The following is a 107500-nucleotide window of genomic DNA, read 5'->3' on the forward strand; positions in this document are numbered from 1 at the left end:
TAGGAACGCTGCAAGGCTGACTGGAAGTCATGCTCCATGGCTACACCAAACTCCTCCTACACCCAAGATTTGATTCCAAGCCATATAAGCAAAAAACATACCTTGAGTTCAAGTTTCAGCATTATAGATGTGTGAAGGATCCGCTTGAGTGCAAATGTACAATGATGGGAATGCAGTAATTTTAAATACAGTTAAATTGTTAAGCTGGAACGGCCATAAACATTGTGAAATCACAAGTTTTGGTAGGTAGTTGTTTTGTGCTGAGCAGCATTAAACTGTGTAGACTGTGGAGATGTATAGTTATTATAATTGTAATCTTATATTTTTGAATATCTGAACCTAACTATGTACTTGCTGAGTTAAAACTTGAATCAGAGATGTTGAGCTGACATATCTGAAAATGTCTCATGCACACAAGAAAATTTCATTCATTCTAAAATAGATCTTGGCATTTTATGCATTGATATGGGATATTTTAAGATAACATTTTCTGTACAGCCTAACCTAACAGATGCATTGCAACTAAAATTTAGTTGGCACATGTGTATTTCAGTTGCAAATCTTTCAATATCATTTATTATAAAAGGAACACCAGCACTGAAAAAATGGCAGAAGGTTCAATGTGTAGCATCCATGAGTAGCTGTCCCTGTGTCCTCTGCTTTGTAACCGTACCTTGCCTCAGATTGCAAGCTCAGTCACATGGTCTCATCTGCATCCTTATTAGGATTCACAACTCTCTTCTTTGCTCCATTTAACCATTTCCCAACATTCTCTTGCAATAAGTGAGCCACCATGACTTCACAGCCAAATTATCTTTATAGTAACTGAAGGGTTTGATAAGCCCACAGTCTGAATCTGACGTTTGTCAGGTCTGAAAATGATTAATCCAATCAAGACGGTAAGCACTTTCTCCATTATGTCCTGTAGTAAATATTGCAGACACGACACTGCTCAGCTGTTATTGACTTATGGTACATACATTTATGGGAAATGATTATTCCTGTTGGAAAATTTGATAGCATTCACTTATATCAATATAAATGTCTATGATATACAAAATGCAACTGTTTGATAACCATGAATGTTAATTATTATAAGCCAGGGAAAAATTTGTCTGTGTAAGACCCCAGAGGAGAAAAAAGGTGAAAATTGGGAAAAAATGTAGTCATCAAAAGCGCAGAAATAAAATAAAGACAGAAAAAGCTTTCAAATGCACACTGCACTATAATATATATATATATATATATATATATATATATATATATATATCCTAAATCACTTCAGAAGAAATGAGAAAAAACTTGTCTCTGTTTTCAACCATTTCCCTCATCCACTGTAACTGTCTGATGCTGAGAAAGGTGACGTTATCAGTGAAGGAGCCCCTATTTTTTATGAATGGAGTCTTTCGATATGGGATGTGCATCTTGGCTGAGGCCCTAAAGCCACATTATACATCCTCCCTCCCTCTCAACCTGCACTGCAGAACTTTTTTCCAGTCTTCATGAACACTCTGACAAAAGTGCCTGAGTCTGCATACACGCCCCTTGTCAGGAGAAGGGGGAGAAGGAGGAGGGTGAGGCAGAGAGGAGGAGTTAATGTGGGTTGTTGGTGGAGAAAGGGGGGAAATAAGAGGGACGTGGAGGCAGGTGAGGGAGAGGAAATAGAGAGATGAGGAGAGAGGAAGTTGGCGAGTATCCAACAGAGAGGATGAGGAAAAGTTGTGACACAGCTGGAGAGAAAAGATTTACCTCACTGGAGCTTTGCTGTGGAGGTATGAGAGCACCAGCTTCTCCATGTCTGCCTGTCTGTCTGTCTTTGCCTTTCTTTCTGCTTGTCTCCACCTCTCTTCTTTCTAATTGTCTTTCATCCTGGCTGGTGCTGCAATGTGGCTGTGTCTGCAGTGAAAGTGCTTGCTGGCAGATTCTCCTTGAGTGAACCCTGACTACGCAGTGAGCGTTTGCCCCTCTTCCTGTGTCCTGTCCACACTGACTCAGCTGTACGGGCAGCCGGCTGGCCCCTCATTGAGCACCAGCTGCAGAAGCAGGTAGGTAGGCATGAAAAAAGTAGACTTGTGCTTACTATCAAATTATTTGTCTTTACATTAAATGGCTCACTTTAATATTCAGGTATGGTTTATGCAGAGTCATCCAGACATAACAACTTTCATTGTACTGCTTGTGTTTAACTTTTCCTCTCTCAGCTTGTGTCTCTTTCTTTCGCTCTCCTCCTCTGCCCTCTGTCTAACCTACAGCCTCTTCCATAGCAGATTTGATACCACTACTATTATAGGTCCCTCACTTGTAATCCAGAAACCAAGACATCAACCTTCTCATTTTACTCAGCATATCAGAGAGGCTGAAGTGTGTTAAGGGATATTCCACCAGATACGCAAGTGAGAGCTGGATCCTGCGGCACCATTTGTTTTGGGGCAAAGCTTGCTGCCATGGAGGTCCGGTGGATTGGGGTTGAACATCTGAGGCAGGACCCTCCACATGCAGCCTTCAGCTTTATCTTCTCTTTGCTGCTTGGTAAAGTTTATCTTTCATTTTCTGTGTCCTTTCTTTGTTGGATGTGCAAAGAGCACATCCTCTTATTATATTTTTTCCTCACATCAGGTGGTATCTCTGTCGTGATTCAATACCAATGCTATGACTTTTTTTTATCTAGCTCTAACACAGACCTTCAGCTTACCTGTATGTACAGTTAGTTTTAGCTGTAAGTGCATCCACTGCATGCTACTTTTCCATAGAGATTTTCTTTGGTTAAAGGACTAGTTGTCTGGGAAAGACAATTGCGAGAAGTCATTTTTCCCCAAGGCATTTCATCCTGTGAGCAAACTGGTTTTGGCTTTGCCTTCACACACAGTTGGACATAAGGTTTCACAAAAATCAGTAAGCGTTTTTAGTTAAGTCTGTGATTTTTCTCTTGTAAATATAACAATTACATGGTTTGATGTCATCTTTGATCCATAATGGGTTTGATTGGTAGCTCATACATTAATTGGAAGGAGGTGAAATAAAATTACTCTGTGATTGAAAAGCTGCATCGTGCACTCTAGGCCCAGCCTCTCAAAACATATTGTGCTGGTCCAAATATTAGCTTATTGGCAATAATAGAATGACAGAGTCATTGAGAGGGATGTCCAGAAAATAATCAGTAGTTTAATTTATATTAGTCATAGATGACTAGAAAATAATCAGTAGCTTAATTTATATTAGTTATAGATGACTGAAAAGCAAGTGAGTGCCTGTTTGTAGGTGGGGAATTCATAAAAATAATAGGAACAATTCTTCATGAATACCTGATATGTAGTAGTATCTTCTTTTAAATTATTCTTTGAGATTGCGTTTTAGTTCCAACTCTATCTGCAAGGTACTGTGCAGGAATTACAAGCTACAGCAATAACCATTGAGTGGCATAGTGTTGCCAGGTAACACTTGTTTTATTTTACTTTTGCAGAACTAGTAGAGAAGAGCTCTTTACACAGATGAAGTCTTTATTTAGAATGTACAAGAAATATTCTCTCCACCTGAAACAAAAACTGCAGAGTAGGCTTAATTAGCAGGTGCCCAGGCAGGTGAAATAAAGATGCTACCGCAGGTAAAAGGTAACATCATCCTTTATATTAACTTTGTTGTGTAATGCTCTTGTGATTAATAAGGTACTTTATTTTATGTTACACAGGACCTGCTATGAACAAAATGTTCGGTTTGAGATAATATGGGTTAAAACAGAATATCAGGCTTAAGTGATAAATGGCAGGATTAGATTATAATATTTGATAGAGTGAGACAGAAGCTGGAAACACTAAAGATCAGTGCTGTGATGATCTTTGATGTTAGCATTTCTACAGTGAGATATATGTATATTGCATGTCTTTTGATAAAAATACACTGACTGTCATCCCCTCTAGTTGGTTTTTGTTTATTATTCAAAACAGATTGCAATGCATTTCTTTGTGGTTTAACTAATAAAAACTGTTTAAGGTTTTGACATATATAGGTTAGAAACTGGAGCACCACTGTTCTACTTTCATCTCAACCACTAAGACTCACAAATAGAAAAAAGATGAAATGGGGGGGGGAAAGAGTTCAGAGTTGTGTTAGAGAAAACACAGTGGTGATACAGTGTTATCATATTTCTTGGTTTGTCAGCAGCTTCAGTGGCCATAGTGATAGAAACTGCGAGCTCTAGAGGCCAAAAAAAAAAAATTAAAACAAACAGGAAGTAGAAGAGCAAGAAAAAAAACAGTTGCAAATATTGTGAAAAAGAAAGGATGAATAAACAAAAACAATGAAAGAAACTGAATGAACAACACAGCAGAGTGATGCTGTGATCCTCTGGACTGTATCTGTAACTATTTTTGCAAACTCACTGCTCTGCATTGGAGCAGTTGCAGGAAAGACTTTTCAAGATAGCAATACTGGAATGAGAACGAATCAATAACATTCCCACTTTTAGAAACGTTCTCCTTCACTGTACTCAGTCTGCTCCACCAGTTCAAGTAATCTTCCTGAATGCTGCAGTAGTGCTTGCCTGATGTTGACCTTGACCATGTTGTGAGTGTATCTCAGTGTGCACAAATACATCATGTTGCAGCTACTCTTGTAACCACTAGTCACATTCAGGTTCATAACTGCTGTCTGTCCTTGAACAGCTGAAATTACACACTTTAGCTGTTTGTTATCTGTGACTGATCTGATTTTATCTAAGACATGTGATAAACCATTTTTTGATTAGTAAAAGGCAAAATTTAATCACTGCCATATCCTGATGCTGTTTGACCCTAAAGGTCCATAGTATCGAGTTACAATTTTTGCAGGGACCAGAAGTAGATTGCATCCTCTCTTACTGACAGTAATGTCACAGCAAGGACATCAGGGGTGTTATGTTGCTAACAGTCTGAACGTTCATTAGCTACTAATAGTATGACTTGTAGGATGTAGTCAGGGATTTTTATTAAATTGTAACAAATTAGATACAGTTTTGGCAAGTAGTAAATCTTTGCTGAAATGGAGTCAAATTTGTCTAAAAGCTCTCAGCCAACTGTATCTAATAATATGAAGAAAATCTTTGTAAAAGTAAAGCCACACATGATGTGCATTGTGTACAGCAGTGAAAGGAAACTTTTGCATGTGAATGACTAGTTCTATATGCATCAGATTCACTCAGCGTCCACATATGATCAGAAGATACAGACTAAACAGATCATGTGCACACAGAAGTGGCCATTAAGAAATATCTTGCAAAGTAAGCAGTTAATCACATAATTCCTTTACCAGTAAAATAAAGATTTGTGTTGTCAGAGCTACTCCAGAGCTATATCCATTAGTATTTTACATAAAATAAAGCATTCAGCATTAGGCTAGCTGATATGATATTTTGTTATTTAACTGAATACTAAAATTAACTTGTAATTTACTTGTACAGTACTGAGTTACAGTACCTCTTATTCATTCTCTTGCTAAGATGCCATTGTTTTTAATGTCCTCTAAGAAAATATCTGCAGTCTTGTGAGTGTAAGCTTTCCTTAACAAAAAGACTGGACATGGTCCTAGATTAGCGCTGTCATAAAGAAGAAATATTCATGCAATGACACCTCCACAGCTCAACAATTATTTCATTACAGTCAGTTTTTTTAATTGAATTTGATGGTTTGATTCAGGTTTGGTTAGAGGGAAACAGATGTAGGCTATAAAGGCTTTTTATAGGTCTGTAGTTTCCAACAGTTAGTCAACTTCCATTATGACTAAGTAAAATAAAAAAAAGAGTTACTGCATATAATGTGGCATAAAATCACAAGTGTTAATTTTACACTTTGGTATTTAAGTTAATAAAAAAAAATTTCAATCTGTTAATTATTACGCTTTTGAGATGCTACTTGCACTAAGTTAGCTGCTTCACTGTTTCATGTATTCGTGCGCTGTTAGCTCCTAAAATCTCTAACATATCAAGCTGTGTCTTCAAAGCCCACTGGCTACATTAGGGCTCCTCAACTCCAGTCCTCATGGGCCACCGTTCTGCAGGTTTTAGATGCTTCCATGCTCCAACACCCATCCATTTTCTGCCACTTATCCAGGGTCGGGTTGTGGGGGCATCTGCCTAAGCAGGGAAATCCAGACTTCCCCTTCCCCGGCCACATTCAACAGCTTGTCCAGGGGGATCCCAAGGCATTCCCAGGTTAGCCGAGAGATGTAGTCCATCCAGTGTGTCCTGTGTCTTCCCCAGGCCTGTCAATCTCCCACTCAATCCTTCCCTCACTTATGAACAAGACCCCAAGATACTTGAACTTCTCCACTTGGGGCAGGACCTCATTCCTGACCCGGAGAAAGCACTCCACCCTTTTTTGGCTGAGGACCATGGTCTCAGATTTGGGACGCTGATTTTCATCCCAGCCGCATCACACTCGGCTGCAAATCGCTCCAGTGAGAGCTAAACATCACAGCCCGATGATGCCAACAACGCCATGGTCCCTTGACTCTGCTTCCTCATCGGAAGACATGTCGGTGGGATTGAGGAGGTCTTCGAAGTATTCCCTCCACTGACCCACAACATCCCAAGTTTTGCAGAGTGACCGGTTTATATCCAATGTGTTGAAGCATGGAGACATCTAGAACCTGTAAGGCAGTGTCTCTCCAGAACCCCAGTTGAGAAGCCCTGGGCTACATGCACACTTAACAGTGCTGCAGTGCAAGATGGTCCTTATCACGGGTTTTGTTTCTGTCTTAAATGTTGCTCCACTGCAGGTGCGTGGTCTGCTCAGGCCCTGGAGATGTCTGTGGGAAAAATCCCCTTCCTGGAAGCAGTCAATGGCAGCACAGTCATGTTGCCTTGTACATACGCCAGTTGCATTGGAATAAAAAATCTCTACTTCAGCTGGCAATTCAATGACAATGGAACCATGCAGAAGGTAAAAGCTTACTTGTGTGAAAGATTTCCACTCAGCTTTTGGTCATTTGTAGGTGGTATTTTTAGATGAGTGACAGCTTACTGATCCCATCAGATCTGTGACTCAGTGATACCAACAGAGGATGCAAAGCCTGACGTAAAAAAATATAAAGAATATAATGAGCGAGTGGAGTTCGTGGGAAAGAACATTAAAAACAACATCTCTATCGTGCTGTGGAACATCACCTTCGAGGATGGAGGCCAGTACATTTGTTTTGGACGCAATCCAAAAGAGAAGGACAAGAACCACAGTGCCATTTTCAACCTCATTGTGGTTGATGAATGTGAGTTCTCAAATTTTGTGCCAATGTATATAAGATTGTGTGTAATTTATTTACTTTCCATTATACTATTACGTATAAAAGGTATGTCTCTGTGTAGCTGCATATGCTTTAGGCATGATGTCTAACCCCACTCAAGTGATAGGTGAGCCTATTATTAACATACTAGCTCTTTTCTTTTTCCTTCCTACTACTACAGATATATGGAAAAACTGTCCAATCTTTTGTCCCTTTTCCTTCAGTTAATTGTATTATAACTGAATGCCCTGATATGAATTAGCCTATCACAAATATGGAGCAAGTCATTGGGGCTTGCTTCATGCCACTACAACATTCATACTGAGATAAAATAAAACCAGAGCTTGAACTTTTCATATGCTAAAGATACAATAAAATGAGCTACAAATACATAGTATAATTAAAAAAAAATCGACATGCTCTAGAAAATATATTAATGTCGTTATCAGACCAATTAATATATACATATATATATATATTTTTTTTTTAAAACCTAGTTTCTTAGTTCATCTTAAGTTTTTTTGTGTGTTTGTTTGTTTTTTGTACCATTGTTTCACTGGTTCTATGCTAATGTCTGCAGTGAGGGTGGTGGACAACACGCTGACCATCATCATAGCCTCAGCTGTAGGTGGAGCCATTGCGTTGCTGATGGGCTTCATGTTGCTCAAGAACTTGACACTCTTTGTTCTTGCCAAGCTTGAGGAGAAAAAGTAAGTTTTCCCAACTGCTTGAATATGTTTTATCACTGTAACTGTTTCGTGTTATTTCATCAGACTCTACAGTTGGTTCTTGGCAGCATTTTATTTCAGACTCTACACAGGCTGGTGCCGTGTTTTCAAAGCAGCAAGTTTGACATGTGCCTTTGAGATGCTGTGCTCCTACAGTTCTAACACAGCTTTCTATCCTTTTTCTTTTTTCCCCTCTTACAATCATTCTATAGTAAGGAGTGCCTTGTATCTTCATCAGGGATTGACAACACAGAAAATGGCCTTTCAGGATCCAAAGCTGACTCAAAACCAACACCAAAAAAGAAATGAGACTGTGCATGTAGAACAACATGAGCACTCAGATCTTATTTGCATATATCTGCATATGCAAATATTTGTGCACACATGACAACTCTTTATGTTCAGTCTGATGACTCTGGTTGCCACTTTCGGGAAAATATACATGTGCACAAAGTGGTAACTGAGCAGATGATATACAACTTTATAAAATGTGCACACCATTTGTACACAAATAATTTAAATCTTAAGGAAGAAGTCCACCTGCCTGAGACATTTTAGTATGGCTTAATTAGGGCTTTTCACCATGATTGAGCCTGATAGCAGTTAAACATTTAAAGTAGACAAGTAGTGCTAAAGTATGCTTAGTGAAATGAAGGCTGGGGGTGCACAGAGAGGAATTAAGTTGTTTCTCATTGGACTGTGTGGCGATCCAGTATAGAAACACCCTCAATATTCAGTCTAAAGCAGTAAAAGAAATACAACCTTAAAGAAGCACTATGTAACTTTCTGAACTTGTGTAAATTATGTATTTCTAACTCTTTTTCATGGCAAAGTGACCTTTATTATGTACATTTCTGTTGCCCAGCGTCATCCCAGGGCAGAGAAAGTGCACTTCACAACTTTAGGTTCCAGCCTTCAACCACATGTTACAGTTACAGGAGTTTTGCTTTATGCACCGCAACACACGCCAGCAACTGGATATCAAAATACTGGCAGTTTTGAACACACACTGTAGCTGATTCATCAAAAAAGGCAACAAGACATTGTCAGAGGAAAAGAGGAAAAGAAAGAGAGAAGGGGACAAAGCAAGTAAGACATCTCAACATAAGTTTGACTTTTACTCGCTGAAGAGAGCTCAGAGTACAGGTAGGATTCAAGATGGATGGCAAAATACTGTAGCTACCATTAGTGGGTGCATCAAAAAGAAAAGCTGCCAAAGTTGCATAGTACTTCTTTAAACAAAAGTATTGTATGAACTAAACTGTCCACTAGTTCTTAGAACTTACGTAGAACCAAATGATGTGCTCATTTTATTACATTATTAGTAATGTTTAAATTGATACCTGAAAGTTTTATTGTTTGGGTTGAATACTGTAGATAGACAGTTGTATGTCATTTAGCACAGCTGTGCACTGAAACTTTGTTTTTATTTTATATTAATTATTTGCTTATTTCACAGCCAGAGACATTGCAAAAACAAATGGAAAACAAAACAAAAAACAAACAAACAAACAAAAACAGCCTTTGACTGTTTTTTGTCTGACGTCAAAACAAAAATATTTAGAAGTTGAAGTGCTTAAAACCGGGAAATTGCAACATAATTATAGCTGGGCTGAACCCTCATTTAACAAACATCAAATTCACATGCTAATAGTGGTAAGTTTAGTTCTTTCCAGCCAAGTCTCGTGGAAAATGTGAAATAGTCACACAGCATAATATTATGTGTTTATTCATGCTGATGATGGGAAAAACTCCGTTTTTTTCATGCTCCCTGGTACAACTTTCCAAGTAATGTATTTAAATAGCACCACCCCTCGACCCCTTTTACATCAAGATATGGACCTTTTATTTATTAAATGTGGTGCAATAATCAAAATGTGACAATTTGGTGAAATACTTTGACCCTGTACATCAAGTTACAGTGTTGTTTTCAGCAGCATAAATAACATCAAAGATTGAACTGTCGTGTCTGTGGACACTAATTAATAGATTAGACCAGACTTGAATTGCTATTTCATGTTTTGCCATGAGACTAGGTTTTCTTTCTGTTCAATTTGCAGTAAAACTAGAAAACAAAAGTGGATTTAAGAAGTTCTACCACAAAGATCACATTGGTGAAATATTGTAGGAGTCAGCCCAGCTCTTCAACATGTCCCTTCTCCTTGCTTGATATAAAACACATGTGCCTGTGACTATATCCACGCTCCCATGTCAGTAAGGTCAGCTACTTGTTCCAAAACACATTCTAAAGATCAGCAAACACTAACATCACAATGAGCTTTTGGGCTGATAGACAATCCCCCAACTCCTCTTGAAAAACAAAAAAACCTCAAATGATGCTGCTTTTAAGCCAAATAACCAATGAAATATGAGCATGTGCAACGTTGGCCAGATTTTAGACATAATGCTTGAATGCACATGTACTTTTGGAAACAATTTCTAGTGTACTAACACTGGTAGTGTCACATCTGAGGATAACTTAAAAATCCATTTTATGCCATGCTAATTTCATTGTGCTAACCCTGACTAAAGATGAGCATTAGCTGGTGACCTTGGGAACTGTATTCCTGGATTAGACTCTAAATATATCCTTTGCTTAATATGAGTCTTTTCATGGAAATGGCTTAATACAGATAAACATTTATTAAATCACAGTTTTGCCCTTTGTAACACATAATTCTTTTACTTACTGCTCTGCAGTGAAGAACAAAAAACAGGCTTCTCTACTCACTTATGCATACAATACACCTAACAGTAAATGAGAGTTTATGGGTTAAATGACGATAAGGTCTCATACAGCAGGCTGAGTAGGGGGGCTGTAGTTCAAGTATAAACTCTGCTCCACCAGAAAATAGTGAAGGTGATGCTCTCAATGTAGCCCCAAAACTTTGCCAAACAGGCATGAATCCAATGAAGCATCATATCAATAGATGAATGTAAGAACACCAAGCTCAGTGAAACGGTGGAATGCAATTTTAAGCTGTATTTACAGAAAAAATTATTTGCACATTAAAAAACCTGAATGTCTTGCTTCAAAAAGAAATACCTCAAGAAAGTGAGACTGGTGTGTGTTTGGGTAACTACTGTGTCAGGTCTGATATAAATCCTGTCTCAACAGTTAATAAATGAATGCAATATAAAAATTTAATATCTGATAGTTTTCTGAAACTCAGTGTAACATTGAGAATTATGTGCCTCAGGGGTCTCCAACTCCAGTCCTTGTGAGCTACTGTCCTGCAGGTTTGAGATGTCTCCTACTACAACACACCTCTGCAAAAGCCTGTTAATGACCCAGTGATTTGAGTCAGGTGTGTTGCATCAGGGTAGAATCCAAAAACCTGCAGGACAGTAGCTCACGAGGACCGGAGTTGGAGGTCTCTGCATCTTTAATAACTGGTTTAAAGAAATCTATTATAAAGGAGTGTGTTGGGCACTTTAAAAAAATGCTGCATATTTTTCTGCATGCATGATGTAAATCAGTGTTGATCTTTCACATTAACCATTAAAGTCCGGTAAGAATAAACCAAATGACACACCTGAGGAAATGGGGAGATCTGATGAAATGTGATGCTCAGTGTGATGATGATGTATTTCCTTCCATTACACTGCAACTAATTTAATTTAACCTGCTGGGAAATATGTACGCTCACTTTCTTGCTGCGAGTTCATATAAAACTAAAGTAAGTCCACCTTGCAATACCTCAGTGAACAATGATGTGGAATTATTATTGTTCTATTGCATCTTGTCTCAATGTCTTGCTTCATTAGCCAAAGAGACTTAAATGTCAAGTTGTAAAGGTTAAGTGCAGAACAGATTATTTTTGGAATGTAATAGCATCTTTGTCGAATGTCCTTGTAACTTCTGACATTAGGCAAAAAATGTTTAAGATGTTCACAAGTAAAAGGCACTGATTTTTTTTTAATCTTTTTTTTTTTTTTTTTAATTTTTGGAAAGATACGGGCTAAATGCTTGTCCTTGGTATCTAACCATTTCCATCCTCCCTATTTATGGATCCATGTGAGTAATTTTACCAGTCAGTTAGTTTTGTTTTTAGTCAGATAACAGACACGCAGTTTTGACATTTCATGGGAATATTTAAGAAAGACATTGTAGGTATACAAAAAGCAAGAAATAGTATGATCATTATACATATGTGTTTTTGTCATGTTCTTGTTTAACTTTATAGAGAAAATCTACCCTTTGAAGCAATAGTTTGTTTAGGCTGTATTGTGACCTATTACAAGCAGGGAAAAAAGTTTTGCAGCATTAAATACTTAGTGGCAATAATCAAATTATAATGAGTGGGTTTTCTCTGTGTATATAGGAATCTTTTTTATTAAGCGGTGTTGATTAAAAAGTGATGATTAATTTCCATTGCCATTTAACCATTTTAATTACCTTGGAAAATGAAGCCTTAGGTGAAGCTGCCGTTTCTGTGTATGTGTGTTTTAGAATGGACCTTATGATGAAAAGCATCTCTATGCAAATCCCAGTGGAGATAAAATCCAGTTTGTCACACCTCACCACTGAATTAATGCAACACAGCAGTACAACCTCCAGATCCTAACACTGATCTAGGGATTGTGAGGATCTGAACCAGGTTGAATGGGGAACATCTAGAGTGGAGCACTGTTTTAACTAGAGTCCCTCTACTTGATTGGGCCCTGCAGAGCCTATACAATAGATTCACCAAATCATGCTCCGTCGCTGCTCTCTGCACATCAATATACTTCAAAGCTGTAATGCTCTGGCTTGCCCTCCAATGATGTTCCCATTTTCAACCTCTCATACATGCATATCAACTCTTAATCTCTTTATTATGCAAACATTCAATCTAATAAAGTTTTGAATAAATCCTGTATTGGCTTGTGTGTGTGTGTGTGTGTACAAAGGAGGGGATGCAAAACTATTGACAGCACTGCTTCCTACTGAGCAAAATGAAGAATAAAATAAACTTGCACTTTCAAACTCATCCAAAAGTAATCTAGTGACCCACTAGATGTTTATTTTTTCTGCAGGAAGGGTGTGGGTTTTGTGAAGTACTCATGAGTGGTTGGTTTCTTGCTTGCTGGAGACAGCAGTCAGAAGCTTTCCTGACAAGTGAGTGGATGCATCTTTTCCACAGGTGCGTTTGTATGAGTAGTAGACCATATCTGGGTTGCAAGTGCCAACAGGGGTCCAGATTGAGCTCAAATCTACCTGAGATGTGTCTGTATGTAAGATCTACATCTTAGATTTAGCATGTCACCATCATGAAATGACACTGCAAAAGTTTCAAAATGAGAAAATTTACATGAGAAAAATGCAGAAAAAAGTGCATATTTCATAAAACTGGGTGGAAAAACTGAACAACATTAGCTTCTCTCATTACTCAAGTAAAGTTCAGCCATTCAAACAAAACAAGAACAACAAAGGCATTTCCTTGTGTTAAACAATGTGGAACATGTTAGACTCTTTTAGCTAACCCTTCCTGAAAACCCCTGGCTTTCCAAACTAAGAGCAATCTGACTGCAGTCTGTTCCAGGTAAGACACTACTGGTAACTAAAAAATAAAAATATTCCTTTCATTTACAATATAAGTTTAATAAAGGAATTCTACACTTCAGCTCTCTGACAGGTGAAGGCATAGGGCTTAATGTTTTGTTGTTTTTACTTATTTTATGTTCAGCACTAAGTTCAGTGGCTGCTGTCTTAAAGTGCTTTATAAATAAAGTTGGCTTGGCTTGTCTTGGCTTAGCTAAGACAGATCTGTAATGCTGAGTAGTTGAAATTTTATTTCAGTCTCACTAGGAATTCAAATATGTTGTATTGTTGCATGCAAAATGTTTACAAATTAGTTTTATTCAGGGGATATGTATATGATTTAATACCTCTGTAAATGCTGTAGTAACTTTGGTCACAACTGTTTGATTCTGTCTGTTGTTTGCACACAAGATTGCAATCTTTTCATTTTTTATAAGTATCAAACCATCAAAGTCCCAGTGTGAAAGTTTTTTTTTTTTTTTTTATTAATAGTATAGAATTCTGACAAAATTTTAATCCTCTTATTAACTTAGAATAAGAAATTTACATAAAAAGCCACTAATCATATTTTATGCACCTCCCATGTTCTCAGCTGCATGTTTCAATAGTCCAGAAGGAACAATGTAAAAACTAACACTGTAGTGTAGAGGCAGTTTCAGCGGGCTGTGATTTCCAACATGAGCCTCTAGATGTCACTACTCACCACACACACTAACTCACACAGGAGTTGGTGTGCGGAACAAATGTTCTTCTCTTGCTCTCTGAGAAGCGAGCACCAGATGTTTTCCTTCTGCTTCTCCCTCAGTTTGAGTTTCTGAAAAGAGAAATCCTCACGATTTATCTTTTACATTGAGCTCTAGAAGCATCTGGAAAATATTCGTCTTGATAAGACTGCCTGAGGCAAATGCCTGAAGCTGGATCTTTTGCTCAAGGAGGTTGTTGTCCTCTTTCGTAGCCTCCTGATATATCCACAGCCTGCATTTGGCCAGCAGCATCTCTTCTGTGAAGATCTACATCTTAAGATGTATGTAGACCAACATCTTGCATACGTCTCCAAGCACATTTTTATTTCCAGACCTTCCTCCACTCCGTAAGGATCAAGACTTTCCTGCAGTCCACAACTTTTTATTTTAATCTGATTTTCCTTCAGTCACCTCATATTCTCTATTTCTCTTTTGTGTTTCTGTGCAGAGAAATTCACAAGCACATTTTTATTTTCCATGAAAAACGTGTTTACAATGACACTAAAAGCGAAGCTGTTAACAAAGACATGCTGTGTATAACAGAGGTATAACTTAGTCAGACATTAATGTAGCCACCTGACTGATAAAATGATAATAAAATTCAAATAGGAACAATGCAAGGATGTGTGAATCTCATAAAAATATACGTCTAATAGAACACAACTTATTTAAAACATCTTGGTGCTCTCCAGTTTGAGATGAGCTAATGTTCTCATGAAATAATAAAATGTCTTATTTTCATAATTTAATTTGTTTATTTTATTGTGAGTATTAGTTTAAAAAAATCTTTGCATTCTGTTTTTGGTTGTTTTACACAGCTTCCCATTTTTTTTAGGTGGAGCTGTAAAATCTCCTGAGACCACACTCACCTCACAACGTGCATCAGTGTTTCCAATGAAATAGTGCAGTTTCCATTTAATATGCAATTCCTGAAGAAACTGCTGTGCAGTTTCATCATCTTGCCAAAGGTGGTATAGCTGTTTCACATTCCTCTATTTCACTGGCTTTCAACTCACAGACTTTGTTGCAGTAAAGTTAAGATACCAACAGTATCAAGGACCACAGATAACTAGCATGTTAAGTTCTTGTTGGATTTATGGAGTAACTTTGTTCTAAACAGGTAAAACTGAATTTAAATATGTAATTTCTAGAACTATGACCTTATTTATTTTACTGACATTAAGGTTCAGCAATTAAAAGACACACTGTGCCAATACTATCACACCTTTGTTTCGATAAGTTACTAAAAGATTCTTTTATGGCTCGGTTTGTCTGTATTATACAGATCACAGTAAAATGATAAAGAGGAAAGAGAAAGAAAGAGAATCATAAAAAGCAATACAGGTCTTTCAGTAGAACATTTTGTGGCAAGCACTGCTGTGTCCACTTGCATGTCTGTTCCAGTTTTAGCCAGCAGATGCCAGCAGAACTGCATTTGGAATAAGACACTCGGGCCTCGGGTCAGACCAGATCGCAGAGGAAGCTGCAGACAGGGAGGTAGAGAGAAGTTCTGTGACTGACCTCTGAGTAATATAGATATAGTTGCAGTTTTGCCACCTACAAAAACGTTTTGGTTAGTATTAAGTCTGCACACCCGTGTTCTTATCGGTTAGATTTGAAAACTTTGACCTGATTCGGTCCCATATTTGACTGATGAATAAATTAAATGTGAAATTATTAATCAACCAGTTTTATATCATATTCACTTAATTGTATCAAATAAGTCCACGTAAAGTTATATATTTATTTAAGGTTTATTGTGTCTGACAAGAAAATGCCCACCAATGCTACCAACTTCATAAGGACTGTAAGTGTCATCGGAAAATGCGTGCAGTATATTTATTTATTTATTTATTTTTATGAATTTATCAATCAGACATGATTTTCTATTAATCCCCCCTCCCTTTTTATGCTTTTCCTCTATTCAACCAAATTAATTGAAAGCTCGTTCTGTGTATATGTTGCAGCAGTGGATTACTTTTCAGACTCACCACAAACAACCACAGTGACTTTAAATATTCGATGACTTGGGAGTGTCCTGCAACTTGCCTTCCTCTATTCTTTATCCTTATGCAGCAGTACAGCTGTTCACATCAGGCGCAGCAGAGATCGGGGTGAAAGGAGAAACATGGCACTCTAGAAAGTTGCTCACTATCTTTCAGGCTTCAAACCCTCGATGACTCGATTCACCTACATTGTTATAGTGTAGCCTACCTGCTTTGTGGACTTGTCATGACCCACACCCCGCTTCTATCTCCTCCTCTCTTTCTGCAGTGCATTTCTGTGCACAAATGTCTATGCACGTCTCGTGGCTCCGAAAGACAAAGAAAAACTGTTGTAGTCTACTCTGCTCTGCAGCTCGTCGGGCTTTTAATTAAAGACCAAACTAAAGGGGATGTATATTAACACATAGCAGTCTCCAGGTCAGTCTGAACGACTTTTGTCCATCAATATTGCGCAAAGAATCGCGGTCATCGGTGCGCACAGGTGGGTGCGCTCTCCAAGGTGCCAACAGTCTGCGCAGCGCCTCCGCTTCACACAACAGGGCAGTTTGGTCACAGCTGGACCAAAACATACGGCTCAGCTGAAATCAACCCTCGGATTTACTCTCATCTATCGTTCCGCAGCGTTTGATTTGTGGGGAGAAATGGATTTGTATGCACGGTAGTCTTGGGAAGAGAGGAGGGGACATGGGCGGGGCTGAGGCGCCTCTCGTTTCCCCTCCATGCTTAGCGGGGCAGCAGGGCTGGAAAGACCTCCGGGGAGCACAGTCGCCAGTCCAGCACGGAGACCCGCCTGGCCAAAAAAACGCACCTCACACTTACCAGGATTGCCAAATATTCCTGAAAAATATACTTGCTATTTATGGCATGTGGCTTGTAACTTTACTCCTGTTGTACTCTCTCCAAGAAGGTAAGAAAAAAATGCTTAGAATATTTTACACCTGCACGCTGAATGCTAGACTCTTGTGTTTTGAAGTTGAATGAAAAGTGACAGTGGAAACTGTTATTAATGAATTGGGAGCCTTGAATGATGTGTGGCATGCGCTTTGATGTCTGATAGAAAATGCAGTGATTAGCAAATCCTTGAAAATTACTCTTTATATCAAAATGAATTAACATTCTGCGGCTGAGTAAAGTAGACGAATTATGCAAGAAAAGATGTAAAGTATTTTATCTATTGGGATGTTTTGTGATTTTACGCAGCGAAACCAGATACCTCAGATGGTGCTGGTAGCACGGATTGTTTTCGCATTACCAACTCCAGTTATGAATATGTAAAATGGCTGAATGGGGAGAATGAGGTGCAAACAGAGTAAGGCAGAAATGAAAACATGTAATGGCCTGCAATTATAGTTATAAAATAAATACTCTGATAAACAAATTTGGAGCAAATCCACTTAAAATTTCACTGTCTGTGAAAGTTTTAAGGTTGATGCTTGTGATTTTTTTATATCTTGATGTTTCATTATGTGAGCTTTGCTAATTGCAGCTGTTTTGATGGGCTGCAACGTTCGCTTATGTTAAGATTATCTTTCCTTTTCTTTTTTCTCTTTTTTTGGGGGGTGGGAGGGGGTATTTAAAGTGTGTTCCTTTTTTTGTATAATGACAAATTGATGCCATATTAATTTGGATGGTAAATTAAAGGCCATTTCTTCCACAACGGCCTTATTAGTTTAATAGGTCTACACCCATATAAAGGCCATAATTAGTGTATTCAAATTTCTTCTCTTTATTTATTTTGGTCTTTGGAAAACGTCCTTTTGAATTTGGTCTGCACATGTATAGTAAAAATGAGGTACATTTGTTAAATTAATTCATTTTGTATTTATTGTGTATGCAACAAATCCCTGACCCTATTGCAAAGTTGATATTCTGCTATTACAGAGCATCATATTAATCCTCAACGTCGAAAATAACAGAAATTCAACACTATATCTACACCAGAATATTTATAGGCCTTTGTTCAGCCTGTTTGTTTGGATGATTTAATTTTTTTCTTAGCAAATACTAACTGAAGGTGCAAATGTAGAAAAGTCTAAGATATTTGGGCTAGAAGGAGGAATGTGGCCGTTTTTTCAAAGTAAACCATCCTAATAAGGCCATGTAATCGCTTTAAATTCTATCATTTTATCATGCCTTATTTGTTCATTTATCTATTTAATATATGCGAATGTCAATTAGCACTTAAGCGTCAAATATGTGCTGCCTGTTTATGTTTTTTTTTTTTTTTTTCTCAGTCACTTGGTTTTGCCTGCTGTTGATTTATTGCTTTTATTCAGCTTGAAAGATGGGCTTTCAGAGCCTCGCCGGGTTCCGTGGAATCGTATTAATATGCGCGAATTTATTTCACCAAATGAGAAACTCCAGGGGCGTGGGGTGCAGATTAGAGACTTGCCCGGTCATGTTCCTCACTAATGGCGCACCTGGACCCCGCGGACGCGTTCGCGCGTGTGCCAGCGCGGGCGCGTGGAGGAGGGCAGGCGACTGGGACGCCCCTGTTGGTTTTGTTGCAACATGTTGGACACTTTTAAATGTTTCTGAGGAAACGAAGATGAAGGTTATAATGTTTATTTTTATTTATTTATTTTTTAATAATTTTAATAGAGAAATGTAAAGTCTTTGACATAATGTAGGCCTTGGGATTTTTTTTCTAAAATTCCCAAGTTAAAAAAAGTCAATGTATTTATAGGCTAATTTATTTTCATGCCCTAATTATATTGTCATTTTTAAGTGGCAATCTGAAATGGGTTGTTCTTCTAATAAAATTTTAAATTAGATCCACTCAATTACAATTACAATCAAGAGATTGTAATGGTGTATACATTTTTAGTGAATGAAATCAAGTTAACTACTAAGTTTTTTTAGCTTGAAAATGGTGAATTCAATGAGATATGCTTTCAACATCTATATTTTGTATAAAGTGGTAATGATATAGCTCAAATTTTAATTTCAAGCGTTTAATAAGTGGTTTCAAAAGCAGTGAGGTGAACCCATTCCTTGTTTCCTTCACTGCACCCCCCCCCCCCCCCCCCACACACACACACACACACATATACAGTCACTCATTTGTGCAGTCTCACACACAGAGACACACAAATATTCAATCCCTCCACCCTCCTCCAATTCCCTCTGCTTCCTTTGCAAGGCTGCACAATTAAAGCTGCAATCTGAGCAATATGCAGCTCTCAATGACAGAGCTGCATGGTCCACAGGAGTGCCAATCGTGTGTCAGGCAATGCACAGGCCATCTTCTTTAAAAAACAAACAAACAAACAAAAAAAAAAAAACACTCAAACCTGGTAATATTTAATTTTACACATAACACCCATCTTGAAGCAGGGTTACAGGAAAAATCGAGAGCTCTTGCAGGGATTTTTTCACCGTGTTCATTTGGACTTTCCTCAGGAAAAGGTTCATTATTCTTATAACCAAAAACAAAAAACATAATTTTCCTTCATAAATCTGAAATAAAACTATACTAAACAGACTTTTCATGAGTGAAAAAATGTCATGGGTTGATGGGTGATTTAGACAGATCCCTTCCCTTTTACTTCTCATAAAACAGCAGTTTCAGTGTAGAAAATCTGATTTGTCATTAATAAATTATCAAGAATTATATTCTGCCAGTCAGTTTTGTGCCAAACTGTGGATAGTGTAACTGTCATCACCAAATAGGGGGCTCATTGCACTTCACAGCTAACCACTAGGAAATCAAAGCTCATTTGCTTTCGTCCCTGCTTTCCCATTTGCCCCAAAAAATCTATTAAAATTTCAAATGAGATGAGGTGCAAAAACAAATCAATAAAGGACACTGGAAAAAGACAAACAACATCAACAAATAACATCAAAAGTAAATGTGCCAAACTTCTCCTGCACAAACTCTGTGTAACAACACAGTGTTGCTAAATTGAGCCGGACCTCCTCTGAATTTTATTGGATGATGGAGCTGCACATGTTCAGAAGGAGGGAGTGTTCAGCAAAATCTGTCAAATCTCTGAAGCAAGTAGTTGTTTTTGTTGGATCTCCCTCTATCTCCATCTCTCTCTCCCTCCCTCCATCGCTTCCTCTGGCAGTAACTCCCCTCCCTCTCTTTCCCTCATCACTAGGCAGAATTAAAGGTTGGGGGAGGGGCAGTTTATGCAGACTGTGCTGGGACTTGTGATCCACAGATTTGATATTCACATTAAGAGAGAAACTGGCTGCTTTGATGTGAGGGAGAGCAGGTCCCAGGGGACTGCTGAAGTAGCACACTTTTTTTCTTTCTTTCTTTTTTTTTTTTTTTTTTTACTGACACAGCACAGTCCATGGGGGGTTGGTGGTGGGTGGGTGATGTTGGGGAGCAGATTGTTGGGGACAAGGTGTACAGATCGACAGTGGGTGGGAACAACGATACCCCTCAGTTGATTAGATGTAACCTCAACAACCTTCCCCCCTACTTCTCCACCCTTCAACCACCTACTTATGCCAGACCCCTGAGGATTATCTATAAGCTTACACCTATTTTTTCCCCCCACCACCACCCCTTTCTCACCAATACTCAATTTACACCCCTCCTAACAGGGCGTCTCCTTCCAACTCCTCCTCTGCTGCTTTATGTTTCCATATATTAATGCAATCCCTCTGCACGCAACTTTCTGTCCCAGAAACACCTGAAGGATGACTGATGGAGGGGTGGCAAGTCAAGAACAAAGTGAAAGAAAAACTACAGTCACGCTAGAAATGAAGGTGTTTCCAAAATAGCAGGAGCTGAGGGAGATGTTTTTGACAGATTACATGGCTGATGCGCATATCTTTCTGCCAGGCTGCCAAGCTGATTCCTACTTTTGACCTTTACCAACGACATTTCATAAAATTAAAGATGAATTGCGGTGAAAATTATTCCATCGTTAAAAAGAAATGAAAAGATAGATGGGTGGGAGCAGAAGAAGCACCATGTGGATGCAGTACTGTATGTCTGTGGTTGGGTACAGGGACACATTGAATTGTGAAAATTTGTGAATGTGCAGCAGGGCTTGTGGAGTTTGTTTACCCTCTCAACACAACACAGTTGTGAACCTCAAGTGTGTGTGTGTGTGTGTACATACATGCTTGTGCACACTCACATCCTGGAGAGGCGTAGATCAGCTGCATTATGCATGATGAAACCTTGCATAGGTTATGACTTCTGCCTCTCTGACATACATATTCATGCATAGCTCCCTGGCAGGGTGTGTAAAATAGTGGCTGCGACTCTGACAGCCTAAGCTGTAGCTCCAGCAGTAGCATCAGCACTCCAACACCTTCCAGCAAAGACTGCTATTCTCTCTTGAGCTGTGTATGAACGAGGCTGATGAAGCCTCCTGGGTGCAGGTGAACTGCAGTAGCAACGCTAAAACCTTGCAGCTTTGTCAGTTTTGATGTCAGGGTACTCAACTTTCTTATATGCCACTAGGCGCTGATCCTCATGAACATCTCAAAGCAAGTTGTAATAATTTAAGTTATCTTTTTGAGCTATATTATGAAATTTCCAGTACCCAGTTAAAGTTTTAATTATGTTTTAAAGGACACTAATGGTGTCTTTTCACAAGTTACCAATGTTTCTGGGTATCAATTAAAGGTGCATGTTTTGCTTTGGTCAAAATAACAGAAGATAGAAATAAAGATGGGAATGCTGGATAATTCTCCTCTGAGCTGATACCTTGGATCATATAAATGATGGAAAAACATCTACTACCAGTGATGAAGCCAGTGTGTAAGTGCCTTAAAAGTGTAATATCACCAATGGCAGTTCAACTCCACCTTCCAAAGCATCTCAGATAGAGTCCCATCTAAAAAAAAATAACTGTAAAATTTTCCCATAAAATCAAGATTGTTTCATGAATGTTTCTTTGCACTCACTCCCTCCAATAGCATGGTTGCAAGTCCTTCTGAAAATAATTGTACATTTTAATAATTTCTTAAAGAAACACACTTTTCCAGATTAAATTTTTGTTATACTCTGTTTGTAGTTTCTATACTTATAAAAAAAAAATCTTTTGGCTTGGTTTTATTGGCTATGACGGTTATAATTTTGAATATTCTGAAAGAAAAAAAATTACAACAAATTAATGATTAATGTTCAACCCTAATATTAATTAAAATTAACATGCACTCTAAGCCATGCAGTTAAATACAACTTTATTTTTGAGTTACCACAGTGAGCTGAAAACCATGTAACCATTAATATTGTTAACAGCTCTGCTCAAGTTCGGATAGAGCGGTCATTAACATGTTTGAGTTTGTCACACCACAGAAAAATGTGCATGAAACACCCAGTCAAAAAGGAAAAATAAAAACAATTTTAAGATTGTAAGACTAAGTTTCAAATACTAAAGAAAAAGAATAGTAAATTCTGCTATGAAGGTACCAGTTACCAGTACCAGTAATATTAAGTCACCAGTAATGTTAAGATAATTCTGCTCATCAGTGGTGCATCCTTCAAATGATGCAGTATCAGATGTGAGCAACACTGGAAAACACTCATAGAGGAAGAGGTTCCATTCAGTTTTGATCACCAAAACTGAATGTAAACTTTATAAAAGTATCATGAGTAAAACAGACAGTGCAGAGACAGATGTTGACAGTGATCCTTAACTTTGCACTTTAGTGCACCTTGCATAACTCTGGTTCTTTATGTTACTCACATTACTCTCTAGCTAATGCAGCATCATCATGATAATTGATAAAAAAAAATCATTCAGTTGTTTGTCATTTTAAATAAAATAAAATTAAATCACGAGCCAAATTTTTTTTGCAAATTCTGGTCTGAGGGATGATGCATTTTTCTTAATAGTTAACTAGCTTGTTGTCAGCTACACAGCTAAGTGTTACAGTTGGCTAGTTTGAAGCTAACACATTCTGTTACAGTAGATATTAATTATAACATTAGAGCTGCTTGACTTCCTGTTAGTTGATTCCATAAGTAATTTATTTATAACATATGAAGGGTTTCTATTCAAATCTTTGAATGACTCAAAGCATTGTTTCAGAAAGGTGAAAAATGCTAGCTGTTGAACTTGATTTGTGCTTGCTCTTGCAGCTGTTTGTAAGTTTGCTTGATGACATGCAGGTTTGATAGGATGTGAACTATACAACATGTTTTATGTGAGTTATTTCTGACTCCAATGAATATAAAAATGCCTTGACCTTTTCCTTTATGACCTTGAATGTACAGCATGTAAAATGTGAATGACTGAGTTAAAATGCCAAAAATATAGCGGTCATCAGATGGACCACCTTCTATCACAACTAACTTTTAATTGAACTCTTATTGTTTAATTGTTCATCCGGGCTCCTATGATTGCTTTTGACTAGTATGTCAGTATCATAGGCTTAACATTGTAAACACGTTTAATAGTTTTGTGTGGACTGAATATAGCTGTAAACGTGATTTATCAGTGCCAAAGACTTTTTAAATAGTTTCGTTTAAGCAGCATGGCTTTTACACCTCATTAGAAAGACACAGGTAGGTTTACCCTGCAGTCGTTGCTTTGTTGCCACACAAGCCATCACACTAGCCAGCACAGATGGTTAGAAATGTTTGATCTGCTAGTTTTAAATAGAGTGGAAACTATGCTTGTCTGGCATGAACCTTCACTGTGCCAGTTTTCTGTGGACAGTAGTACACCTGGCTGCATGTGCATACTTTCTGTTTAGACAACATGCTTTTTTAAACTTCCATTGAATACTTGCAGAAATTATAGGCCATGATTAAAAAATGAGTGGTAAAAATCACTGCCTTTTGTATAGCACATCAAGAACTGCAGATAAGCTTTTCTTTAAAAAAAAATAAAAATTTGCAGGAATATATTGTCAGCAGAATAGAATAGGGAGGAAGTCATTCTTATCAGAAGGTCCACTTTTGTGTCTCCTGCTTTGCAGGAATTGTTTTGTTGTATTCTCACAAGGTCTTACTTTGTAGTTTTACACAATTCTTGCTGGGGTGCTTGCTGGGCACTCATGTGTAATACATCTGGAACATGTCTGGAAAAGATCAGAGCTGGAGTGTATGCAATAATAACTCAATTAGATTTTAATTCTTGAATCTAATCATGTGCTTTAGAAGCCCAGAACTCCCTTTGTGACAAATGCAGTGGCTTATTTTGTTATATGCGATAATTTTTATGTCAATGTGTATGAAAAATAGGGTATGTAAATAGTAAATGGTCTGTCGCTAACCACGACCCATCAGGAGCAATTAGGGGTTCAGTGTCTTGCTCAGGGACACCTCGACATGAGCTGGACCGGGCCAGGATCAAACCGGAAAGCCCCACTGAGCCATGCCGTTTGTGTTTAATCACTGGTCAATCAATCAATAATTACTTAGATTATAGTTTAATAAACACTGCGGTCATTTCTGTTCTAAAAAGTTTTTTAGATTACTAGATTGAAGTTATATGAATTGTGACTTGTGTGCTTATACTATTTTAAATGCTACTAACAGTATTTCAAAGCAGGTAAATGAATAAGTGGATACACTGCATACACTGGATAAACATATAATTTTGCTTCCAAGAAGTTGGCGCCATAGCTTGCTCCTCCTTACCCTTTATTAACAACTTTTTCTTATAACTCATCCTTTTCTCCAATTAATTTTTTCATTCATCAAATGCTGTTCTGCAACACAATTCCTTTAGGGAACTAATTTGTTAGTATTATCTTTTAATACTGATTGATTTTAGTACAAAATGCAGCACAAAGCAACTAAGACACTAATTTAGTTTTTATTAAAGTTATAACATCATAACAATGAAAATTCTTTTTTTAAATCAATATTTTGTTCTCAGGTAACAGCCCTGGGTCTTTTTGTGACTGAATTAGCCTCCTAACTCTAGCAGTTACAACAGCTGAATGCGTAGTTGACTGAATCTAGCTACTTTACCATCATATGAATGAAATGATATAGAGGAATATAGATGAAAATTTATTCCTCACAGCTTGATTCAGTCATATCCAGCACAGTAATAGACACCATGTTGGCTGAAGTATGGTACTTGCCATGAACATGAGGCTGGACATGAACCCAACATGAGGTCACAATAAATGAGGCTGAGATGAAAAATTGTATTAGCTTTACAGCTGTTATTTTGCTGTGTTTTGGGCAAAAAGAGCTGACAATATGACATTGTTTATGTTTAATTTTGCTGAACAGGTGATTTAACAAACTCCTTTAGGTTCTTAACTGCGCTTGAAAAAGTGAGCATAGTTGCTGCCAACTCTTAAAAAACAATAACATCATAATCCTCACTACCGCCTCTTGACAGACTATACTGCACATTTCAGTCAGGCTAACATGGTATTATGGCATAGCATATATTATCCATAACCTGCCCCTTTTGGCTTATTTGATATGCCACTTCTAATGCATGTAAAATCAGTTGCTTTTTTCCTTCCACCTAATTTTTTAGATGTCATTTTATGGCATCAGATGACACGTGAAATGGTAAAAGTTAAGTTACCTAAAAGCTACCGAGGTGCCCATTTTGACATGAAGCTGTCACATTCGGTTACTGTCAGATTAATGGAAAGGAGTGGATGCCTGAAAGGAGCTTAAATGATACATGGATAAAACTTGATACGTTACCTCATTCATGCACATGATTTCTGCCTGAGTCATATCACATAGATTTTTATGGGCACTGGTTTTTAAGACAACAAATCCTGTGATTCCATATTTCTTTCCAATGTCCTCAAACAACATTATTTTGTTGCTGTTTTGATTGGGAAACCTGGTAGGTTAAAAATACGTACTGTGCTTTTAAAGTTTCTGAATTTTGATTATTCAGTGGGTCACTGTCATTAGATGAAGTTATTACTTATCTTTTCAAAAATCCAGACACAGCTTAAGTGCCAGTGCCACCATGGCAACCCACTTTGCCTCCTCCCAGTAAGGCTGAATGCGGAGAGCTTCTTTTTCTGGTGTATGTCATTATGTACATGCATGTGTGTGAGTGTGTGTGTGTGTGTGTGTGTAAACTGAGTGCATGTGTGGTTTGCATGATTCTGACACTGAGTGGTAGGAGTTTGCTCTGATCCCCTTTCTATTCCACTTCCCGCTCCATCAGTCCCAGTGCTCCCCAGCCCCCCAGTGCTCATGCCCCAAGGCCATATAATCTACTGTATGAGAGGCCCAGCCCCCCCCCCACCCCAAGCTCTCAGGGTGACCCCCTCACTCCTCTACTTTAGAGTTGTCCCCCCATTGGGAGATTATAGATATTGCAATCTTTAATATGGGCTTTATGCTCAGAGGCCATTATCAGTAATCTGTGAAGGGGAGGGAGTCTGACCTGATTTTGCAGCCCACCACTGGACTGCCAGACACATTTTCATATACCATCTGTAACATGTTGCCTAGCTTTATCAATCTCTGACCGGGGGACACTTCTTTAAAAGGAAGCTGGCATTATTGACTAACCCCCCGGATGGATAAGATAACTGCTTTTTTCTTCGATCTGTTGCACTGAGCTTAGTGCCAGCACATTGACACTGTTGATGGTTTATTCTGACAGGCTTTACATGCAATGTTGGTGGTAAAAAAAAAAAAAAAAAAAAAAAAAAAAAACATAGCTTGAAGCCATGATACAAAACATAAAAGTCCCAGTGTTCAGATAGGCCATCATATAACAGATATTATACTTGCATTTATCTCAGATTGTTTACTTTTGTGGTTTAGATTTATCTTTTTACTTTCCGCGCCATAGTGGGGAATTTTGTGTAACAACACAACAATATAAAACTGCTTAATGCTCAATATATAGTTAATGCTATTATTTAGGTTATTATCCATGTGGAAAAACATATCATTTAAACAGTTGGGATGTTTTGCCATCTACATTTTTCCTTTAGCGAAAGTTAAAAAACAAACAAAAAAACAAACATACAAACAAACAAGAAGAAAAAAAACTATTATCTGTAGATGCTGAAAATAACCAGTTAACTGGTGCTCATAAATGTTATGACATTTTTGCTGTATTGTCTTACCTTCCTACAATTTGCAGTGTCAAAAATGAAAACCACAGTCTATGCAACAGATTATCTGGGCCACATGGGTCTTGATTTGTATTATTCTTTGTGTACTTGAAGTTTAAACAACTACTTGATTAGTCAGTCTCCAGGAAAATAAACATTATTATCTTCTGTATGTAATTTCCCGAGCAACAATGCAAGGCTTTCTCTGGTTGTGCTTTTAGCTGATTTTCTTTCATTTGCGAGATCATTGATCAAAATCTATTTCAGATTTTTAACAAAATAAAAATAAATAAAATTGACATTGCTGTTTCATGACATTTTGTTACCCAAAATTATGAATCCAAAAATATACTATAAGATCAACCTTTTATGTACTTTTCTTTAAGCTTCTTCATTTTGTTTCTTTTAATCACATTTCAGATTTTTTCTTTTTTTACTGTGGAATTATACAAGAGAAAAATGGCTTATTTTACGATCCATGTGAGTTGTAGAATTCAAACTCATCTTTCTTTTCCCCTTTCATTTCTTTCCTGGATAGAGTTTCATCGGCCTTGTTACTTAACACATTTTAAAAAGTCGGCCTGTTAACATGTCAAAAATGATCATATTAGATAAAAGATGTGAAATTAGACAGCGTTAAATAAAAAGAGCTTCTTGGAAAGATCTGATAAAAGCTTTGGACCACCTGATGCTTGTTTTGTTACATCATCAAAACCCAGCAATTTAATTTAGGCAGCTGGTAAATGTGGCATTCACAGTGCTGGATATTTAATATGATCACTTTTGTTACATGAGCATCGTCTTTGGCCTTATTTAATAACAGGCCAATGTAAGAAGAAGCATTTATTTGACCAATTTTGCAAAAAACTTTTAGTAACAATCAAACATTGGTCATAGTTCTTATTTTATCCAAGTAGAAACAACATATTTCAGTATCTGTGCTGCAATAATAATAAGGGGGTGGTGGATGAGTATGAGATAACATACTGTAAACTGGTGGTTAACATCCACTTCTGTCTCATCAGTTTCTCTTTTAATCTTTCTTGTCATGACCCCAAATTTCATGCAACCCCCTCTTTTCTCTTTTCACTATCTTTTGCCCCGTTGGAGGTGTATGTGTTTAATCTGAGTGCCTATGAATAACATGCCTGTGTGTATGTTTGTGGGGGTGTGCATGCATGTGTGTGTGTGTGTTAAATATGTAAGGAGATTAAATAGACTTAAATCTCTGCGTCTGGCATAGAAATTCCAATCACATAACCTATCAGCATGTTCCCTCCCTTCATCTCTCTCTGTTTGTCTGTGTGTATGTGTGCACACACTGTATGGAGGTAGCAGGCTCCTCCTCCGTCCGATCCACCTAAACCATGGGAGGCTTTAGACCAAATCCCTGGCTTTCTGCATCACATGACTGATGTTTGCAGCTGGACATTTGACATACATTTGTTATGATTATTTTGCTTCACATTTGAAGGACATCCTCACTCTTTTCAACTTTGATCCATTACTAGAATGCCAGTTGCTTTAAATCAGTGCTGTTAAAATCCATTCACCACCACCTCATACCCACTGTGTTTTTACTTTGTTTGCAGTATGAAACAGGTGTGTGTTGTTGGCCTTAAATTTTCACTCTGACCTGTCAAATGATGACCTGTCTGTTTCTCCCTGCAGTACACAGTGAGGATGTGGGCTCTACCAGACTGTACTTTGTGAATGCATCCCTGCAGAGGGTAACCTACTCCAGCTCAGTGGGGGTGTCCCTGCCCTGCCCTGCAGGGGGCACCCCCAGTGCCATACTCCGCTGGTACCTGGCCACTGGCGATGACATCTACGACGTGCCCCACATCCGCCATGTGCACGCCAATGGCACCCTCCAACTGTACCCCTTCTCGCCCTCTGCCTACAACAGCTACATCCATGACAATGACTACTTCTGCACTGCCGAAAACCAGGCCGGCAAAATCCGCAGCCCCAACATCCGCATCAAAGCTGGTGAGTTAGATGGAGAATTGTAAGTATACGGAAAAATAAAGAAAAAAATGTAAATAAAAAAAAAAGAAGAAAATAAAAGGTTTTAAAAATAACCTTTTGGAGCCTATGAAGCAAAACATCACAGCCAGACCCAATAAAATGAGTTATTCCACAAAATGAGACAGTTGTGCATAAAGTAGAGCAGATGTGATTGGCAGCTGCAAAAAGCCCAACCCATACAGAGAATCACCTGCCCTAAAATAGCCCTCGTCCTGAACACAGATTGACCTAGAACACAGTCTGCAGAGAACATCTGCATCACAAACCACATCAGGCCTCAGCCTTTGCTCATATCTATTTGACAGAGCAACTGATGAACCACTTCACTTTAGTCCGACATTACCCCTTCACCCTCACCAGCTGGTAGAATAAAATGAAAAGCACAAGTCTTTCTGTACTTTGATTTATGCATCAAACTCCACTCTGTTTTTAGTTATACCCAGCTCAGAAAAGGGGGAATGATAGGAGCAACCAGGATGTTTTGAGCCACTTGAACAAGACATTTAGATGTTTTTTATTGCCAAGATTAAAAAACTGATATTTTTAGGCGTCCACTGGAATAAAGGAATAATGAAAAAAACACCAGCAGATATTGTAGATTATCTTTTTTTTAACCAATTGCTGCCTTTGTTGCTATTATATTCTCTTTTCTGTCCTCCTTCTTCTCTCTGCCCCCTCCTTCTTCAAACTGTCCTCTTGTGCCAGACTAAATATAGCCACAACACACTTCTTTAATTATCTCTCATTAACCAACCTAATTGGTGCTTTCCATTGATTAGACCATGTGAGGCTGCTTTAATAAGCTAGACCTTATCTAAAGTAAAAGAGCACATCTGGGGTTTTGGGCTCTTTCAGCTCCACAGCAAGAGAAGATACGTAATGTAGGAAGCAAAATTTAACCAATGAACACGTACTGGAAACACACAGCTGGATTACAGTTACACTGCATCTATTGTCCCTCCCTCCCCATTTGCCACCATTCATTCAGGCCAGTCGGTCCCTCCCCCTTCCCTCCTGCCATCAACATCTGTTTTCATATTCTACCTCCCAACACGGACCTAAACTAATACTCATATTCATTCTAATACTAATACTAGTGCCAAGTTGGGGATTTGAGCCAGGACCCTGAGCTGCATGGCAGCCGGTTGTTGCCTTCATTCCCACATGACCCAAAAGCCCAGCCTCAGGAGCTGAGGGATTAACATGAAACAAACATCCTGCAGCCAGTGGTCTGTGTAAGGCCCTGGTATTTTTTGTGGACAGGTCACTTGCAGACAGAGATGGATGTTTTAGTTTATGCAACAATTTTGTGATTCTTCTTGTTTATTGAACTTCAACCAATTGATATCACTCTTGTATCAGTGTTGCTGCTTCATGGCTGTATTATTTCCAACAACCTGACCAACAGATCTGGTTTGCTCTTTCATCTATTTAAACAAGGTGTAAATTTTTGTGCACGTGCATATGCTTCTTTCTTGCAGCAGAAATGTATGCATCCCAGAGATAAGGACACAAGTCTGGGACTTGGACTCAAGTGTTATTTAAGTAACATTTCCAGTGTCTTGATACTCAATTTGTAATTGCATTTAAAAGACTTGAGACTCGACTCTGACTTGCAATTTGAGCCTTGTCAAAAATCTGTTTTTGTTTTGTTTTTTGTTCATCTCTGTATGTGTTGTGTGCTGTCATTTCCCCAGACTTAACACTGACACACGTCCGCACACGTAGTCAATCAAAACTATAACACATCTGTTGCTGCAGCACCATTTTAACTTTCGGGTGTTAAACATTTAATAAAAAGGACAAATAAAAGAGCAGCAAACTGTAATATCTGTGGTCTGAAGATCCAGGATGCTGGATCACCACATCCACCTTAAAACACACCTGGATAGGTTAGTCACTGTAATATGAAAGTTTAAAGTTAGTGTCTGTGTTAGCAATGAGCTTAGCCCTGCAGCAGTATAAACGTTAGCTTGTTACTGCCTTTGTAATAAAATAATTTTAACTCTATCAGACTGACATTCATCAAATGTGTTCAGAAGAAGAATTAAGCATTTACTGAACATGGTTTTTATGAACTGATTTTGCTTTGATGATGTTAAACTGGTACCAAACAGGGATCAGGTAAAATGTAAACAATGTGGTTTTACTGGGTCTATTTGAAAAATACAGCTATTGTTTATTTGGGAATGTAAGGAATATTTATTGAACCTACAACTATTGGGTCTAAATTAATTAGAAAATTGAGGGTGTTCTTTTTTCAAATTTAAAGAGTTTAAAATTGATATATTCTGCACTCATCTCACAGTTATTTCTAGTCTTTAAGAATTATTAAGACTTTTCTGATGCACTGGTGCAGGGATCACTAACTGTGGCCCCCTTGAGCAACTGTCCTGCAGATTTTTACACATTTACCTGTTCCAATATACCTGAGTCAAATTATTAATGGGTCATTAAGAGGCTTGTGCAGGCCCTGCGATGGATTGGTGACCTTTCTAGGGTGTACCCTGCCTTTCACCTGCTAAATGCTGGGCTAGGCTTCAGCTTCTCCACGACCCTTAATGGACAAAGCGGTATAGATAATGGATGGATGGATGGAAGAGGCTTGTGCAGAACTTAACAACAACCTGTCATTTGGATCAGGTATGTTGCGGCAGGGAAATGTCAAAAAACCTGCAGGACAGTTGGTGATCCATGCAATAAAGTTCAAGAGAGAAACATTGTCTACAGATAGGTAGAATAACTGTAGCACATTGGCCCTTTTCTCTACATTCAAGAAAAAAATGCTATGAACTACAGTATTAGTATCATGGGTTCAGATGGATTTTTGTACACATTCAAAACTCTTGGATAGGTTATATTAAGAGCATATTTACTAATCTGAATACAACCTGTTCATCTGCAGGTTGTCCGAATTCAGTAAAGCAAAGAAATTTTCCAGAGGAGAGGGACAAAGCATTTGTCAGTTTAAGCTAAAGATCATTGCTGTTACTAAATGCTGGTAGATAAAGGGTAAGTATGGATTTTAAATTCTTTGGACATTATATTGCAGTCTTCTAAGACAAGATGGCAGACATTACATGGGAAATGACTCATTCCAACGAAAAGTGACTTGCAACTTGACTTGGACTTGAGCCATAAGATTTGAGACTTGACTTGGACATGCAAAAAAGGACTTGTCCCTGATGTGTGCTGTCTTCATGTCTGTTACCAGGCAAGGGATCCCTAAACAGTCTCTTAGCAACCTTCAGATACATCCTGGCTGTCATGTGATTTTGCAAATGAGCTCCTGCTCATTCAACAGAGTGTAAAATGTTGCGTGAAACTGCATAAACCAAAGCATCAATAACCAATGCAGTTGTATTCTTCTGAACGTCTGCGCAAAAAACTGCATACACACACACACACACACACACACAAAAAAAAAAAAACAAACACAAACAAACAAACAAAACAACTTTCTTGATTCTGTTACACCAATGCTAGAAAATAACTTCCATGATTATCCTGTTTAATGGAGGCCTGTGCCATTTGTGGTGAAATTAGAGGATTAGAAGAGTTCAGCAAAACATTAAAGTAGTCTCGTAATTTCTAGTAGATGTGAAGTGCAGTGGTAATTGATGAATGGATGTTTTGCTCTTTACTGTTAATGCTTTGATTGTTATTATTCTCTTTGTCCCAGAAGATGGCTAATGTATTGTTGTGCATCTGGGTGGAATTACTCTGGAATAATTTTATGTTTAGATAATGGATATACTTTCATTTTAGCTATTTTCTGATGACCAAAAAGGTGTCCTTAGTGTAAAAAACTGTACAAACAGTAATGTTTTTGTGTTTGTAGTTTTCAGGGAGCCCTACACCGTGCGGGTGGCGGATCAACGCTCAATGCGGGGCAACGTAGCTGTGTTCAAGTGCCTCATCCCTGCTGCCGTTCAGGAGTATGTCAGCGTTGTGTCCTGGGAAAGAGACACTGTGTCCATTGTTCCAGGTAGGACCTCACATAAATAAGTTTTGGGTTGCCTTGGGGGTGGGCAGTTTGATTGTTTTGACAGTGTTGGACTTCAGTACTGTATGTCTTTATTTTTTACGTGTGCGTGTTTGAGTTTGTGTGAGGGTGGTTTGATGCACTGCTGTGCTTGACTGAACTCTTAACGTGTGTCTTCTGTCTGCTTACTGTTCTGGATCACTGATCTGGTCACCATCCTCCTCCTCCTTTCCTCCACGTCTGTCCTCCCTCACTCTGCTCCAACCTTCTCCTGCTTTCTTTTGACATTTCCCTCTTTCTGTCCTTCCTTTCTTTGCTTTTCTCATCACATTCAATTGTCCCAAGTTACTGTCAAGTTCTGCCTGTAATTGTGCTTGACACTAAAGAAAACGAAAGGCAGACTCTTTCCGAGTGGCATGACTGTTCTACAGTTCCTCCTCATCAGATCTATTTCTGTCCACTCCCTACTTGTCTTGCCACCATGTCCTTGAAGAACAGGGCCACAATTAGAGACACAGGATGTCAATAGGACTGTGCCCTCACATTCATCTTCATTAACCTCATTTGTATGTGAGCGTGTGTGAGAGACAGAGAAAGAGAATTGTTGTGTTGATTCTTTATGTCTGTTTTCTTGCTCTACAGTATGTGAATTTTCTTTTGTGATTAATGTGGGAGATGCACACATGGTTATTCTTTGCATTTAAAACCCTTGCAATAACAATGTGGGGGAAGAGAGGAAAGGAAGAGAAGCAAGGAGGGTAGTAGGGCAAGAACGGCCTCAGGTCCTGGCAGATGGTGTTTTATATTATATGTATGCATAACACACAGAAAGTGTGTTGCACATATGCATGCACCAAGGTTAAAGTTGTTGGTCATTTACAAACAATTTGTCTGTTTTTTCATAGTTTGCATGCACAGCATCTTAGTTTTTGCTGTGCTATTTTTTCTTTTACACACACACACACACACACACACACACACACACACACACACACACACACACACACACACACACATATATATATATATATATATATATATATATATATATATATATATCATCCTTTGCACCTAACCTGGCAGAAACATGTAACATTAACTTGTAGAATAATCTTTGTTTGTGTTTTCTTTTCCATGCACTACTTTTTAGTTTGATAAATGCATGAAAAATACAGCACACACATATCACTCAGCCAGAGTTTTGTGCAAACGTTTCATCTGTTTTTAATTTTTTAAAACATTTTAAATGTCCTCTTTCATTATTTTCTCTGTTTTTGTTTAGTCTCTTTTTTTATCAGCTCATTCCCTTTTTATATTCTGAGTAGCTGATGTCATGTTTGCCTCACTGTGAGAACACAACTTTCCATGATCTAGTTTGGATGTGCCATTTTTATGTGTGTATTTTTATGGTTTCTATGTATGGGATGTTTGTGTGCATTCTGTCATGAGGCTGCTGTGCATAATTAGGGGTATATAGGTCAGTTGATGAGCAGTGAGTGTGAGGATCAGATGCCGAACATGATGCACTGCTCACTGAACTCTGGGTCTGCGTTTCCCAACGACAGCGGCACTCACAAGTACAGAAAACATTCACTTGGAGGTTTTGTTCAACCTTGACCTGCTAATCAACACAGTGACCTCATCATCTTCTCAATCAATCAACACAATCTGCTGAAAAGCTCATGATCTGAATAGTGTGATTGCACTATTACATGGATGCATCAGATACATGCAAACAGGCAGTGAATGTTCACAGAAGATCCATGTGGCTGTGCAAACAGTCCAGTGGTGAACATTATTGATGCTGATCTCATACGCCTCTGTTAACCAGCTGAAACTCTCATTCTACTTCACTTTGGTCCTTCTTGGCCAGCAAGAGTCTGTCTGGATAGATCTAATGAAGATGTGAAAATTAAAATTGATTTTGTGACTGAAAGCTCTCGGCATGTAAGTGAGTAGCTGATTGCTTGTCTTGCTTGTCACGATTTCCTGAGCCCATCTAAACAGCAAAGCAGGAGGAGTTGCAGTTGGTTTGGAGTGAGTAAATCTGCAGTGTAAAAGTGTGGATTTGTTTCTTTATATAATCCAGCCATCACGTTCTTAACTTGCATATTAATACTTAGGGTAAGAAGGTATTATGACTCCTCTTTAGCCACATTATGTAAAAGAGACTTTACACAAGAATGAGAGCTTTTTTGAGCAATAAGGTAACCCAAATTAAAATCTAAGGAATGTATTGCAAAAAGAGGCAGGATGTGCTCAATCAGCAATGATGAACTCCCAGCAGGCCTCATGGCACCTAAATTTTTCTCCTCTCTTGCAGATGTTAAGACAGTTAAAACAATGAAGCAATAGACACTACTGTGAGAGTGCAAAGGAGCAAAGAGAGAGCAGAAACAACATCCCATTGCCTAGTGACAAATAATCATGATATGCAATTCTATACCCTGATCTGATCCCCTTAGATGTCCATGTGGTAGCAAGTATTCTGCTCTGGATGTTATCTGGTTATCATATTGATTAAGGGGGGCATTGTTTACCGACTATAAACAGCAATTCAAAGCTTCAGCCATCACTGACCTCCTTGAACTGAATCTTTGAAACAATCATTTATCAGGTGAGCTTTGATTGGCTGCTCGGGTAACTGCAGCACAACAGAAGAAAAGCTATTTTTGCAACAGTGCACCTCATTTTCATTTTCTGAGGGCTATCTTGTTTCAAAACATCTATTCTGCTTTTTTGCTCATGTATTGATTATTTAAATTCCATCAAAGTTCCATCAGGGGTAGTAAAGTGCTGAAGCCCCTCAACTTTAGAAAAAAAAAAAACATTTGTGCCACCACTGACCCCAGGCTGAGTTGCACCACAGTTCCTTCCTCTGTCTTTCCTCTGTAATTTCACACCATCTGCACACAACCTAAGAATACACAAGTGATTAGACAGCCATGCTTCCCTTGAATTAAAAATTCTAATTGTCTACTTAATTTTCACTCCTTAAATGCGCTTTTTTCACCGCGGAGTCATTATGTGCAGACGCTGATCAGTAGCGCAATCACATACTGATCTGAAGGTTAAGTTGATGACATAACACAACGCAGCCGTGCCCTTTGAACCCCGACAGGTTCCATTTTGTCAAACACACATGTTCCCCATCTGGTGCGTTTATGTATGTGTGTGTGTGTGTGTGTGTGTCCCCTTGCTTGTCCCACTTTCACGTCCAGCCAGGACAGTGAAGGGGTTTGAGAGGGGAGGGATGCAGCCAGATTGACCTATTTCCGTCTTACTTCCCCATCCCATTCTGTACCGTCCCTGTAGTTGGCCGTTGTGTTTATGTGAATGTGTGTGAGACCTCTCATGATACAATGGAAGCCCACTAGTATGAGCATTGATCAGAGGGAGGAGAGCTGGAGCGGAGGCAGAGAGATGGAGAGTTCGTGGACGGGAATAAAAACAACCATAGGACACAAAGAGGGTTCAGCTTGCAGATCGAGGCCGCCAGTCTAACCAGCAGAAAGTTAATGAGTGGCTCCGATGAATAGAGACTGAACCAGCAGATGGCTGGAGCCACATGGTGGTCCACAGAAGATGTTCAACCATGCTCTTTCTAATCCACCTGCTCTTGTTTATGTATTTACACAGTGATTTTATATGCAGGGCTGTGAAATCTAGTGCCTATAAACAAAAACAAAGAGGAAAAAAAAAATATTACTTGCATGAAATTAATGATTAAAATGAATCTTGTCAGTGATGTAGTGCTTTCGCCACTTTTAGTGTTTCAGACCCTGCTGTTGGAGGCTAGGTGACTTTAACCTGATGCTGAGTAATCAAGCCTTAATGCAAACTTAGATCCTAACGGGAGTCACCAGGTGGCGAGGTCACTTACAGGCTACATTACAGATCGATCCTCTGCCCCCCGGGTTCCTGCTGGATGTCAGGGCATTCAATAGACATGACAAGGCACAGCCTATATGCACACAACAGCTAGAAAACCACAATTGAGTTGATCAGTTTGTGTGTGAGCAGCAGTAATTGAGCCAATTCTTTTGTAATGTTCCTGTTAGTTTGATTTTTTTTTTTTGTAATGAATCAGTCTGCTAGATAATGGGTTAAAATATCTTGTGTTTTCCCTCTGCTCAAGAATTTCTGATAGCTTTCTAATATTTCATTTATAACACTGAAAAACTGCCCTCAGAGGCTCCAACAAGCAAATTTTAATCAGGGTTTGAAATGTAAAACAGTCAATTTAATTCTGTGACCTAATAGACGACTTTTTTTTGCAAAGCAATGCATCACAAGTAAATAGGGAAGAAACAGACAAATTTAAGAAGACTAGTTGGCTATATTTGCTGTGCACTGTGCATCTTTGGCTACAACTATAGCTTGAAAAAAGTTTAAAAAATATATATATCATATCAGTACAAACTTAAGAAACTGTTGCAGGTTTGACATAAAAATATAACAACTGCTCACAGGATACTGAGTGTGTCAATATACATGCATATGGTGCCTCTGTTTTCCCACATGCTCACAGTACAGTGTAACTTCTCAGTAATTAAGAAGAGAGTGGCTCCACACAGGTGCAAGAGAGAGGTGACAAAGGCAGAGAGACCTCATGGAGAGCAGCAGTATGTGAGGACATGATGTCTGTTTGTAAATCCATGCTTGTGCACTCAGAACAGGAATACATTAATAGATACACTTGTCTAGGACGCCACAGATTCTTGTAAACACTGGTGTTACACACACACTCGCTTCTAGTAAGTACAACTGTACAAGCCACAAGCACTCATACCCCTTAAATGTAACACAATAAAGCCATTTTCAGATTTTTTGCATCAAGCCGCCTGAATATGGAGTGCTCATTAAACATTAACTCGGGGTACATTAAGGCTGCGGTCTGCTCTGATGTGTGATGGCTGTCCTGTTGTTGTGCTCCGGCTGCCTGGGCACATCAGGACCTTGTGTGGCAGAGGAGGACGGGGAGCACGTGGCGCCCTCAGGGCTCTTGGAACACAACCCCATCAAATATTGCCCCCACCACCACTAGGTCTCGCATCATCCCTCTCTCATCTCCCTTGCCTCTGTCCCATGTGGCACACAGCAGGCCATGAGGTGGGGGTTAGTAGAGTACTAAATCATGCAGATGAAGGTGCCATTATTATAAGCATGCACATGCAAACACATGGCAGAAACACCTAAACTTAACCATATTCTGTTTTCTGCAAAACAATTTGCCATGGAGGCTGCAGTGGAGCTACATAGGTCAGTGTCACTTGTTCTACAGTTTTGTTTACTTCTGTCAGTTCTTTCACTTTCACTGGATATTTTTGCCCGAATCACATTTGCCCCAATGTGCTGAGAGCAGGGTAGGAACAGATGGGGTGCTGGCAGCCATTTTTTACTCAGTTAGGTCGAGTAGGCACGTGGGTGGGTGTGTTAATTAGCACAAATAAGCGTGTGTGCGCGTGTGTATACAAGGGGCACAATAGGCATAATTATCTTTGCTTGAGAGGCCCAGTTGTGGGGTGAGGGTTTAGAGGTGGGAAAGGAGTAGGGGTGGGGGGGCAGGGGTGGGGGGTGAAGAGGCGGAGTTCAACAATTGCCCAACCACAGGCTTTGTGTGTACAGAGCAGAGGGCTGACAAGTGTCAGCTATTATTGACTATTTACACACTACTGCACCCGCCTGCTCACGTGCACTTAACGCACATAATGCACACACTCTATTGCCGCCGCTGTCGCTTCCCTCTGCCTTTTCTCTCTTTGTGTCTCCATCAAATACACACAGGCTCTCACACAAACATGTGTGCAGTGCAGCAGGCATGTTTACAGTGTGTCAGTGTATCAGTGTCACTCAGTATAAGAGGAAGAGATGGGAAAGCCCCTGCGAGCACATCACTCTGACAGAAATCTGGCCACTATCTCACCCTTCAAGCCAGGCTGTGTGAAAGCACACACAGCAACTGAGAGAGACAGAGCAGAAATATAGGTTGTTTTTTATTTACAATTGAAAAGCTGGAATAGGGTGGTGTTGCCATCTTAAAGTCTGATGAGTCAACCAAACTAAAGTAAGACCAAGCTGTTGTTTGCATTCTTTTCCAGGAAAGCACATCGATAAAAAGAAATAGATTCAAAGCCAAAGTTTTGGCATCTGTTTAGTCATAAACCCTGTAAAGCCCTGGGTTCAAGAAATGGATGAATAAAAGTACATGCATGAAAAAAATTTTTTGTTCCCTTTTTAGTTTATTTACTGTAACTTTTAATCAGTTTCAGATCTTAAAATCCACTTTTAGTTTTTAGCTTCAAATCAAATGAGGGTTTCTCTTTTCTTTCTTAAAAGTGATGCAACAAAATGATTTGTCCTGTTTTGTAAAGGATAGCTGTTAATCTGCACTTCTAACCACACCCAGAGTCATTAAGAAAAGGGAAAGCATGAAGGCTTGTGTCAAGGCTTAAAGTAACAAGAGGTTGAGGGGTTATGTGGCCTGGATTGGGGAAAGAAATAGGATTTAAGTAAAGAGGTTTTTACCCCTTTCCTCCTGCTTCCTTCTATTCTTTTGTTTGGGCCAGCGAAAGAGGGATTAGTGAGGGGAGATTACAGCGAGCTCTACTAAGAAATTGTATTTAAGGAAATGCTTATTTACTGAAAGGCTAGCAGCAGTGGCAAGAAGTTTGAATCAAATTTTCATTCTTTTTCTGACATCGTGAAAGGCAGTAATTTTCTTATAATCCCAGTTTTTAGATATTTCCCAACAAATGATGATTAAGGAATTGTATTTGACACTTTCATCAGATTTAATGGGTACTGTTACACAGAGTAGAGTGTGTATAGACAAGTTTATTCTAATTTATCATTTTTTACAGTAACATTAATTTACAACTGAAATTGCTTTTGTGACTGCGGTGGAGAGATGTCTTCAGATTGCCTGGAGACTTTAAGGAGACATGATTGGGGATCAAATGGGATCCCTCGTGGTTATCCAAATGCCATGTTCCTACATGACCTCTCAATCAGACCTATTGATCCACTTTACCATTAACCGTCCAAACACACACAAAGGTCAAACCAACACTGCAGGCCCGATTGACTGTAGTGAAAGACGAATGGAGGAGTGAGCATTAGAAATGCTTCTGTAATGGTAACGTTATGGAAAAGTCTAAAAAAAAAAAGACTGTTGTTTTATAGTTTTTTTTGTTTTTTGTTTTTACATAAAAAATTTACAATTTTGTCAATATTTTTTACAGCACGTGTTGTTTTTCTCTAGTCTTTCTAATGACCTAAGACCACTTTAAAGCATTTACATAGGATAAAGAGGAAACAGATACTTTCTAGGACTGATCTGAATTTGGACTCCTTCACTCCAAGGTTTTGAGCAAATAATGTGATGATATCAGCCCAAAGTAAAATGGAGATTTAAAGTTTTACATTACATTACAAGTACAACACAAAGCCTGAGATTTAGGCGATATGCATGGCATCAAAACAAGAAGCATGTGACTGAATCATTAATGATCAACAACCATTTTAAGTGAAATCCCAAACGAGTACAGAAGAGACAGTAAGAGCCGATCAGAGAACAGTCACTATAAATTTTCATGGCTACAAATGCAGATGATCACAAATGTCTAAAAGAGATTTAGAGCAACCTGCGCTTGTCTCATGGTGTAAACACTGTCATTTTTGTCTGATAAAGATGCAAATCCACAGTTTTGAAACTGATGCTGAAGGTCACCTCCTGTGTAGATTTGTGACACCAAGAGGTCGTGATGTTTTCGCAGTATATGTGACTGAGCTCTTTATAGTTAAAATGGGAAATGAAGACACAGATATATAAAAAAATATGAATGTGAGGCAGCATAAACCCAATCTGAGATTCTTGAAATCAGTAGTTATTGATGATCTTCTTTAGATGATTTTGATTATCTTATTTTACTATATTGTGTTATTTGATCCTTTGATTCTGAATCTGTTGAAGGTCGTTTGACTGTCTGCTCTTGGAATCATGCTAAATCTGTGTGTGTGTGTGTGTGTGTGTGTGTGTGTGTGTGTGTGTGTGTGTGTGTGTGTGTGTGTGTGTGTGTGTGTGTGTGTGTGGAGCAGCATTTATGTTTTTTTTTCTCCGCCTGCCTCTGTGCTGGGCAGTGACACTCCTCTGCCACCAGCACTCTAATAGGGAGAGACCAGGCAGCTCACTCAGTGCTGCTAATGCAGCTCACTGCCCCAGGCCATGGGCTAAGCAGAAGTACACTGCATCACATACACACTCACACACACACTAACAGACATACACGTAAACACATGTACGATGGCAGAAACGTAGATCCGACTCTGTCTCTTATCTCCACTGAAATCAAAAGAAGGTGGAGGGGTGAAAGCTTTTTGCTGCCGGTTGTTTACTTTTAGCAAGTGATGCTTTTTTCAAATCCTGTGTTGCTTCAGTGTTTAAGCGTTTTTGCACAGACAATTAACAGTTCAATAGGAGGTAATGGGACTTTGGGTTAAGGGTAAATGTTTGGACCATGGTGGCACGCGTCTGCATGGTGCTGTGTATTGGGATGTGTGTGTATATGTGGTTTCTCTCTCGCGGGACTCTCATTATCACTGCTGTCCCAGATGTCACCAAGCACATGAAACACACGTCATGAATAATGGAGTCCTATTTCTACATCTCTCCCCATTTCTCTCCCATCCACCTACCCTCTTCCCCCTCCATCCCTCGTTTCCTCTGATGCCTCCACTGATGCTTAATCTCCTCAGCGCTGCCTCTATCTGGGATGGTCCATTTAGCTTTATGCAGCATTGTCGGCCTGTCTGGTTAGGATGGCTTTATGGGGAGGAACATGGTGCCTCTGCAGCATTGTGTTGAGATATATACACAAATGACATCTTTGCATGAAGTCGGTTTTATGTCTGTCCCCAATGGTCCTTTCAGGCTCTCGATGAGGCCCTCCACATCATCCCCTCCCCCAGTGTTTACTGTTTAAAGTCACATAGGGCAAATTGGGACAGAGAAGCCAGTGGAGCAGAAGAGACATGGTCCCATCACAGTGGAAACTGGACTCTGCTTCCTCACTGCACTGTCTCATTCCCCTCTTTACCTCCACATTTGTCCCCTCCTCACTTTTGTCTCCTCAACTTTATAGCATCGTCTGTGCTCACATTGAGTCGGTGCACAACAAGGCATGTAGGCAAGAGGCAGGGTAGGGCAAACATGATTGAAAGATGAGGTAAGCAGTCAGAATTGGTTAGGAAAGAGGACAGCAGTTAGGATTAGACAGCGAAGCGTGGCTTTTTAATGAAAACATGAGATAGCTTCAGCTTCTTCCCAACCTCCTGCATCTCGATCCCTTTCCAGAAAATGAACAAGTGGCAAACTAGTGAGTGGGGAAAAAAGAGAGTTGAATGCTGGGATTCAGACATTGCTCATGCAGTGTTAAACTTAACTGGCAGATTGACTCATGCTCTGTCTGAGCAGTTTGGTCGTGTTAACAAAGTCTCTTTTATTGCAGAGATGCAGCAGGGTGGGCTCCCATTGCAGGATTAGCTGTTGCACATCAATTGTGCCAATAAAACTTGCTTTGAATGTGAATTGAAAGGACTTAAGAGGGCATTAATCATGGATGGTAAGTGTGCTGCAGTATAAAAGCCAGGAAAGTGCATATATATTCAATTGGCCGACACCTGCTTCTACTTGGTTGTTTAAATGTACACAGCAGAGAGAAGGAAGAGAGAAAAAGGAGGCTGAAGTGGGCTCTTGCTTTGAATATAGATGTAACACCCCTTTTTCTGCACGGAAGAGTGGAGAACACAGACATGTACTGTTACCTCTTCCTTGGTTAACCCCCAATTTTTCTTTTCACTCTTTCTTGCTCTTCTCTCTCGTTTCATGTTACCAAGTCATTTACTCAATGCTTCTCATGTTCTTCTTTTGCACATACCTCTTCTCCAAAACTGAACTAATGCTATTCAGTGACTCTTTGGTGCTAATTTTAACTTGTACTTTATTATTATTTTTTGCACCAACAGAGATATATAATTTGTCCTATTTTAAGCCTTGGTAGGTGTTTCTATGTGTGTCTGCATGTGCCTATCATGCCTGCATATGAGAGCACCAAGTATATTTCAGCACTGCAGAGAATATCTCCAGAATACGCTGTTTTTTTTTTCTTCTTATTCTTTCTTTCGTCTTCTTTCTGTGACAGTCACAAGTCTTTGATCCGCTCCTCCTCCCATATGTCTTCTCACCTTCTTTCAAATTCTTCTCTGCATTTTGCTGTGGAGAGCAAAGCTATGAGGCTGAAATAAGGAATGCAGTTTTGATAAACTCACACTTAGAATGCAGATTATTTTTCTTAAACAAGTCAAACTCTTGTTTGTTGTCTGCAAGGATTGTAAGAATATGTTATTGTAATCTAATAGCAAAATTAAAATGACTAGTTGTCATGTTAGGTGGAAATCTGGGGATCAAACCACACTGTTCCCCATTATAGACCCATTATATATATATCTCTTTTGAATGATCAGGACATACTGTAATGAGTTTTGGCTTATATTAAAACCTGTTTGAAATTTCTGAATATAAGGACTAAAATGTCTCATTTTATTCTCAAGCATAATCTACACATGCTGGATACACATAGTTAAATAATATTCATGCTGTTTATAGACAGGAAAAACGGGACAGGTTAATTCCATAAGGTGATTCATAAAATGGTTCATTGTGTCTTAAAATAGAATGGTTCAGTCCAGTGTGGAAACTTGGCTTTTTAAAGGTAGCTGAATTTAATTGTAGAAGAGTCCTGCTCACAAAGAATCACACAAACAAGCCCCAATGTTTGAGACCAGTAAAGCAACTGGGCTATGCTTGTGATTGGTTACAAAGCTACACATATTTGAAAAGTTATATTTAGCAGCCTTGTGCTGATCCTGTTTATTTTTATTAATTTAACTGACTTTTGCAGCAGTTATGCTCTAATCATTTTTGCATTCACGCAGCTACAAGGGTTGTGTTGTTGCTGTAGTCCTTAGTGATTGTAAAAAAAAAAAAAAACGCAGTGATTTAGTCAGCAGGGAAAGTACGCCGAAATCTTGACATGATGGCGGTAAGGAGGCCCTAGCAACAGGGAGAGGATGAAGAAAGCGTGAAAGTGGGAGGGAAGGGGAAAGATGCAGAACATCAATAAATAATGGCCCCACTGAGGAGGTGGAAATATGGGCCTCGTTATCTTTGCGCCGACGCCTTCATTTGCATGTGAGAAAATGAGGCTGCTACTAACTTACACACACACAGCGCATACACACTATTGGACCCACATGGGCTACAGTATATGTTCTATTAATAGACTGTCGTGCTTTTCGTTTTTCTTATTCTGTTTCTCACACATTTGTACTTAAATTATTTCCTTTCCTCCTCTTCTCCTGGAATTTATCATCATCAGCAGCAGGCCTGATCTGTTGTGTGACTACAAGGCTGCCATTTTGTTGGATTTGAAAAAGAAATAAAGGGAAATCAGCCTTTATTACTAAAGACATTCCTGTTAGGAGCATTCATTTTGAGTTTTGCCCTTTTTGGTCTACATTACAGAGCATGCAGCTGGCCTACACACACATGGGGCAGCTGCCCAGTTTAATGCCACTGAGTGGTCGACTAAAGTTTGATTTCAGCTAACTTACTGACAGGTTACTGCTCTCCTCAGAGTGAGCCTGCTTTGAATTAGAGTACAATTATAGGCCTAAAATGTTTAAATTTAGAATGAATTCGTCAGCGTGCTACTATCAAACATAGTGGACATCAGTTTTTTTTAAAGTGTTTTCCTTTTATATTTAGCTGCATATGCTTGCAATGTAGAACTTCAATATTTTTCCAACCTGCTCTGTTACAATAAAAATCCTTTTCCACAAATTGCAGATAATCTGAAATGCTCTCCATCAGGAAGAAATGCAGATTTCTTGAACAATTTTGCTCAGTTTTTTCCATGAATGCATCTCACCAAACTCATAAAAAATCCAAGCAATGTTGCTTCTTTTAATACACGTCTTTGTAGATGAAATGACTCTTTTAGGAATCATTTATTGCTTCATTTTGTTTGTTTGTTTTTTAAATTGTTTAAAGACAGTGTTGGTGTTAGATTAGAATCCCAACCGAGACCTTCATCTGATCTGTTTGTGTTGTCAAAGGTTTTTCTTCTAGATCAAATAGGAAAAAAAAAAAAAAAAAAAAAAAAAAAAAAATGCATGCTGAAGACATTTCTCTTACAAATATTCAAGCCAAAGATTAATTGCATAATTCTGCAAATATATATATATATATAGGACTTCATATAAGGGAGGAATATAAAAAAGAGAACTATGAAACACTTAAAAAAACCACTCTATACCTGTATGGATGCATTTCTGCATGTTTTGCTGCAGCTGTGTGTGTGTGTGTGCATGTGTCTGGGTGTGTGATGCACGTAGGCTCCATTTCTCATTATCTAGTCAAGTCAGCATGAATAAAAGCTGAGGAAGCACAGTGATTTAGGATTTCATAATTAATATTTTACTCCGTCTGCCACTCTGCTTAGAGACTGAGCAGAGACAGAGAGAAAGATGAGAAGGGTGAGACAGATGATGTGAGGGTTCACGCAAAGATATAGAGATTCCATGAACAAACTTCTCAGTTAAGATGGAAATAGTGAGATGAATAATGTGATATGTTTTGTCATCAGCATTGGATGAATTCAGCTCTCTACTGAGGGCAGATACAAAAAGTGTGGATTTGACAGATCCAGCTGACTCCCCCCCTCCCTGTCTCTCTCCCTGCCTGTGTCAGAGTGTTGTGACAGGCAAGTCTTCGGTGTTGTGGGAGTAGCAGCCTTAAAGTGCTCATTATCCTGTAAGGCTTCATTCTGGGGGGCAAACAAAGGCTGCTGTGAAATTGCAGCCTTTGCCTCCTCTCAGGTCATGCAGCATATTTGATGCAAACACATGCTCGGCCCGTAACTGCTACCATCAGTGTACTGACTCAACCATCAAACACAGGCGTTGAAGATAAACTATTGATGCTGATAAACACACTGGCCTCTTGAAAGCAGGCAGTTTTGGAGTTTGGATGTTAAGTAACGCCGGCAGAAGCGTGGCAGACATTTTGGAACATGTCCTTTAGCGTAAACTGTGAAATATTTGCTAAATTATGTTTAAAGACAGTATACCTTAATTTATATTGGATTATTTTAAATTGGGAAACAATGAGGGATCAAAGTTTAATTTTCCTTGAAACTATGAACACATGATGCTAATGTTTCAGCCTAAAAATTCTGCTGTCACTCCTCTCGTTGCTTGGACACACTGAGAGGGACATGAAAGGCTGTAGACTACTGAAGTCATTGTGGTTCTTAAAGTTAACCAGCAATTGAGACTGAGTGATAAAAACCACTGCGAATGAATTTGGGCTTCCAGGAAGAAAGTCCAGCACATTCTCCAAGAAAAGTCAGATATGAAAAATGTGTTGTTTTCAGAAACATAAAATGGTTGTGGGTTAGGAGAGAACTCTCTCCTTAAATCACTGATGATCAGGTACAGCCGCCAGAGGCATACTTAGTATTTGGTTTTCTATTTTGTCAGAGCATATCAAATTTTGATTATTTGGTAGTTGTAGTGTGGTTATTTCTTGTGTGCAGAGCAAAACAAGACAGGCTACTTACTCCATCTGCATGTGTGGTGTAAGTGACCGCTGTTTGTCCTCCAGGTCTTGACAAAGTGCCAGGGTTTGGGAGGCAACATTATTAGGCAGGTAGTGCCAACTGTTCAGGCAGCTGTTTGTTCTTAGTACAATACGGTTTCGCAATAAGTACAATGTATTTTTACCAGAGCGGTCATCTTTGAGGGAGTGAGAGTGAGAGGGAAGGGGAAAGTTTTTTTTTTTGTTATTTTTTTTAGCATTACTAGATGCTTCTGTGTGTCATTACTTCTCCTTTGGGGAAACTTAATGCTTGTCTTTGCCAAACGTGTCTTCTTCAGGTAATCGGTTCTCGCTGACCTCCTTTGGGGCTCTTTACATCTCTGATGTTCAGAAAGAGGATGCCCTGTCCACATACCGGTGCATCACCAAACATAAGTACAGTGGTGAAACACGGCAAAGCAATGGAGCCAGGCTGTCTGTAATGGGTAAGATGCATATTCAATTAAATTAGGTTAAATTAAATTAATATTATTAAATATTATTATTAATTAATTAATATTTTTGAAAATAATGATAATAATAATTAAAACATTATTATTATTATTATATAAATAATAACTCCATCTCTACCCTCCAGACCCCAATGAGTCCCAACCCACCATCCTGGACAGATTCCAAGCAGGGGAGGTGTACGCAGGCCAAAGCATCGAGCTCCCCTGCATAGCAGGCGGTTACCCCAGCCCTACTGTCCGCTGGCTGAAAGATGGCCGCCCCCTGCCCTCAGACGCCCGCTGGACACGGCGTTTGACAGGGCTGACCATCAGTGACCTGAGGCAAGAGGACAGCGGCAGCTACGTCTGCGAAGTCACTAACAGTTTTGGCTCAAGGGAGGTGTCTGGACAGCTTCATGTTATAGGTGTGTGAGCACCACTAGTACACACACATTCACAGATAACCCAACAGACTCTCACGCTGTCTTCTCAGTGAATTAGCCTGCCACAAGGACACATTTATAAACTCTGATCCTTTTTGGTTTGAGGCACACATGTGCAGTAAGTCACACTTTAAATGTGTGTCTGTAATAAATGCATGTGAGCTGTTTAATGCCCCATCATATCAGACCTCAAAAAGAGAGACAGGAGAGTAAATCACAGCGTCTGACTCCATAACAGAGCTGCCAGCACCATTCACCATCAGAAAGAAGGAGGGTGAAGAATATAGAGATGAAGATAAGGGGTCACGCAAGGGACAATCAGACATCCAGACAGTGCTGGAATGACATTATCTACAATGTAATAACACGATAATAAGAATGGCTGAGCTAAATGTACATTGTGTGAAGTATACAAAGAAACAAAGACAGAGTGGCGAGACAGAGGGAGAGAATAGAGGCAGTAGGCTTTGCCAGTGGGCACATCATGGCAGCACACTCTGGGACTCTGACAGGGTAAGAGGGGGTTGGGAGGCACAGCGATGCCCCCCAGCCTACACCACCAGCTGCCTTATTGCTCACTGACATTTGCACACACACATAATCATGCACACATTTCTCTTCAACACATGGACACACTTATATACACACAAGTGGACAAAGATGTGAAGAGATATCTCCAGCTGCTTTTTTAATGAATGCATCGAACTGTTTGAGTCACCATCGCGGATTGAACCCTCTCTGCCCGTCTGTTTGAACGTAAACACCTACTGTATGTGTGAATCATTATTTGAGTCCGCTGTAATGGTTTTAGAATTACTCAGTTAGTAGGAAACAGTGGCCCTCAACTAAATATTAATTGTGTTTATAGGTCAATCAATAAATCATTGCTGTTGTGTAAGTTATCTAATATAATACATAAAAAAAGAGGGTCAACTAGCAGACAATAATTTTTACTTATTTTACTTGAAGCTGATTTTAGAAGTTGATTTTGAAGTAATTCTACCAATGAACTAATATAGAGTTGTTATGTAAGCATTCAGATGTGCATTTTGACCTCAACTGTCCTTCTCCTAGATCCCCTGCGAGTCACCTTATCTCCCAAGAACCTGAAAACTGGCATCAGCAGCACACTGTTCTTCACCTGCACTGTGGAGGGTTCTCCAGAATACACCATCACCTGGTACAGGAACACAGAGCCTATCGTCCCCGACCAGCACATCTCCATCCAGGGCCAACACAACGACACCCTGCAGATCACCGCCGCTCAGAAGTTCCACTCTGGGGCCTACCAGTGCTTTGCCTCCCGAAAGGGCCACACTGCTCAGGACTTTTCCATTATTCTGCTCGAGGGTATGTAGACAAAGACTGCAAGAAAGCCCAAAAAGAGCAGTTTCTATAAAACCACCTCAAAATGCACAAAATTGTTTATTATGAAATCCTGCCTTTACACTTCTCCTTGCCCTTTACATCTTCTTCTTAGACGGGACTCCTCGTATCGTGTCTTCCTTCAGCGAGCGGGTGGTGAACCCCGGTGAGCCTTTCTCCCTCATGTGTGCCGCCAAAGGAGCCCCGCCCCCCTCGATCACCTGGACGCTGGACGACGAGCCTGTGGTGCGAGACTCCACCTACAAGACCAGCCAGTACACCCTGTCAGACGGCCTGACCGTGTCACACGTCAACGTCAGCAGCCCACTCATTCGGGATGGAGGAGTGTATCGTTGCGTCGCACGAAACTCGGCCGGTAGCGCCGAGTACCAAGCGCGCATAAACGTAAGAGGTGCCTGTCTGCTTTTCAATATCAACGCACCCTACACCTGACTATACAAACATGCAGGGTTAGCAAGATGCATAAATTGCTAAAACACACACTATCTGTCTATCTATCTATCTATCTATCTATCTATCTATCTATCTATCTATCTATCTATCTATCTATCTGTGTGTGTGTGTGTGTGTGTGTGTGTCTGTCTGTCTGTCTGTCTGTCTGTCTGTCTATCTATCTATCTATCTATCTATCTATCTATCTGTGTGTGGGTGTGTCTGTCTGTCTGTCTGTCTGTCTATCTATCTATCTATCTATCTATCTATCTATCTATCTATCTATCTATCTATCTGTGTGTGTGTGTGTGTGTGTGTCTGTCTGTCTGTCTGTCTGTCTGTCTATCTATCTATCTATCTATCTATATTTTCAATAATTAAGATATATAGATTTTCTGATTAGGTGAACATCAACAAATACCTCCCATCAGATTTTAGCAAAGAGGGTGTAACTAACCTTCCTCTCCACCTGTCAACTCGCCCCAATCACTCTATCCCTCAACCTTTATCTCTTCACCTCCCGTTTCCGTGGCTGCCCTCTTATTCTGCCATGACCTCCGTCACCTCATCTGCACCTTTCTCTGGCCTCCATGTTTGTCTCGGTCTCCTCCCTCCATCCCCTCCCTCTCTTCCCCGTGTCTCCAGGTCCACCTCGAATTAGACCCATGCGAGACATCACCGCAGTGGCGGGCAGAAACACCTATATAACATGCCGCGTGATTGGGTACCCATATTACTCCATCAAGTGGCTAAAGGATGGCATGCAGCTGCCTGATAATCATCGTCAAGTGGTGTTTGAGAACGGCACGCTGAGGCTTACGGACGTGCAGAAGGGCGCAGATGAAGGGATCTACTTGTGTAGTGTTTTGATCCAGCCCCAGGTGTCAATCAACCAAACTGTGCATGTTACTGTAAAAGGTAGGTGTCTCATGAATGAATGTGTTGGGTATTGTCTTTAGAAAAGATAACCATAAAAAGAGTCCAAAGTGCCACAAGATAAGGATGAGACAGTTCAAGCTGACCAAAAAAGAGAAAAGGAAAAAAAACAAACCCTTGAATTGCCACTTGGAATACGGTTGTTTTTTAAATTTTTTTAATGGATAGATGAAATAGGGATTTGGGATTGATTTCAGATTTTCTTTCCTGGATTTTAGATGTTTGTGTCTATATTTTGTTTAGTCTGTGAGTCAGCTAACGGTGGTGACAGGGCAGCTGCAGAGGTGTTTAAGTGTGTGTGCATGTGCCTGAGTGTGTGTGCCTCTGATTTAATTAGATGAATAATAATGAAGCCTAGATTAAATCCCCCAGATGTCTCAGCTGTAGTACCCCCATCTCAACCTCCATTACTATGGCAACAGAATGACTTCCCCCTGCCAATTGGACTCTAACCAGAGCAGCTATTATGGGCTGCAGGAGATGGGGGCCGAAAGGGGTGGTAGCAAAGAGGGGGCCCACTGGCCAATGACCTTCTCCATGTCTTTTAGCATTTCTCCAGATGGCTGCATTGCCACTCTTACTGCTTCTTTTATCCCACTGAATCTCTGCGCTCTTCCTGTCTGTGTCCCTCAGTGCCACCCCTTATCCAGCCCTTCGATATCCCCTCTACCTCAGTGGGGAAGCTCATGTACATCGCCTGTGTGGTGTCATCTGGGGACATGCCCATACGCATCACCTGGCACAAAGACGGCCAGCTCATCGTGCCAGGCTCTGCCTCTGGCGTCGCAATAGAGACCAAAGAGTTCATGAGCTCCCTGCAAATCTCCAAGGTGACTCTGAAGCACAATGGAAACTACACCTGCATCGCTAGCAACGCCGCTGCCACCGTCAGCTGGGAGAGACAGCTGATTGTCACTGGTGAGAATGGACTTGCAGCAATCAACTAGAATCTAACACTCATCTTGTATTCTGAAGGCCGAAACCTAATCCTTAGTGACAGAAAAATGAAAAAAATCAATATCAAGTGTTTTGTGGAACAGTCTGTTGAATAACACCACTAACTTTGACCTCCCACTTCCTTACAAGTGTTTTGGGCATCTTTACAGTGTATTAATTTCATGTAAAGCAAATTAGAAACAACAGAACAACAGAAGTTGTCAGTGCAAGCCGATACATAATTTGCTCATGAAGTTAAATATGACTAGCATCCTGCAAAGTAACACCCCTACAAGCAGTAAGAGAGAAATATAACTTGTGAGTATTTTTATTCATTGTAGATGTCTTTGTTAAACATTGTTTTAAGCCACAAAGTCCTCTAAATGTGAAAGGAGAGGAGGTGGATCAAGAACAACAAATGACTGGAGTTACATCAAATCAATAGCAAGCCAAATTTAATTACAACAATTTTGCAACAATTAAGATATTTTCATTGCTTGGATTTAAAAAAGATGATGACGGCTTAGGCTGAAATACTTTATTTTTACAACAAGACACCATTTTAATTGTTGTCTTTATGGTGACATGCAAACAAAATGTGTCACAACACTATCCCTTCCAGCTTGGTTTCTGGAAATGCCATCACTTTGTGAGGGTTAAAAATTAAATCTATTTGTGTAGAGTTAGAAGATGGCCGTGGTTTGGCGTAAAATGCATTATTTTTATCACTCAACAGTCACCTTTTTGGACTCCGTTTTTACATACAGTTCCTCATATAAGAGGTTACATATTCTCTAAAGGTAATCATAGGCTGTATATTCCAGTGACAGAACATTTTGGGTGGGAGAGAATTCCAGTATATCATATTTGCATGCAAATGTAACAGTTTTTGTTCCTTTATTGAAAAATTGCTACAATTGGGCTACAGAATTGCTAGTTATTAGAAGCTAACTAGCTAACTAGCTATTACAATAGAGTGAGACTGGTTTGACTTTGCAGTGCAAGCTTAAAACTACATTTCTCTTTTAGTAACACTTAAATTTTTACCTTTTGCTTTAAGTGTCTCCATTTAGATTAAAATGCATATCTTTGTTTCTCAGTGCCTCCACGTTTTGTGGTGCAGCCCAACAACCAGGACTGCATATACGGAAAAGCCGGCGTTCTAAATTGCTCTGTGGAGGGTTACCCACCTCCAAAGGTCATGTGGAAACATGCCAAAGGTAAAAGCAGCTGCAACAACATATGTGAACAAGGAAAAAAGATGAAGACACTGACATGCTAACATGCATGCACTGCGTTTTGTTATTGCAGGTGTTGGAAACCCACAGCAGTACCATCCTGTCCCACTTACAGGTCGCATCCAGATCATGTCAAATGGCTCTTTGCTCATACGACATGTTCTTGAGGATGACCGAGGGTACTACCTCTGTCAGGCCTCTAACGGTGTGGGCTCAGACATCAGTAAAAGCATGATCCTCACTGTCAAGAGTAAGTGTAATTTTTTTTTTCTTTTTTTTGGGGGGGGGGGGGGCATAAACCCACTTCCTTTCATTTCCTGGTTGGTACAAAGATAAATCTTAGATTTTTGGGACAGGAATCAGCATTTCTTAAGTACATTTTTGCCCCAGGCTACTATGGCCTGTACTGAATACAACAAGGTCCTGTCTCTGTCCTGCACACCTCTAACAGGGGGTGCCTTTGCTATTGATTTATGTGTTTTGGCTCTTGGTTTGTGCGTTCCCGAATATTTGCTGGGGAAAAGAGCTGATGAATTAGTGATGAAAACAAAACCACAGGATCTCCACTCAATCAATAATCCATGTCTGAGGAACAGAAGAGGAAGAAAAATCAAAAGTATGGCAAGAAGAGAACAAGACGAAGCAAATAGATAGGGCGGATATAGTATAATAGATCCAGCGAAGCTTGAAGCATGAAATGACAACGGAGAAGGGAGGAAAGGAATAGTGATGTCTATACATCTGTACTATATCCTCAGTTTCCAATACCACATTCCCATTCCCTGATCTCATTACTCCATATAAAACTATTCATTACTCTGACACGTGTCTGTGAATCTGCTCAGTTCCTGCCATGATCACCAGCCATCCCAACACCACCATGGCGAGGAAGGGCCAGACCAAGGAGCTGAACTGCACAGCACGGGGCGAGCAGCCCATTATTATCCGCTGGGAGAGAGGAGACACTGTCATTGATGCAGAGAGGAACCCCCGGTACTCCATCACCATCAACAAGAAGGGGGATGAAGTCATCTCAACCCTAAAGGTCAGAATGGCTATCTGATCCAGAACGCAACCTAAAACTCTAGACCTTATGTTTATTTGCTCGCTTATTGCTACAGTAGTGCATTTTGTTAATTTTTTTGAGTGAGCTTTAGAGATGTTTGCAAGGCAAGGCAAGGCAAGGCAGTTTATTTGTATAGCACATTTCATGTACAGGACAATTCAAAGTGCTTTACATAAAACAAAGACATTACAGATATTTAGAATAGTAAAAGGCATCAACACATAATCAACACATAATCACAATAAAATAATAAATTACATTAAAATGATTAAAAGCAAGATATGTTAAAAAAAAAGTTACCGTGCAGATTTCATGCATAGGCGCATGAGAAAAGAAAAGTTTTTAACCTGGATTTAAAAATGTCTACATTTGGGGAAAGTTTAATCTCCACTGGCAGTTTGTTCCATTTGTTTGCAGCATAACAGCTAAAGAAAACTTTGTTTTAAATTTCCAATGTGAATTAAGCTGGCTAAAATGTAAATATAAAAAAAAAATGAGAGAAACATTATGTTAGTAATTATTTTACAAGAATGTTCATTGAATATGGTTGAATTATTTGACTTTAAAGAGTATTGTTTTTAAGGCACAATACACATTAAAGTGAATAAAATGTTTATAGTTTTTGCTATGGTGTATTTTTTTATACATATTTTGTGGTACATTGTGACAGTTTTTTGTGTGTGTATTGATTCTGACAGCTGAACCCAGCTGAGCGAGGAGATTCTGTCTTCTTCTCCTGCCATGCTATCAATTCCTATGGAGAGGGTCGAGGGCTTATTCAGCTCACAGTGCAAGGTATTTCTGCAAAATCCTATAAAGCATCTACGTAAGGTGGTTTCGACAGGTTATAGCGTTACATCTTTATTATTAATCATGGCACAAAACACTCCTCATTGTTCTTTTTCTCCTCAAATACAGAACCACCAGATCCCCCTGAGCTGGAGGTGAGGGAAGTTAAGGACAGGAGCATGAACCTGCGCTGGATCCAAAGGTTTGATGGCAACAGCATCATCACCAGCTATGACATTGAGTACAAGAACAAGTCAGGTAGATGATTTTTTTTTTTTTAAAGCTTAAACTTGAACATCAATGATGTATGATGAATGATTTAGTATAAAGATATCTAAAATCTGCTTGTGTTTAACAGACTCCTGGGATCACATGTACACAACCAGGAACATCTCACCAACCAACAATCAAGCCAACATTGTTGAGCTGCACCCAGCCTGTGTTTACAGCATCCGCATGTACTCTTATAACAAGATTGGACGCAGCCTCCCGAGTAAAGAGCTCACAATCAGCACAGAGGAAGCACGTATGTCACCGTTTTCCTCCTCTTAATTATGTCTGTTTCCTTCATGTCTGTCTCTCTTTTCCATGTACATGAACCAGAGCTATTAGTATTAACGGTACCTCTTCAATTGACATCAACAGCACCTGATGGGCCACCAATGGATGTAGTCCTGCAGCCGATGACATCTCAGAGCATCCGAGTTACATGGAGGGTAAAATCACTTTTCTATTGGACTTCTCTTATTACATCATGTCCTATTACACAGTGCTTATGGCTGATGAAGACTGAGCAATTCAACAGAAAATAGCATTTTCACATGAGTCTCTGTGTTACTTTAAGTATAATCTAGAGCAACCACTAAGAACCCATAGCTCTTCTGAAAGCCACATACCTGTACATATTCTTAGTTCACACAGACTGAAATATTTAAATTGCGAATCTGACTTAAACCTTTAAAGGTTAGTGAATAATGTTAAAGCTCACACTGTTATCATGTTACTATATGATTTTTGCTTTTTTCAAAACACCAAGTTCAGGCCTGTGAACATTTTTTAACTCACAAAAGATGAAGATTTATACTTCATTCTAGCAAATTTCATGCAATGTGCAAAAAATACAACATATGTCAACAGTTTACCCATAGAGTACTTGTACATGTTTTACTGATGAGTTTATTTTAAAGGCGCGATTGAGAGGAGGTACAGAGGTTGTGTATTTTTTTTTTAACTGAACCCAATCAGGTATCAGCATATATTGGTTCTTCCTTTACCTATGTGCCTTCACATCAAAGCTGAAATGGGAATTTCCAGTTAAGATGAATACATATATATATGCATTCACTTTATAGTTTAGCATTTCTAGTCTAACATTCAGCTAGAAAAAAAACTCAATATCATCTATGACAGTAAGCAGTCACTATAAGTGACATAGAATAAAAGGGGTTTTATATACTGAAACAGGGTTGATAAATAATGATAAATATGTTCTACTCAGCAGCCTCAAGGTAACAAGAACACAGTCACTTTAAACACAATGCTTCTCTTTTAGTTCATTTTTTGGGCTGCACCATGTTTCACACAATTTTGGGAGCTTGAATAAATGACATGCGTTGCAGACGTGAGAAATTGCCTCTTCACTTGTTTATCTCAATTTCTACAATAGCACCAACTCAAAAGAGGCTTCTCAAGTCAAAATCAGAACAATTATTATTTATTTTCAAAGTAAAAATTAGAAACAAATTAAACATTTGTTACAAAAAACTTTCAAAGTTCAGAAAGGATTTTGGAAGAAGTTGAACACTTATTTAGTCCAAAACCCTTTTGTCAATGACAACTTAAATATTGACACTTTCACAGCTTCTCTGAATAATATTGCACATTATATAATATTACAATATCACATTACACAACACACAATGGTACTACTCATAATAAGTCATAATATACAATATACATTGCTTTCAACATATATCATTATTAGCTTCATGTCTTTCAATTATCTCATCTTGTATCTTTTGTTTAAATTCTCCTATTGATTGACATGTTTTTATGTCCTCACTACAGCTGTTCCAAAATTGAACTGGTCTTGTAGAAATACAATGAAGTTTAGCGTTTGTTCTTACAGCTGGTTTTCAAACATGTATGTTCCTACCGGGCTGAATTTACTCTCCCTTAATTGGAAAAGCTTTTGGATGCTGTTAGGTAATTGATAATTTTTAACTCTGTATGTGATTTGAAGAATCTTGAGTTTGACCAGGTCTTCAAATTTCAATACATTTTTAAGTTTGATGAACAGAGAATTAGTCTGATCTGTAAATGTGGAGTTAGTAATTATACTTATGGCTTTTTTTGAAGAAGAAAAGCCCAATTTAATGTTGTCTTGTACACGTTCCACCACAATAGGTCATTTATGTCAGTATAAAGGAGCACATTTTAAATTTGTATAGTTTATATGTTTCTTAAAACTCAGTCTTTCATGTATTAATACACCAAGACATTTTATTTCTGACACTCTTTCAAGTTCTGTATCATTTATCACAAGTTTCTTATTAGTGTTGGTTAGTCTATTCCCAAATATTTTATACTTTGTTTTATTTAAATTTAATATTAACTTATTAACATCAAACCAACTCTTCAGTTTATTAAGGTCGATTCACTATAGTCCATTTATAATCCAATTAAAACAAATTCATTATATTATTTGTCCAATTTATTATAACCAACTTCAAACAAGGCAGTTTATGAAAAATAATTAAATAGCTAAGGAAACCAACGGATTGAATTGAATCTGATCAGCTCAATCCCCCATACTGAGTATACATGCAGCAGGTGACAGTAGAAAGGAGAAAGTTCCCTTTTAATAGGAAGGAAAACTTCTAGCAGAACCAGACTCAGGAAGGGCAGCCGTCTGCCTCACCTCGTTGGGATGGTGAGGATAGGATAGAGGGACTGACAGCGGCACATCTTAGCCAGGGATACCTGCAGAGAAAGAAAAGGAGAAACACAAGTTAAGGACAATAATAATGTCATACTGTATATTTATACATAAATGATTAAGAGGAAGTGTTCAATGCATCATGGGACAGCCACCAGAAAACCTGAGCCTAACTCAGCATAACTAAAGAAACGACTAAGGGCCACCCAAGCCAGCCATAACTATAACTTTTAAAGGCAGAGATGATGTCTGCTTCCCCAAACCTAAACTGGAAGTTTGTTCCAAACAGAGAGGGGCCTGAAGTTTCAGAAACACCAGAAACCACGAGCAAGCCTGCAGTCTGAGAGCAAAGTACTCATTTAGGAAAAATATAGAACTGTAAGATCCTTAAGATGTAGTGGAGCTTAGTCACTAAGAGCTGTAAATATGAGGAGGGAAATTTCCATTTTATCCTGGAGATTAAAGGGGAGCCAATGACGAGAAGCTAAATATCTTCTGCTAGTTCTCATTACAGCCCTTGCTGCAGCATTTGGAGTCAGCTGGAGATCTTTAAGAGCATGTTTTGAAAAGCCCAACAATAAGGAATTTGCAGGAGTCCCCGGTCTTAAAGTAATAAATGATTTCAGCATAGTTTTCAGCATCGCTCTGAGACAGGATGTTCCTAATTTGGGCAATATGTAATAGGTAAAAGAAGGCAGTCTTAGAAACTTGTTTTATATGTGAGTCAAAGGGCAAATTCTGGTCAAAAATAAGTCCCAGGTACTTAACTGTAGTACTGAAAGCCAAGGTAATGCATTGCTAGACAGTGTTTTCCTGAGGCGTTCAGGTCCAAAAACAACAGCCTCAGTCTTGTCTGGATTTTAGCATATTAAAGCTGTGCTGAAAAATGAGCCAAGGTAAGTGGCTTAAACTGTAATATTTAACAGTAAAACACTTTAGGAACTACCACGTTTTCTGAGATATTACTGCTTATTTTTAAAGATAAAAAAAAGATCTCATTTAATCTATTAAACGAACTCAAAGTGTTTAAGGTTAAGATGTCTTAGAAAACATCTGGGTTATGCAAACTAAACTGTATTTTTTATGCTTTTTTTTTAATGTGCTTATATATTCCAAGTCTTGTTATTCTTAAAACTTTCAGGCTCCTAAGAAAGAGCTGCAGAATGGGGTTATCCGAGGCTATCAGATTGGCTACAGAGAGAACGGTCCGGGTAGCAATGGCCAGTACAGCATTGTGGAGATGAAAGCCACAGGAGACAGTGAAGTGTACACTTTGGACAATCTGAAGAAGTTTGCCCAGTACGGGGTTGTGGTCCAGGCCTTCAACAGAGCTGGGACAGGCCCATCCAGCACTGAGATCAATGCCACCACATTGGAAGATGGTAGGAAAAGTGGATAACAAGATGAAGAATTAGAAGTGTAGGAGGGAGTGGTAGTAAAGGGGGATACTTCTTTGATTTATTCAAAAGAGAAAAACTGCAACTACAGGATGGAAAATTAGTGCAAATAAATATACAGACACATGTGCTTTAACAAAATGGTAGAAATGGATTTGCAGCACATCCCCCACTATACGCTCTACATTAATTAGCTACCTCATTAGGCCGATAGAGAGCAAGAGTTGAACAAGCAACCCCATTACTCTTTAAATGTCTGCCAACACCATCTCCTTTTTTCCCTGTTCGTCTTCTCATTGGTTCCCTCTCGTGATTCCTCTGTTTTTATTTCTTATAATTTTCCACGATCCCTTTCTGTCTGAATGGAGTGATGATAAGACAGCTGGAGTGATGATAATTGGCCAAGTGTGTAGTGTGAAGCTATCCTTACAACTGCCATTGGATTGAAGACAAACATTGTCCTCCTACAGATTTTGTCCTCCATATTTCAGCTCACCTCATCTGAATTTTACCCCTTAGATGTAGCTGATTTACAATTCATGTTGCTCTCCCAATGATCTTTCTCCCCTCAATCAATCCCCCCACCACTTTTACTCTCCACTCTAAAAGCTGGGAATGAACAAAGCTAATTTGAGCTCATTTGACTGATTTTTTTTCAGCGTAGATGCTTGTGGTTTTGTAATGTTGGGTTATCATTGCTTATCAGGGCTTCATTTGCTTTTGCCAGATATATCTGTCTTAAAGGCAAAGAGATTTTTTTTATTTCTATCTTTTTTTTTAACTAAGCAGCACTAACACTCCCTCTCTGCTGTCTCCAGTGCCCAGCGAACCCCCACAAAACGTGAGAGCAATCTCAGTGACATCAGACGAGGCGGTGATCACCTGGGCAGAGCCTCCACGGCTGACGCTACACGGTGTGCTGAAAGGCTACCGGGTTGTGTTTTGGTCCCTCTTCCCTGACGGAGGTGGGTGCTGTGGGGGCCAGGCCCAGTGGCCAATGCAGAGTAATTATCACCTATCTCATTCTAAATTCACTTACCCACCCTTGCACTCGCCCGCCACTCTGTTAGTGTTGTGAATAAGAATGTGTTGTCTATCCCCACATTTCTCATAACACAGTTTTCTGTTCTTTAGTACTGTGTAGTTAAACTGTCCGTGTATGTGCTTACAGGGATGAGCAGTTGTGTGTGTATAGTTCAGATATCTATCCTTGTCTCCTAAGAATTCTTGGAATTTGCTAAAAATGCTTCATAGGAGGGAAATTTGGAAAACTTCCTCCTTTCAGCTGCTGCCTTGTGATCCTAGCAGCATTTTCCCTTCAAGACAGCAATTAAGTTTCATATAAATGTATTTTGTCTTAGATACATTTGGTCTGTGAGAAAACAAGCTTTCCCTCCCTGTTCTCCCTCAGAATGGGGAGAAATGCAGAATATCACCACCACACGGGAACAGGTGGAGCTGCGAGGACTTGAGAAGTTCACCAACTACAGTGTCCAGGTGTTGGCCTACACACAAGCTGGAGATGGAGTCCGCAGCAATGTCCTGTATATCCAGACTCGTGAAGATCGTGAGTATGCAGTTTCTGAGCTGTTCTTCTAAATGTTTAAGTGCAGGAAAGTGTCCACATTATAAGGAGATTGTGGATGGGAGGCAGATAAAATGGGTGTTGGGTTGCATCTTCAATCCATGACAAAAGCTCATTTATGTTGGGAAGCTCCATTAGCGGTGCTAATGAGAATTAAGAGGCTTTGGCTCTGCAGTTCAGGGCTGAAGGAGGGCTGTCAGGAGGCTCTAGTTGGGGGAAAGAAGGAGGGGGATGCTCTCTCAGAGCATATAGCATCCAGGAGTCAGTCATCAGGCCAGGCCCGCATCCTCTCCACCAGCCCTCTTGCCATAGGCAGAGGGATTAACTCCTCGCGGATTAGAGAGAATTAATTTTGTGCTTACACCATTGGAGGCGGGATTACAGCCAGATCCATGTCTCTTTATAAAGGAGGTGGAGGGGCCTGGGGGGTTAAAGATGGAAAGATAGAAAGGTGATCACACATTCTTATCTTGACTGGTAGCAAATGAGGATTACAGAAATGTTATGACCATTATTTTATTTTATTTTATTTTATTTTCCTGAGTTGGTGAGTGCAGGTGAGGTTTATATTTCCATTTCTTTGGGCCGATCAGCAGGTTATAAGTGTTCTGGAGTGACATATCCTCCTGTTCACTCAGCACAATTGTGCTTCTGCTCCTCATCATGACTTGGGGTGCCTTGTCTGTGGCAGACTGTCTGTCTGTCTGTAGTCTAGGGCAGCTTTTGGGCACCAGATGGAACTTACCCCCACCCCCACCCTCCACCCTCACTGCCACTCCTACTTTGACATGGCGATCCAGTTATGATAATGATGACTGCCTCCTTTGCTCCTCCTCGCTACTGCCATCATCACTTCCTCAGGGACTGCATCTAATATTCTCACCATTGTTTTATTCCTGCCTCCTTCTTTTAAAACATTTCGTGTTATCTTTCTCCTTTCTGAGTTTATATTGTTTTCATGCCTCCTCTTGTCAGGTGTAGGATGGAGGAGTTTAGGGGCAATGGGTTGGTTGAAAGACTGATTCAAAAGGTGTCTGAAAGCATGAAAAAAGTGAAAAGTGTGGGACAGATTTAGATGCTTGGTTCTTACACTGAGGTTGGCTCCCTCAGTAGAGCTCAGATGAGGCCCACTGTCAGGCATTGGTTATATTTATGGTGTGGACTGAATGGGCTTGATAGGTTGAGTCCTATACAGTTTGGACGAAGTGACAAAAGCACCTTTGTTCCCTTTGAACAGTATCCAGTGTCCTGATGTGTTTTTGTAAAGTGTGAATCCTTTCATAAACCCCTCTTGTGCTATTATCTTGTAATCAAAGCATTAAGCGCCGTCTTGTGTAAAGCTGAAGTGGCTAGCGGAGGATCAGACACTAATGTCTAATCTGTTTGTGGGTTTGAGAGTTAAGAGAATGCTGGGTGTAACTGAGTCAGAATTGCTGACCAATGTCTGAATGAACATATGTCACCGCCGTTCACCCAAAGGGACTTCTTCCAAGTCCTCCCAGAGCGGCTTAGTGCAGGATAAGACTACCAATCTGCAAACAGCCCTGCTCACTTTAACAAGCATCCAATACCCAACATGTGCATGCACAAACACACACACATACACACATTACATATGCATGGCTGTGTGTGTTGATGTTGCTATGTGATTTCTCTAGTTCCTGGTCCACCAGCTGGCATCAAGGCAGTTCCTTCCTCTCCAAGTAGTGTGGTTGTGTCCTGGTTGCCTCCTCTCAAACCAAATGGTGTTATCCGCAAGTACACCATCTACTGCTCCAGTCCAGGATCTGGACAGCCGGTAAGTCTTTCCTCTATGGCTGTAGCTAATGAAGGGTCAGTAAAAAATGCTTCAGGTGCTTGTGGATCAAGTGAGTTGATAAAAAGCTGCAGACAGAAATAATTAATTTGTCACCACCATCAAAAATTGAACCTGTGTGTGTGTGTGTGGATCTTTGTGCACATCTCTCTTTCACTGTGTTTGCACCATTGCTTTATTTCCTGCCCTCCCAGATGAACAGATGAGGTTGTCTTGGCAACGTGATGAGACGTAGATATGCAAATGAGGCCGAGAACAAGCTCACACATGCACACTGCAGCATCAGAAACACAAACACACAGACAGACCTCGCATTTTAACATTTTCTATTTATGTACGTACATGCAGCTTTGCAATTTTGGTTAGATCGTATGCACACAAACACCAAGCACACAGTGAAGTCGGATATAAGGAAAGAATCTCACTTTCTTATTATTCACAAATACTCCTCCCTTCCTGTGCATGAGTGCCATGTAAATGAGCACAGGCAGAGAAGGGAGGGAGGGAGGGAAGGGGAAAGGAGGTTGAGAGAGAAAAAGAGACACACCATTAAGATGTAGGGAGACACTGAGGGGGAAAGGATAGAAAAAGAGAGGGATGAGGGAGGCAGGCAGGGTAGAAGGGTGGAGCAGAGGAGGGTATCAGTCACATCAAGATGAGAGTGCTTTTGTCCTTCTTTTCATTATCTCCCTGTATCACTCCCTGGATCACCACAACACCACCACAATGCTAGAGGAATGTTCGAATCCCCCTTCAAACACACACATCCACACACACACATACAGGGATGGAGCGAAAAGGCAGCAGTGAAGGAACTAAAGATGAACAGGGAAGAGCAGATTAAAGAGATAGAAAAGGATCATCTTGAAATACAAGTGTCTCTGTTCGCATACCACCTTTTTTGTGTGTGAATTTAGGGGCATTTTTGCCTTTTAAAAGATGTATGTAGGAAAGAAAGATAGATTCACAAGAATAGTGATGATATGTAACTCCATTAATGGGGAAATTACACTTTGTTGTCACTTTTATTCCCTAATTATATTTAATTGAATCCCTTTTACTCCTTTCAACTCAAACATTTTTTAATGAAACTGGCTCTTTAGTTTGCTGTCAGCAGCTCAACACCTGAATTGTCTTCCAAACGGCTTCCTCACACTGAAAACATATTTGCCAAAATTGCACATTACTTCAACAATTTATAAGCATGTTATATTTATTTAAAAGGCTGTTTAGCTCTTAATACAGTATTTCTTACATTTCCTTTTTGCAGCTTTGGTAAACTTGAAGGGAAAATCTTTAAACAGGTTCAATAACTTCATTATCGGTGACTCAGTTTTATTCCCTTTATAATGTACAGTTTGTATCTTTGATTAGATACATGGAAAAAATTTACTTTAGCAGGGGTTTTCAGATCCTCACTCTGGGCTGGAGGGAAGAATATGGAGAGTTATTGTATTTCTGACTCTCTATTTTGAGTTCAGTTCATAGAGCAATCTATATGAATGCCTTGTAAAAGAAGAAGAAAAACAAAAAACATCCAATGATTCTGAGCATCAGCGAAACTTCATTTTGAAAATTAAAAATAATTTACATTATCATCAATACCACTAAATAAAAAAATTGACAAATACTTAAATTTATGTAAAAGTAGTAAAAAAAATCAGCCCTGTTTATGTGACTTACATAAAACCTCTGATTGAATAAGTGAGTTAACACACTTATGCTGCACATAAGGTTGAGTTTTCAAGAAGGGAAAAGTGTTAGTGATGAAAAAAAATTGTAGTATAGTCTAACCCCTTATACATTTGTGAGCATTTGCCTTCAATTCACAATAAGTCTGTAGATCTTCTAAGATTTGTGAGTTGTACTAGTGTATCTTGCACACAAGCTGCCACCTACCCTGTCTTGTTACTGAGTGCTAAAATGACATGGCGTGCTCTCTCATTTTCCAGGCGCCCAGTGAGTATGAAGCTAACCCAGAGATGCTCTTCTACCGTATCACGCACCTTACCCGTGGTAAACAATACCACATCTGGGCTGCGGCCGTGACAACTGCTGGCCGAGGCAACATCAGCGCAAAGGTCACAGTGGAGCCTGCTGGGAAAGGTGGGTCCTCCGGGCGAGCCTGTGGTGGAGGAGAAGGGTAAAGAGATTTGTGTAAAGGTTATGAGGGAGAACACTCTAAAGACAGCTATGAACCGACAACATGTTCTCTTCTGATCAGATCGCTTTCATCACTCCCTCTCCCCGCATCTCTCTGTCTACACTCGCTGCTATTGATTGACAGCTGTAGTATTGATTGAGTTGTGGCTATGTTGCGAGAAACGCTGTTGTTAATTATGCGGTGATGAACAGGGCCTATCCAGTAAAATGACCCCCAGGGAGAGAGGTAGCAGGCCAGAATCGATAGAGGGGAGGATCTATGGAGAAAAGATAGACTGAAACTAAGAGGTTTTAGGAGGGGCTACTTTCAAACCCTTTGCTACAGCTTTTTATTCCTTCAGCAGAAGATAAAGGCATTTTCCCTCGGGCAAGCTGGGCCTCTTATACACAATCAGCACGCACACACAGACAACCAAAATTATGAAAAAATTTATTTTGGTATATTTTTCGTAAGCATGTATGTAGAGAACCTAAGGTAACTATTCAATATTTTGTGTCTTTTTGTCCAGTACCGGCTAAGATTCTGTCCTTTGGGGGTACAGTAACCACACCCTGGATGAAAGAAGTGCGTCTACCCTGCAGCTCAGTTGGAGAGCCTGCCCCCACAATTAAATGGACTAAAGACAGGTCAGAGAGCACTTTTGTGTCAGAGTCATGACACACTCAGACAGATGTGTTGTTGATAATAATGCCTTCATTCACTTTATGATGCTAACCCTCTGTGACCCATGTTTTTGTTCTGCCAGTGAGGACTCTGCCATTCCTGTGACAGCCGACAGTCAGCGGCAGATCTTGTCCAACGGCACGCTGGTGCTACGCTCAGTCAAAGCAGAGGATTCTGGGTACTACACCTGTACGGCTACTAATACACTTGGCTTTGACACCATCATAGTGAATCTGGTGGTACAAGGTAAGAGGAAACTGTTTTACATGAGTGGCGAGCGTGTTGGCTTTGTGGTGTTTCGGTTCTGTTGTTGAGTCATTGACTGTGTGTATCACATCCAGTTCCTCCTGACCAGCCTCGGCTGACTGTTTCCACCACCTCCACCTCTTCCATCACACTGGCTTGGATTCCTGGAGATAACGGAGGAAGCTCAATCAGAGGTATTCTCCTGGCTGACCTTTATGTGAACAGTCAGCCCTGTACACTTTGTGGTTGAATCAGAAACAAATATTCCCATTAAGAGGACCCTCTCATTTTAGTGCACTTCACCTTCTAGCTGCCAGTTGTAGTTATATTGTACACTAAGCTTATATTTTGTGCTAAAGAAAGTCAAGCTTGAGCTGACTGCAGCAAATCACAGCTAATCGCTGCCCCCTGGTGTTCAACAGCAATGAACCATATTTGTATCGGCGATTATTTGTGTTTAACATTAAATTGTTTTGTGTGACTACAGGATTTGTGCTGCAGTATTCTGTGGACAATACAGAGGAATGGAGAGATGTGTTCATCAGCTCGAGCGAGCGTTCCTTCAGGTTGGACAATCTTCGCTGTGGAACATGGTACAAAGTCAAATTGGCTGCCAAGAACAGTGTGGGCTCAGGGCGCATCAGTGAGATCATTGAGGCAAAGACACATGGAAGAGGTGAAGGGGGGCTTATTTTAAGTCTTAATTCTGCTTAATTTTCCAACTTATTCAATGATTTATTTATCTTTTTCTCTCTTTTTAAAACTGATTTGGATTAAAAACATATTTTAGCATAGATTTTCATAGGTTTTTTCATAATCGACAATATCGTAAATACAAAAAACAGTACATAAAGACTTTAGTTACCATGTTCATTTTACATAATACATTTTTTTATAATTACATGAACTTACATATGTATTACATTTTTAATAGATCACATAGGAGGGATACTGTTTTACTCTTTTATCACTATCTTTCTAATTTCTTTTTCTTGTTTTTATCTGTCTCCAGAACCAGTTTTCAACAAAGACCAACCGCTGCTCACCCACATCAACTCCACTCATGCAGGGCTCAACTTGCAGGGCTGGACCAGTGGTGGCTGCCCCATCACTGACCTGATGCTGGACTTCCGACCCAAAGGCACCTGGGCCTGGCAAAGCCTCAAGGCCAATTCCACCAGTCAGCTCTTCCTCAGCGAGCTGCGTGAGGCCACCTGGTACGAGCTTAAAATGAAGGCCTGCAACAGCGCCGGCTGCGGCAACCAGAGCTCCCAGTTTGCTACTACTGACTACGACGGCAGTGAGTGCACACTACATTTTCTACTTTTCTACCTTCTCTTCTTCTTCTTCTTCTTCTTCTCCCTTCATGAATGATCTTTCGGAGTTTTATCTAATTTTATTTATGCTTGTTTTTATTTTATTTTTTTATTTTTTTACACATCTTATTAGGCACAATCCCACCCATTAAATCAGCCCGTGGAGAGGGAGATGATGTGAAAAAGCTGTTTTCCATTGGCTCTCCTGTTATCCTGGTTACTCTGGGGGTTGCTTTGCTCTTCATTATTCGCAAGAAACGTAAAGAGAAGAGGCTCAAACGGCTCAGAGGTGAGAGCGTGTATAAAGAAATTGATCATCTTTTGTTTGATGGATTATTCTAACAGAAAGTGACATGTTGCAAAGATAATCCTCAAAGCAACTATAATCTAATTAAGAGTATGACTTCTTTTAGATGCTAAGAGTCTGGCTGAGATGCTTATCAGGTAAGAGACTGCCTCTACATGACTACTGGCTTAATTCATTTCTGAAATGCAGCACAGGGGACATCTGATTTATGTTGTCTCAAATCTTTCTGTGTTTGTGTGTGTTTAGCAAGAACAACCGCAGCATAGACACACCTGTGAAGGGCCCTCCTCAAGGACCGAGGCTTCATATTGACATTCCACGCGTTCAGCTACTTATTGAGGACAAAGAAGGCATCAAACAGATAGGCATGTCAATGCACATCAACAAAACACAACTGTCAGCCTTTAGTTGATCAGCTCTAGAATGTATATCTCAATGATGCATTTCCTTGCATGTGTCTGCAACAGGAGAGGACAAGGCAGCGGTGCCGGTGACAGACACAGAGTTCAGCCAGTCAGTGAATCCACAAAACTTCTGCACAGGAGTGTCTTTGCATCATCAGGCCCTCATTCAGAATTCAGGGCCTCTAATTGACATGTCAGACATCCGTCCTGGCACAAGTGAGTTTATTTTCTATTTTAGGCTTTCATTTGTGCACATCTCTATATAGGCTTCCTGGTTGTTTTTACATTAATTGAGCACCTCAGTCATACCAAGCTCATGTTTGATTTCTGCAACCTTTTTCAGATCCTGTGTCCAGGAAGAGTATTAAATCAGCTCACAGCTCCAGGAACAGATACTCCAGCCAGTGGACATTGAGCCGACCCAGCCAGAGCCAGTCAACAGCCTCTGCAAGAACTCTGACCTCAGACTGGCGGACGATGGGCTCGCATGGCATCACTGCCACAGAGAGTGACAGTTACAGTGCTAGTTTGTCCCAGGACACAGGTGGGTTGATTCTAACCAGTAGAGATTCTCCTCAAATTTGAATTTTATTAAGTATGAAAACATCACCCAACATGAGATGCATTATCAAATGACTAAAAGATGGTAAAGAAATGCACTTAAATGTAACATGAAGAATGTCTAATATGAAGACTTCTCCAAGAAAGAAAGATTTCACCATAAATAAAGACATAATTAAAAATATATAATCAGGAAAAAAATAAGTATGAATCTTTTACATTCAGAAAACAGCTAAAGAACTTGTCACTACAATCTTATCAGTTTTTTTTTTTTTTTTTTTTTTTTTTTAGATAAGGGCCGGAACAGTATGGTGTCTACAGAGAGCGCCTCGTCCACCTATGAGGAGCTGGCTCGAGCCTATGAGCATGCCAAGCTGGAGGAACACCTGCAGCATGCCAAGTTCACCATCACAGAATGTTTCATCTCCGACAGCTCATCTGACCAAATGACCACAGGAACTAACGACCCTGCGGACAGCATGACCTCCCTCAGTACACCCTCCGAACCGGGCATCTGCCGCTTCACTGCCTCACCACCCAAACCGCAGGACTACGACCGCGGTAAAAACGTGGCTGTGCCCATTCCCCACCGCGCTAACAAAAGTAAGTATGAAAGAGATGAGCTGTTGTTCCTGCAGGAACTCCTCCTAGAATTTGATCAATTTTTGAATTTGCCCTCTTTGTTCACATTATTAGAACATTTATGTGTGTGTGTGTGTGTGTGTGTGTGTGTGTGTGTGTGTGTCTAAGCAGTTATAATAATGCTAATTGACTTTTCAGTTTTAAGGATTATTCTGTTTCCATTCATAGGTGAATTCTGCAATCTCCCCCTCTACATGAAGACAGACCCGTTCTTCCGCAAGCAAGGGGAGCTGCATGACCCTTGCCCAGCAGTGCCGCCACGGGAAGCCTCAATCCGCAGCCTCACGCAGCGGGCGTATCACACCCAGGGCCGTCACAAGACTCTAGACCCTGCCAAGCAGCAGGCCCTGACACTGGGCCATTCTGGACTAGGCAGCTTGGGTGCAAGTTCAGGCACCGCCACCTTACCCCAAAGGACTCTCACTATGCCCAGCTCCAACAATGCAGCGACAGCTTCCACTTCCAGTACGAGCAGCAACCCTACTAGTAGTAACAAGGTGGGGGGCTCCAGAGACTCGCTGCTCGAGAGCAGCTCCTCTGCACTGGGGAGACTGCAGAAACAAAGTGTGGGGGCATACTCCAAGTCATACACACTGGTGTAGTCCATTTTCCTGCACAGACTTGCACTGCTGTCCCACCTCAACCAGCCCCACTCTGGTACTCATCTGTCTGGGCCAGAATAAGCATACAGCCATTTTTCTTTAAAACAAGCTAATGGTGAACTGCCCAGCTTCCTGTCTAGTTTTCCTTGGGAAAGGTGTTCTCCCAGACAGAGACACAGCTGACCCTACTTTTCATGTTCATGTGGGACACTATAAAAGAACTACTAACTCCAACTAACAGTTCCAGCCGGCTGGTGCTCAGCTCCACTCACTTCTTGTAGGAGAAAAACAGCAAAAAACAGGGAGTGATTCCTGTGGTCATTTGGAAATACTGATTCTAACTGAGAGCTAAAAGCTCATGATGAAGACTACAATAGCCAGTATGAAGCTGTGTGGCCATCTTGTCTCTCATAAACACACACATATACTGTCCTCCATGGTTTATTATTGTCAGTTTGCAAGACTTCCACTTGAGTTCCCTCTTCTTACTGTAAATCTTCCCCTCTATGTGTCTCTTTAAGTCCCAAATTTCTATTGGCAGATTCTCTATTCATGGTGATTCTACAACAATGATTCAGGTTCACTTCAACAATCAATAAAATTTCTATCACATCAATATTCTCCACACATCTCTGCAAAGGTGAACGGTGTCTAACTCTTCAATCAAACCATTACAACCCCAAGAAAAACAGCTCACATTACAAATAGAGAATATTTGGTATTATAAAGAATTTACATATATATTTCTATGTAGGTATATTATTGACATTTAAGTGAAATTATGACAAAGTATAAATTGTATGTACTACAATAGTGTGGTAGTATATACAACAATTTAATGTTAACGTCAAATTTTAAGAATGAGACAATCGCTCGATCATTAAATTTAACAAAAGATAAATTTAGAAAAAGTTGGACTGAAGAAAGAAGATGTTTAGTATATATACAGGATATTCTGCATGTTACTGTATGTAGGCCAGCTAACAGAAGAGGGCCTGGCTCCTGTGTAAGAAGGGAGGAGCCCTTTTCCTTTTCTCCCTGTGTTGAGATGGGAAAAGAAAGGCAAGCAAAACACAATATTGCAATGCCTTCTTGGTTATGTGTATTCGGTGGAAACAATCATGACACAAGGCCTTTCAGAATGTCTGTGATGTTGCTTGATTCCACTCATGAGGATGCGGGCTCTGTAACTTTTTATATAGCTTGTCTGGAGCCCAAGTTGGTAAATACAATAACATTCAGAAGCTGGTTTAGTTTCTCAGAGGATCCCCAAATCATGTTTTATCCTGGGAGGAGAAGATTTGCTGCAAGTGGTTACAGACTTCAGTTATTCTACGAAGACCTCTGTTTGTGACTGGATGGCAGAGACTGATGATGTATTTTAAGTCAGCTGTGCCACTCAGCCAGTCTTTGCTCTTTAAAGGAAAAGCAACAACTATGTGAAGGAATGACAGTCATGATGTGAATGAAATTAAATAATTTAATGTCAAGAGATGGTATATGTCAGGGAGTTCTGTTTTGAAAAATGATATAATGTTCACTGAATTGATATCTTTGTTGTTGTTCTGTCTGAAGTACTGTAAATGTCCCACTCTCTTTATCTTCATAACCCCTCTATTTTGCGCTATATTGTACATTTACACAACAACCTATTGGGATGCCTTTCTCAAGCGTCCCCACAATAGTGTTTTGTGGTTTATATTTATTTGTTTATTTGCTTTGTTTGCTCGTTTGTTCATTTAAGCGAAGGCCAAATCTGTTCCTCTGTTGAATTTGATTTGTCACATTCACTTTAACATGTTTGGGGTTTCGTCAAAAATCTTGGTTCCAGCGGTCAAACAGTACGAAGCCTGCGCCGTAAACTAGTTCAGCCAAGTGAAATCAGGGACTTGTAGCTCTTTTTGGTCTCACAAACTACTATTGTATTGTGTATATACTGGACTGGAGTCAGTCTGTAAACCGGAATCACTCTGGCTCCCGTCACCCCCCCCAACCCCCCCTTGAGATAAATTAAATGAAAAAGTCACCACTCTAACCATTATAGATCCATCATCTCTACCTTTGTCAGTGTTGTTTATAGATTAAGTCTTGTACATAAAACACAATTTTGTATGAAGAGCTATTTTCGTCAGAGTAAATCAGGGGACACATCAGGGTTGAACGCCCCAGTTTCAAAATTGAAATAGCATCAAAAATAAGATGTTTTACTTCTGGGCAAATTGCATTTTTTTTTCTTTCCCCTTATGTTTTTTATACTAATTTGTTGAATTTTTATTCTTTTTTTAAAAGTCTTTTGATGTTGTCATTTGTCCTATTTTTTATTATCATTATTTTGTATTTTGTTCATCCTCAGAAAAGTCATTGCATGCTTGCTAAAAGGGAAAAATTGATGGAAAAAAAATGTATGAAAATCAAAAACTTAAAAAAAAAAAAAAAAAAATGTTGAGGGTATCCCAAACATTTGTTTGAGTTGCTTGTTACAGCAATTGCTTGTGTTCAAAGGTACATTTTCTATGAAAAGAAAGCAAAAACTAAAAAGATCATTCTAACACCTTGTGCAATAAAGCTATCTTTCATACGCCATGGTTTCTGTCATTTCCAACAGGTTTGTTCTGATATCAAGTAATATTCTTTATATTATGATTTATATTTCTACAGAAATAAAAATCCCTTAAAGCATTTAAAGAAGTATTATTTAACTAATCTGTGACGGGTTGCCATCAGCTCAAAACATGCCTAAATCTAAGTATAGTATTAGAAAATACCCATCCATCCATTGTCTGTATACCAACTTATTCCAATACAGTGTTGCAGGTGACTGGAGTCTTGGCCACCTGCTACTAGGATCAGGGTACACCCCGAATACTTTACCAGTCTGTCACAGGGAGACAAGAAACCGCTCACACGTACTCCTAGAGAATTTAGAAACACCAATTAACCTAACAAGTATGTTATCCAGAAAACCCACACATGCAGGGAGACCATGCAAACTCCACAAAGAAAGACCCCAGCAGAGGTTCAAACCAGGGAGCTTCTTGTTATGAGGTAATGGTGCTGACCACCACACCCATGTGCAACCTTTTTAAAAGTATGATTGAAAAACTATTTGATTTTTATATTAAATTATCAAAGCCGATAATATTCAAGTTGATTATTTAAATACAGCATGAAAATCTCATAACATTATTCTAACAAAAAAACTGGCAAAATCTTATTGACAACACAATAAAAATCCAAGAGCAGAATTTCATTTGGCAATGTACTTCAAAAGGTTTTGGTGCTTCGAGACAGATTTTAAAAAGAAATTATGGTCATTGAGGGCAGCAGATCCAGACTTTTTGACAGCAAAACATTGGTTACCCCATTTCCCAAAATGCAACAATCGTTCCTTTTAATGTTTCTCTGAAATATGGAGCCGTAAAATCATCTGGGTCCCTGGATTTATACACGATTAATACAAACAGGCTCCTTAAGGTAAATAAATAAAAACTTCCTGAGTAAAATGAAGTTGAGTGATCGTTACTTTTACCCAAGCCTTTCTTTTAGATAAAAACATAGCTGGTTGTGTTTATGTGAAACACTTGCATGCTTCCTGTCACTGGAAGCTCCAACTGTACATCTATGCAGCCACTAGATGGCGAAATTACTTTATAATGTTTGACCCCTCCACAGAGGTTAACAGATACTGTGACGAAAGTCCTCTCCTAAAAGAGAGCAGTCGCTCATGACGGATATGCTGTGAATTATTGATGTTTCACAGAGTCACATACACCACTGCCTAAATACTATAGCTCCTTGTTAATGCAGTACAGGTATTTCTGCATGTAATGACCGATGTCCAGAGGTAGCTTTTTATTTTTAGGGTTGCTTCATGCAAAGTGCTATTAGCTCATTTGTTATATGTACAGAATGCTGCACAAACCGTTCAACCTTGCTGCTTGGTTACCAAGCTGAGTCAAATAAAGAAAACAGTAATTATAGAAAACCACATTCTACTATTTAAAAAAAGCAGCCATTAATGTCAGATGGCAGCAGGTTGCAGAAGAGTATTTCAGCCATCCTATTTTCACATAATACATTTATAAATAAAACAGGATGCACAGTACTTTTAATTCTCTGGTCTCCATTGTTGTGACAATATTAATCTGCTAGTGCATAGCCTCACAAATTCTAATCAGCAATGCACTTTTAACAATGAATTTTCAATGTCACGTCAAACGTCAGTGAATGGTGTTTGTTAGCCCCCAGATTTAAAAAATGATGAATGAAAAAAACATCACAAGAAAACCAGACAGTTTTACAAGATTTAATTTATTAACTATTGTACAGTTCACATAAGGCCTTCATCTTCAAACACGATTCTCAGTCAGACAAATTCCATGGTTTGCTCCTGGTGCACAGTACATTTCAAACTTCCATGTTTCACTTTAATATTGGTTTTGTTCTCGTACTAATTTAATGTTTTAAAACAGGAGGAGGTTGTCATCCTTCTCCCTCAATGTGTTTTTTTTTAATCATGCACTAAAGTTAAATGGCCTTGAACCATTCACAAAAATTGTAAAAATGGACTTTCAATTATTGAAATACATACTAGAAATGTTTTCTACCATTGACTAAAGGGTGGTGTTCCCCAACATACAAATAAACAACCATTATATAGTATGCACACACTTGATGCTTGCTGAATGGGCAGATTTCCCAAGGTTTTGTCAGAAGTCAAGTGATGCAGTAACATACACTCCCAGGAATTGTGTTAAGGTGGACTGTTGCTTGGTTTGTCCTGTATCCTGCTCCTATCATTACAGCCTTTAGCTCGGAGCACCTTCTTCATTTTAATGCAACATGACTGACTTACTAACAATTCCAAATAGTACCAGTAACGGATGATCCCAAATACTAATACAATCAATGATTTTGACCAATCTGAATCACTGTTGCAACCAAGAACCATGACAAGAGTCCCAGTCCTCCAGAGTTCATAAGCATGGTTGTCCATTAACCCCATTAAAAAGATGGTGCTTCCTTCTGTAAGTTCAATGGTTAAAGTTATGGTCCTTTTATTAGCTAAAAATGTGCTGCTTGTTATCAATGAAAAGGGAGAATATGCCCACATAAGATTAATCAAATACAGTAGGTAAACAGCCAGTGGTTCTTCCTGAATATTTCCCCAATTCACAAATATTTTACTACTATTGGTTGATGTATTGTATAGCAGGATGAGCAGTAACAGCACATTGAGAATATTAAAACTTGTGAGTTAAAGGTTCTTTATATTACATGAATACAAAAAGCTTGGTTTGATGGACAACCACAGCAACACACCCAGCAACCTATCATGTTTCAAGCATTTGGTTTCCATGGACACCAGATGGTAATGTAAATTCATTATGGTATGACTAGGTTACACATTCAACATAGCAACATTTCTCCTTCACTGATGGCAGGCAAAGTCTTCTCCGATAATACAATGGCCTAATTAAAACAAAAGTCCCTAAACATCCACTCTGATCAACAAACAGCTAGAAAGAAGACAAACAAAACTATTTTTCACATGGCTGGATGAATGAGGAACAGAAGCGGATTCAGATTTCCCATTGACCTAAAAATGGGACGTCTGGATCAAATTAAAAGACTACTTTTTTTTCGTTTTTTTTTTACAAAAAGGATTTTCTTAAACACGCCAGCATTGATGCCACATTCAAGCACTAAAACAAATAATATTGACATTTAATCAATGTGGCATTTCTTCACTTTATTTACCACTACACCATCAAAAAAGTGCTTCAGATAAGTTTGTGGATACAAAAACAAGTTGGATGTAAACAAAATTTAATCTGCCAGAGCTCTGTTGAGGCAATGGGTATGGCTGTTTTTGAGCTGTAAAATTAAAAACACACAAGAAATCAGTATGTTTAAAAAGAAAAGAAAAAAACCCTTATGACAGAAAAAAAAACCCAACAGTGATAATTAAAGTGCATGCCTGGATGTGGTGGCCCCTGCCCCTTCCCTTCCCTTCTAAATGCTGACGACCCCTGAAATAGAGCCGTTGAGAGAAACCCAAAAGGAAGACACAGAGGAACCTCTGCTACTGCGGAGCAAACTGCTGCCCAAAGGACCTACAGAAGACCGGCCCATAAATCCAGTGGCAGTACTTTTAACCGAAAGGAAAAAAAAATTGTTTTACATATAATAAAAACATGGTGGCCACAAATCGTCTCTTCCAGCTTGTTGTAGACGTTTCTATTTCTTGGTAGTGTAGGATAAGTGGTGGCTGTGGAAAGACGAGAAGCTTGCTGTGACAGTGACCCCTGTCCTCCATTTCTGATCCAACATCCAATTCCAGGTGATCAGACGAAGCTTCACCGATCACTCAAGCCCACCATGATGAGCACAAACATCAGTTTGGGGTAGTTTCTCAGACACACTCCACCCCCTGTCTTCTCATCTAGGTTGTCCATGATCAAAATGTGTTGTGCAAGTTTGTTTTTGTTTTTTTTGTCTGCTTTTTTTTTTTATCTTCTATATTTTCTTATTTCTTGTGTCTGTGTGTGTGTGTGTGTGTGTGTGTGTGTGTGTGTGTGTGCATGTTTTAAATGTCGGTGATAAGGTCCAGAATCATCATGGGCACACATGGTTTCATCGTCTCTCACAGTGTCTCTTGTTCAGCAGTGGAATGGTGGGAGTGGGGGTGCTGGTGGAGGGGAGGGAGCAGAGACTGCAGGGGTGACTGGGGGGTGGTGGGCGGAGACTGCTGTAGAGGGCTGAAGTGTGCTGTGGTGTGGGGAGGAGAAGAGCGGTAACAAGAGTAGGCAGAGCTCCCGCCAAGGGTGGTGGTAGGTGAGGCAGGGAGGCCTCCTAGACCAGTGGGGGAGTCGATAAGGGGCTGGTTGTAGAAGAAGAATGCACACTGGTGGATGAAGGTCTCAATGATTGTCTGGTAGGTGCGTGTGGCAGTCAGGGCATCCATAGTGGTGAAGTCCGGCCTCATGAGGGTGGGCCAGAAACAGATGGACAGGTTTTCACTGGTCATCAAGTTCACCCTGCTCAGCTGGCTCACCCTAGGAAAACACACAAAACCACACCAATTTAGACATTCTTATCATAAAAGGTGAGGAAAAAAGAGACAATCTGAGATTTAGATGGTGTCTAGGGACTTACTTGTGTAAGTGGCTCACTACATATTTGAAGACATCATAATTCTCCCTGGGGAACTTCCTCAGGACATCCTTCATGGTATACAGCCTCTGTTCTCTGTCAATGATTTCTGCACACACAGAATTTTCTGCAATTACCTCACAAATCTCATAATCACCCACAGTAATTTGAAGCTAAACTTGTCTCTGCGCCATCAGGAAAATTGTTCTTCTCAAGATTAAAACACTTAAAACAGGAGAAAAGCAGATCAGTCAAAACTGTCCCTACCCTCCTGCCGCCCAAGGAAATAAATCTTTTATGTTCTAGTAAAGACCCTCCCAGCCCAGCAGTGTTTGCTTACTGAAAGCGTCCAATAGTTCCACCTGCAGAGCACAAGGCACCAGGGGATCAGGCAGCTCAGAGAAGAAGCTTTTGAGACCTCCAGCCACAGTGTTTATGGAGAAGTCTTTCTCCACAAGGTCTAATCCGTGATCTACAAAAGAAGAATGACAGAGTTAAAGGCATCACAAGAGAAAATGAGCCCATCAGTGGCAACTGTCATTATGATTGAACAATTAGCTGCTTGTCACTTTCTTTTGATATTTCTCTGTTTATGTTTAGACTAGGCAGTCATATAATTACATGTCAAACAGCTGGTTCACGCAGTTATGATGAGCAACTCACCCTGTTCAAACTGCTTTTGCATGCTCTCCATCTCTGACTTGTTGCCGCTAACGCGGTACAAACCCTCTGTGTTCAGGCCTATAGGAGGAAGAGCGCAGCAGAGAACAGGGGGGAATATGTGGGTGGAGTATCACAGTGGGAACAAGGAAAGCACAAACACTTCATTAGTTCCTTTGCAAACAGAAATGACAATACAGATGCTGCCAGTTTATGGAGAACTACACCAATTTTTATTTATTTTATTTTTTTTTACATTTACTTTACATTGTGGGAAAAAGGGACAGGCTGTGTCATCTGGATGTTCTGGAAAAGTTCACAATGGCTGTCCATCCTATAGGGCCATCAGCTTGCCAGACTCCGGAATTCATCATATCAGTGTCTTTAACGATGCCTTGAAACTTCAAGTTAAAGGTCTCTGTGTATTTCCAATGTACAACTGCATATTCCCCTAAAACCCTACAGTATACTGAGCTGTTGTGAAGGGTGCAATTTACACACAACACACAGCAGCAGAAAATAATTGCATATCTGCAAATAGTGTGCACATGCAGCACCAATCAGAGCAGAAAAAGAAAGTGCTCAGTAAAACGCGCATTTGTAAATGCCCACCACAGCAAACAGGAAGTTGCAGGCTCTGTTCAAATCGCATGCCTGACTTTAGGCCTGTCACGATAACAAATTTAGCTGTACGATAAATTTTCTCAGAAATTATCGCGATAAACGATAATATTGCGCAGAGCGCTAATGTGTCATTTTGAGACCATTCTCAACTAATATAGTGACATATGCCGTAATAATGCAAGTACACATTTTCAAAGGTCAATAAACTAAATAAATAAAAGCGCCTTTTTCACTGTTGCATCTTCAAATAAACTCCAGACAAGTAGACAAGCATGCCGGTTTTAATGACGAACCAAACTTCAGCACTTTACATCGAACAAAAACCCGTGTTCTTCTTCTGCTCTTCAAAATCTACTGCTTGTGAAACAAAGTCATTCTGCCCTCTGTTGGCCTTATAAGTAACTACAACCCAGCAGTTAGCTGGGATACCACATTCACATACGCCGGGACACCGGCCCAAAAGTTATGCGGCCCACTGGGAATCCTCCCAAACCTCTCGATTAGCCGGCATTGCTCTTAATGTGTATTTTGTCATATACGGTAGTATATAGGCTGATTCTATTTGCGTAATGTGCCTGCGGATTACAGGGGTTATTACGGTAGACCAGGAAGTGGGGGCTTTGTACTGACGTCGTAAGCTAGAATGTGTGTGTTCTGCTTACATGTGGGAAGCAGCGAAACAATAAAAGAGGAGATGCTTGCATCTATTATTTACATATTTCAGCATGAGAATCGGAGGTTTAGCGCGAGAGCGTGAGAAGCCACTTAAATACGCAAGTCTCACGGCCATTGCGTGTTGGCAGCCGTGCAAAACAAATGCGGCTTACCGGCTCGTGCTGCAACATGCTGCAGTCAAGTGTGACACTAGAGAGATCACTCCGCAAGAAACCAGAGCGTTTAGTCGAAATACTCCATAGTGAAACCTATTGTCATACACAGTCTATGGTAAAGGGGGGACGAAAAAAAATTATCGCGGCCGGCAAACTTATCGTGCTCTTATTTTCTTATCGTTCAATTAATTGACTTATTGCTTATCGCGACAGGCCTACCTGACTTAAAACATTAAAGTAAATTCAGACTCCTTATGTGAGACTAACTGGTTAAAATAAAACACATTTTTCTATGCAATCCTGCACCATAACAAAAATTAATAAGACAGGGGGCAGAAATAATGGTGGAGTAATGGTTTTAGAAAAATTCTTCTCGGATTTGCAGTGTAGGACATCATTTCTCACTCAACTCATTGCATGGCTTGGCTTTACATGAGGACAAGGTTAAATATAACTGCTTTGAGCCTGATTAAGAAATACTTCATTTTATAGGAGGACAATACCTAGAATACAAGTAGAATGTAAAAACTTACTATGAGGAATATGGTCTCTGATCAGTATCATCTATATTGTGATCTTCACTATTGTGAATGTTCTACCTTGACTGGTATGATGTTGTGAGATGGCATCATTGCCAGTCGCAGCAGTGGTTGGTTGTTCATGTGCTGATTGTGGTGGGCCTATTTAGGACAAAGTCTGAGTGATTTTTGGTCTCAGTTCAAATATGGCAGTTTCCAGCTCTGTATTTTTATTAAGACTTGATTAAATTCTGCACGAGTCACATTTAAAAAATCCCTATTTTTATTAAAACTACCCATTATCTAGCAACTCAAATCATGCACTACCTGACACGTGGTTTTAGCTCCCATTTCTTTACAGACCTCCTCAACTGGGTAACCCTTTGGTTGCTCTTGCAGGTATGGAAGTTCTGATAGGAACTGTAAACCTACTTTGTTACAGAACTTCCTGTTATTGAAAACTGCTACTTCTTCAAATGTTTGTTGAACTTTGCGAGTGTTTTGTGCCTGGAGCGGATAATCATATAAAGAAATCTGTCATGACCAGATAACAGCTCAGCACGAAAACTGAAAACATTCATAGAGATCTGAAGTTGTAGCTTTTGGTTATAACTGGGATTACTTTTATCCAAATTAAACTCATTATTTGAAACTTTTCCCAAATTGATCTTGAACATCTGCTTAACTATCATCATACATGGCTGCTGCTGTAGCACAAATGAGGGAAAAAAGTGTGTTATGTTGGTTCTCAGGCACTGTTATGTGCATCTATTGCATGTCAAGCAATGTGAACAGCTATTCAACATGGCTGATGCTTGTGAAGATCAGACTTTCAGCTACTAGCATCACCACTGAGTCAATTTGACTCTCTGAAGTAGTTTAATGAATGAGTCAGCTATGGTTGATCTTTTTCCCATCTGAAAAGATCTGAAAAAAATTGTATGCAAATACATAAGGCAATGATGAGCGGCAAATTAAATAGGCATATTAAATTGAAGAGTCTGGCCAGCTGTGAAAAATTTTAACCAACTACTGATGAGAACAAAAAGTCATTCTTAAAAAAAACAAACAAACAAAAAAAAACGTATACCGCCAGCTACAAAATCCCTTAAAAAAAACAACTGTTACACCTGTAAAATGAGCAGTTTTGAGCTTCCTGGCCATATTACACATTAGACTGCTCAGCATAGAGTCACATTCTTTATTTAATATGCAGTAAATCTTTTAGATTTGGAAGTGACTATAACCGTACTTTATGTGTTGTTCATGATTTTACATTTTACAAATAACCAAAAAAAAAAAGCTCACCTGTTGTCTCAATGAATCGGACACACTTCTCGATAAAGAGTGGGATGGGTCTGTCCGGGGATACCACATTCACTAGGGGGACTCCAAAGTAACTGCTCTCTATGGGCTTGGGAATGGCGGGACGGGGCTTTGGTCTTGTTTTCTGCAGGAAGAGTAAGACAAGGGCTCTGACTGTTTCAAACAGATAATTCATTGATACCAAGTTGACTACCATAGCTGCACTCCATAGTGGCTGCTCATTTCCATAGTTTTGTATAGATCCTCTCACAATGGGATGTTCAGTTTAAGCATCCTCATGGAAAGATGACCTCTAAATATCTGTGCTAGATCTATAAAGAATAGCTCATTCTGTAAGCAGCTACAGTGAAATTATTCATGAGAGCAAGATTAGGGAAAAAAAAAAAAGAATACAAGGAAGACTAAATAATATCATCATGATATAATGACCAAACTAATAATACACACCTTGGCTGTTCGTCTGAGGCTCTTCAGAATGTTCCTCTTCTTTGGGTCCTCACTTTCCTCATTAACAAGACAATCTCCTTTTAAGGTCCCAAAGTCGTCTTCTTTGGACTTTGGAAGCGCTCCCATTTCGTCATCACTGCCTATGAAGCTTGTGCGGAAGCTGCTGAACTTTCCAAGCCGCTTGGAGCGGTCACGATACAGACGAGGCTTTACCCCAACGGCCGAGAACTTCCTCCTCCGCTCCAGAGAGCTGCTGTCTGCTTCGCTGTCAGAGCCGTTTCCATTGGAGTGCATCCTGTTAGAGTTGCGTATGGTGATGATTTTACCTTGTGTGCTGTCATGTGGAACCGAGTAAATGATTTCTTCGTTGCTAGGGCGGGGCTTTGAAACAGCATCAATAGGTTCGGCATAGTCCGAAGGATCGTAGCCCACATCTCCACCAGGGACCCAGGTAACGGCAGAGGGCAGGGAGCGACGATGACCCAGCGTATCGATGTAAGGGTTACGGTTGACCTTCCGGAAATCAAAAGTGACACCTGGTTTAACTCTCACTTGAGGGGGTATTTTGTTATTGAGTTTGTTCTCAAAGTCCCTAATATCAGAGATGACAGAGATGTCACTAGAGTCCAAGTCAGGCAGATTGAAGCCTCCACTATGTGAGGAAAGTGTACCATCATAATAGGGAGGAGAAGGCTCTACATCATCCTCTGAATCCATGAACATGGTGACTGGACTGGGAGAACTGCAGCGTGGGGAGTACACATTTTCATAGGTGCATGCTTCAGCAACATTATCATACATGTGCGTGGCCTCCACAATGTTGCGTTTCTCTACCACCTCCATCAGAAATGAATGGAACATTTCTATCCTGTGCAGGCCTCCCACCACTCCTCCAGATCCACAAACCACGCTATTGAAACGAGCCTCAATCTCATGTGCTAGCTCCTCCCCCTGAATCAGCTGTTCACAGGCATAGTCACTGTCAGTGAGCTCTGCCTGGCTATCTCCTACTGCCAACAGCTGAACTGGGATGATGTCCTGAACCTCACACAAGAATGCACACAGGGTCTCCAGGGAAGCTTTTCGGGAGACTGAGTACACAGCAATGTAGCCATGCACTAACCTGCTCTTCCTCAGAGTAAAGGAAGCATGATATGAGAGTAGAGACAGCTCTATAGCCAGTTTGTGCCCGCTAACTGTCTGCTCCAGCAACACAGAGGTGCCGCTATTAGACATAGGCCTGCAATGTTGATGCATTAAGAAAGGGGAAAGGAGCTGCTCAATGTCATAGGGATCTCCACACATTAAGCACATGACAATACGAAGGTCTGCTTCTTGGACCGGCTGCTGAGGAAAGTCTCTGAGACCTGGAGGCTCAGGAAGGAGAGGTGGGGAGCTGCTACTAAAAGATGTGCTCCTCCTAATATCCAGAAGGCCTCTCAGTACCTGGTTAATTTGAGTCTCATTGACATTATGGCCATACCCCACACCAGGGGAGGCTGGGTCTAAAAAGGTACACTGTAGTCTCCTTGCAACCTGCTGTCCCTGTGTTATTAGGTTTAAGGCAGTGTCTCCACCAATATCAACATACGACCCAACACCTCTTTTAGTAACTAGAAGAAGAGATGTAGGCAGTTGTGCCAGCTGGCTATCCCTACGACCTAAAGTTGATTCCCTAAGTCGCTCTAGGCTTTCCACCACATAGGACAGGGACTCTTTTGAATTATACAGACACAGACATCCATGAGGGGTGAAAGTGGGGGTGTGGAAAGAATTTACAGGAAGACGTACATTTCCCTCAATAGGCCGCAGTGTCAATTCATACATCTTTCCATCTAACACATACCAGTCATCGTTTGTGCAGAGAGCCCTAATCTCATTGGCAAATTCTCTCGCCAGTCCATCCTTACCTAGTATGACTAGGTTAATTCTGTCTGCCTTGGTGTCCCCAAAATGTGCTTTCACATCAAAAAAGGGGTAGCATGTGGGGAAACGTGAAGCTAGAATTTGCTCAATCTTAGAGTCTCCGCAGTGAGGGCTGCTAGGGCAGGTTTCCTTGGTGGGGTGATAGACAAAGTGGATATGCTTTAATACAAGAGCATCTCTTTCTGCAGGGAGCTTCTGTAGCGCCTTGAACCTCTGCTCCTCCCCAAGAACTTCCTGGATTGCTCCCATCTTCTCCTTGCTTGGCTTAGCATCCACTTCAAGCTCATAAAAAAGTTCAGAGTACTCAAGCAAAAGCTCTTGGAAGTCTTCTTTAGCACGGTCAATTATCTCTTTCTGATGACGGTTGTACAATTCCAAGTATTCTGGCTCCTCCAGCCACTGGTAGAACTCTTCATTCATAATGAAGCTGCGGGCCTCCTCCCAAGGCTTCCCGGGTGTGACAAAGGGAGAGAAGGCTAACTTTTGCTTGAACTCTTGTCTCATCTCTGCCCGTCTGCACTCATTTCGCAGATGCTCCAGATGAGCGTTAAATATTTCCTCTGCTTCAGCTGTCTCCAGCAGATCTGAGGGGATCCGCTCATCTTCCATGTTATCAATGTGAGATGTGTCCTCCCAAGGTGAATCTTCCAGAACAACAAACCAGTGAGCAAAGTGTTGCTTGGACTCCAACACTTTCTGCACTCCTGACCAGCTCAGCTGATCTATCTCATCCAGATCTGGCACCAAAGAACTAAGTGCTAAAGGAAGAGTGCTTAGGTATGCTTTGCGGCGCCTCTCAATATGTTCCTGCTTCAGACGGTAGACATGCTGTTGGAAAAGCTTCTTGCATTTAGCTGTTCCCTCCAAGAAGACGTACTCTTTGTACTCGGGTGAGTTGTTCATGCGTCGACTAGCGTTTAACCAGATTTCATTGTGATTTTTTACTATACGGTTGATTAGCCATTCATAGCGATCCTTGGCAGATGCTATCTGCTGACTCTGGAGCTTCAGGGCTTCAAAATAGGGTATGATCTTGGGTTTGCCCCTGCTTTTATCAATTAGCTGAACCAAAGTGAGGAAGGCAAGGTCCACATTTATATTTGAGCGCGCTGATGTCTCAACAACCGGTAGACTCTTCTTTGTGATAGCAAATGTATGTGCATCTTTGATGTAGCGTTCAACTCCTTCATCACATTTGGTGAGGACCAGCACAATGGGCTTCTTAGTCTTGCTAAGCTGACCATATAGGTTTGTGATAAATTTCAGCTGGTCATCAAAGTTACGGTTCATGCCCCGGCTCACATCGACACAAAGCAGGAAGCCATCGACCTGCAGCTTGCCCTCTGGCATTTGTTTTTGCTCGAAGTCTTGCTCCAGACCCAGCTGATCTGTACAGAAATACATGAGCTTCTCTGCTGAGGCCAGCTTTGTTGCGGCTGCTCGTTTGATATAGGGCTGCATAGCAGTGCTACGGTGTGGCTGAAATGTCTGGTCATCAATGAATTCAGTTTGCTCCACAACATGCATTCTGCACTCAGGCCCTTCCTCCAGGACCCGAGACACCTCCCCCCAAAACAGAAAGTGATCATTATTAACCACTCGACCCCCAAAGTCACTGGTACTTAACACTGACGTGTGATCCAGGTAGAAATCATCAGCACTAGGTCGCACAAACCTGTTACACAAGCAGGACTTGCCAACCCCACACTGCCCCTTCTCCTTCTCTGTTCCTGACAAACCCACCACAATAAGGTTGTAAATGGGTGATCGTGCATCTTGCTTTTTTGCCATCATAACCTTCTGACACTCATCCTGCCATAAACAGGCACTGTATAAAGGAGTTCACTTAGATGTTTGTCCATAAAGTTGTTGATCCACAAAGGAGATCAGATTGATCTTTCTTCTGCCAGCCTTCAGTTATAATAAATAACAGCGAAGTGATATGAGCGGTGGGTTCTTTCATTCATTCCTTGTGAGAATCAGATCCTGTCGAAACAAACAAAAAACAAAATGAAAATCAAACAAACTGGACCATAAAAAAAACAAGCATTAATCGTAATTTATGTCAATTTTCCTGCATTAAAATTATTACTGTGCAGCACAAAGTTGTTGTGAAATGCTCATTTTTTGGCACCATATTTAGTCAGCAGAAAAGCATAAAGGGATCAGAGTGCCAAGAACAACAATGCCAAATAGAATTATTTTTATAATGTAATAGCCCAAAAAATATAGATACGTCAGGAGGATCACAGATTTTTGCATAAATAAAAAATTTAGTACACACTCAGCTGCAGCACTTATTAACTACACCAATTTGCAAGAATATTTTAAGAGAAGTGGGTCTTTGTTCAAAGTAGAAAGTGACAGACTTCTGACATAGATCCAGGCTTCATTTGTTTTTAATTAGCCTTTGGTTTAGAGAATAGATGTCCAACTGTTATTGTTTTATTTGTGGAATTATTCTGATGGTTACTTTGTCTAATAATATAGTTTAATCATAATTAACATTTTCCCCAATAATATGGTGACATATTAAAATAAGCTGGACCAGGTGCTGACATTTTACCATCTAGATATAACTGTACAATCATTATCCACATTGCTGACCAGACTTTGAACACAACTCCAATGATGTTGAGAATCCTGCAATATAAAAAAGGCAAAATATAAACCTTAGGATAAATATTTAGGGAGTGGCCCTCTTTTAAATAGCATCAGCTCATCAGCTGATGAAATGACAAGCATTTAAATGACTGATTTGTGATTAAAACAAAAACGCCCCTCCTTCTTAAGTGGAAGGGAATACTTTTTTAGATAAGGTCAAACCTCAATCTCTCAGGTACATCTTAACATATAAGGGGAAAAAAAACAAAAATAAAGAAATTATTAACAGAAAATAAACAGCATGTACAATCAAAGCCAAAGGCAGCTGAACGTGAATGAATGAATCTCATTCGTTTAATAGCATCGATAATTGCTTCCTTTAATATAGCTCTGATGCAATTCTGTTATAACAATCAGCTCATAAATTTAAAAATAATTAACAGGAGAGGCAACCTGGGATCAATCACCCCTACTAAAAATGATTAAATATCTAGTTAGAATGAAATTATGAACATGTCGCGTGCACTGCCCTGTCATTAGAGGCAAACAACTCCGGCAGGGTCAAAAGCAACCATGGGCAGTCCACACCGCTCAGCTGAGCTAGGCCTGATACCCGAATGAACAGGCAAGTTCTTTTGCACATAAATACAACCAAAACTACCCTATCCCCCACTATCCAAACCGTCTACTACAGCGCATCTTCACTTACTTCCTTTGTATAACCTGCTTACTAGAGAACATTTCAGGAAATGTTATACGTTCTGCAAAAGGATTAACGTTTAACATGAGCTTCAGGGTGCACAGAGAGGGGCTGACCACGCCAGGCCTGCTGTCTACATAATGAAATTGCAGCGCCGGGATCTGGAATAACCTGCCTCTCTAACCAGGCGGTGATTAAAGGGAACCTATTTCCTCAGTTACCTAGGGCGTAGCACTCGACAGTTTCACGAGGAAATAGCCAATAAAGAAAAGAGAGCATGTCAGATACATACCATCGCATTTCTCCCTTTCTCCTCTTGCATCTGTCAGGCCAGCGCTTGCCGCAGCCCTCGCCGCCGCCTGATGTGCATAAGCAAAAGCCGCAGAATTTACTACGGGTCGGAACTATTCAGATAACAGATATCACAGCGATTCATGCGATGGAGTTGTCTGAATTAAATCTCCATCACCCATGCCTGGATTCTCGTGTTCTGCAACACTGTTTTTGTTGCAATTAAACACTAAGAAGGAAGAAATAAATGTCCCCGAACAATGGAAGAATCCAGTTTTGTTCGTGAACGGGCTTTTCCTTCAGTGAAATTCGGGCGTGTAAAATTTTGCTTAGTCGTCTTCCTCTCGGTTCACCACGTTGCTTTTTCAATAATTATTCTGTCCATTGTTGTGCCCACATAATAACGCTGGGCCGGTCGCGCACACGAGACAACAGTGAGTTTGTTGCAATCGCCGCCTTGTTTCGTTTCAAATACGCTCCCACTGCAACAGAAATCGTTCATGTCCTGGTCAATTTCTGAGCAGATTGCGTGTGTGAAAGTGGGATTTATGTCAGCTTTCCGATAATGGCGGCGACCCTCCTCCCCGGACCTAGATCTCCTCTTCTTTTCTTTGGGAAAAGGGAGCTGTGGAGACGGAGGCAGCGGAGAGAGGGACTCACCCAGCGGCGCCCTCACACAACTGCAGCAGGTCGGCTCTCTGTTGCTTAATTCACCAATACAATGCTGCGTTTCAGGAGCTCATCACTCAAAAGTAGCCAATCCCTCAGCATTCAATCCATATTTCAAATGTTACGCCATCATTTCGCCAAACATGTTGCATGGGAGTGACCATAGGAACAAAATATTTTTCTGTCACATAGCCTACAATAAAAACTTGTGGCAGCTAGCTTTTTATACCCTAGCTTTATTGTAGTATCATAGCTCCTACTAGCTTAAGTAACAAAGTCATTACAAGACAAAGGCAGAGGGTACTGACAATGCAATTCTGGAGTGAGAACCTGCACCAGGGGCCAGCCTTGATGGGCCCCATGGTCCTCCATTACATGTCTGTTTGACACAAACATATCAACAGTAAATATCAAATCTAACAAATTAGTAGCCTAAGTGATAAACTATTTGAAGTGCTCTTTTCCAGATAGTTGTTCTGTGGTGCCAAGTAGCCTAGCTATGTGATGCCACTCACAAAATAAACTATACAAAGACATAACACAACCCATTACTTGACATACACTTTTGGAAGATTTCCAAATTAAGTATGAACACATAATTTGTATTTTTTAAAAAGTGCAACACAGACAGAATGGGGTAACTGGATTATGGACTGTGGTGGTAAGGGTTTTCTTCAACTATCTTAAAAAAGGGTACTCCTTATAACACTGATTCATCAGTTTTCAGGTGTATATATATATATATTATTTACATGGTACTATGCTGCAAGGAAATGACAAAACAGAAAAGCTAGAAAAGACAGCATTTGGTTTTCTATCTGCTTAAATGGTTTATGGCACATCTGGGCAAAATAAAACAAGGACTACAGATGGCCCATGGGACATTTAAATGCAGCCCTCAGTGTCCTCAGATAAAAAACAAAGTACCCCAAATAAGTTATAAAAAAATTGTTAATAAAATTCAAGGTGACTTGAGTTATGATCGTGTGGAGTCAGATTTTGCAGGGGAACAAGATTTCAGGAGAATGTTCTTTTATTCTAGTACGGGCCAAATTTTCTCTCCTTTCCACAAAATTTTGATGTTTTTAGTCAAACATAGCAAATGATAACTAGGTATCAGAGCAGTGAGCTGAGACAATGAGAGCAATCTTTACTGGCATCCTGTCCTAGCCTGCCACATGGCATGATATTTCTTGCCATGCTTAATAGGTTGTTGCCATTTTATTTGATTCCAGTAGAAAGATCTTTCTACATTTAGTTTAAATTATATATGTTTTCAAATTGACTGTACAATATAACATACATATTATTATACCCCCCTCACAGCTATTAAAGCCAATTGATTCATCTTGGTGTTTCCAGGGTCAAGGATTCTAAATAAAATCTGGCTTGAAGTATACATAAAAGCATTGGCATGAGGTTGGTAACAAGGTGGCCTGTTGGGCCTTGTGGGGTTTTTCTCAGGTGAGTGATCCTATGGTTTGGCAGAGGTCTGCGCTCTCTGAGTGCTTCTAGCATTATATAAACAAATATTTTCTCACAAGCATCATTTCAAAGACATTACATCTGATATGTCAAGATAGTATTGCTGTGTTCAAGGACCACATTAATAGACATGTCTGTGCTTTCCATTTCAAGCTGAAGGTCTAACAACAGCATCAGCAAGACCACAAGCAGCCCACTGCTCACATTCTTCCACATATTTCTGGAACATGTTGTAACTCAACATATAGATATGCACTTGCAAAGCACCAGCTGCAGAGGTATCCAAGTCTTTTACAAACACAGTGGGGTTGCTCACATTTGCTGCTAACATACATCCTGGATGACTGGGTCACAAGTGGACAACTCTAAATACAGGAGAGATTGAGAGGAGTCTGCAACACCTGTGGCCACATTCTTGTAATTCTTCCACAGAATATAATCCCAGTTAACAAAGTGAAGCTGAAGCAGCATGTAAATCATCAGGTAGAATAACTGAATATATGATGATACCTGACATGGTAACTGATCCTGCAGCATAATTCCTGCAGGTTAGGAACAGCAGTCTTTAATTTTTAGTGATAAAAATGCATAAATGTCAATATTTTGTTAAGTAAAGTGAACATAAAAATATGTAGTAGAGAAGGCTGTTCCCATGTTTCTAGGGTTCTGCAAACTTTACAATCCAAAGAGCCATTTTTCCCTCAGAGTTTGTTACGAGACCTTTTGGAAGGGACAACTTATCCTTTTTGAAAAATAACTACTTTAGGAAATTTGTTGTCATTTTTGAAGAACCACATTTTTATTATTAGTTTTTAGGTTTAAAATGAAGAAAAACATAAAACCTTTGCAAAAAATAATAATAAAAAAAGAGGATCGTCAGACTTTCTTATATTGGATGTAGATACTTCCCAAAAATCCCATATTTTCCAAACTAATGACAAAGAAAAAGACTATATATATATATATATATATTACTGGTACCTTTAGTGTCATTATGTTGTGGAAATTCAATGCAATTATTCTATTTTTAAAAAGAAGGGGAAAAAAACCTATTTGATATTTTATCTGTATTTAAATACATTAGTTCTTTAGCATTTTTAGCCATGCATTAAGCCATGTAGGAAGGTCCAGAGAGCCACTTGCAACCCCTGATCTAGATATTGATAAGCTGCTCTGCACAGGGTCTCACTGTTCTTCCACCATTGTTATGCTGATGCTTGATCAGATCAACCGCAGGGATGCAGTGAGGCAAATGCTCTGCAGCAATTGGTGGTAAGGGTTGGGGTAGATGGCAACCGATCTAATCGAGCACCCATACTTTGGAAGATCAGTCAACATCGTCGTCTCTACTATAAACTTTACTGTTGCTGCCTCCTAGTGGATTTATAGACCAAAAACTACTTGATACTTTCCATCACTTTTTAAGTCAGGGTTTCATGCAGTTTTTCTGAAGATTTTAAACCTTTTGTTCTATGTATTTTCCCTGCAGCGTGTAACTGTATCTGTTTGGATTCAATGGTTCCTGGCAGGTAAACCAGGCGCACCTGGACAGACAACCTTGGAATAGATTTTGTAGTCTGCAAGCATCGGCTTCAGGTGCACAAGTTAATAAAACTGTGGTCGCTAACAGACTGCTGTTGACATGGAAGAAGGTGGCCACCGTTCATTCTGATCCTTCAGGGAAAAAGGGAAAACAGGTCAGGACATATTCATATGCAGATGGTCCTGGTGTAACAATAATATGCTTGTATATTGCATGTGTGTGTCAAATGTTTACTTTCTTTGAAAGTGCGTACTATTTCTCTGTTGTATTAATCAAGCTTTTGGGGTCTGTTTTTTTTTTCTTTGAACAAAACTAGAATGATAATCCATCCATTTAGAAACACATCTACAGTGTAATTGATACTACTACCACTAGGCAGAGCCGCAAGGCTGTATTTATCCAGAGCCCTGCATATGGTGAAAAGCTCATGCTTGTTTTGTCTCAGTGATCAAGTGGAAGAAACATTACTAAACTCACATTTAATCTTTATGCTGACTTAGAATCATCAAGACCGAAAAAGAATCTTTAGTATTTCTATCATTAGATATATTTTCTGTTAATTTTCCAGTTCTGAATGCCTAAAAACTATTTTAAAAATGTGTTTCCATAGTTAGTTGAATCATGGGGGTTGTTTTACACTTTGGTGAATTTATAAAGAGCCTTTGAGGTGTAACGGGGATCTGGGAGATGAGAGGCAGCAGAGGTTAGAACGGGGTGAAAGGAAGAACAGACGGCTGCTATGGGAGCTCAACACAGATGGCCAATAGGCAGAAAATGCCATCTATACAAAGAAAATAATAAACAGTTTAGTAAACTAGGCTACACTACACATAGAAAAACTCAAAACATGTATTATGATGGCTTCAGCGAAGATGGTGAAAGACAGAAAGTAAAGAGAAAATCAACTGAGAAACTGAAATTTAGGCGGATTGCAGCTGGTAATGGAATAAGTGTTTGTCAATGTGTTGAGCAAAGAAAGAGAACTGGAAGACAGAAGAGAAAGAAAAAAATGCTTCACCCACCCAAATAAATCACCATTCCTCTCTGATTCATGTAAAAAATGGAAATGAAAAACTTCAACTATTTAAATACAAATGAGAGGAAATGGTGTTATTTCCACAGGAGGGTGGTTTTTGTTGACAAACATGTTATACTGGAGCTTTTGGATTTCGTCCATAATATGTCACATGGTAAAAATTAGTTTTGGAGTTCGTAATGTTATTATCTGAAATTGAAATCAGCCAGAGGGTTGTTGCCAAAAAAAAAAAAAAAGAAAAAACCAAGCGGAAAGGCATGCTTGAGATCCTTTTGGATGAAATAAGGTTATTACAAAGTTGTACATATTTCTAGTGTTTATTGAGCTAAGTTGGACAGAACTGGATTCAGAGGAAAGTTGAAGAGGACAAAAAAGTGGGTTTCACCTTATAAGGTTGAAGCTACTCTTGTTAAAACTAATTCTAGTTTATCAAACTTTCCCTTTAGTGTGCCTGCATTTGAAATGAAGAGTTTACTCTCAGAGAACATGGCACAGACATGAAGAAAGTATCATTCAAATGAACATAAAAACAATCTTCCCTACGGAAGATCCTGAATATCAGGAAACATCTAGGAAGGAAATCCTTCTCACAGGAACTGCTTAACAAAGATAGGAACGGTGGTTGAAAAACAACTCAGCTAGACAATAACTTTTCTTAGGTGAGGAGGATAAACTGTACAGTGAAATTACTTTTTTTCCCTGACTGACTGGAGTATTAATTTGACTTTGTTGGCAATAAGGTTTATGTGGTACTATTATATCTCCAGATCTGAGAAAGCACAAATAGAGAGGTGTTCTCTTGTGGTTTCCGCTGCATCTATACTCATTCTGTCTCAGATATTTATACAAAACACTGCTAGGATTCCACCTGGTGTATATACAACATAAGATACCTGCAACAAAACTCCACACTGACTCTTTTGGGTATTCCAGAAACAGTAAAGGGGCATTTAAGAGCAATTGGATACTGGTTAGAGCAAGAAAACAAGTTGTATCATCAACTTGCAACAGTGTAAAGACAAGACACACATTTTTAAAGAAACCAGCGTATAAGCCAAAACCACTGATCACCTAAATAACACATAAAAGATTAGTCACTCATACTGACCCCAACAATAGGCTCAGTATTTAAGAATTAATCAATTTCTACGCTACTTCACGAGCATTTTATTCCTTTAAGCCTGATCAACCTTTATAATGATTGAAATAAATCTACAGATATATTTTACACAGACTTCTATAATCTTAATCAGCCACTATAAAGAAAATAATAATGATTAAACAGGACTATGGTGTTTATTTTAAACCTTTGCTCACAATTTGATCCCAATGTTCACAAAAAATTTGTACTGTAGTACAAACATTCATGTTTAGAAATATTTAGTTGCTGAAGGTGATCAATGACATCTTTGTGCATGGAATCATTCTTAGCATGATGTGGTTTACTGTGATACAGTAACAGACATTTTTAAAACTATGAATGCATTCTTTGAAGTCCCATGATGTCCCTAACAACTGAAAATATGCCCATCAACCTTATGGGTAATTTACTTTGGATTTTGTCTTTTTAGGCACTTTTTCTGAAAATACTTAAGGGATTAAACACCATCCTGAAGTCTAATCTACTTGCTGCACAATGTCTTAGTCACAATAAGTCACAATAATTCTCAGCTGAACTATCAATATTTGATAGAGTGACGTGATAATATACCATTCTGCTGTAGTCAACTTTTGTTTTTCCCTATTTGTTTACACTGCAGACTTCATATGCATGAGCAGAAGGGAGAGTGCAACTGGAGAAAGAGAAAAAGAAAAAAGAAAGAAAGAAAGAAAACCTTTCCCATATGGGTAGCATTATTCAGATTCCTGTGTTCGATATCTGACTATGCTGGAAGGGGAAAAACAAGTGAGGCAAGGACAGAGTGAGGAAAGACAAAGTGAGGGGAAAGATGAGGAGAGAGAAACCAGAGGAGGGTGCTGTTCTCTTAGAGAAGGGATGTGGCCTTAATAGCACTTTTATCCATGCCAGAATGGGAAGGAACATAATAAGAGAGGAATCTGGTGATCCACACACACAGCACATGCGCTAAACCGACGTGTTAAACATTTATGATCGTTGCTATGAAAACCAAACAGATGTGGAACAAAAAACCTCCAGCTTATGTCACATCTGTAGAGTGATATTTCTACAATGGTGTAAGTTATTTCATCAGCAGTGGAGGACAGCCACAAGGAGACAGGCCGTTTGGCTGGCAAAACTCTTCCATAACTCACATCCCATGCGAATTTGTCTCAGCTTGTGGGAGCATAAGGGAGGGAGTGAGCTAAACAGGGAGGGAAGGACTGAAAGAAAGAATCTAGTGAGATCTTGTCATGTGAGTACTGCTTCATTTTTTTTAACTAGCTGCCCAGTAAGTATATGTTTATAGTTTAGAGATCTTAGCAACATTTTCCAGACTCTCTCAGCTCGCTGTTTCTTCAGCTCTTTTTTATCTTTTCATTATCCCACAGCATACTTTCCCCTGACTTTTTTTTTCAGTGTGACGTGTAAGTGGAGTTCCTGCCCTTGGTTCTTGCAGAATAGTTTAAAGGGGTAGAAGAAGGACTCAAACAGGGGTGGTCATTTACTGTGACCTGTCATGAGTAAGATGGATTGAAGGTGTAAACAAGAGGAGCTGCAAGTTTTTCGCCTAAGTGCGTGTGCTTTGTCCTCACAGGGTAGTTGGACGAAGGGAAAGGCAAGGAGAAAGAGATCAAACAGAGAGACAGTAACTGAGGGGAAACAGGACAAGTTGCCGTGCTGTGTCGCCCGTGGGCAAATCTGGATGAGACGGTGAAGCTGCGAAGTGTGTTTGACAGAGGAGGAGGAGGAGCACCAATTTGAGAGGGAACCACCACTTCAGCATTCTCCCAACAGTAACAGGACAGGATGAAATATCAAGCCAGGGTAAGATCTTACCATGGTGCTCTTTGTTTTCTTTTCATACACAGAGCTGCTCATTAAATTGATTTAATGCATTTCTGCATTCTTTGTACTCTTACAATAAAGCTTGAGATCTAATCACTCTGGGAGACACCATAGAGGGGAAAGCATAACTAAACAATGAGTCACATGGATATTTTTCTTCGCTGTTGATGAGTCAGTTTATATTTTGATTTGTGTGTAAGATGTAATCAAAACTATCCAAAGAAGATGAATTTGGTGTTTTTCCACCAAATCTATTACTAGCACATGAGTGTTACAGAGTCAGCTGTGGTTGCAGACCAGCTCTCTCTGGGATACAGTGGTGGGACATGCCTTATAAGGAAGACAATCTGTATGTAGTCAGCCCGACAGAGCTTAGTCACTGAGCCTCAAGCCAAGTCCCACTGTTAACCTCCTCGCTGGCTATCACTACAGCTGCACCTACAAACCCTCAGATTTCAGCAAAGCTCTCTGCTACTCAGAGTCAAATCCTACATTAAGCACTCAAGCTCTGTCTGTCTGATCAGACTCTCTCTGCTCTAACAAGCAGGCCTTAGGTCAGTTCACTGTCAGCAAAGCTGTGGGGATTACATTGTTTTCTGTTTAAATCTCCATCCCAGGTGTGTAGCTTTTCAGGCTTCTCCACTGCAAAGGCTTTCTAAAAATAAATTTCACTTCTTATAAGATTTGCCATACTTATGCTTGCAAACAAACTTTTTTTTTATCGGCTGAGACTTTGCTAAAAGTTGTTTTGGTCCACAGTTTACAGTGATGCAATTCCTAGAATTTAAGTACAAAGTCAAACTTGTGACTAGTAGGAGAGAGTGTCAAAAGCATTGCTTACTGTACTTTTGAGTCATAAGAGAAAGAAGAGATTGTTGCTCCAATATTATTTGCTGCATAAAATTGTTATACTTTGTGCAAATTGCACAGGTACTGTCAGCACAGCAGCTACTGTAAATCACAGATTGATTTAAAAAGGATTAAAGCTCTACGGAAGATGGAATGAACATTGCAGGCCAGAGCAGCTTAGAGCCCGGTCGTGCTAGCCAAAATCATCCACCATGGAAGAGATATGTGTAAACAGAACACACCAAAGTCTCATAATAGTTTACTTTAGACAAACACTTAGAGCTAAAAGACACTATATATATTAAGTTGCATCCTGTAAAGCAAGTGTAAATATATTTGTGCAATTCAAGCTATTAAACTGTATAAAATATCTGCTGCTTGAGCATCAATGTCTTATAAGATATTAAAAAAATCATCCTATATCTTCAGAAATGTCATGGTTAGCTGCACACCTACACTAGCACCAGTTTGAGAATCATGGCTGGAATCCCAGCTAAGGTATGCAAAAAAAAAAAAGAAAAAAGAAAAAAAGAAAAAGAAAAGAAAAAGAAAGAAAAAAGAAATCCCGTGAACACCTGCCCTTTTTTTGACCTCAGCATTCCTTACATGCATCCTTTGGAAAATCAGACTAACTGTAGTTACTATCTGTGGGAAGCCCACCTGCAAGTGGGAGAACAATACTCTTGAGGTGACGCAGAGAGGAGGGGCTGCAGTGGAAGTGTCCACTGACTTTCCTTTGCTCTTGGCTCTCTTCCACTGTTGTCCTCATGTTTTCCTCTTTTTTTTATTACGGATTTTCCTGCATCCAGTGTTCAGAGATAATGACCTTTTAGCAGCATTAACCAGGCAAATGAGACCCTTGAGAGGCTTTTGCATTCAAGAAAAACAGAAGTCCTGTGGAAGTCTAGCCCCTTTGTTCCACTTTCTGCTTATTTTTTGTGAATGCGAAACAGAAGAGCTTCTCTCATGACTGAGCCTTTGATACTGAACAGAGTGCTCTTAGTTTGTTTGGAGTGTAGTGGATTGATTGCACACCACATTGTTTGTCTGGATCATTTTCACCAGTAAGTATTGACTGCAAACACTTTTATGTGTGCAAGCATGCATGTGGATGTGTGTGTGTGTGTGTGTGTATACTGTCTTGCTAAAGGGCACATCTCAGAATTTCATGATTCTGCTGGGTAAATTTTGCCCTATCTGCACTTTGATGCTTGTCATCGTAACATAGTTGACATGTACACACATTTTGACAGTGGTCCAGGTCAAAACCCGGTCTGATGATGCAGAAGTGTGTGTACTATACATACATTATAATACACTATTTTACCCTTGCAAAATAGAGCAGTCTTTTCTCTGTTTATCATTTGGATTCCTTAAATGTCTTCATTGTGTAATGTTGGCAAAGTGCTGTGGGCCTGTTCTTACTTTATGTTTTTAGAGTCTGTTAGTCCTGAGTCATCTGCCCTGATATTCTGAATGTTTTCCTGATGTTGTCTTTCCAGGAACTGATTATACTTAGTAAAAATTTAATGTGCCAGTAATTCTAATTCAGAGCTCCAGATGCTTGTTTATCACTGAGTAAATGTAGTATACATCAAACAAGAAGGGACCTTTTGCTCCCCCTGCTGGTCAAAAGCTGGTTAATACATCCGTAATGAGAAAATTATTTTTTCCTTCCATTAAAATGTGCAGCAGCTCAGAACTGCTGAACTTAAATTGCAACCTTTATTTTCACTGATACTGTTTCTATCTTCACTCTCTACATAGGAAGTGGACGTTGACGGACGAGTGCGTCTGGTGATGGAGAGTGCCCTGACTGCCCGGGACAGGGTTGGGGTGCAGGACTTTGTCTTGCTGGAAAACTACAACAGTGAAGCAGCCTTCATAGAAAACCTGCGGAGACGCTTTAGAGAAAATCTAATCTATGTAATTAGATAGATGTATTTTTATACTCTCAAAAACATTGTAGTTTCTGTGGGCAAACAGCTTTTCAACATGATGTTTTTCCCCCTAATGCCACAGACGTATATTGGCTCAGTGTTGGTGTCGGTGAACCCTTACAAAGAGCTGGAGATTTACTCCAAGCAGCAGATGGAACGTTACAGAGGAGTCAGCTTCTACGAAATATCACCTCACATGTGAGTCACTCCATGCTCCCCAGAAATATTTCAGTCATGGTTTGGTTTGTGGAACATCCGAAAACAAAACACTTATTCAGATTGCTAATCTTGTCTGTCCATTAGATCATACCACCAATATGTAGAAACACAGAACAGTTTTTCACTTCTCCTCAATCTATCTTTAATAAGTAGAAGGATGTCTAAGGATTTTTCTTAACCATTCAAAATTATTTACTGTAGATGAAAAAGTCACTATAATTAAATTATATGTATATATTTATCAAATTGTACATGACTTTAAAATGTAGACTCAGTCACTCCAGACTTCAGGTCAGCATGCAACTTTTTCTTCCAGAAAATTAGACAAAAAGCTCTACGCACAGACATGGATTTAAATCTGGCTTCAACCACAAAACCCTCATCTTATGACCTGACAGGCTTGACAGTGAGCAAGTCAGAGATGTACTGAAGGACTGACTGAGCCTTTATGTGCTTTATGTGCTGTTCAGAGGATTTTGAAAGTGATTCTGTGTTGACCAGGTAGCTGGGGACAAGACTTGTGACTTCTGCAAATTTCCTTTAACACCATATTATGCAGCCTCAATCCTAACTTGGCACCTTATAAAAAATAAATAAAAATATAAATTTTAAATGGACCAAAACTAACCAAAATTACATACTCATAATTAAATCTGTATCTCTGCAACCACAAGGTCAAAGGCTGACTATTTTTGGAGTCAAAGTAAAGGGAACACTTGTGAGATTTTTTAAGTTGTTTAGATATCAGTATATATGCTATATGGTGATGAATAAATGAAGATGGCACACAAGTGCAATAAAAAAAAAGTTTCAGGGTTGCCAAAAAAAGAGCAATGACTGATGATCGTTAAGATATCTTTGGAATGATGCAGTTATAGCTCAAAACCTCTACAAAATCATAGTATGATATGTGTGCATTATCTGCAAAGACCAGCTCCACTAAAGTGAAGCAGAACTAAATTAGAGAGGTTTTATTACACACAGTTCAAGTGAAATGTGCTGTATTGTATGATGTTTTTGTGTGTCTGCACAGCATTTCAGTGAAGCTTGTTTTGTGTGTTTGTTTCTGTTTTTGTATTTTCTTCCAGCTATGCCTTATCAGACAACACTTATCGAGCAATGCGGACAGAGAGGAAGGACCAGTGTATTCTCATTTCGGGTGAGAGTGGAGCAGGCAAAACAGAGGCCTCCAAAAAGATCCTCCTCTACTATGCTGTCACCTGCCCCACTAATGATCACATGGCTGCCCTTGGTGACCGCCTCCTGCAGTCAAACCCTGTTCTGGAGGTAATCTTTAGCTTTATGAACTGAACAGCCAACATTAACAAGAAATTATCCTATCTTATTGATCTCTTGATCTTTATTTTATTATTAAATAAGTCTTCCTTTTAACTTCATGTAATTCCACTGATTGTTTGGGGGGTAATTTTCCTTGTACAGGCATTTGGTAATGCCAAAACACTGAGGAATGATAACTCCAGTCGCTTTGGAAAGTACATGGATGTCCAGTTTGACTTCAGGGTAAATGTTTCTTGGATTTTTCAGTCTTTTGAAAGCAGAAGCACTTATAATTTTCCTTAACAAAGTTATGCTATAGATATCTTTAACATTTAAACCAGTGAAATAACCAGCATCTAATGACAGCCCCCAACATTTTTTGTTTCTTTTCCAAGGGAGCACCAGTGGGAGGTCACATCCTCAACTACCTGCTGGAGAAATCCCGTGTTGTGCACCAGAACCATGGTGAAAGAAATTTTCACATCTTCTATCAGCTTTTGGATGGAGGGGATGATGAACTGCTTAAAACACTGGACCTTGAAAGAAACCCTCAGAATTATCGCTATCTGGTCAAGGTACTGTGTGTGTGTGTGTGTGTGTGTGTGTGTGTTTGTGTGTGTGTGGCACATTGATCCATTAGTTGTTTTAAATAGGAAGTTAGTGGGATTGTCTTATCAGCTGTGATATCATTTATTATTATTATTATTATTTACCTTTAGGGAAACTGTCCCAGAGTCAGCTCCATAAGTGACAAGAATAATTGGAAAGTTGTGATGAAGGCCTTGCCTGTGATTGGCTTCACCACAGAGGAAGTGCAGGTCAGTAAGAAGTCTTGTTATCTTGTTTTAGTTTTCTGATTTATCATATTTTAAGTGGAGCAAACAATGAATAAGCACTGTTGAGGCACTGAATCCAAACCGAGCAATGATCTGACATTGCAGATTATACTGAAGAACATATTTACAGCCATTGATACGTCTATTTTTTACATTTTTATACACAAATTAAATATCCCATTTCTTGCCATCGTAAAATCACATGAAAGCAAAACATCTGCAAAGTTGTTTTCAGCTGTTTTTTTCTGTCTGACCTCAGAATTTGCTGAATATCATTGCTGGCATTCTCCATCTGGGTAACACTCTCTTTGGGGAAGGGGAGGAAGGAGAAACTTATATCACCACTGAGACTCAGCTATCAAATCTTGCGAAGGTCAGAGCAGTCCCAATGATGCTCAAATATGCAGAAAAACAGCATCGCTGAGAGCAGATGTGTTGTTGTTTTGCAGCTGCTGTGTGTTGATGGCTCAGCCCTCAAGGAGGCACTCACTCACAAGAAACTGACAGCCAAAGGAGAAGAGGTGGTTGTCCATTTGCCTGTTTTCTTTAGATTCTCACCTTTTTGCCTCATGATCTTTAATTTATTTATTTTATTTATTTTTTTTTTGTATTTGTCTTTGTGCATTGCAGATGGTCAGCCCACTAAATTTTGAGCAGGCGGTATCCGCTCGTGATGCTTTAGCCAAGGCTGTGTATGGTCGAACCTTCACCTGGCTGGTGGAGAAGATCAACCAGTCACTGGCTCTGAAGGTGATGTGACAGATTTCAGAGCAGCTCAGAGGAACTTATAATTATTTTTAATGTTATTATAAATATATATAATTATTCTGTGAGGCTGCTGCAGTTACCACTGATGTGTACTTTGTATATGCAGGATGAAATCTACCACAGCAGCAAAGATTCCTCAGTCATAGGGCTTCTAGATATCTATGGTTTTGAGGTCCTACAGCACAATAGGTACGACTTATATTCATTCAACCCTTTCATTAAAATCTATAACTGATCCTTAGTGCAGTCTGTGTAGCAATTTATCTCTCTGTTATTATGTCTTTAATAGTTTAAACATTGCTTCAACGTGTATTTGACCTGATTTCCCTCCAGCTTTGAGCAATTTTGCATCAACTACTGCAACGAAAAGCTCCAGCAGCTGTTTATTGAGCTCACCCTCCGATCTGAGCAGGAGGAGTACGAGACAGAAGGAATTGCTGTGAGTTTGTTTATTAGTTCGGTAGTCAAAACGAATAAGTTTGATGTATTTGCTTATATCTACAGCATATATCCATGTTAACATGTTTGTCCTAAAATGCAGTGGGAGACAGTACAATACTTTGATAACAAGATCATTTGTGACCTGATAGAAGAGAAGTATAAAGGCATCATTTCCATTCTGGTGTGTATGACATCTACTTGGCTCTCTATGCTGCCTGTTCCTCTGTTACTGTGTGCTATGTTGAATACTGTGATTGTGTTTCAGGATGAGGAATGTCTGAGACCTGGAGAGACTTGCGATGCCTCATTTTTGGAGAAGTTGGAGGACACAGTGGGCGGCCATCCCCATTTCATCACGTAAGCAACACATTATTTCAGTGCATTACTTTAAGTCAACATATGTGAGTACATCTGTATATGTGTGTTTCCCTCAGGCACAAGCTGGCAAATGGAAAAACCCGCAGGGTAATGAGCAGGGAGGAGTTTAGGCTGCTGCATTATGCTGGAGAGGTCAACTATAATGTCAATGGTAAGATATAATTTGTGAGACTCAAACAACCAAACTGAAATTTATTAGACGATGACTCAAAATCCGCTGATTCTTCAAACTATCTCACTCAGGTTTCCTTGACAAGAACAATGATTCGTTGAACAGGAATCTGAAGGAGGTGAGGATAATAATAGAACATGATAGGCCCTCAGCACAACCTTTAAAACTGCTGTGTGTCCCACCGTCGCTTGAAGAAAAGGAAGAAGTGGACATGATGTATTGACATGTGGTTTTGTGGTTTGGTTTCTGTTCAGGTCATGTGCCAGTCAGACAACCAGATCCTAAGTCACTGCTTCCGCAGAGAGGAAGTGACTGGCCAGAAACGTCCAGAGATGGTGTGAATAATTCTCTCTCGGCCTCCCTTTCAGTGTTAGGCTGTTTCTGTTGTTTACTAATGTTGATGATGAAGACACTCGTCATCATTTTTTTTCCTCCATCAGTAATTTGATACATTCTATTTCCCAAACTTTCATGTTTTTTTTTGTTTTTGTTCTTTAGGCTGCAACTCAGTTTAAAAACAGTCTGATGAAGCTAAAGGAGATCCTCATGTCTAAAGAGCCATCCTATGTGCGCTGTATCAAACCTAATGATGCCAAGCAACCAGGTACTCTTACATCTTGTTGTATGAATTCAGATACTAAAGCAGCTTCGGAGATAATTAGTCTCAGATGAAAGAAGGAATTATAATCAGCTCTTACATCAAGATGCAAGAAACAAACAAGATAAAAAGAGGTTATCCCTATTTTACCAGCTTATGTGGTAAATTATAATCTGAATCCTATCAATAATGCAACATGGTTTCTACATTCTGAGCACTATTTTCTTTTTTCCATAGAAATTTCTTTTTCATTAATCTGTGACTGATTCCTTCTCAAGTGCCAGAGCTGATGCTAGTAATTCTCAGCGGTTGTACATGCCTGGGTTTGTTTTAATTTAAGATAAAAAATAGCGTCATTTATCCCAAAGCAATGTTGTCGATACTGTCATTTGGTATGTGTTCCATGAAATGAAAAACTCGGTCTGCAGGACGCTTCGATGAAGTTCTGGTCAGACACCAGGTGAAGTACTTGGGTCTAATGGAGAACTTGAGGGTCAGGAGAGCTGGCTTTGCCTATCGCCGTCGCTTTGAAGCCTTCTTGCAGAGGTGATTGGACTGACCTCCTTCCTGACTACTTAAAGCTGCTGTTCATTTTTTTAACCTTTGTCCTTATAATGATATACTGTATAAATGCCTTTAGGTATAAGCCCCTGTGTCCTGAGACATGGCCCAACTGGCACGGAAGACTCATAGATGGAGTTTCTACACTGGTCAACCACCTCGGCTATAAAGCAGAAGAGTACAAACTGGGCAGGTAAATGGAGACCAATGAAGTTATGGATTTGGGGTCCGCTACACTACAAATGACTAAAAAATCTATATTTAAATGAAAATGGTACCAGATTGGTAATAGGATTTCATTCCCAGGGAGACTCTGTCAGGAGAAAAAATGGAGAGGAGCCCATCACTATGAGACAGATTTTGAGAGCAAGTAGTAATAAAAACAACATTTCTCTAAATAAAGTTGAAGATAATTATCTACATACTGATATCAAAAGATTAAAAGAATCTGAAAATATCTTTGGAGGGGACAAGGCCAAAATTTTAATAGTTGTCCTCTTTATCCCGATAGGCAGCACTGCATTACAAACTGATTCTGTAATTAAAATCACAGCATGAGCACAGGAAGACTTTTAAACTGCTGTACATAAACAAATGCAGATAAAAACATTATGTAAACAAGAGCAAGAGATGTTCCCACTTTCCTCAGACTCAAGCTCATTTTATATAAACAAAGGACGATGGAAGACGAGGTCTCTCTACTTCAGGTTTCAGAATGTTGGGATATTTCTTACTCTCATAGAGTTCAGACCTGGATTTGTGAATTCAGATACATTATGTTCACTGACAACATTTTAAAGTTGTTCATGTGCTCATGTAGTGATTTCCACTACAGAACTTTCACGTAGTGCACTAGTGCACCTGGCATGGTTAACCTGTAGACTTTAAATCATCATAAGCTGCCATCTAGACAACACCTTTCAGAGAAGGCCTCACTTATGGCAACAAGACAAACCTAGACCACATTCTGCATACTTTACAAGAGTATGACTTCATTAGGTGCTAAACTTACTTGCCTATAGTCTAGACCTGTCTCCTACTGAGAAAACTGAATGGAATATGCAAGAGGAAGAGGCCCCAAATTGCTGAGCAGCTGAACTCTGTCAAACAGGAATGGAAACTGCTCTCCTCAGTTACCCAGAGAGATTGAAAATAGTAAACATGCCTCTAGGTGGTGCATTCTTTCCCATAAAACAAAATCAGCTTTTGTTGATCACATATTCTTGTCTTTTTTCTGTAGATCAAAGATCTTCATCCGTTTCCCGAAAACTCTCTTCACCACTGAGGACGCACTAGAGGCAAAAAAGCCAGAGATAGGTATGTTACCAGTGATCAGAATTATAAACATAAAATAACATGTAAGACATTAACCAGGTAAATATGACCTTTGTGAGGTATTTTTAGGGTGTTAGAGAAGTGATGATTGTTCTTTTATAACTTGTAGTAAAACATCTTCTCATTGCTGTAATCCCCCTCTCACGCTATTATGACAAACATATATATATAGTCATAGTTCATTTAGGTACAAACACACCACATGACCCTTATAATCAGAAACATAGCCAACCAGTGTGATGGACACTAAGCTGAATTGTCAGTAAGTTCTTGTGACAGCGACTAACACATCAGGATTTATTGAATACCTGGATGAAAAAACTTAAGTTCATGTTTACCCTCTCTTCTTTGTTGTGGTCCAGCTGTGATCCTCCAGACATCATGGAGAGGCTACAGAGAGAGATCTAAGTATCAACGCATCAGACATGCAGGTGTCCTACCTCTGTCATACACAATAGTACCAAAGTGACTTTAAATATTGACTATGAGTTACATGTACATGTGTATAAAAATTGCTTTGTTTTGTGGGTTTTGGTGGAATATATCAGTTCTTCAGCATTTCTTTAAGGACTAATTCATGTTATATTTCTGTACACTTCCCTTAACAAACTTTGGGTGTTCTTTTTGACTGAGCGAGTGTAAAAGTTGCATTGGTGTTGATAAATGCAAACATGTATATGTGCAGTGATAGTGATCCAGTCGGCATGGCGAGGGATGAAAGCACGGCGGAGAGCTAAAAAGCGTCGCCAGGCGGCTGAGCTGATTCGCAGGTTATTGACTGATGCTTTGTCATGTTTGTTTCTCCACTGCATTGTCCATTATTGGTTACTTTCTGTCTTGTTTCTGTCTTTCTCTCATTTAGATTCATAAAAGGCTTCATCTACCGTCATGAGGAATACTGCTCTGACAATGAGTATTTCCTGGATCATGTTCGTTACTCCTTCCTCAAAAATCTGAGCAAAAACCTGCCAAAGAGTGTTTTGGACAAAAGCTGGCCGACTCCTCCTCCCTCTCTTGTTGAGGTACAAATAAGGTTCAGGATCTTTCTCCTGATGGAAAACATTGCACACAAGTAAAGTAGTATTCATAAGGCTAACTAGTGGAAATTTTACACTCGCTACAGGCCTCTGATCACCTGCAGAGGCTGCACATGCGGAACATGGTCATCAAGTACTGCCGGAGGGTCCAGCCTGAATGGAAGAAGCAGGTAACAATAACAGCAGAGGGCATGGTCATTCTTGCTTTTCAGCAACAAATATGGTAGATTTAATAACCCAGCCTTCATTTTTCTTTATTTTTGTCTTTATTTTAGATGATGCAGAAGGTCGTAGCCAGTGAGATCTTCAAAGATCAGAAAGACAGCTACCCTCAGAGTGTTGGGAGGCTGTTTTTGGACTCCAGGCTTGGTACATATTTTACATTCACAGGTTAACTTGATGCCTTTTTAACACCACTAACATTTACAGACATTTTTAATTTCCTAATACAGAACGTGAGCAAATCAGTCTCAAAGTCCTCCAGACTCTTGGCAACGACAAAGTGCAGGTGGGATAAGTTGGGATTGTTTAGACACAATGATGGTGAAAATAAATGTCTGGCAGTAAATGGTCTCCTTGTTCTTCTCAGTATGGTGTCTTAGTGACTAAGTATGACAGGAGGGGTTTCAAGCCTCGCCCCCGCCAGCTGCTCCTCACAAACACCTTTGCTGTGTTGGTGGACAGGACCAAGATCAAACAGAGGATTGACTATGCTGCTCTGAGAGGTAAAAACCTGATCTGGGGGTCACTTTCAGAAATGTATCATGTAGCACTTTACAAAAGTCTTAAACTGACCCATTTTTTTTGTTTATACACTGCCACTTCTTTGGATGTTAATCTGTTCTGTTTTCTGTCAAGATCATCCACACTGCTGCAAAAATGTTAAGGTCCAGACTCTTGAGAGGATTCATCAGTCCATTAAGAGTTGTTGCTGCTGATTTTCAGTCCAGTTCTTGTATTATTTGGCATACCTTAGCCTTTGCTTGATGTTTACCTTCCTTAACAATGGCTTCTTGATACACCATACATAGCATTTCTGATGGTAATTTGGCCAACAGTGGAAGGATCAACAGAAGGACCAGGTGTGCCTCTCAGGTCCCGTGTTAGGTCTTTGCTAGGCTTTTCCCTCTTTCTTAAGGACATCATGTTCAGATACTGTTCATCTGCTTCTGCCACCTTTCCTTTTGTTCTCCAGTAGTTTATTTAATGTTATAATGACATGCAGCATATCATGAAAGGATATGCAGTTTTCTACTAATTGTTCTTTTTTCTTGTTGGAGCAAAAATACGATTTTGTGCTTGTCAAACTGTGTTACCTTTGGCATTTTAAAAAAATAGATAAAACTTTAAAAAGAGAACAAATTATGTGTCTTGTACTGTAAGTGCCTGAAGATACTATTTTAGAATAAGTTACGTGCTAATTTCTGTGTACACAGCACTGGTTCAACCCTACAGCTGGATGCCTTTTTGTGCTTGAATGATTCATAGGTTAGATTTAAATGGCTTAACAAACAAAAAAGAAAAAGCTAATGTAAAAAGAAAAACCTCCAGAAAGCTGGAGAACTAGTCCTCAAGACCACTTTAAAAAGTAAAAAAAAAATTAATAAAAATTGATTCTCACAGACACTAAAAAGAAAATAGGTGATAGTTTTAAAAGTTCACACCATTCAGGCTGGGTTTTCATCTTCATTTCTGTTATAGTTTGAGTTTATTTACCTTGACCATAGTCTGTTATAACACCATGAATCAGCGAGCTCTTTCCATGTCACCTGAAATATCCATGGCAACCAAATGTTGAATGTGTACCAAGTTGTGTCATTTGACAAAGAAAACATAAAAAAAGACTATCAAAACACAGTAAGTGAATATTACAGTGTTATAGCCATGGAAACAGTAATTAACTGAGAGGCAAAACATTCTCAACTACTTTGCTGTAAATGTGTTCTGTGGTTAAATAAGCTCCATCCAGGCTTTTCTTTTAAACCAGGCATCTCTGTGAGCGCTCTCAGTGATGGGATGTGTGTTCTGCACATGCCCTGTGAGGATAACAAACAGAAGGTACAGCAGGACACAACTGTCATTGTTGTTTACAAGTGCAAAAGAGTGCAACTCTAAATCCAGCTATGTCTCCCTCAGGCTGATGCTGTGCTGCAGTGCAGCCATGTGATCGAGCTGGTGACTAAATTAGCCATGATGGCCAGCAAAACCAGCTATGTCAATATCAGCCCGGGCAGGTGAGGCTCTATCTGCCTGGTGCTTTGTAGTGGTGGAGTTTGCCAGCTCAACTCATCATCTTATCCTGTCCTTATTGTGTTCCCAATGCAGCATTCGGTTTGCTGTGGCTCGAGGCAAGGAAGGAATAATTGATTTCATCAGGGGTCCAGAGCTGAAGGTGGCCAAAGGCAAACGAGGACATCTGCTAGTGGTGAGTCAGCGACTGTTGTGAATTGTGTGGGGAGCCTGCGGGGCGGGGAGGGATGTTTACATATCGAAAACATTTTGTCCATCTGACTGTGTTCATATTGATTTCACTCTTCAGACTGCCCCTCGGATCAACGCCACATGAAGAAACAGAAAAAAGCTACCAGATAAACAATGATCCTTTAGCTGCATGGAGCACTGCCATTCAGAAGTTTTCTGCTGTTTGTTTGTTAGCTTGCAGCTGATAGGATGACACCACAGAATGCAAAAACACACTCAGCAAAAGTAAGATTTCATAATGATTTATATTCAAATGTTTTGCAGTAACTATTGATAACTAAGGATTTTTGCTCAAAGATTAGAAAGTCATAACATGAACTCATCACATCTCCAAATGCTTCATCATTTTATTGTAAATCATACACAACTGTATTTATCCATCACATACAAAATGTCTGTAAAACACTATCTCTCTATTGCTAGAGATCACAAATAAAACACTTAAAAATAAATAGCATGTTAATAAATATGTTAAATAAATAGCAAATATATATTTGGAAAGCCCAAAAGATTGAGGTTGTGGTGGAAAAAAACAGGATGTTCAAGCTGCTCTGAGCTG

General features: G+C 39.7%; 5 protein-coding genes across 12 annotated transcripts in view; 3 read left to right on the forward strand and 2 right to left on the reverse strand.

Moving 5' to 3' along the window:
• The first annotated feature begins 1325 nt into the window (after nucleotides 1-1325).
• Nucleotides 1326-9743, forward strand: scn4bb (sodium channel, voltage-gated, type IV, beta b). 3 transcript variants are annotated; one of them, XM_042008513.1, is made up of 7 exons: nucleotides 1326-1772; nucleotides 1903-2045; nucleotides 2344-2529; nucleotides 6748-6911; nucleotides 7005-7233; nucleotides 7829-7958; nucleotides 8189-9743. In XM_042008513.1, the coding sequence occupies exons 3-7, from the start codon at nucleotides 2445-2447 to the stop codon at nucleotides 8283-8285; spliced, it is 705 nt and encodes a 234-aa protein (XP_041864447.1). In that variant the 5' UTR covers nucleotides 1326-1772; nucleotides 1903-2045; nucleotides 2344-2444; the 3' UTR covers nucleotides 8286-9743. The 3 variants fall into 3 exon arrangements, with proteins under 3 accessions (XP_041864447.1, XP_041864446.1, XP_041864448.1); XM_042008512.1 differs by having other exon boundaries at nucleotides 1326-2045; XM_042008514.1 differs by lacking the exon at nucleotides 2344-2529 and having other exon boundaries at nucleotides 1326-2045.
• A 7190-nt stretch (nucleotides 9744-16933) lies between these two features.
• On the forward strand, nucleotides 16934-71844 carry LOC121654074 (Down syndrome cell adhesion molecule-like protein 1 homolog). 3 transcript variants are annotated; one of them, XM_042007939.1, is made up of 33 exons: nucleotides 16934-17156; nucleotides 28904-29224; nucleotides 33105-33251; nucleotides 47247-47393; nucleotides 47546-47824; nucleotides 48917-49192; nucleotides 49323-49619; nucleotides 50306-50578; nucleotides 51230-51514; nucleotides 52633-52752; nucleotides 52844-53020; nucleotides 53616-53815; nucleotides 54535-54631; nucleotides 54755-54883; nucleotides 54984-55151; nucleotides 55271-55341; nucleotides 58705-58945; nucleotides 59779-59964; nucleotides 60372-60527; nucleotides 62204-62343; nucleotides 64314-64467; nucleotides 65034-65151; nucleotides 65271-65434; nucleotides 65530-65628; nucleotides 65922-66110; nucleotides 66447-66734; nucleotides 66884-67039; nucleotides 67164-67194; nucleotides 67304-67422; nucleotides 67525-67677; nucleotides 67805-68005; nucleotides 68314-68625; nucleotides 68833-71844. In XM_042007939.1, exons 1-33 carry the CDS (start codon nucleotides 16934-16936, stop codon nucleotides 69264-69266), a joined length of 6351 nt encoding a protein of 2116 aa, XP_041863873.1. In that variant the 3' UTR covers nucleotides 69267-71844. The 3 variants fall into 3 exon arrangements, with proteins under 3 accessions (XP_041863873.1, XP_041863874.1, XP_041863875.1); XM_042007940.1 differs by having other exon boundaries at nucleotides 17024-17156; nucleotides 59779-59925; XM_042007941.1 differs by lacking the exons at nucleotides 51230-51514; nucleotides 52633-52752; nucleotides 52844-53020; ... (20 more) ...; nucleotides 68314-68625; nucleotides 68833-71844 and having other exon boundaries at nucleotides 17024-17156; nucleotides 49323-49612; nucleotides 50306-50451.
• A 1714-nt stretch (nucleotides 71845-73558) lies between these two features.
• On the reverse strand, nucleotides 73559-87014 carry arhgap35b (Rho GTPase activating protein 35b). Its single transcript, XM_042007943.1, has 7 exons — nucleotides 86349-87014; nucleotides 80827-84738; nucleotides 80362-80503; nucleotides 77085-77162; nucleotides 76762-76893; nucleotides 76425-76530; nucleotides 73559-76324 (listed from the first exon to the last, which is right to left on the reverse strand). Exons 2-7 carry the CDS (start codon nucleotides 84544-84546, stop codon nucleotides 75913-75915), a joined length of 4590 nt encoding a protein of 1529 aa, XP_041863877.1. The 5' UTR covers nucleotides 84547-84738; nucleotides 86349-87014; the 3' UTR covers nucleotides 73559-75912.
• Nucleotides 87015-93191: 6177 nt separating this feature from the next.
• Nucleotides 93192-107393, forward strand: myo1ca (myosin Ic, paralog a). Of its 4 annotated transcripts, XM_042008432.1 has the most exons (34): nucleotides 93192-93455; nucleotides 93620-93696; nucleotides 93798-94027; nucleotides 96665-96823; nucleotides 96920-97035; nucleotides 98145-98343; nucleotides 98497-98577; nucleotides 98730-98909; nucleotides 99054-99152; nucleotides 99430-99543; nucleotides 99620-99691; nucleotides 99801-99920; nucleotides 100045-100127; nucleotides 100272-100377; nucleotides 100480-100560; nucleotides 100645-100736; nucleotides 100814-100908; nucleotides 101001-101047; nucleotides 101184-101264; nucleotides 101428-101533; nucleotides 101956-102073; nucleotides 102168-102281; nucleotides 103329-103405; nucleotides 103786-103854; nucleotides 104109-104193; nucleotides 104286-104445; nucleotides 104547-104630; nucleotides 104736-104829; nucleotides 104913-104968; nucleotides 105050-105185; nucleotides 106448-106518; nucleotides 106597-106694; nucleotides 106786-106885; nucleotides 107000-107393. In XM_042008432.1, the coding sequence occupies exons 3-34, from the start codon at nucleotides 94010-94012 to the stop codon at nucleotides 107024-107026; spliced, it is 3138 nt and encodes a 1045-aa protein (XP_041864366.1). In that variant the 5' UTR covers nucleotides 93192-93455; nucleotides 93620-93696; nucleotides 93798-94009; the 3' UTR covers nucleotides 107027-107393. The 4 variants fall into 4 exon arrangements, with proteins under 4 accessions (XP_041864366.1, XP_041864368.1, XP_041864367.1 ...); XM_042008434.1 differs by lacking the exon at nucleotides 93620-93696; XM_042008433.1 differs by lacking the exon at nucleotides 93192-93455 and having other exon boundaries at nucleotides 93473-93627.
• Nucleotides 107394-107484: 91 nt separating this feature from the next.
• The window catches only part of LOC121654343, a 2555-nt gene continuing 2539 nt past the window's right edge, over nucleotides 107485-107500 (reverse strand). The window contains exon 5 of the mRNA XM_042008436.1: nucleotides 107485-107500. This exon is cut by the window's right edge and continues 371 nt beyond it. The gene's annotated coding sequence lies outside the window, so the exon portion shown is untranslated.

Source organism: Melanotaenia boesemani, chromosome 15 (assembly GCF_017639745.1).
Source record: "Melanotaenia boesemani isolate fMelBoe1 chromosome 15, fMelBoe1.pri, whole genome shotgun sequence".
Lineage (NCBI taxonomy): Eukaryota > Metazoa > Chordata > Actinopteri > Atheriniformes > Melanotaeniidae > Melanotaenia > Melanotaenia boesemani.

What these genes read in the sequence shown, in the direction of transcription:
- arhgap35b (XM_042007943.1), bottom strand. Translation starts at nt 84,546, where the DNA reads ATGATGGCAAAAAAGCAAGATGCACGATCACCCATTTACAACCTTATT. An exon ending in GCCTCAGACGAACAGCCAAG is followed by an intron (nt 80,504 to 80,826) that starts GTGTGTATTATT and finishes CTCTTCCTGCAG; the next exon opens with AAAACAAGACCAAAGCCCCG. An exon ending in GTAGTGAGCCACTTACACAA is followed by an intron (nt 76,325 to 76,424) that starts GTAAGTCCCTAG and finishes GTGTTTTCCTAG; the next exon opens with GGTGAGCCAGCTGAGCAGGG.
- scn4bb (XM_042008512.1), top strand. Translation starts at nt 2,445, where the DNA reads ATGGAGGTCCGGTGGATTGGGGTTGAACATCTGAGGCAGGACCCTCCA. An exon ending in TATCTTCTCTTTGCTGCTTG is followed by an intron (nt 2,530 to 6,747) that starts GTAAAGTTTATC and finishes GCTCCACTGCAG; the next exon opens with GTGCGTGGTCTGCTCAGGCC. An exon ending in ACAATGGAACCATGCAGAAG is followed by an intron (nt 6,912 to 7,004) that starts GTAAAAGCTTAC and finishes TGATCCCATCAG; the next exon opens with ATCTGTGACTCAGTGATACC.
- LOC121654074 (XM_042007939.1), top strand. Translation starts at nt 16,934, where the DNA reads ATGGGCGGGGCTGAGGCGCCTCTCGTTTCCCCTCCATGCTTAGCGGGG. An exon ending in CAACATCCGCATCAAAGCTG is followed by an intron (nt 29,225 to 33,104) that starts GTGAGTTAGATG and finishes TTGTGTTTGTAG; the next exon opens with TTTTCAGGGAGCCCTACACC. An exon ending in GAGGCTCAAACGGCTCAGAG is followed by an intron (nt 67,040 to 67,163) that starts GTGAGAGCGTGT and finishes GACTTCTTTTAG; the next exon opens with ATGCTAAGAGTCTGGCTGAG.
- myo1ca (XM_042008432.1), top strand. An exon ending in TTTGAAGCCTTCTTGCAGAG is followed by an intron (nt 102,074 to 102,167) that starts GTGATTGGACTG and finishes AAATGCCTTTAG; the next exon opens with GTATAAGCCCCTGTGTCCTG. An exon ending in AGCCTGAATGGAAGAAGCAG is followed by an intron (nt 104,631 to 104,735) that starts GTAACAATAACA and finishes TCTTTATTTTAG; the next exon opens with ATGATGCAGAAGGTCGTAGC.